The 144,179-nt window shown below is 32.0% G+C and overlaps 2 protein-coding genes across 4 annotated transcripts in view; both read right to left on the bottom strand.

The window, feature by feature from the left end:
- The window catches only part of LOC108910263 (myosin-11), a 144,432-nt gene extending 67,257 nt beyond the window's left edge, over window positions 1–77,175 (bottom strand). For 2 of the 3 annotated variants that reach the window (XM_018714815.2, XM_018714816.2), the window contains exons 1-3: window positions 77,064–77,175; window positions 50,494–50,958; window positions 16,533–16,683 (exon numbers count right to left, since the gene is read on the bottom strand). In XM_018714815.2, coding sequence (XP_018570331.1) covers window positions 16,533–16,683; window positions 50,494–50,931 — 589 coding nt within the window. In that variant the 5' untranslated portion in view covers window positions 50,932–50,958; window positions 77,064–77,175. Of the gene's footprint in view, window positions 1–16,532; window positions 16,684–50,493; window positions 50,959–64,582; window positions 64,866–77,063 lie in introns of those variants that run through there. The other variant, XM_023456262.1, reaches the window with a different exon arrangement.
- Window positions 77,176–83,194: 6,019 nt separating this feature from the next.
- LOC108910265 (clavesin-1) lies at window positions 83,195–136,192 on the bottom strand. The gene is made up of 2 exons (XM_018714818.1): window positions 135,987–136,192; window positions 83,195–84,249 (listed from the first exon to the last, which is right to left on the bottom strand). Exon 2 carries the CDS (start codon window positions 84,240–84,242, stop codon window positions 83,412–83,414), a length of 831 nt encoding a protein of 276 aa, XP_018570334.1. The 5' UTR covers window positions 84,243–84,249; window positions 135,987–136,192; the 3' UTR covers window positions 83,195–83,411.
- Between the last annotated feature and the right edge of the window lie 7,987 nt (window positions 136,193–144,179).

The raw sequence follows: 144,179 nt of genomic DNA, 5'->3' as shown, positions 1-144,179 counted from the left end.
TCTTACATAAGATTAGAAAACAAATCGTTAACCTAGGTACTTAGCAAATGTCGTAAGTCCATTTTTTATCCAGAGATTTTGGTGGACTTACGACTATTTCTGCCCTTGAATCAAATGCAGTGGACATTCGACATATGCGTTTTGATGTTTTCGCGTGATGTTTACTACTAAAGTAAAATATGACTTCTCAGCATGACAGGTTCATGCACTGTCAGCTAAATGCCACCAAAATCTCTGTCTGGATAAAAAGTGGACTTACGACATTTGCTAAGTATGTTAACGAAATAACATGTCAATAATAAACTGTTGTGCATCCAGAAAGATAGATATGGTGAAAAGCAAGGCTTCTATGAGAAATAAGATAAAATTTTCGAAGACGTATCTACAAATCATATGTTAGTAATTTCAGGAGATTTTGACGCAAAGGAAAGGAGGATTATAATATTGATGTAGGCAGCAGTTAAATAAACCATTCCCAATATAATTAATAATAATGGAATAAGATAAACTTAGCTTCATTAAGAAATACATATACATACCTATTATCAATACAAAATTTAAACACAAAAGGAACAGAAGACATCATTGATAATATGCAAGGCACACAATTTTTATGAGTTTAACAGCAAAAATTTAAGAAAATGGGACAAAAATAGGACAAGTTCTCGAGAGTCATGCAAAACAAACTAAGACCGCATGGGAAAATTGAAAGAGAAGCAGAAAACTACCATAAATGAAAAAATAAAGAAAACGTGAAAAACCAAAAGAATGTTAAGATATGAGGGAAAGAAAAACACAAACAAGAAAGACAGGTACAGGAAGAGAACAATATCTAAACGTCTACAGAAGATCGAAACAAGAAACTAATAAACTTTATATAAAGAGGAAGTCAAGCTGGATATCAGAGCAAATACAAGATTTAGAAAAAAAATCATAAAATCAGGAGGAAATACAAAAAACGTAACAGTTGCACCAATAGAGCAACAGCAAAAATAAATAATAAACATTACAGTGATGAATAATAAACTTTTAGGAAGGGAAAAGATAAAACTAACGAAATTCGCACACTGACACAAATCATCGAAAAATGTTTTGAACACGACATATACTTTTTCAGAATTTTAGCAAGCTGTCGATAACATAAGTAGACATCAAGTTGAAAAGAAAACGGATAATATGGAAATACCAAGGGAGGTGATCAGACTGACAAAGACGAAAAGGCAACATCTAAAGCGAAAACTAGTACAATAATTGGGCAATATCAATATAAAACTAAGAGTGAGACAATACTCCTCATTGCCTTGGAAGGAGCTACCAACAATTTAGGGCTTAAAAGGATTCTTGCGTAAGCTCGAAACATATTATAGGATATGCAGATGACCTGGCACTTATAGCAAGGGATAAACGAAGATTTTAAAAAGCAAGAGAAGCCGAAATCGGAAGGTTAAAAGTGAGGAAGATCTAAAAATAGGAGAAAATAACAGCAAATCACAGCAAAAAATACAGTGTGTGGGGAATATCATAGACTCTTAAAAGATAGAAATCTCAGTAAAACAACAAAAACGAAAATATATAAGGTGGCAATCAGACCAGTAATAACATATGCAGTTAAAACAATGCGCCTAGTAAATTCAGATTTTCCTCATCTTTGAGGGAGGAGAGGTAAGGTTACGAAGAAATGGAAAGAAATACCAGACAGAACGAAAACACATCCCAATTTGTAGGAAGACCACAAGGCTTATAAAGACTAACCCACCCCATCAATCTCGGATCAGAAGTGCTCATAGAAAAGAGCGGTAAATGCTTTATCAAAACACCTGTGAAGTTAGCACGGATAAGTCTTTGACAAAAATTTTTGAAATATAAAGTGGGGTATATCCCCCTGGGCCGCTTATTCTACATTTACCCTATTATGAACCTCTAATTAGTAAAATATTTGAGCAAAATAATTGTCCTTTATGTATGATATGCCAATGACGATCGTTTAATTTTGTGTGTATTATAAGAATGAATTAAAGAGACACAATAATTTTATTTTAAAATGATTTATTCAAATCTCCAAAAATTCTCTGCCATGTCAAATAACTTTTTGTCAGTTGAAATTCCTAAGACTCTTTATAAATTCTACACCATTGGTAAAACTTGATGTGTCCAATTTTTTATGGATTGTAGAGCATCTAGGAATAGTCTTAAAAAAACTCATTATCCTCATGTTTTGTTTGTTTAGACAAAAGGAAAGTTACACCCTCTGTGAATTTTTAAATATGCAATATTAAAGTGTAAAAATTTTAATAAATTACTTCTGCTACTTCTAATAATACAGATTTCATATTTTTCCCAGATGCACTGTAATTTGTAAACTAGGTCATGTAGGACATATTATAATAAACATTTTTTTTACAACCAACTACAAAATGACTGTCTTTCATTATTGTAATATAATAATTTTCCGCAATATTACATTTAAACTATGGAACAAAAATTGCATGTCACGAAGTACCACACTTATCTGTTCTCAAAGGAAATGGGAACACTCTTGGGAATATAGTCTTCTAATGCTCATGCAATAGGCAATTTGGCATGTTTTTCTAAATAATGTACCTATTCAAATAATAAAAAAAACTATATTATAATGGCTAAAAAGTTTCATATTACATTCAAGTCAACGGTCTTTATTAATACACGATGTAATTACAAAAGTTTCAATTTACTTTCCATATTTTACTGTCTTTTTCCTACTGCAAGAATTTTATGAGTAATATTCTTTTGCACAGGTCAAAAAGTGCCAGATAAATGACTTTCTAATTTCAAGTTCTGAAAGTTTTATGTCTAGTTGTAGTGAAACTTTGTGTAAGCTAATTTATATTACAAATTGTACAACATTTATAGTGGATGCATTGGAATACTCGTACGTCCAAATTTATAACCAGTGGCAGAAGTTTTTGTCAACTAAAAATCGATGAGGTCTGTTACCACAGCAAAACTCTCCGTAGCAACGGAAATGTTCAGTAATATAATAATAAAGGGATCGTTATAGTATAAATGGGTCTACGTCTTACCTAATGGATGGCTCTAAATCTAAAATATCTAAGGATGGATGAGAGTTCTCAGACTATTTTGAGGAAAAAGCTTTTTTTAAACACAATGTCATAAAATGATTGATATTTGTGTTAAAAAGGGTGTTGAAATTCTTCTTTTTCTAAATGCTGATATTACTATATCATTAGAATTCGAAAGTGGTATCCGTAGTATTTTCTAGAAAATATGGATAACGATGATTGTTAAAAATGTATTTTTTTATGCATCGTACAGGGTAGAGTAGGTTTTTATATGGAAAGTTCACCAGGATGCTGAAATTAGAACACACTGTAATATTTTCTGAAATATTTCTAATGATGTTTGTTGTAGATTGGGGAACTTGAACTACTGCTTTATCTAAACAGAAATTAAATTTTGCTAAGTTAACTTACTAGTACATTAATTACACCAGTACATTACAGTACAGTACAGTACATTACAGTACTACAGTACTACAGTACAGTACATTACCGTATTTCTATGAAAAATGGTTTATTCCATTTTGTATGCAGAACAAGTCCTTTAAAAAATCAGATATTATTATTTTTAAATGAGTTTACCGCACAGAAATACTATTTTAAATATAATGAAATGCATTAAAAGTTCAAAAAAATCATCAGTGCAGACATTTCTAATTTTCTAAAGATATAGCTCTAAACAATATATTAACATTTCTACGTTAACTACTTATGTATTATTAGAGCTCAGAAATGGTTGATCAGGCGATTGCAATGTGGTACAGAGTTAGCTGTAGGCCGGAATCTCTTTTATGTAATTTTATTCAAACAAAAAGTGACACAACCGTTGCCTTCTTATAATGGCACTCTTTATATTATAAGAATATACAGTATGCCCGCGGTTAATGGTGAATAAGAGGAAACACTTTTTTATTTTACATTTTACGGAAAAAAGGCACACTTGATAGAAAGTATTGCGTGAATTTAAAATGAGGTTAAAATGTCGAAAACACCTAGGCAAAAGAAAAACTATGATGATGAAGATGCCGCTACTGTGCTAGTTATACAGTCAGTGGATGAATATCCAACCATGTCACTGAAGAGACGTTCAGAATACTTAGGAATTGTGAAAAAGACCCACATACAAAAAATTTTGAAACAAACCAATTCACAACCATACTTAGGGGCGATAAAGTGAAACGTCTCGATTTTTATCAGTGGATTGGAAGTATAGAACGAAATTTCCGTCAACAGATTATGTTTTCGGACGAATCCACTTTTTCTACAAATGGCATTATTGCTTCACAACATTTGCAATAGTGGAGTACCGAGAATCCTCATTTTAGAATACCATCTAGGCGGTAATATTTCAAAACAATAAATGATTGGTGTGCGGGATCCTTTTATGGAATAATAGGACCATACTTCTTTGAATATACATGCAATGGAAACAGCTACCCGAATATGCTCCAAACGTGTTTACTAATGAATTGAACAATTTACCACTGGCCTACCGAAATTGTTTTTATTTTCAGCGTGACAGTTTTCCGGCGCATTCTGCTGTAACTGTTAGGACCTGGTTACAGAACACGTGTCCCAATCGCTGGATTGGCCGGCATGCTCCATATCAATGGCCCCCGCGATGTCCAGACTTAACAATCATGGACTTTTCCTTGTGGGGCCGACTCAAATAGATTGTGCCTTTGGACAACAACATCGAGCAGCTAAAACAACGAATTAAAGATGTTGTACAGTCCATATCTTTAGAAGAGATTAGACGCAGCTACAATGATTTGAGGAGTGTTCGAATAATGTTTTATTATACATACATTTTTTCCAAATTATTATGTTCTGTAAAAAATTAAACCAATTTTGTGTGCGAATTGTTTTATTTAAAAACTCAAGTGACTTTGTAGTTAAAATTGGATTGGATATTTGTAAGTCAGCTTAGCTAAATTTGATCTAGATCAAACATTTTTAGAGATATTACAGAAGATGAGTTATTTTTACCTAATTTTAACCCATATTCTTCTGATTTTTTTAAAAATTAGTTGTCACATGGTAAAATGTCTCGATTAAAAACTGGATCATCACAATGTTCTTTGATACCAAATAACTAGGTATACAAAAGTATTAACTTCAGAGGAATTTTCTTTGAACGTTTTCTTTAAATATGTAGAAGTAGATTACCACTTCACGAGTTTTTTTTTTCAGACAAAACCCAAAACGAAGATATTACCAAATTAAAACGTAATATAGAAACATAAATCAGGAAAAGTAAGCAATTATACAGGGTGTCCGGTAAATCATGGATAACCTTTTAACCGTGGATGGGGGACTCCAAGGTCGTTCAGAAAGTCGACTTTTGTCTTGGTACAAAGTCCCTCCGTTTTTCGTTTTTTTTTTTCGAAATTTCCGCCATAGGTTACTTTATTGGTCACTACGACCACAAGAGAACGTATTATCTTTCAGTTATTTTGCGCAATATTCATTAATTGCGTTATTGTCAAGATGTTACGCTCTAATTTTTCGCCAAACATACTAGTCCACAGTACAGGGACCCTCTGGAAAGTTGATTACCACATACTTTATAACTCCTGAGGCGTTTCGTTTTGACGAGTCTACCACATTTTTCCTCTGCGACTTTTCTCGATTCCTCCGCTTTTTCACTCGGAAAAGTCCAAAAACATGGCAATTTTCCGGGGTCGTGAAAAGTCAAGATCACATCTTTTATTTTTAGTTTAAGTAACTGGAAATTTTGTTGCAAATGCGGATTTAAATTTGTCCGACAGAAATTCTTCCGACATTGACGTGTCTACCGGTCGAAACATGCCAAAATAACAGGATATTGAAAATCTATTACCATATAGGTAATTTTTAGTAAAATTAATTGTAAATAATTAATTCAGTCAAAAAGTATTGTTGTCCGACAAATTTCAAGCCGCGTTTTTTCAGTCCGACATGACAGCTGGAAATCGGAATTTTCACGGGGTATGAAAAATCGATTACCACATATCTAATTTTCATTTTTTCCACTTTTAAATTTACTGTACAAAATAGTGATATAAGTGTCCGACGATTTAATGTCCGCAAATTATTAAAAAATCAATAAATCAATAATCGTGATGAAATTTAATTTTTTCACTCCAAAAATTTCATATTTATAAATGGTTATTAATTTATTATTATGTAAATTATTATTTGTTTTAAATAAATAATTATAATATGTTTTATGCTTAAAAAGTTAAAAGTTATAAACAAATTAAGTTATTTTTGAGACGATTAATACTATCTTAGTGCATAATGCATTATTTCTAAATAAATTAATATTATTATACTTGATATAAAAATCCTTTTTTCTCTTTCAAGTTTTCATTCGCGTTTGTTGTTTTCCTTTACAAAAATTTTCCTATTTTTCTAAAAGAAAATCCCAAAACTTTTGTGCATAATTTTTTTTACACCGTACATACTTTTTTGAAATCGTTTAATTCTTTTCTCGATATTTATTTGGCTAAATTGAGCATAAGAGATTTACAATTACAAGAATGAAACCAACAATATATACAGGGCGTTTCAGAAAGACCTCCCGTAAATAAACGGGGTGATAGTACGACAAAAAATGAGAATTTTTTGTCTTATGAACTATTTGTCTATCTCCTCTTGTTTTTGAGATACAGGGACAAAATAAAAATTTTTAAATAGAATTTTTACAAAAATTTCCAAACGGTTCGAAATATTTTTATAAAATTTGGTAGTCCGGGGTTTTTAAGGGTGCCAAATACGCTAGTCTAATTATTTTTTGTATATTTCATAGAGGGCGCTAGTTATGCTACATTCTTATTACATTTTAAGTTCTATTTTTTTTAAGGTTAGGTTTATTACCATTCGGGCTCTAATTTCTATTGTACAATTTTATTTTCTAAAAACAATGTACTCTTGTTAGAACTTCCTAATGTGTTTTTGAGAAAAAAGGTTTTAAGGTATTAAACTCTTACACTATAAAATAAGTGACTTTTCTCAAAGTAAGCTTGAGCTTTGAGAAAAGTCACTTATTTTATACACAGTCTTTCTTTCTGAACCATTCTGCATTGTATATTTATATGGAATTTTGCTTAATACATGAAAATACCTTATTAGAAATTATAAATACATGTGCACAGTTTTTACGAAATTTTTTTCGTCATTTTTTGTCGGACTAACGATTTGCGGATATATGTTTGTCGGACATTACAATTTTTGCTTATAAAAAACAGTTTTCTATCGTGTGTTATTTTTGTCCGACATGTGGTAATCAATTTATCATACCCCGTGAAAATTCCGATTTCCAGCTGTAGGACTGAAAAAACGCGACTTGAAATTTGTCAGACAACAATACTTTTTGACTGAATTAATTATTTACAATTAATTTTACTAAAAATTACCCATGTGGTATTTGATTTTCAATACCCTGTTACTTCGGCATGTTTCGGCCGGTTCGGCCGGTAGACACGTCAATGTCGGAAGAATTTCTGTCGGACAAATTTAATTCGGCATTTGCAACAAAATTTCCAGTAACTGAAGCTAAAAATAAAAGATGTGGTCTTGACTTTTCAAGACCCCGGGAAATTGCCATATTTTTGGACTGTTCCGAGTGGAAAAGCGGAGGAATCGAGAAAAGTCGCAGAGGAAAAGTGTGGTAGACTCGTCAAAACGAAGCGCCTCAGGAGTTATAAAGTATGTGGTAATCAACTTTCCAGGGGGGGCTGTACTGTGGACTATACCATTTGAGAAAAATAAACCATTTCCAGGATAACTCTGCCCGTGAGTATGCCAACATGCATTTTATTTATGGTGAATGTAGGGGTAATGCAAATGCAGCCGCTGCACTTTATCGAGAAAGCTATCCAAACGCACGCCATCCTGATTATCGCGTTCATAATTCTTATTGTGATGGAAAAATATCTGGTCGTAATGTAAGCGAAGGACGACCACAACACTATGATGATGAAGTCGTGCTCGAAGAAATTGAGGTAGAATCATCGACCTCTGTGCTATCTATTGCAAGACGCACCGGAATTGGGAAGTCAATTGTACCCAAAATCTTGAAAAAACATCAGTTACATCCATTCCACGTAACACGTGAGCAAACTTTGCAGCCTGGAGACTACCCTGCAAGAGTCGCTTTTTGCCGTCGGATGCTGAGAGAAATAAATGAAGATCCATATTTTTTCAACAAGATCCTGTGGAGTGATGAATCAACTTGCCGAAAATATGGCTTTCCGAATTTTCACAACCTACACGGCTGGTCGATAGAAAATCCTCATTTAATGCGGGAAGACCGATCACAATATCAATTTAAAATCAATTATTGGACGGGAATTTTAAATGGAAAAATTATTATTGGTCCAGTTAAATGCCAAGGAACTTAAATGACGAAAATTATTTAGAATTCCCAATTTATTAGATGACGTAGATTTGAGGTTAAGAAGAACTATGTGGTTGCAACATGATGGCTGTCCTGCACAGTTCGAAGGCGTTTGAATCAGTTATATCCAGGTCGCTGGATTGGTCACATGGGATCAATTGCGTGACCTCCGCGGTCGCCGGATTTAAATCCGCTAGACTTTTTCTACTGAGGTGCCTGAAAGAAAAAGTCTATAACAGGCCACAATACAAGAATTGCGGAACCGCGTCCAAGAAGTCGCTCGTGAAATTAGTCAGCGAAGATACGAATGAAAGCTCCGAAGGGCATTCATAAGAAGGTGCAGAGCCGGCATCAGGGAAGGCGGCAGACAATTTGAACATTTACTGTAATTTTTAAATAAAATTAAATAATAACTGAAAGATAATACGTTCTATTGTGGCCGTAGTAACCAATAAAGTAACCTATGGTAAAATTTCGAAAACAAAAAAACAGAAATAACTGAAAAACGTAGGGACTTTGTAGTAAGACAAAAGTCGATTTTCTGAACGACCTTAGGATCCCCATCCACGGTTAAAAGGTTATCCATTATTTACCGGACACATATGTACAATACTTCTTCAGGAATCTAGCGAACATAATGATCTTTCCCTCTCTAGAAAGAATTAAATATTAATGACTTTAAAGGCACGCAAAGAGTGCATTAAATTTTTATGAGAAATTTTGGTGCATTATTGCTTTTTTCTAAAGGTTTTTTGGTGAGAAATGAAACAAACAATTGCTGTAAATAAATGGACACATGGATCGAATTTCCCCTCGAAATATCTCTGTTAAGCAAAACTTTCTTAAATTCGCTTTCCAAACTAATCTAACTCTGTTGTTTTTCTTCGGTGTCAGTTATTTTCTTGTGTTAAGCAGATGAGCTATTATTTTCATCCTTCCCCAGCATCTTAAATTGTCTTTCGAATTTCAATTTAAATGTTAAAGTAGTTATTAATTACAATTTCAATTCACATTATTCAAAGTGTTTTGTATAAATTTATAGCTCGAATTCGAATTTCAAACAATTTTTCAGGATCATCAAATAAATGACCAAAATTATTTATTAATATAGTACAACTTTAATTGCTTTACAATCTGCCGGAAATTATTTGAAAGGAATTTATAAGACGACACAATAAGACCGAGACAAATACTGCCAAGACCATACTTAACAATAGAACAATGCGCTATAATATAACAGTATTTTGCGGAACAATCCTATTATTCTAAGGAAATGGGTGTTTTACTTCATACGGAATTTAGCATTTACCATAAGTTCTTCCTTAAATACGTTCTGTAAGTAATTTAAAACACTGAAGATTCCTCATTACAAGAAAAAAAACTACACTAAAATATATTAAGTATGTCATTAAACGTTCTTTCTCATATATTGTTATGTATTTTGTATTATTTGCATACAGGGTGTTTTTAAATGAAGTAGCAAAAATGGTACCAGTGAATGTAGAGCCAAAAATAAGAGGATTGAAGTAAAAATACCTTATACGAAAGTTGCACCCCTGAGACGATATACCTTCTTAAAGGAGGGGATTGAAATTCACATCTTAATTTTTTTCTTTAACATGGGGAATGCTAGAGACACGAAACTTGGTATGAGCACCCTACTAATAAAGAGACAACTTTTCAATATTTTTTCGATCATTGGCGTATTTTATAAAGGTCTGAAACAGTCAACCCCATTGCAATATTTTATTAGAAATTTTTTATATGAAGTAAATTATTTATTTAAAAATATTTATTGGGAAGACTGATTTATTGTGCAACTTTTTTACCGCTTGTAATTTTTCGATAAAATTGATAGTTTTCTACTAAAAAATTAGATGTGTCAGCGTTCACTAAAGGGGTAATTGCGAAAATTGACAATTTCTGGCAACCAATAATTAGTACCAATTGATTAATTTATTATCAGAATAATTATGGCAAATAATATTTATACCAATGACGAATATGTCCACATGCTCCAAGTGTTTTTCGAATCCAGAAAAAATAGTAACGCTGCAGTAATATTATACAACCAAAGATATCCAAACCGACCGATTCCTCATAGACAAACATTAGTCTCGGTCGAAAGAAGGCTTTGCAAAACTGGTAAAATTCAGCCCAATCGTGAGGGTGCCGGAATGTCCGAACTGTTGAAACTGAGGAAGCTATACTGGAACATCTAGAACAAGACTGTGGTACAAGCACAAGACAGGTGTCCAGGCAACTGAAAGTTTCTCACAGTTTTGTATGGAATGTTAGCTCATGAAAATCTTTTATAAGTACTCTTTTCACCATGAACCCGTGCAAGATTTGAATGATCCTCATTTACCTAACCGTGTGGATTTTTGTCAATGGTACATTATTTCCAGACATGACTTTTTCCTAATGAACATACTTTTCACCGATGAAGCAAATTTTTCTAGAGTAGGTGCAGTAAACCTTCATAATGTTCATTCATGGTCGGAAGAAAATACTCATGAGATATCTGTTTCAAGATGTCAACATAATTTCAATTTAAACATTTGGATGGGAATTGTAAGAAATACTCTAGTAGGTTCTTTTATTTTTCCACACAGGCTTAGAGCGGACGAGTATCTTAGATTTTTGAACGAAAATCTTCCAACATTACTTGAGGATGTACCCCTCGCTACACGCAAGGTGATGTGGTATATGCACGATGGGGCACCTGTACATAGTACACTTGCCGTTACAGAATGGTTAAATTTAAATTACCTGAATCGCTGCATTGGTCGTGGTCGTGATGCCCCTGTTTGTTGGCCTGCACGTTCACCTGACCTAACGCCTATGGATTTCATTTTGTGGGGACACATAAAAAGTATTGTTTATGCCACTCGTATTAGGTTATGCTTGCAGCAAAATGTAAATTATTTCGAGAATATACTTTAAATTTAATTTTGCGTTTCTTGTTTTTCGTTTGTATTAAATTTTATATCAGATAAATAACTTTACCTAATACATGCCCTATAGTCATAAGTTATGAAAAATTTTTCATTAATTAATAGCAAATTATTCTTAATGTTATTATTAAATTACCAGCTTATTGACAGAAAGTGTCAATTTATTAATATCATAAATAACAATTTATTTGTTATGACATCCGCCTACTTTATTTTTACAAATTTTCGCAATTACCCCTTGAAATTGAAATTTGTCTCTTTATTAGTAGGATGCTCATACCAAGTTTCGTGTCTCTAGCATTCTCCATGTTAAAGAAAAAAATTAAAATGTGAATTTCAATCCCCTCCTTTAAGAGGGTATATCACAACAGGGGTGCAACTTTCATATAAGGTATTTTTACTTCAATCCCAAAGAAAAAAGTCCAAAGGCGTTAAATCTCATGATCTGAGCGGCGAACTTTGATTATCAAAATGGGAAATTACACAACCAGGAAATGACTCATACAGTAATTGAATTGTTTCTCGGGCTGTATGACATGTGGCACCGTCTTGTCGAAACCATATGTCGTCAATATCCATATTTTGCAATTTAGGCACAGAAAATTGGATTATCATGTCGCGATAGCGAGCACCATTAACTGTTATTATTGCCTGACTAGCCGCATTTTCGAAGAAGAATGATTCGACGATTCCTTCAGGCCAACATCCGCACCGTTGTGGATGCATTTGTTTCTCAACAATCACTCGTGGATTTTTTAAACCCCAAATTCGACAATTGATTAACAAAGCCGCCAAGATGAAAATGAGCCTCATCGCTTTGAAGATGATTTTGTTCGAGAAATCAGCATCCACTTTTTCTATAATCCATTCAACGAACTCTCTTCGCTCTGCGTGGTCAGTAGGCTTCAATTCTTGAGTCAATTGAACTTTGTAAGCATGACGTCTTTCGTATCGTATACGCTATAGAGATTTGAGAGCTTTTCGAAATGTCCAATTTTTGATCAAGGTGCCGAATTGATGTTCCTGGACTCTCAGCAACACTCTCACGAACTGCTTCGATGTTTTTTTTTGTTGAACGACTTATTAAAATACGACCAGAGTGTTTAAGATCACGAATTGATCCAGTATCCCTGAATTTTTCACATTGTTGTTGAAGTTAAATCACCATTCCTACCATATTTTGCACGAAAATCGCTAACTGTAGCTGACAAACCTTCATTATTTTTAAAATATTGCTCAACAACAAAAACGCGTTGTACTTTTGTGACGTTCCATTTTTAATAACCCTGAACTGTCAGTTGTCACGCTGTCTTTTTTTTTTTTCGTTGGCAACACTTTACCGCACAAATGGCGCAAAATTCAAATCTTGCGTGAATTTTGGGACACCCGATATATCTTTGTGCCCAATGTATAATTGTTTTCGTAACTTAGATACTAAAAAATTTATGGAATTCTCTGCAACGTATTTTTTGTTTAGAGAAAATACTATTAATTAATAAACAGTATTGGCGCCTACTTCTTTTACAATTATTTTTTCCTTCTAAACAAATTTTCATTACTATGAAAACCAAAAGAAATATGTATACCTAGCTACTCTCTTATCTCGGTAACATTTTTGGGTCTAAATATTTTGAGTTGCTACACACGGTTCTTATTAAAATTTATGAGGTACACTTAAATCGATATCATGTTTTATTCATGAGGCAGTATTATGGCGGTATAACAGGGAAAAACTGTATTTATACTCTTCTAATTTTGTGACGTTTCTAGTAGACCAATGCAACAGGAATAACAGAAATTTTAGGAAATAAAGCAAATTTACTTTCAGTGCTGTATTATTTTAGGAATTTCTATGTTGATATATTATATTATGCAATATGTTATTTTGACAATAACAAGAAAAATTTTGAAAGTATCACAGAAAAGGTAATGCTTGTACGCGGAGCGCAAATGCTTGCCTGATTTGTTTCAAGAAATGAAAGAATATTGGACATAAAGTGCAAAAACCAATACTCTTTACCAGAGATCACATGTACAAGTTTTTAAATAATTTTTCTTTTGAAGTCTATTTAAATATAAAAGTAGGAACGCTATTTGGAATAGCACGGGCATGCAGATGGGAAGAACTATGTAATATGAAAATAAACGAAATTGAAGATAAAGGTGCATTTATAATAGTAAATATTCCCGATAATAAAACGCATATATCACGAACGTTTGCAATAACAATTCAAGGAAACGAGAGAGTTAATTATTTGGAATTTTATAAAAAATATCTAGTACTACGATCAATACAGGTATTTTTGTATAATCCCACGAAAAACGTATTACTCTTATTACAGTAAAATGTTAAAATGTTCTATTCAATTCTACAATTTAATACTATATATGTGTTTATAATAGAAATTAGTATATATTGTGAAAATAGTTATTAAAACTGTTTTACCATAATGTTTTATAGAAAATTTTCAAAAAGTATTGAGATAGATCTGACCTTGTCATGCCCAGTAATTGTTCTTTTATGCTTTTGTTATATTAAATTAGCTAGCTTTAGTTCTGTTACATATACAGACGTTTGTGTTGTTCTTGGTATCTATCTTGGTTGTGAATAACTGTACAAATCTAACAACGATAAATGAATTTGCTTGAAAAACTGAAGATATTAATAAAATGTTAAAATTTATTGACATTTGTTTTCTTTAAAAATATTATTCAATGTAAAGATATAAAAAAATGTAGTTTATAATCAACTTTAACAGTGTTTTCCAAATTTATTTGTTGACTGTACTTAAATACTGTGTGCGTTGGATTTCAAGAATGTAGGTACTATTTCTTTTTTATACTTATCTGTGTTGGTTTTGTAACCTGAATTAACGTAATCATTCTTTAAATAAAGTTTAAGTGAATAATAACGTGTGTGATCTTTTTTCACTAACCTAAGACAATATCTAGAAAATTTGTAAACATTTATAAAAGAATTTTAAAAAGTTTCAACAACAATATAGCAGCAAAAGCTACAATGGAAAGACATTGCTATGAAAATTCACACAATTGTTTCTAAAACCGCGACGGAAAGAAATTGTCTGAAAATTCTATGTTAACATTGTGATTATTTTTACATTTGTGAAATTATTATCAACAAATTCTAGATTATCTCAAATTTTCAAACAATATTGTGTGATAGTTTGATGCTATCATGATTTTAGGAATAACTGTTTTCTGCCTGTATAATATACAGAAATTTTCGTATAAAAATAGAAATATTATTTATTATTATATTTATTTAATTATTTGTATTCTTTGATAAAATAGGAGGTTAACTAAATTGTAATAAAGTTCAATACACCACTTTAAATACAAGTTATTAGTAATGTGTGACACAAATTGTAGTTTCTTATAAATTATAACTAGAATTGTATAAATTTGTAACATTTTTTCACGTGAATTCAGAGAAACGTCAATTTACTTTATGTACTGTAATAGCTGCAAGTTCGCAGCTGAAACCAATATTATATAAAAAATAATTTAAATTGTTTTAAATTTTGAGTTTGATTATTAGTCACACATTGTCTATATATGAAGCAATAAGCTCGGAAGAGAAAAAAAATAGTTGTCATAATCACCAGTTCAGCAGCTCTACTATTATCTTTACTGATTACTGATTACTGATATTGATCAAATAAAAACTAACTTATCAAACATCTATGTGGGAAGGTGAATAAATAATAATAAAACAAACATTGTGTTATACAGGGTGTAAGAAGTATGTCTGACATAACTTCAGCATAAGATAGAGTATAATAAACATTTAGTAAATTTCACGACAATTGTTTTCCAGTTTTTAAATAAATAAAATAAAATGTATCGATTTTGTAGTACGAAGATAGTGTTGTGCTTAAATTTTAGCTCGAGTATTAGTAATTATGAATTTCTTAAAACGGGAACTTAACTTTTAATCAAATTATGAATTTGAAAAATATGTAAGTACCCAAAGATTCACGTCGTCCAAATAATAATAGGTATTAAAAATAATTTAGGTACTTACCAAAAAGCAAAATTCAGTAATTTTTAAAGTACAAAACATATGCTCAAAATGTCCACCACCATGTTCGATGCAAGTATGACACCTTCGAATCCAATTTTCGCGCATTTGCTGGAAAATTATCACGTATGGTAAATATTGAAAAAAAGCAAGGAGAAGCACTTCAAGAAAAGGAAATAATGGTACGTAAAAAACACTCCGTCACGGTCGAATTCCAGATACCAATCGACATCGAATTTTAAATTTATTACCACGCTAATTATTTTTTAGAATTAAGCATAAGGAAGTTGAAAAAAGTGAAAAACATTATATTTTATGCTATGCACGCAGTTATGTCAATATTCCTTAATTAATCGAACTTTTGTACAATCAAGATGGAGATTTTGATAATTTTTTTCTCGGAAATGGTTGAGTTTAGGACCCGTCATTTAAGGTTTTTTTTTTAATTTTAATTCTATCGTCTATTAAAATTAAGCTAGTCAAACTTCTAACACCTTGTATAAAAATGTAGAAACAAGTGAATTATAACAAAAGAAATATTATATTTCACTTCTACTCAAATCTTAAAGTCTTCAACTTACCAGTCCAGTTTTACAAACCGTCTACATATGTAAATGTATTATTTCCTCATTATTTTCTTTACTTTGCTGCAAATGTTTTGTAATGTAAAATCGAGTGTAAAATCATGAAAACTAAAACTGATAAATTTTCTTCGAACTGATATGACTTGAAAATAAAGTGAACTTAAATGTGCTCCGAATCATTCTCAGGACAGATCATCTATGCTGATCTATAATTTAAATAAATAGTAAGACAATTTCTATTAAATACTTTCATTTCAATGTTGTTACTATTAAATGGTCATATTGTACGGCAAATTGCTTTCCAGAGACAAACATCTCTTTGAATTTACGTACCAACCAACAATTATCTGGAGTATTGTAAATTATGGCTATTACTTCCGGAAATGCGGTCCATAATTAAAACGAACACCATTCATTAGGTACAAATAGAAAAGCACCTATCAGGTAATGACTTTTCATTACACAGCTAATTGGATGTGGCTACGTTCACGGAAAGAGAATATCACTCACCTATGCTTGTGACACTTCCGGAATCCCAGTAATCCAGATGGCTGGTGGAAAAATTTCTAGCTTCTTGTGATATTGGATTATTTGGTGATGTATTGACAACTGATGGTGACTTCGCGTTAGACTGAAGCCTGGTGTTGGACAGAGACAGAGACTGAAACAAATGACAATTAAATATTTGCTCTCTACCCCTTAGGAAATATTCACGAATTTTGTAAATATTCTATTCTATTCCTAATTAAATGCAAAGGTATATACAGGTTGTTACAAATTCGCTTCTCACTACAGGGATCCGGAAACGGTAAGAGATACGAACTAGCTTAAATGGGGGCAAAGTTGCGTAATCAGGGGACCAACATTATGTTTCTAAAAAATCATGATTAGTTTTCGAAATATTTGAAAAAAAATTTCCAAAATTGAAATTTTGGAAATTGGTTTTTGTTTCATTTCAGCCTTGTTTGAGGTGATATTGAAAAAAGAACATTTTCTCGTGGCTACTTTTTGTCCTCTATCGAATGGCATAATCAATTTTTATATATAACGTTTCGTTTTTTCAGGACCATTATCAACTTCATTTTTTTAAATACGGCCCTATAAATTTTGTTATATTTTTTGCAAGACTTCTTGACCTCCAATACTACTGCCTCAGCCCGAACCAGACTCACAATCAGACATTTTGTTTCGAAAAATTCATCTTCAATGTATTCCTTCCAAATTTATCTACATTTTTTATTTAGATTTCTATGTTTATTGAATAATCGTACACTCTAAGTGTAGTTAGACCACAGAGTACCCAATACAGAGGCGAAAGCTTTGGCGGCACCTTTGAAGTTGGAGGGGTCATTATCTGTGACCTTGTATACCAGTTATGTCTACACTGAGAGAACTAGGTATTTTGATTTTTAAGTTTTAGTGTACACCGTAAAAACAGTACATTTAAAACTGGAATATTAAATCATTGTCTGTAACTGTTTCTTTGAGGCGTCGATGTAGATTGTATATTTTTTAGGTATTTCGGCACTAAAAATAAATAAAGATAAACAAAAATTAAAATCTCTTGCTATAAAGATCAGTGAGAGGTTGTTTGTTTGAAAATTAAACTTGACTAACCAATAAACTATGTAAACCTACAAAAAAAACATAAAATCATTTGATGTTTAGATTTAGAAGCCTTTATCTTGAACTGGATTGGAACCTTTAGTGAAATGAAAAACTAAGAAGGACTTCTTCCACTGCACTTCTCTTAACGTACATTTCACTAACCAAGTTAGAAACATCAGAAGGTGATTAAGTCTAATCATATTCTGATGGTGCTAACTTGGTTAGAGAACCGTACGTCAAGAGAAGTGCAGCGCTTTGATGATAGTGGAAGAACTTCTCCGTGGTTTCTTAGAACCCTTTAGAAAGTACTTAATTTGAATACTATGTTTGTTATTTCATTGGTAACTTAAACCTAGGGAAAATCATTTTAGGAACGAAGCCGAGGACAAGGAAAAATAAAAATTCTAAAGTAAAAATAATTTTTATTACTTATTTACTGATGAAATATGTTAAATACTTAGGTATAAATAATAAATCTTACAGCAATGACGGCAAAAAACAGACCCAACCAATGTAAATATATACATATGCTATATACATATATATTACGTAATAATTACAAATTTTATGTGCTTTTAAGTAAATTCAATAAACATAAAACATTATCTAACGAGCAAAAAATAAAGAACATTTTTCACGAGTATGAAAGATTGTAACATTTTAATATACCTAGGCATAAAAAAATGTTTTATTATATGATTCTACACATGAGACAGTATAGTTATTTTCCTATTTTTTTTTGGTTTTCTTTTCTCATTTCTTAAATCCCTACTGGAAAATTTTAATAAATAAAATATTCTTAATCTAATAAACAATTTTATGACATATGTTATAAGAAAATGAGAACAAGGATGGATAAATTCTACTTTACTCATCTCTTTGAAATATGAATGAGATATTCCATTGCCAAGGCATAAATTGTTAAATTCTGAGATAAATATTTGTTCTAATGTATATACATAATTAACAAAACTTTCACTGGGAGTCTTAAGGCTGCCATAAATACTTTTTTTACTGTCAAAAGCTTTGAATCGTGTTAATAATTTGTTAATATCTAACTCGTTTGCTTCCACAGAAAACTTGTGACATATCTCGCAAGTGTGAATATTCAGAGCTTTTTTAATTAAATATCCGCAAACATAATTGAATGCATTTTGCATTATCAAATTTTCATTTCTGTAATCGTAATCAGGAAGGGCTATTGCTTTATTCTCTTCTATTTCATCCTCATTTTTGTGTGTGATAATAGTGTTGGTTGAATTCAATTTTGTCAACAACTGATCGAAATCTTCATTGCAGTTCATGGTGCTTGTATGTAGAAAACTTTGGCAAGAAAGTTTTTTGAAGGCTCTTTCAAACTGAATTGGTGTTGGATTTATCGAATTACCCCCTGCTGTCTGATACCACCAAAAAAGTTTTCAATAGCATCTTGGTTCAGTCTCCTCGTTTTTAAATATTTAAAATCAGCAGCTTTCAATTTTTCCCAAATTTTTATAATACCAATAATAGTGATTATCCAAGAAGTTCTGAATTTCGATTTTGTAGTAACATCAGCCCCATTGAGATCTAAGATCTGTAATTTATTAAGAAAATCAATCATTTCCTTAAGGTGCTCGATTTGATAATCGGATCCGTCAAATACATTTTTATATCTATTTGGGTGATTCGTCTCCGATGAATTTAGTAAGTCGAAGAGCTTGTCAAATTTTTCTATAACCTCAATTGTTGCCATAGCATCAGCAGGAAGTGCACCTAAAGTGACGTATGTATTCATCGCACTTGCTACAGTGTTACTTAACGCTGGAGCAGCATATTTAACTCTCATTTTTTCAAATTTACTGGGATTTATGTGGGAATCAGTAAGTTTGGGTGCACATCTATAATTTTGATTTTTATCTCGTTGATAAAACATATCGACATATTTCCATGAGGTTTTTTTCTCTTCAAAATAGAAACTATTTTTTATTAGATTATTTCGGGTTGCTTTCATTAAATGACATGTATCAAAGAGATAAATAATATTTTTATCACCTACTACAAATTCTGGATTCATTGGGGTAACACGCAGACTATTAGCCAGTTGGATAAAATTGGAACCCATATCACTCACAAGAGCATCAACATTTAACCTGATTGAGTATAATTTCTCTATACACTGTTTAATAACGGTACGCAGTTCTTCTGCTTTAAATTGTGTGTTTACAAAAAAATAAGCAATTGGTTGTTTCCAATTCGAGTAAACCCCCCTTATCATAAGAACACAAGCATTTTGGGCAATTAAAAATTCTTTTTTGCCACTGCCGACATCATGAAGTCCCACAATTTCATCTCTACCAGTGTGATAGTACAGGTTACCTTTCAGTGACATCTCATCGATGCATAAGATGCAATGTTTTTCCTGCTCTAACATAGATTGTGAACGAATCTCAAGATTTTTTAGTATTGCATCATTGTTGAAACCAGGTTTGCATATAAGTTTTTCAGTCATATGTTCGAGGCATCTTTTTGTTGGAAGGCATAGAAAATTACTCATAAATGAATATGTTTTGGGTCCCAAGAAGTAGAGAGTCAATGCAAACTGTTTCTGTTCTGTAGAATATCTTCTTGCCAGAGGGTTTTTGTTTTTTAATTTTGCCTGTGCTTTTACAATCGCAGCCAAGCGAGGATTCAAAAATGTATCACACATTTTGTAGAAATCTTCAAGAGTCCAATTGGTTTCCTGTTTTTGTATTGATGTCTCCAATTTTCGTTTCCTCAAGGCTTTAATTTTTTCTCGCAGTTTCTTCTTTCGTGGCGTATCAGAACTTAGAACTGCAGATGTTTGTGTGGATATTGAAGGAGAGATATTATTAGGTGTTGAGGATCTATCAGAAATCAAATTCTCCGGATGTTCAGGTACAATTGGTTCTGTAAATGATATTTATAATTAATATTTCCAAAATTGCAAAGTATTATTAAGAATAAAGAAAGAAACATACAAGATATAAACAAAAATAAATATTATTAAAAACCTCCCGATGTGGAAGTCAAACATACCTGTTTTATGACCCAATGATTGTGGGGTAGTAACAGCTTTAGTTTCTAGTTCTTTAGGAGAGACAATGGTAATATCTGAAAATAACAAGTACCTGCATTAATAATTATAATTTTTTTTCAAAGGTATTGCAGTGGAACCTCAATTATGTCACTCGATTATTCGAAATTATTAGAGATATGCATATCAAATTAATTAGTAGTATATAGAAAGAACATAAAATTTAATTTTATTCTTATTATCCATCTTTTTCCTATATCCGTGACATTTTGGTCACACCTGAACAATATTAGAGGATTCACTGTATGAGGTACCCGATTAACAAATTATCTTATAAAATAATTACATCTATTAACCACAATATTGAACCAAGTTTTTACAATATCGGGGGAAAACTTTTAATTTCCTATTGCAGTAAGATTCGTTTTACAAATTTTAATTAAATACTTACCAGAAAGAATTACAACTTTTCTAGGTGGTTTATCAGAATCGGTATTAGTATCAATAATACGAGTAGGCAAATTTCTTACACTATCGGGAAAAATAATAGGAACTGCATGGTCAAATAAATGTTTGCGGGTTCCACCACCTTGTGAGATATATTTTTGTTCAAAATGGTTCTCACATAATTTGTAATTTTTATATAAAACATCCACACTTTTGCCTAGCAAATCCTCTCGGTTACAAGCTTTCAGCCATGATTCAGCTCTGAAAATAAAAAATAAGTTCATTCCAATGTACCACATACGATAAGCTTCATTTGGAAGACTGAAAATCTGCAGTTCCCATAAACAGTTATTACTCAAATCATGCTTAAATCTACTAAATTTCACACTAAACTAAGCTACTTTATTTACGTACCTCACAGAATCTTTTGGAAAAGAGAATAAGGATGCATTTCCGCCCGTTTTGGATGAACATCCTCGAAAAGCACAAACAGTTCCTCCTTTACGAGACATCTTTATCAATCCTGATAAGCAACACTTTGTTTATAACCACTAATTATGCACAAAACCACAATATTTATACATAAACAATCACAAACGTACTCGTTTGACACCGTTCCTAGAAATGAGCAAATAATGACGTTGACAGATATACCAGTTAGAAAATGGCGATTTTTGCACATGCGCATTGAAAATTGGTTTTGGCGGGAAGGCTATCTTTCGCCTCTGTATTGGGTACTCTGTGGTTAGACCCCGTAAAATTGAATTTTGAGCATTCGCGCCATTATTCCATGGCTAGAAATTGGCCTCAATGATTTGGGATCGAGGGGGATTATCCCTCTTTATCCTGCCTCATCTCGTGTAGGCCTGGACAGCCTTCGTAGGTGGGCCCCATCCGTAGTCTACCCCGACCGCAAATGCGGCCGGTGTAGGCGCTTTGTGGGACCTCCTTTTGTCCTGGCTGGGCCCCGCCGGCTAGGGCCCTTTCTTCTGGCGCTCTTCTTGCTTCGCCGGCTCGTCTGTGTAAACCCCGGGGGTAGTGTCATGTTTATGTGTGGTATGGTTGGGTAGGGTAGTGCGGCTATGCAGCCTGGGATGCGCTTTGCTAAGGTGGCCCTTAGGCTAGCGCGGGAGGGGAGGGTTAAGGAGGGTATGGGGGGTGTGTGTGTGTGTGTGTGTGTGTGTCGTTGTCTTCGTTTCTTGATCCTGGCTGTCTCTGAAACAGAAAAGGTTAGCGGGCAGGGGGGGGGTCATTGGGGTGGTCACCCAGGGTCAAAAAGTTGGTGTCTAGGTCTTTTGTGTTTGTCGGTCACGTCGGGTACGTAGTCAACGGCTTGCCTGAGGAGGGGATTGTCATGTCTAGCGGCTACGTCAAATCGTTTCTCCGCGTTTTGTCTTATTGTCTGTGTAGCGTTTGTGTATTGTAAGTCTCGTAATATGTCAGTGTTTCTTACGTACCAGGGCGCGTCGGTGGCCGTGCGGAGGGCTATGTTTTCCACAGCCTGTAATGACTTTAAGTGGCTTTTTGCCGCGTGACCCCACGCCGTGGAGGCGTAGGTTAGCTGCGGTTGAAGTACCACCTTGATAAGCGTTCGCTTATTCCTTAAACTGAGGGTGTTTCCACCTTTGAGTAAGGGATAGAGCCTAGCCCTGGTGGTCTTCGCTCGCGCCACCGTCTCCACGATGTGCGGTTTCCACGTGAGACGCTGGTCCATCGTCACGCCCAGGTATCGTGTTTGTCGATTCCAGGAGATGGGTTCCTGGGATAGTGTCAGTCTGTCAAGGTTTTGTGGGATTTTTCGTTTGGTAAAAAGGATAGCCGAACTTTTGTTGGGATTAATTTTGACTTTCCACCTGTTGCACCAGGTTTCAAGTTGGTCTAAGGAGCTTTGGAGGAGGTAGACGGAATATCTAGGATCTACGGATTGGGATGTGATTGTCAGGTCGTCGGCGTATAAGTATATGTTGGTGTTGGGGGGATGTGGGATGTCGGAGTTGTAAATGGTGTATAGGTGTGGGGACAGGACGGTGCCCTGGGGGACACCGGCCTCCATGGGACGGGTGGTGGAAAGGGAATCTTGGATTTGGATGCGGAATTTTCGGTGGTGTAGGTAGGATTTTATGAGTTTGGTAAAGGATATGGGATATTGGTTGGTGAGCATTTTCATCAGTAGGCCTTCATGCCAAACCGTATCGAAGGCCTTTGCGACGTCCAGGAAGACAGCACCAGTGTACTGTCCCCTGTTGAAGGCCGCCGTGATGTGCTCGGTAAGGCGAAGGATTTGGAGTTCAGTGGAGTGATTGGGTCGGAAGGCGAACTGCTCGTCTGGAATGACTTGCAGTTCTTGGGAGTGGGTTCTTAGACGGGTTAGGATAATTTTTTCTACCACTTTGCTCATAGCCGGGAGCAGGCTAATGGGCCGGTAGTTGGATGGGATGGTGTGATCTTTGTTGGGTTTTGGGATAAGGATTATGTTTGCTGTTTTCCAGCGGGTAGGGAAGTGTCTTAGTCTGAGTGTCGCGTTTGTTATGTTTAGTAGGGCCATGAGGCCCTTGTGTGGTAGTCGTTTAAGTGTCGTGTTATGTATATTGTCGGGTCCGGGGGCTTTTCTGTTTTTAAGTCTGCGTATTGTCAGTCTTAGTTCGTCAGGTGTTGCGGGGGGGATTATGTCATTGTCTGGCTCTCTGTCGACGCGTCGGGCCGCGCGCTCAGCCACTATCTCGAATTCCTCGTCTTCGTCGGGCAGCTGAGGCAGTCTACACTGCAGTTCCAGGCTATCGGCGAAAGCCTCGGCCTTTTCCTGGTTCGTGTAAACCACCCCCACACTACCGTGGATTGGAGGAATTTTACGGCGAGCGGTCTGTCGCAGGGCCCTCTGCGTTTTCCAGAGGCTGTTGTCTTGTGGATCCAGCGACTCCAGGTGCCTAGCCCAGTTGTCCTGGGCCAGTTCACTCAGAGCCGCCTTCACCCGTCTGATAAGTACGTTTAAGTCATGTCTGTGTCGGGGGTTTGAGCATTCGATAATCCTAGAAATAACCATGGGCACGGGATTAAAACTCTAATAATGTTTTATTGTAATGCGTGATTTATCCCCATTTATGCTAGTTCGAATTTGTAATAGCCTGTAGGTAAATTTGCGAGCAAAGGTCGATTATTCGGCACTTTTGATTTTCACTCCACATTTGCGTAGAGGAATACTAATGAAGTCTAGGAATGAATATTTATCTGTAAATGTTTATATTTGCTTAAATATGTTTGTCCACATATTCCGTCTAAAAGCTGATTATTTACAGAGCTAAAAAATATATCGAGATCCTTTGATCGGTGTTGATTTACTGTTTCAAATAGAAAACATTCGTGTTCATACAAATATAGTATTTTTGTCAAGGAGTACGAAGTTTTTTATTATGCATAAAATTATTATCCAAATATTGAACATTAAAACATGAACAGCTGCTATTGTTAGAACATAGTGTTGCGGCATCATTAAAACAAAAAAAAATTCTCTCTGAATATTTCCCTTCCATTATTTTCAATGTTTGAAAAAATTTACAACAATTTCACAAAGCTAATGTGATTTTTTATCTTGTCGTAATACAAAATTTCGAAAGTATTATTTTAAATAATCAATCGAATGGCATAGAAAAAAATTGTTTGTGTTAAATCATAAAAATTAACGATTAAAAAATTTTAATTGTTATAACTTTTATTAAAAATTGAAAAATATATCTATTTCTCTGAAAATAAAGTTTACATTTCTTAGAGTATATTGAAAAAAAATATAAAATTCCCACCCTAACTCTGGTAATTTTAATAGTACAAGAAAAAGTCAATACATCCATTTTTATGTAGAATTTTATGCTCTACAATATTTATAAGAAACTTTTTTTGTAATTCAAGTGCATTGTGTTGTAACATATCAAATAAAACGTATATAAAACAATTACACTTTTGTTTTCATACACTTTATAAACTCTAAATGTCCATCAAAAAGGCATATTTTAGATTCAATATCTGCCAATTTTCTGTACAGTGTTTTTTTCGCAATAAATAATGTAGAGTTTATGGTTATTCACATTTTCGTTACGATTTTATGTGTAAGTATTTAAATTCATAGATTTCATACATTACTAAAAAAACTTTTTAACGAGATTATAACTGATTAGATTATAGTGCACATAGGATAAAATTTGTAATGGTGTTGGAAGAACTCAATTTCCATAATTTTAGTCTCTATGCAATTTATTGATAATAGTTTGAGTTAATTTTCGTAATAAAATTGTAAAAAATGAAAATAGCAGCATAATGCAAATATCAGTATCCAAAAACTTTTTTCGAGGATGTTGGTATCTGCAATTTTTTTATTAGATGTTGATATATACAAATGTGTATTCCCACTTAAGTTTAGCTTTTACACTGAATTAATTGAAATCAGATAAAGTGTCAAGTTGTTTTGTAGAGAAGAAAGATACATTTAAAAACATCTATGCCAAGATATTGTTCCCTAAACCTTCAAAAAGTTATCTATTATGTGTTTAAAATCTTTTACCTTCGTCGAAGACACACTTAAATGTAAAATGTTGTAAGGTGCTCTTCGTATTTTCCAAAAATTTGTGTTTCAATTATATCTTTCAACTATCTAGTTTTATGGAACGCATTTTATTTTAACCAAAGAACATTAAATAAGAAAAAAATCAGCTTTCAGAATTTTCACTATTTTCGTTAACTTCAACATAGAGATTAAAATATGCACTTTAGTTTTCTGGTATGTAACATCGGTATGATTAATTTCACAAATGTTCAAAAGGTTGTAAATATAATTATTTAAATTTAAGCTATATTTAACAATCGTGTTAGTTGGCATATTAGGGCAAAGAAAATTGAATTAGTCGACTAATTAATTTCACAAATGTTCAAAAGGTTGTAAATATAATTATTTAAATTTAAGCTATATTTAACAATCGTGTTAGTTGGCATATTAGGGCAAAGAAAATTGAATTAGTCGTCTTAACGTCACAATTCAAAAATACGAGTACAACAAATAACTGCAACAAAAGTTTTTGCAGTAGGTACTGCTACTCTTATTCCTTTGATCTTGCCCCATTTCATTTTAATTTTTCTATATTAAAAAGTTTTCTGCACTAATGGAGCTGCTTTTTATTGTTGCTAAAACTACAATTGATATTCTTCTGGAGCGGAAATTATTTACTTATTTATTTATTACTTCCAAACAGGCAGCAATATAATTACAAGGAACTTAAAAACATAGAAACATAAGATAATTAAATAATACAGCATGAAGATACATAAATAACCTAAGCGTATCAACAAAATATCAAAGTAAATAACAATTAGATCAGTCATCAGACAGTACATATTTATACATAACAAATTATCATAAATTATCAACTGAATATATAAACTTAACAAATTTTATAAATGAACTAAAGTAATTAGAGAGGCTCACGCAATCTTTGCTAGTAACCTGGTTGATTAAACGGAACAGCGACAGGAGAGGTGCAAATTGGGTAGTCTTACGAGTGGGGATGTGGAGAAGTTCGTGCATTCTAGTATTTTTCGGGAGGATATTGAAAGAGATTAAGGACAACAACTATGGGTCATCAATAAGGGAGTTTAGTACTTTGTACCCAAACAGGAGTACTGCAATAACACGCCGATTGTACAGTGAATTGATATTAAACTCTTTACATAAGTGAACACTCCGGGTAAAATTGTAATCCGGAGGTCTATTATATTTCTTAAAATAAAAGAATTTTAGAAATTTTTTCTTTACTTTTTCTAAACTTTCTGCATATATTCCAGGTAGAGAGTGCCAGAGCAATGAAGCATATTCAAGTTTAGGCCTAACTAAACTATTATATAATTGGATGATTTAATTAATGTTGCGAAAGTTTTTCGATTCTCTTAACACAAAACCTAACGCTTTATAAGCTGACGCAGCTTTTCAATATGCAATTTGTATGATAGTTTGCAATCAATAGTTACACATAAATCCTTAACATTTTCTTGCCTGCTTAATTCAGAGCCATTCATTAGATATCGACAAAATATTGTTTGTTTATAGCGTGTAAAAGATATAGTAAGACATTCCTAGACATTAAAGCTGTTGTAAAGAGTAACAAACCAGATTTGTGTTTTTAAGGTTGTCGGCACTGTTAGGTTAAAGTTCTGTTTAGTTCTGTATTCAGTACAGTTCAATGGTTAAGATTTTCTACAAGTTAAAGAAAAAAACAAGAGAATTTGTTGTTGTTTATGGCGTGAGTAGTCCGACTTCAACTAAAAGTTAAGAAAGAATTATTGCAACATTTTTATTTATTCCTGTATATAAAAAGAGGGAAATAAACATTTATTTCTCACACGAACGCTTATTTCTGCTGCGACAACAAAAGCCAAGTTTATTGGTGCAAGTGATTAATAAAAAATAGAAATAAAAGTGGCCCCAAGTTAGATCCTTGAGGGACACCAGAGTATGCTCTATACTCATTAGAAAAAAGACCACAATATTTCACAATAAACTTTCTCTCTTGAAGATATGACCCTATCAACGTAACCAACGAGTCGGCTACTCTACACGCGCAAAGCTTATTTAATATCACGTTATGGTTTGTCAAAGGCCTTGTGAAAATCAGTGTATATCGCGTCCACTTGCACTCCCTGCTCAGAGGCTAAAGTAGTAAATTGGTAGACGTAGATCGTTTTGGAATAAAGCCATGTTGCATTGGACTAACAATACTATTGAAATGGTTCCACAACAGAGAATACAGTATTTGTTCGAATACATTAGCAGGAGCGTTAAGGACTGCTATCGGCCTATAGTTTTGAATGTTTGATTTATAACCTGACTTGTGTATTGGACTGATTATTGAAGTTTTCCATAGATTAGGACATTTATTGCGTTTTGTAATTAAATTATAAATACATGTTGAAGGTTTTTAAAGATATTCTGAACAACCCCTTAACACATATTAGGTTTTAATTTATTCATGGATAAGTCATAATCTGCTTCAGTAATTTGCCTTACACGTGACATATGATGAAGTGAAAAAATACTACTAGCGAACTCGTAGGTCGCAGGTTGGTCAGAATATACGGACGAAAAATATTTAGGTTATTTTGTGGAAAGCAATACTGGAAAAATGGTTAAATCAGGCATCAAACTAATGTAGTTCTAATATACTTTGAAGAAGTAGTTTTGTTACAACTTTCAAGACCCTATTCCTTAAAACTGTGTATCCATTTCCAGGTACTTTAAATTTTATAGGTGTATGAGACATTTTTATTGTCATTTCTTATATCACTTACGATTTCTCTGAAAGAAATACGACGTTTCACCACCTAGCCGATTTATCTATGAAGTAGTTAAGTAGAATACAGGAAATCTCAAGAATTTCTGGGAGCTAAACAAATGTCTGTTACGTATTATTCGAGGCATATACTTCTCTCGTCCTTTGTACTTCACTGTTTCTTGACAGATACGACAAGGGAATAGCACCTTGTGAAGAGGGTTGCCAGTGGAGTAAAATCTAAGTGGCTATAAATTTACCGTTTAGCCCAAGCGATACCCAAGGGATGTATTGATTTATTCCTTATAACTCTATATTGCCATATAATGAAGACAAGTTGTAGTCTTTTAATTGATGACGTGACTTACTTCATTCTACGCAAAGGTTGGACGTGGATACAAGGTTTGTGATCAATGGGTTTACAGTGAATTAAAAAATAACTGAGTACTCATAAAAACATTTAGGACATGTTTTATTTAAATTGCTGCTATCTAATTAACATCTATGAATAAATTTACTATTAAAAAACAGTGCTTTGGATTTATTTGAAAAAAGCATGTTTGTAACTAAATATTTAACTTCAAGTTAGATAGGAAATGAATGAAGTTATTTTCTTGAACTTCATCTACCAGGCGACTGGAGAAAATTAAAGTGGTCGAATTTTGGTAATGAGGTTTCAGACCATTGTTAGTGAAAGATCTCTGTGCTCATATATGCTTCTTTGTTGCGAAACGAAAAATTATAATAGGGGTTGCTGATATCTCTCCAAATATAAATCTGTAGCATACAATTTTTCAGAAGAGGGACATATATAATAATATAATAATGTTTATTCATTTCATTTCAATAAAGTTACAAAAAAGTAATAACAAGATCAGTAATACCCTTGAGTGTATATAGTCAAAGGTAATACCAATAACAATAAGAATATTACAGATAATAAGAATAAACGTAGTACACCCACTATAGGCATAGCCTGTGCTGGGGAAGGTAAAAAAAGAGACATAAATATATACATTCTACACATTAATTAATAAGATACAATTTACAATTTACACCATAACATGTAATATACATAAGAACACGAACATATTAAGCAAATACTGAATAATTAATTGATTTTAGTTCTACAGCATCATGGATATCCTTTCTAGCAACAGAGAAAATAAAGTTTTTTCGCGCTTTTTTGAAAGTAACTGTAAATCTCATGGACTGTATTTTATCTGGCAATAAGGCATATAACCTCGGACCAAGGTAAGTATGACTTTTTTGTCCTATGCTTTTATTTTTTCTTTGAGTTACAAACATTTTACCTTTGTTTCTTGTTTAATATTTATGTTCGCTGACTATTAATTGACTTTTATTTTTGTGTTGATGTATAGTTAGGAAATAGAAGAATAGTTGCCGCAGGTCCATCAAACACGCTTCAATAAGAAGATCATCCGAAGGGTAAGAGATATTTTTTTACACATGATTTTAGTAATTGTCTTTTGTACTATTTCTAGATTACGCAATATACTCTTACTTACATTTCCCCAAGCTACAATTCCACAAATTAGGTGCGATTGAACCAATGAATTATAAATAATTATCAGAGAATCATGGTCAAGTATATCCCTTAACACTTTAAACTTATGAAACAAGAATCTTACCTTATTAGAAAGATATTTTATGTGCTTATCCCATTTTAGGTGATTGTCTAATATGACACCGAGATACTTAAATTCTCTGACCGAATTGATTACGATCTGAAATAGTCAGAAACTGAACAGTGGGTGAGGAACGAACATTAACATAATTATGTAAAACTCGCGTTTTATCATAATTTACGGTAAGCAACATTGATTTAAACCATTTAAATATTATAGCTAGATCTTTTTTAGCTTTTCTTGTGACAGTTTCCCAGTCATCGTCACTGTAGAAAATACATGTATCGTCTGCGTATGCTATAATATCTCCCATAGTGGGCAGACAGAATAAATCATTTATATATAAGTTAAACAGTATAGGACCTAATACAGAGCCCTGAGGAACTCCATACGTGATCCGTTTTAATTCGCTTCGATAATTATTTATTGTCACAAACTGATAACGATGAGTGAGGTAACTCCTGAAAAAGTTTAATGACACCCCTCTAGCACCTACTCTTTCCAGACAGTTTAACAACAGATCATGACTTACAGTGTCAAACGCTTTTGACAAGTCTATAAATACACTGAGGGATTTTTTGTTGTCGTCCATAGCCGAATATATATTGGAAGTAAGATGAAGAATAGCATCTTGCGTAGATACCCCAGCTCTAAAACCATACTGTCTTGGTGATAATACCTGATGTCTCTCAAGGTAGGTACATAATCTTTCTTTTATTATCTTTTCAAAGACCTTAGATAGAATTGTAATAAACGATATTGGTCGGTAGTTAACAACATCAGCACGATCGCCAGATTTAAATACTCAGATTTAAATACTGGTATTACCATAGATGTTTTCAATGCATTAGGAAAGTATCCTTCTTCAAAGCATTTATTAATTAAGAACATTAAAGGTTCAGCCAGAAATGGACCCATGCATTTTAATAATTCCCCTGTAACTCCATCTTCACCAGGCGACTTGTTACTTTTGAGTGATTGTATTATATTATTTATTTCAGTTAATGTTGTTGGTTTAAGAAATATGGATTCAAAATGATTAAAATAATTTGATGTTGGATTGACTTCTGGCTGATTAATAATTTTACCTGCCAATTTTTGACCCACAGTAACATAATGGTTATTAAATAATTATTATATAATATGATAAACTTTGTAAAAAAGTGAAAAAATGTTCTTAATCCTGTTTTACACCTCATTACCTTTTCATTAGGCATACCATCATCGAGGATATATTGGTTCTTTAAGCAGTAAGTGTGTAAACAATTTTGTTCGCATATTGACATGCTATTTTACTAAATTCAAAATCATTCACTAAAGTGGCACTTTATCACTTTACTATATGTACAGGGTGTCCGCAAATTTCACCGACAACGTTTGACTGCCTATTCACGACGATAAAAAATAAATACGATCTACGAAAAAAAGTTAAATAAAAACCTTTTGGTTTTTGAGTTACAGGCTTTCAATGTTGTCAAAAATAAAATTAATTTAATTAATAACTTCATAACCCTTTTACCGATCGCGTTAAAATTTGGTACATTTAGTTGGACTATTATTGCGTATTATTTCTTAAAGTTTTAGTCAAATCGATATACTGGGTGATAGTTTTCTCCGGTTATCTCTCCCTCTTAACGGTCAAAACTTTTACAGTGGTCGTATTTTTTTAAAACGACCAGTAACATTGAAATGATTGTTTTATTTAAAAAAAAAATAGTGTCCCTTGAGAAAATTGCCTACACAAAGCTAATCTTGAGAAAAATGGCATTATTTTTGGTAAAAAAAACTTTTAGAGTGTGATAAAACAACACACCAAATTTCATTAAAATCGGTTCGAACCATTATTTGAGACTGTGCAACATTTAAAAAGATTTTTTTTCAAAATATTTTTCAAAAAATTATTGCCAAAACTATCGAACCGATTTTAATTAAATTTGGTGTGTTGTTTTATTATACTCTAAAGTTTTTTTACCAAAATTGGAATGCCCTCGGAGAAATTAAAATATTTTAAAAAAATTATCCATTTTTCATCAATTATTGCTATTTTGCAACATGGGTAATAAATTTAAACTTACAGTATATTGTACAAAATTCAATTCTAAAACTTTTTTTTCTCTTCAATATTCTTCCAAAATGCATAGGTTCCAAGATGTAAGTAAAAAACTCAGATAAAATAGGTATTTTTTAATACTTTTTAAACATTTTTGCAATTTTGAAAATGTTGCTGCGCTCACTCGTATTCAAAATCTATATCCGTTTAATAAAACTTTGCTCTTCGAAACTTGTTGTTTAATATACTATTTTCGCACTAGTGTCAACATCTTTGCGTACTTTGCATAAAGCTAGTATTTGTGCAATATTAGAGAAAATATTTCTTAACACTGCACTTGGTACAAAATCAAATAAGTTAATGTCTAAAATAAATCTGCCTGGTATTCTAATCAGCTAGATAATTTGTCGGGGAATTATATTGTTTTGCGCACATTTTTTTTGCAATAGGAAACATTGTTCTATTCTAGAATCATTCAGAATTTGCTTCAATTAAAATAAAACGCTCTAGCTACCGTGACTTAATTCACTGTGTTTTTTTGCAAATAAATAATAATAAAGCATCAAGGCCAATCTACCCATTTATAAGAGGATATTATTGCTATATTTAGAACGACAGATGACAAGTAAAATAACGCCACCGTACAAAATTACTTGGAATAATAATATAAAAAAAATTGGAATTGAATTAGATAAGGTACAATGTTAAAAACTTTCTACCACAATATTCTTCGAACTAAGAAAATAAGATTTGATTCAAGTAATGTTGATCTGTATATAGAGTGTTACAGAAATGTTGGGACCTCTTTTGACCACAGAAATTTGTGATCAAAGTACGACGATTTAAGATTGGGTTCCCGAACAACATTACTGAGCCCCGTCACGCCTGACTTTTTGACTATAGCGGTGCAGTCTTGGCTAACAATTTTGGCAAGTCTGGATGCAAGGTACAACGTTTGGACTTTTGCCTGAACTTTTAACAAATGTTTTTGAAGTATATGCGAGAATGTAATATCGTATTCCAAATCACAAGCGGATTTCAAATTTTCGCTCAACTTTCCAATCGCAGCAACGAAGCTACCTCTAACCACTCTACGCAGGGCCAATCCCGACCAAAGTAGAGACCCATGTGCGAGGTACCCAAAGTACCCTTCACAGAAAGCAGAAGTGGAAAATACAATTTTCATCTATGTTTACAAAATTTCCGCCAAAGTTCGCAAAGAAGCTCCCAACCACTCCAAACACCAAAGCTATAGCAGACGATTTAGACGAGTTAAAAAATCACCCCAATTTCGAATTTCGGAAAATAAAAGCTTCTCCGAAAAATGAGAAATTCGAATTGAGGTCTCGCAACAGAAAACTACAGTACCACGTCACAAGTCTATCATCCATTCCGGGCGACTACAATCCATTTAATTATCTGCATACTCAGTAGTTTGACTTTTGCTGTATTTCATTTTTTATAACATTTCTCTCATCAACCTTTCCAGAATAAAATTAAATGGAACTCCGCTTAGTGTCACAAATTTCTTAAAATAAAATTTTTTTATTCACTACTATCTGACATTTTATATCAGACATCACTATACAGGGTGTCTCATAATTAGCTGCCAACCCTGAACAGGCCGATTCTATGATCAAAACTAAGTAAAAAAGTTCATATGAACACGGGTCCGGAAATGCTTCCTAAGGGCACAGGGGCCCATTGAAGAGGGAGGAATGGAAATCATTTTTTTGCAATATCTCTCAATCGCGTTGTGATAAATGAATGAAATTTGGTATACACAGCTAAATTTTGATGAGCAATTTGATGGACTAATCCATTTATTTCCACAAGGTCCATTGGGGTGGGTACGGGGGGGCCCTTGGTACTTTGCGTGTGTAACTTTTTCATCTTTGACTTTTTAACAAATTGGACAGCAAATTCCGTTTTCCCGAACTGTTTTACGTTAAAAAGGTACTCTTGTTTCAAATCGTTATCTTTAACGGTTTCTGAGAAAATCGCTCTTGAATTAATCCCACTTTGGTCAATTTCATAGTAATTTAAACAAAAAATAATAATAATAATTTTCCTTTCCTCTCTTTTCCATTTAAAGGATTAATTTTTATTTAATTTAATTTTTTATTATTATTTTTTTATTAAAATTAGATTAAATTTAAACAAAAAAATTTTTTTTGTTTAAATTACTATGAAATTGACCAAAGTGGGATTAATTCAAGAGCGATTTTCTCAGAAACCGTTAAAGATAACGATTTGAAACAAGAGTACCTTTTTAACGTAAAACAGTTCGGGAAAACGGAATTTGCTGTCCAATTTGTTAAAAAGTCAAAGATGAAAAAGTTACACACGCAAAGTACCAAGGGCCCCCCCGTACCCACCCCAATGGACCTTGTGGAAATAAATGGATTAGTCCATCAAATTGCTCATCAAAATTTAGCTGTGTATACCAAATTTCATTCATTTATCACAACGCGATTGAGAGATATTGCAAAAAAATGATTTCCATTCCTCCCTCTTCAATAGGTCCCTGTGCCCTTAGGACGCATTTTTGGACCCATGTTCATATGAACTTTTTTACTTAGTTTTGATCATAGAATAGGCCTGTTCAGGGTTGGCAGCTAATTATGAGACACCCTGTATAGTTTAAGTTGAAAGAAATATTTAATTACATCAAATTTAGTGAATGTTATTTTAACCACATAATAACATTTTTAAAACGAATACCCTGCGGATACGGATACGGCATACCCTAATAACAGTATCATAAGCATAGTTAGCATATGTGAAAACTAGTACAATTTAGATTTTACTTTGCACTAGTTTACTCACATTTAAAAGAAAGCTATCTGCATAATAACTTGGCTGAAACGATGGAAAAATTAGAGCAAAATAATTGACTTACATTGTTTTAGTTTTATGATGCTAAAGTTTTTGATAGAAATAGTCTATTCTAAAGGAAGATTCATTTTAATTTCAGGAAGCTTTTTCGAACTAAAATTTCCTAAATCCCTCCTAACTCCGATAGCCACAATTTACATTTTATTCAAATCTTACTCTTAGGTAACTGTTATGAAATCTAAACACTGTATCTTAAACTTTCTTAAGTAATTGAAGTAGTAGCTTCGTAAAGGTAGTTTTAAAACAAATAAAGGTTAAGAGAGAGGATCTGTCATATTACTTACAAATTATTCCCATGTGAATAAAAAAATAGTAACATAATAAGTAAGTGATTATATAATCTTTATTATGTGGGTATTTAATAAGTTAAAGCGAAAGATCAAAAGGATCTCGGTTTTATGAAGCGAAAGTGGCAAAGAATATTTTTTTCTTTTCCAATGGGAGCCTGTGCAAATATTTGAAAGCTGAAAAGTCAATATGTAGCTTGAATATAGCCTATTCCATATATAGAAATGTAAATAAGTATATAGCCGTGATTGAGGCAACGAAAGAAGGAAATAACGTATGCAAGAACTGAACTATTTTCACAAAAGAGTGTAACTTTTACAATATTGTATGTAACGGAATACATACACAATGCCCATTACGTTTTTCTCTCCTCGAAGATACCAACGTTTATTTAATTACTTGAAGATGTCGAGATATGTCGATAGCCCATACAAAGCAAAACCTTGTACCGATTCTTAGATAATATGTTTAAATAGGGAAAGAGAAATGTTATAAACTTTTAACCTAATATTGTTTCAAAATCTCAATAATTAAAATATTTTTTATCATTTAACTTAATAGTATCTCGCGTATTGTTAGAGATGGACCCAACACATCTTATATGAATATGTTCGACAGGGAACGTTCTATCCAAATATGTAAAAATATACAAGGTATTCCATTTAAATTAACAATTAGCGGCCATTTTGTTTGGCCTTCAATTTTCGAAAAATTTATAAAAAATCGTGCAACTTTTGTCTTTTACATTTTTTTATAACTCTTAAAATAAAAAAGATAAAGATAAAGGAGGGGGCCAAATATAGTGAATCACCCTGTACTTATAGGTATGAAAAGTTGTATCCGTCCGTATCTATACACTTCCAAACTATCAGTTTGTGAAATCTTAATACGGAATGTCTGTATATTGTAATTAATTATCTCTGTGCAACTAAATATTTATGAAGATGTAAATTAGACATTGTAAACAGTTATCGAGCACCTTTAGTATTTTTACCTTTGTTGCTTCCGGAACAAGAGTATAATAATAATTATAGAAATATATTATGTTGTAACTGTACACGTAATACAACTTTATTTTTAATATTAACTGGTTCAGTTACAAAGGAAACCAAATTTATTATCACTTTCAATTATAAATTAAAATTGGGAATCATTGCACAGCAAAAATTTGGTTTATTATTTATTTATATGTCTAATTCTGAGTGTTTATGGTATGGCAAACAGTTTCCTAGAAAGTGTTAAAACCATAAGCGTTAATTCTTAAAGCCAATCATGAAAGAAGTAGTTAATTGTAACTGTGCTAAAAATTCAATGGTATTATTTATGTTTATATAAATAAATACATAATTTAATCATAAATAGGCAATTATAAGCATGTAAATCTATTTAAATACCACATTGCAGTGAATATATTTTCTTGACCTTATTTCGTTCCACGATGTTATAGGTAATTATCTTCATTTACAACTGACATTAATTGATTTTTGCATACAGTGTAGGAAAGTACCGATAGTCTATCAGAAGTTACGTGAGAGCGATAAAGTAAGCCATAGAAATCCATGTTATAGACAAGGATGGCTATAATGAAGGCGTTTAATAGTCAACGCCCATTTCGCCCTTCCACAAATAAGAAGTGGATCTTATTTGTCCTATCCTGTATAAATCTCACAATCATATTGAAATTAAAGTTTTATTGATGACAGTCTTGTTTGTTTAATACCTCTAGAGTCGATGAATGAAGTAGCTAGGTACCTTATTTTAGAAATAATCTTATTAGGTTAACGGTTAGAAAAGAAGATTTCTTAAGACTATACATTTTTTGTACCTAATTATGTGGTGGTTTTACTTTGTTCTGGATCTGTAGAATTCTTGCTAGAAAATAGTAGAATCTCGCACAGTGTAACAAAAGCAGGGACGCCTGGTAATTTATTTGTTAGTTTCCGGAACGGATGGGCCAACTCAGACAGTTAAATATTTCAGTCAACACTAATTATCGAAATGTTAAGGGCTCTCAAGTAGGTTCAGCGTCGCCACAAGGCCGTCCTTCGGAGAAGGCTTCATGAAATTTAACAGTATTTTTGAACAAGTTCACTTAGACTGTCGGGGCCATGTGTTGAGCATCTAGTATAAAGAGAAAAATCGATATTTCAAATAACGCGCGAAATGCATTCCAAAGAACGTAGGAATTCCGAGAATAAGTTATTAGAAGTTGTTAGAAAAATAATAATAGATCAAATAGCTGGTTTTTAGGCGGATTTTCCAAGCTGTAAGAATAGATTAAATGAGATTGACTAATCCGTCCCGTATTGCTACACGAAGTTACTAGAGGAAGGCTAGGGTTACTTGCGAGTTCAGTTAGTCTCAGAATTATTTATATAAATGTAAGTCCAGTCAATTAGGTAACTATTAACATGGCATAGTTATGCCAAAGCGCCTCGATTTTCAGGGTTCCCGCCAGTAAAATAAGAACAGAAACGTCTGAACCCAAGAAATGGGCGTGTCGAAGCGAGGTGTCGAATTCAAGAGAGATCTCCGAAAGAAAGGCAGTTTTTCCTTGGGTTCCACATTGAGCAGTCTACTTAGTTTTAGAGTCTCGGGTTAATTTAATAATGGATAGTCATTCCAAATTTTGCTATGAACCGTGCATTCCCTTAATCTCGGTACGCTGTTGAGTGTTAATAAATTAATTAATAATGTTGTTCGAGCCCGTTGTATCGTTATTTTGTTTGTTTGTTTCATTGTTTTTGTTGTTCCCACGTATTAATTAAAGTGTAATGTTAATTATTATAAACTCCCTTTCGAGAAGTTAATAGTAAACTCTTTTGTCAGTTAACACCGTTATGATACTGAACAAATAATGTTTATACACGCAGTTGCAACGTTTTCCACCGGCGTCTCTTCAGCTGAACGTGATTTTTTATCATTTATTGTTATGAACAAAGTATACAAACATTGTATTTGACATTTTTCAGCGCGGGGGTAGTCCCATTTTTCTCACTTCCACCCGAAGAGCGATAGCTGAAGGTCGTTTCGTTTATGTACCATAAATGACCTTACATATGGACGAAAATCAGCTTTCCTATTATTGGTAGTATGCCGCAAAGCCAATTTGACTGTTACACGTTGTGTATAGACATATCCGATATTGTAGAGTTCATCATTTAAGATAAATTTGGAAATTTAACAGTAGCGAATGGGTCAAAATTACATATTCAAAGTTACGGTATCTTGTAAATCAAGCCGTAAATAAAAAAATTATTAGGGTGAAAAATTAAAATTTGATATAGAAAATTACGAATTTGAAGTAGGGGTGCTAGTGCGTACCAGTATCCCCGTCTTTTTCAGGCTTTTTTTAATTATTCCCTTTATCATCGTCTTACCTTCTCCTACAAAACGTTTGCTCCTAGCAAACTGCTAACAAACGTTACATTTTCAAAATTTTAGTTACGAAAAGTCGATATTTGATTAAAAACAGTTGGTAACAGTTCTTCGATTACTAACATGAAACGAATCAAAGACATGGTCAAAGTAGATTAGATCGATTGATTTCTTAGAAAAATAAATCAGTCTGCCTCAATTTACGTTATAAAATTAATTATTAAGATTACTTACATTATTATTTCATAAATGTTTTGTTTACAAAAATAGAACATTAAAATTATTTTATAAACATATAAATACCTCTTGCTTAAGTTAATTCATTCGTATTTTTGGCTATTTCAAGCGACTATGACTACGTTTATCTCGGAGGTTTCAATCCGCTCGAAAGTGGATTGAATTGAGTGGAGCGGATCAGGAATAACGAGATAAACACGATTGATTCAAATTTCGGCACTCAATTCAATCCGCTAATCACGCTGGCTTGAATTGAATGAATCGGATCCAATATGGAATCAAAACTGAAATAAACAGGATCGATTCGAATTGTGCGGCTAATTTCATGGTGTTTACTCAACATAACCTAGTTATTCGTTTTTGTTACGTTTTTGTCACAGTTGTATCTCTGTGCATTGTGCATTCTATTTTCAAATTATGGAAAACAGTAAAAAAATAAACATATGGAAAAAAGAGGAAGTTTTGTTTTTTCTAAAAATCTAATGAAGGAAAAACAAATTGTTGGCTTGATGGATGGAAAAAGACTAAGAATAGTCGGTGTTTTTAAAAGTTTAGTTGGGCCTATGGTTGAAGCGGGTTTTCAAAGGGATGCGTCCCAACTGATCATAAAATGGAAGAATTTAAAAAGTGAGTACCTAACACAAGTTATTTTCAGGCGACTATTACAAAAGTAAAAGACACAATGCAATAAGTGGCAACAGTCCACATTATTGTGATTTTTTTGATGCACTACACGAGATTCTTGGCACGAGACCATGTGCCCAAACTGAAGGGTTTGATTCGAGCGTACCAGAAATACAAAATGACTCTACGAATAATTCCGAAGACCTACATGTTAATACAGAAATAACGGTTGAGGAAGAACTGGGTAGGTATTTTTAAAGGGTTTGTTTGACTAGTTTGTCTGTATACAAACAAACGAAATTTATTTTTAGTTTGTACGACATAAGAGTATAATCTAATTTATATTCTTTTATAGTGGTACTAGAAAATTCCACAGACTGTGACAGTGATATATCCGCCACAACACCAACTACTAGTAACAAAGCCAGACAAACCAAGGTCACAAACACACATCGAAATAAGAAATCACTGTCGGAAATACAATTACAAATACAACAAATGAAAAAGGAAGAAGGGGAAGCAGAGAAGGAAATGTTCGATCAATTTTTAAAAAAACAAGAAGAAATAATGTTGAAATGCACAAAAGTAACGTTAAAAGGCTTGAAAGAAATTTTTACTGGTTCACGGGATGATGATGAAAGTGATGACAGTGAATATTAATATAAAATGTTAAATAGCAAATAGCTCTTAGTACTACTTAATAATAATAATAAAATATAATACAGAAAGTTGGTAATCTTTTTATTGGTTATTTATTTGAGTGTTAACAGAAGATCTAAGTGGGTAATTTTCACAAAGAGAGTTTGTTAGAAAAGTACGTACGTTATGCCCTTCAATACTATTTTTTGTCGATTTATACACTTTTTTGGTGGCTCCAAAATCATTTCAGCGTCTTGCACAGCTTTCATCCAATTTTGTTTAAAGTTATCTTTATGAAGTTCAACAATGTTGTGAAGTGTACAACAAGTTGCTACCTGTGGAACAAACGAGTGATGAAGATCTAATCGTTTCATAAGGCACCTCCATCTTGATTTTGGTCGTCCAAAGGCAATTTCAACAGCCACTCTTACTGAATTTAGATATACATTAAACGAATCCTCAATTGCTGTCACTTTTCCTGTATAACCCTTCAATAACCAAGGAAGTAAAGGATAGGCTGGATCGCCAATTATTATGTAGGGTAATTGCCTTCAATGTAAATATACTGTGCCCTGCAAATATCATTAATAAGTTATACTTTAAAATACAAAATAAATATGTTCTACTTACTTTGGGCAAGATGGTTTCCATATTTTGATATATTTTCGACGTAGTCAAAATTGCAGCATCATGTGTTGCACCTGGATTTTTTATGCAAATATCCATAAATTAATAATTATGGTTTACCACTGCTTGTAATACTAATGATGTCCAACCTCTGCGATTTATATAATCTCTATATCCTTCAAAAGGAGGAAGAATAGGAATATGAGTTCCATCAATTGCGCCGATAATATTTGGAATGTGGCTAGTTTTTTTAAAAAAAACGCATTTTCAATAGCTTCAGCTTCATTAGGCATTTTTATATGTTTTGGTGTTAGTTTTTTGATGCACGCCAAAATGAATTCATATACAATTTTACATACAGTTGATTTATGAACACCAAACTGATTTCCAATAACTCGATATTCACAGCAACTAGCCAAGTAGTACAACGTTATGGCTACTTTTTTTTCAACTGAACATACGATATTTGGTTCTTTAAAAACTGGATTTGGGCGGGGTGAAAGTTGTTGCCTCAGTTCATTACATATATACATAAATGACTTTTTAGACAGAACCACCAATAACACAAATTGATTATTTACTAAATATTCTCAGTAATGCCAACACTGATCTTTAAAATTGGATTGGCTCGATCAGCTTTAAAAAATAAGCCTCACAAGCGACATAAACGCTAGTGGCTTGGGAGCGGATTGATTTGATTCTATCCGATCGAGTCAAGCCGCTCGACTTTTTACGAGATAAACGTAGTGTATTATCCTACAGCCAGGGAAAAACTAAATAAAATCCAGATATTGTTTTGTTCGGGTACAACGGGGACGTTATCATTGACACCAACAGCTGCGCTGGAAGTCATGCTAAATCTACCACCGCTTCATATAGTGGTGGAAAGAGAAGTCTGGTTAGCAGCATACCAGCTCAGCAACAATAACGATTAGAGAGGTAGTGTCTATTCCAGGATTATGGAAACGTCTATGTCGGAACCAACTCTGGGGATGGTATCCGATAAGATGGATCCAAGGTTTCACTTCAACAAGCCATTTGAAAATCGAACAGAGGATCAGAGCAAATGGGAGAAAAAGTTTGATACCCTGGAAAGATGGAGTCTACAAAACGGTGAGGGCGACGGGTGCAGGAAAATATGGACTCAGACTCAGATGGAGTGCAAGCTACAGTCTGGGGAGGTTTCCCACTGTATTTCACGTAAAGGTTATAAACATAAACTCATATACATACTCTCTCAAGCAACGATTAAGGCTTTAGACGCACACAAGGCAAGTTAAGAACTTGTGTGGGATGTTTACAAATGCTGACTGAACTGGCTACCTTAGTGGTAGACAGTTAGTTTATATTGGGTGCCAGGACAAAAAAGTATTGACAGAAATGGGAAAGCGGATGAACTTGCTACTTGCTACTTCTTGTATAGGTTTAAACAGAGGGACGCACAATAGGTACAAGAAGAAGAGGAAGACGCCTTCTGTTCCATATTGACAGTCAGATTTATTAACCAATTTTTCGATATTGTTGTAGCAATGGTATCTAAACGAAGGAACTAATATCAGATTGAATCAATTTAAGTTTCCGATATTATTCCGAACTTTATGAAGGCAATTTAATATACTATACATACTTAAATCTTAATAAATCACCTATATTGTCATTAGAACCACTATAAAGGTAACATTTGTAATAAATGACCCGTAACGTAACAGCGAACATGTAAAGTTACAGCTAGAGCAGATGGAAAATTATTTCATGTTACGCATTCCAATATGAGGCGCATATCTTGTTCAGGTTGAACTATCGTTTGGCGGGTTTCTACTCTTACATCAAAGGACTGCAGTGGTATGCGTCACGACAAGTTAGGACGAATCAGCTTATCGACTGCCTGGAAATTTTAAACAGATATTGGAGGCTAACATAAGAATGGGCGATAACTAGAAAATAAATCATAATGTTAGTGTCAATGTGTCTTTTACAGAAATTGTTTGTCGAAATTTGATGTCTTAGTAGAAATTAATGAATTTTAGTAAACTTTTGCATTTTCACTTATTTCTTGGGCAGTAAAAATTTTGATCCACTCTCTCATATTTTACATACACCAGCTAGCACAACTAGTTTATTTTTTATCGCAATAGTATAAAAAATAAAAATATATGAGGCGTCTGTTAACTGCAGCTGCAGAAATGAATTCCATATTGGAGCCAAAATGAAAACTGTTTTTAAAAGTCTCTGTGTCGTATCGTAATCAATTTTGTTACGTTACGGAGTGAGCGAAACTGCCAATTTCACATACTTCGTAGCTGCCTTTGTAATATAACGGATTGTCACTTATTCAGTGTTAACTTACAGAGTATTGGCACTTACCCGGCTTAAAATATAATAAATAATAATGTTAGAGATAATATGTTCTGGTCTTTTTTGTATCAATTAAAAACTTAAAAAATGATCATCTCGACTTTGTAATTTTAAACAAAGTAGTAAGTTTTTCATTCACAGTTGTTCGCAGAATCTTGGAAATTTGTTTTATTAAAAGCAATTTACAAGAAAGAATATACTTAATGAAATTATCAACCCGTCAGACTGATGTCCAGTGCTATCAAGATAACACAATAAATTGTACTGTTAAATAAAGTGTTTTTCACCTTGACCAACATACTTCTCCAAGAGTTTCTAATCAATTAATTGTAATGTTATTGCATGTTATATTACTATAAATATTTAAGTCTAAACATGTTATAAACATAAATACGATTGCTGTGTTGCAAAGAATGTTGAATGGACGTGACAAAAGCTTGTTACAATAGTCTGTGTTAAGTTTCTTTATTTACTTGTATTTTAAATATTAATAATCAATTTGATATTAACGTTTTAGTAGTTTTGAAATTGTTAGAAAAAAAAATATACCTTGTTTTTAAACGAAAATTTAAATTTCACTTTGACTCTCTACGAGTGAGTGAGTTTTTAAAACGTTTTAACTCCATCACAATGATACCACCGTTTCAATATTTTCACATCTATACCTCTTTTTCAAAACCTGTGTATTAGTCTCCGCATTAAAGTGAATTAAAAGTATTTATTTAGTTGTATACATAACTGAAAAATAGTAAGTTTTAAGTTGTCTTATGTATTAATCAAGGTATTTTCCATGTCTACGTCATAACCTGACTTGACGTGGTAAGTTTAAAATGGCCCAAAATTAAACTAAAATGCCTTAATGAACTGAAGGTTTGAAGCCATTGGTTTGTTGAAGATATAGGGTGTTGACATTTAAAAAGGTACCTATTACATTAATCGTTTAAATGTCCCTGATGATATTTAACTTATATTATGCTGGTTAAAAACCTTAAAATTGCAATACAATTGAACAAATACTTTCGAGAATATATTTGTAGAAGTAATAGGCCAATCAATAGAAGTTTTGTTTGTGACAAAAATACTAGTAGCAAACCGACTATCCCATCATGTAAGAAACAGTCTGTAGATATATGCTTATATATTTCCTACTCCAATTTACAATTAATTAATTTTTTATGAATATTTTTATGAAAAAAACGCGTTTCTTTTTTAGTTTTTTTGCTTATAAAATCTAAACTAACGAAGGAATCTGAATGTTATAAAGAAACAATTTGTAGAGAATCGAAATACGAATAAAACGAGAGGTCGATCGATCCGATTGGATAATTAGAAACGACAAAAACCCGGATAAATACTCCGCCATTTTTTAAGTTCTAGAGCTGATCCTGTGCACAAAAGTAGTGAATTATAAGCACTTTAAGTGTGCACAAAACAGGCGCTGTCGGACCATTAGTTTTGGCACAATTGCAATTAGAAATTTTTGGTGTACTATATTTTTCAAAATTTCTGGATGCGTTGGAGGTGATCCGATTTTAATTTTTCAACCGGATTTTAAAAGTAGAAGTACTTCTACAAAACCTATATTATAATTTTCCGATAAAATGATGCGAAATAGGTGAAAAATTCCTCTAAACATTCTCAAAAACGGCCGAGCGTGCGTACGTGGTCGACTAATGGAGGATGAGGGGCAGTGGATTATACATAGGTATACAATTTATGTGAAACTTGCGAATATTCCTTGTTTTGTTCCTACATTTTTTAACATTTACGCGAAATCTTGACATCAAACGTGAATTTGAAAGTTTTCTTGTCCCAAATAATACATATTTAAGTGTCCTTGCATACCGTTAAGGATATTTTATTACATTTTTTAAGTTTTTTTTGTGAACGAATTTACAATAAAAATATAAAATATACTATAGCTAACAATATTCAAAATTCATCAATATTCATCACTTTGGTAACTCAATTCCAAAAATTTTAAATGCGATGTTGGTTTATGCTAAATAGAAAAAGTCTTACAAATAGAAGTTCTTTCTAGCTGTATTAAAATCAGGGTTAACTTTTCTGAGAAAAAAAAATGGACGAGTCATTCGAAATATAACTTCGTTTTGAGAATTGATTTATCCTCAGCTGTTTTCATCAAAAACGTATTTTACGAAGTATGTCGATCACCACGTACAAACAAAGATGGAAATCAAGCAATGCATATACAGTTTGAATTGGCCAGGTCAGTAAGGTAGTGACATGTCAGCAGGTTGCAGTTCGTCAATAGCTTAGCCTTTGGTCAACCGCCCATCAATATAGTCATGTTAGCACCGTTCAATCCAAATTGATATACCTACGAGTTCTATTTAGAAAACAACCGAACTATATTTTTTTAAACTTTATTATTCATTTTACACATTATTGGTCCTTATCTCCTTCAAGATACTCCCTCCCATTTTTCACATACGGTGTCTTCATTTCGCGAAGCAGTCCTCGATAGCCTCATTGGAAATGACCTTTAAAGTCTGTGATGAATTTGCTTTGATGTCATCAATACTCTGGCGCCCTTTCAGTACTGATTATAATTTCGCAAATAAGAAAAAATCGCAAGTAGTCAAGTCTGACCAGTAAGGAGGATGAGGGAGGATAGTAATCTGATTTTTGTCCAAAAACTGACGAATTGACAAAGGACAAAGCTGAGTGTACGGGCGCAGTATCGTGGTGCAACCATGAGTTATTTCGCCACAGCTCCAGTCTCTTTTTGTGGATTTTTTCATCTTGAGACAAAAATTCAATATTCACAATTTTATTAAAGTCGAAAAAAACAGCCAGTATCATTTTGATATTGGATCGAGACTGACGTGCTGTCTTGGAGCATAGAGATCCTTTACCAATCCATTATGATAATTGAACTTTTGTCTCAATGTCGTATCCGTAAACCTATCATTCGTCTCCCATTATGATTCTTTGATTGTTCAAGGAGATGCCGACCAACGTCTATACGATTTTCTTTTTGTTGTTCGATCATCAAACGAGAAACAAATGTTGCTAGATGTTTAATTTTTAGTCAAAATTTCATGGCATGACCCAATTAACATGCTAACCCCTTCTACAATTTTTCTGACAGTCAATCGGCGATTTGCACACACCAGATCTTTGGCTTTCTGAACGTAGGAGTCATCAGTTGTAGTCGAAAGCCTTCCTGGTCGAGGATCATCCTCAATTGACTGACGACCACTTTTAAATTGTGAAAACCATTCATAACATTGCATACGACCCAGAGCATCATCTCCGTAAGTTTGTTTCACAAGTTGCAAAGTTTCCGCAGTTTCACGCAAAATTTTAGGTTGCATCGTTGTTCCAAAAAATCGCACATTTCAGAAATCATCACTAAAACTTAAACACTTAACACATAAACACGTTGCACTCAAATAATATCACAAAGTCTAGAGCACAATTCAACAAGTTATTTTCTGAACACATCTCGTAATGTCCCAATGTCCCAATTTACGGTGTAAGGACGGTTTGATTGATGTAAATTGATTGTTCGATTTCCTTTATAAGTGGAAAACCTATTCCTGGAAAATTTCAACTTCTCCGGTACTACCAAAAATATATATTTTTTAATCACTGTATAGGATATTTATTGCTTTCAGGGTAAGTACATACATAATATAATCAATTTTGCCTCATAATACCAGGAAGTCGTGCGTAACAATTTTCGTTTCATAGAGAGTTCATGTTATCGCACGGGAAACTAATAGGTTCGTGACAACTACTCGTTAACTTAATAGTAAAAAAAGTAAGTTATGATAAGTATTTAAATTATTGATTCCTAGTGAAATGAATGAAAATTTTGTATGAAATTAAATAAAGCTAATAAATCCAACAAAAACACAAAATATGATTATAATAAAGTAGCAAGTTAAGTTATCTTTTTTTAATTCCTTTACACAGTGGGTCCGCCTCCACCAGGCCGAGCCCGAGGACAATACACAGCTCCACAAAAAAATCGAGAAAATTACCCCTGGAGTCTGACTATGTCTATGATATGTTTTCAAGGTCGCTGAATCGAAATTCGTCCATTTAACCAACAGGATTTTTCATAACCTCAAAAAATAGGTCCCAAAACGCAATAAATTCTCTATCCATTGACAACTCAATCCCAATAATCCCATAACCCTATAACCCCTTAACCCCTTTAAACCCCATAACCTCAAAATGCCATAACCCCAGAATCCCAGAACTCGGTAAGAAAGAGACTATTGCGCGTTGAAGCCCTGAAACACAGTATGTTTGAGCTCAGGGTTGGAAATCGGGGACGAAACCTTGAGGGACGTGTATAGTATGTTATAGGTTTCTTCTATGTAATCTTGGGGGACAGCTATAGTCTAGTATAGGCTCTACGCGCATTTCAATTTCGTCCTTGACTATGGGCGTTCTTCTATAAGAGGTCTATATTCGTTGCCTATATTCTGTAATAACTCCATAACCTGATAACCTCACAACCCAGTAAAGAATAGCCTTATGTACTAACTCTTATGAGTCAAATCTTCGGATATCATTGCTATTCATCTGAGGCAAAACGTAGGTTCTCCCAACGAAAGTCTCGTTCTCACCGGGTTATGGGGTTTCGGAGTTATAGGGTCATTGAAGAATGTGGGTTTAAGCTCAATAAGCATGTATGGCACATACTGTGTTTCAGGGCTTCAACGTGCATAAGTATTTTTCTTACCGGATACTGGAGTTTTGGGATTATGGTGTTTTGAGGTTATGGGGTTAAGGGGTTTAAGGGTTTAAGGGATTGAGGGGTTATGGAGTTATTGGTATTGAGTGGTCAATGGATAGAGATTGATTGCGTATTTGGGCCTATTTTTTGAAATTATGAAAAATCTTGACGTGAAGAGGTTAAATAGACCCCTAATTTGGATTCAGCGACTCCGAAAACATATGACAGATATAGTCAGACTGCAGGGGTAATTTTCTCAATTTTTTTTGTGGAGCGGTTTTATGGGAAGGTCAAATTCCTGGCTACATCTAATTATTTTCGAAATAGAAATAATTCTAATTCAAGTAACCATCCCGACTGTAGCAATCATATGCTCTTATTAATTTTGAACATCCTTTATTTTGACTACCAAGTATTTTCGTACACACACGTTTGGCAAAGCATTTTATTTTCACAAATTATAGCTACCCTTTCGAAATACTACACATTTATAATAATTAAATAACATGTAACTTTTTTAATAACTGAATTTTCATTTACAAGTAAGCCTAAGTCGAACGTAATTTACGGACAAACCTTCTCAATTTGTGGGAAAATATTTTACACAATTTTACAGAAAAAAGTGCTCTTGTCTTGTATTAGATGCAAAAAATGTCTGTTCCATATAGTAGGTAAATCATTTAAATTGATGGTGCATTTATGAAAAATAGCAGTACACATTATTTAAAATGTTATGTGAAAATTTATTAGATATGAAGACAACAGCATAGTATAAAATAAGTTATGGTCTTAGTATTATAGTATAAAAAAAATATAATATAAAAAAACAATATTACAAAGATTTGGAAAAACAGCTTAAAAGATTAAAAGAACACAACATTACAATTAAATTTTGTTGTTCATTTTCCAATTACAAAAAAAAAAACTGTTTTCTACCATTTTTCTAAGAACTCACTATATATGAATCGTACATTTTTACAGCGAAAATTATTATTTTTAACAATCAGTTTTGAATATTTTTATAACCTTCTTTTCAAAATGTCAATAATTGTTTTTATGTCATATTGGGAATGGACTGTATACTTAAAAAAACTGCAACCTATCCATATAATACAAAAGAACCTTTCACTTAAAAATTGTGGCTCTCACTAAAATTTAGAAATTACTTTTTTGTTATTACATCCGCAATGTAATAGAGTAATAGATCCAAATTTTGTTTGATCTCGAATTGTTTGAAGATATCAGGTGAAATATCTTTTAGAGACTCATATTTAAGGATCTATAGCATCCTATAGGGTAATTTTTTCGCCTATGTTCATATAAACATATTATAAACTGTTTGATTTGCTGTTAGTCGTAGAATACGTTGATAAAATATTGCAGGTTAATTTTAGGATACCGTGTATAACAGCTATTTAATTGGTGCTATGGCCTAAGTGAGACCAGGATAATTAGAAAAAAACGTAAATTTGAAAAGATGTATATGCATCTATTAGTTTAGAAAGGGTGTCCTGAAGCGAATGGACCATACTTAACTTAACTTTAGATGAAAATAAACTGTTTAAAATGCAGTTACTTAAGTATAAATTTGCTTCAATAGAAAGTTATCGGCTTTAAAAAAATGTATTTCATTATCTTAAGATAATTTAACTCAGTTACTTTTAAAGATATTTTAATAATATTTAATATAGGAGGGATTTTTGGGGCAGCTAAATATGAATATTAACCAAATTTTTGTTTGTAGAGATTTGGAGAAAGAATTTTTTTTTGGAACGCCACTTTTCACTGAAATTAATGCTTATTACATGTCGCTAAAATGTACGCTTGGTTGGATATATCCATTAGTCCACAACTTTTGAATGGGAAAGTTTGTCTAATTTAAATTAATAAATAAAATTATTTAATTTGCAAGTTTTTCCACGATTGTCCTTAATTGGTGATTACAATAGAAAATTGTATTCAATGTCTAAAGTGTATAAAGTGGCATTTCAAAAATCACCCATACATTTTAGGTGAAATAATAAACTCAAATTCATGTCAACTTAATTAAAATATCTTCAGAAGTTATCTTAAAAAAATAATTTTTTTTAAATGCAATAACATTTTAAGAAAGCAGACTACCCAAGGAAGCTACAGACAAAATATGGCCTATTCGCTTTCGAACACCTACAATAAACTGTATAGGATGTAAATACCTGTATAGAATGAATAAATGAAAGTGGGCACAATAATAGAGTACAAGCGATAATATCCATTAATTATTAAATAAGATAAGACTTCCCCGAATTATTAACCTGGAATAATAAATCAATAGGGCGCCTTTACAGAAGTAAGCAAAGGGAATAAAGGAATTGAATGTTTAATAAATAAACCATCACACTGGCATTGTAACATGTAATCAGCAAAACGATTTAAGTCCTTTAAGCTAATTATAATTCAATTAAAGTAAAAACTTGATCTTAAAACCAATACTTTTTGAAAGAATTGAAGAGTTAGCTGTTTAAAAAATTAGGTACAATAATTCCGAAGAAAAAATATATAAAACATATGTGCGGTATTTTATAAACAATTAAACAGGTAGGTTAAACGAAATAGATACAAAAAAAAAACACTCACCAAACTTCTAATCCTAGATGGAGACTGCGGGGTGGTAGCCCCCTTTAGGGCTCCAGGATTCCTCGGCTCAATTTTGACGTTTTCCGCCCGCCTTGCCACTGCGAAACCGCCGCCGCCATTACTGCCCCTGCAGTGCTCCCCCCTCTCCATCAGCGAGTGACCCCTTTTCAGGACAGCGTTGGTGGTGGATCGACCGGAATGGTTGGTGTCTCTGCTAGTCGGGGCAGTGAATCGACCCGAGTGGTTCGCGTCTCTACTGGAGCCGTAGCTGAATCGACGTGTGGTGTCGCTCTCGCTTTTCAGTTGGAGACTGCCTTGCCTGCGGACGGGGGTGGGACTGGCGGGCACGGGGATCTTGGTCTTGCTGTCTGTTGTATTGGTCTTAGGCGTGGAAGTTGCTGGGGGTGTCTGAGTGAACATGTTGGCGCTCATCTTCATGTACTAGAGTTGGGAGATGGAATTTTTCTAGAAAGAAGATAAACTATGAACGAGGATTTACGGGGTGTAACTTTAATTGGGGACAGATTTTTGGGACTAATAGAATGTGTATCCCACAATAGTAATCTCAGTTTCGGTTATGGTAATAAATACAGGCTGATTCAGAACTTATTAAAAAAAAATCAGCATCAAAATTGGGGCTGACTTTGTTAAAGAATTTTTTGGTCCATTCCTTACAGGACTTGAGAAAAAAATTGATAAAATTAAAAATGGTCTGTTCCACGGATATGCCATCCAATGTCATCTTATGTGTTGTGACTCCCCAAAAAATCCTATGAGAAGTATTCCATTACTCTCCATTCTTTAATTGGTAAAAACCATAGCTAAATACTAAAAGCAGCCAAAACCCTGTATTCAATATATTTCTGCTTGGATTCAGTCCTGAAAATGAGCCGACGCATCATATTAATGGGGCTTGAAGGATACTGTTTTTATCTAAAGACCTCAGTACTTTTAAAATACTAGGACATCATCCTTAACACTAAAAAATTTGCTTGCACAATTGGTAGGCGTTTGCTTGGGTCAAATCTTGGAAATTAGTTATCACATCATATTCGTGTGACTCATTGTATAATTTGGTTGTTCAAAGACTCAATAAATCGTTGCAAAGCTTCAGCTCCGAGTAAACACCAAAAAACCATTCCTAAATCTAAGATTCAGTTAAAATTCTAGATACGGCGGAATAAAATTATAGACTGGAACCGCAAATTTACAGCCCAAAGATAGTGAGATCTACGCTTCATTCACAATAGATAAGTGAGTGGCTCGTGTTTATTTATTTTTGTTTGTAGGCTTCCGTGGCTGTCCTTAATGGTTGAATGATTTCCGGGCTGGTTGCCACGTCGTCGATTTACAACTCTTGACGTTTCGAGAGACATATCGCTCTCTTCTTCAGAAGTTACTCTGAAACTAGAAATCCACTAATCTTGTCACCATTTATATTCGATATGGTCATTGATCCATGACGTTCCGGTGGGTGACTTCGTACGCGTTGTTGATGTTCCAGTGGGTTGCTTTCACGGATGACTATCTTCCATATACCTAGCAGATCCACGCCACCGTCCCTGCTGAGATTGCTTGGATTTTTGTAAACTAATGCTTCTCTGTATAGTCGGGGCTAAAATCTTCTCTCTCACACCACCATGTTGGCTTCACTCAGATCCACTGTGTGTGCCCGTGTCCGCCCTATGCTCTACTACTGCCGATTTTTCCCAGTTGTTATTTTTGAGATGACTTTTGTGTTCTTTTAATCTCGTGTTGATGTGTCTCCTGTTTGTCCTTTGTAGACATTTCCGCAAGAGCAAGGAATACTGTACATACCGGGGCCCTCGAACTGATCGTTGTTGTAGGTCTTTGGAAATGCTACCGCGACCTTCTTTACAGTGCTGAATACTATGTTGATATTCCTTTTCTTCAAAAGACGCTCTATTTTATCGGTACAACCTTTCACGTGAGGTAGATATGTCGTCGCTAAGTACTCCCCTTTCTCAGTCTTTGGCTCGCTGATGATCCACGCCCGATGAATCAAGGTATTTATGATCCCCTGTTTCTGGGCTGGGTGGTGGTGGGACTCCGCATTCTGATATCTGTCTGTGTGTGTTGGCTTCCTATATACGCGATGTCCTAAAGTGCCATCTGGTTTCCTCTCAACCAAAACATTGTGTTTATTTATAATTCCTAAACTATAAATTCCTAACCCAGAGACACAATATAGAGTACGATCTACTCACCACTCACCCAATATTGCAGGCCTATTCTGTTACAATTTTACATCTACTGGGTTTCTTTTTAAATGCGGTATTGTATTCATGGTATATCTGATATCTTTGAAAATTACTATATGATGAAAATATGACGGTTACTATTACAAAAAAGAAAAAAAATCTTCCATACAGATCGTTACAAAATTAAAGAGAATGATACCAAAGAAAAAAAATACTGCAGCCTTTAGATATAGTTGCGGTATCCATGTAGAATTGCAGGTTTACACTACTGATTTTGTCTCCATATGTCTAGGACAAACCTTTGGTATTGTTTCTGAGGGCTGTAAATTCATGGTTTGAGTTGGTAACTTGATCGGCTGATTGCAGAGTTTTTCTGGGTTTCTAGAGGTTGAGGAGTTACAAGGGTTGACTGAGTCTTTTAATACCCCACTATTATGATAGGTACGTCGATTCGTTCCAAGGACTTTATTCAAGGAAACTCCCACGTAGAATTTCAACTCATTTTTAGGTATTAGGGGCGGTTTTCTGATATTTTTACAGTTCTAAGGGGTCGTAAGAGTTGATAGAGTTTGATTACCCCAAATTGGTAATGAGTTTCAGAATATACAGCCTTCGGTATAGTTTTTCACAAAGAAAACTGAATGGGTGATCGAGAATTTCCTATAGCAGTTCGATTTATCGGGAGTCTTGGGTATCATCGTGAGACATACACCTTTATTCGTGGGACTATGTAATTATTGAACGCTACTTAGCTGGGAGATCCAATTTTTCTAAATGTAACGTCTAGATATAAATATGAAAGGGAAATACAGCTTCATTGGGGAAAATTATAGGTTTAAATGTTTTTTTACCATATTATGTGTCACATTTTAAAAATAATTCCGCAAAATTTCATGTTTATATAAAAAAGTCTTTTTAGTGTTTTAAATCGTCAAATAATGCTGCACATCGACTTCAGATCCATTCTTTATATTCGTTTCTAGTTTTCTATAGGACAGTCTGAAAAGAGTTTTAGTAAAAAAAATGTTTCATGATGATCATGTTTACCTTGCATGTTCAGACGTTTAATTTAAACTGGCAATCCGATAAACCGATTACGATACAGTTTATTTTTTATTTTGTTCTCAACTGTGTTATATTTAAATAATTGATGATTCTCCCATGTAAATCATTTATTCCAGCAATACAACAATAAGTGAAAAAGTCTCAAGGTTTGCGGCAACAGTACGCTTATTAAAGTCAGCTTAAAAAACTGTATTGTGATTTTTTTGTGTTATTGTTGTTTTGTGTAGACCAGAAAATATTGGATTTAATTAGTTTTGAGTTCTCTGCTTACGATTTTTGCTGGTATCTGCAAAAAGTATGATGGACAGCGTGCAATAGTTTAAAATTATTAGATTAAATTTAAAATCTTTCTAATCGCATTTTTGCTAGCGCCATTTCCTAGAAATTTGGAGTAACCTCCTAGAGTATTTCTGCCTATTCTCCGGTGTTCGTGGAGGCCACTCAATGCTGCCTCTTCTTCCAATCCAATTCCGTACAAAACGTTAGTCCAAATACTCACGGACAATTAACGCATAATGCGGAGGAGCACCGTCCTGTTAAAAAATCAAATGATCTTCATCATACTCTGGAATATTTTTAATAATATCAGTCAAGGCAGGGTCAATAGCGTCTTCCAGAAATTGCAAATATATTTGGGCAGTCAAATTACCAGGTAGGAAAAAAGGACCCACCAGCCGGTCACCGAAAATTCCAGCCCATACCTACATTTAATTTTTCCGGTTGCTGTGTAATGCACCTCGTGAAAAACTCTTGGGTTTGAATCGGACCCATAGCGGCAATTGTGACGATTTACCGTCCCGTTCAAGAAAAAACTGCATTCATCGGAAAAACAGGTGTTAAAAAGGAACTGTGGATCGTTCCCTGCTCGCTCACTCATTATTTCGCAAAATTGCAAACGGCGGCGGCGGTCAGAATCATCCATATGAAATTCCTGGACTAAATGTATTTTGTATGGATGGAATTTATTCTTCTTCAAAATGGTTTGTATGCTAGTTCGATTGATCCCAGACACAAATGCCAGCTGCCTCGTACTTAATGTAGAATCAAGATGAACTTGTCTCAAAACTGCCACTTCATTAGCTTCATTAACTATAGGTTTTTTAATCTCTGGTTTTTTATTGGCTACGTTCCCTGTCTCTTGAAATTTTTTTACTAACGCTAGAACACACTTCCTCCTGACATGTCGATCTTGATGTTGTTCATTAAATAGCTGAGCTGTTCTATTCGCACATTTATTGTTCATAAAGTAAAGCGAAATGATATCTACCCTTTCCGCAATGGAATAAACCATAGTGTTTAATTTTCAAAAACACAATTAAATAAACTACCAACCAACGCTTCCAAATAATACTAGAAAATAATTTGGAATCCACTAATTTTACGTTCATTGTGTGTGTATAGCATTCATTTCTGTTTTTTACAATTGTGTTTTTTTTACGAAAGTGATAACAAATCGCCAAAAACCAATGTAACGCAAGAAATACTAAATTTATACCATTGGCGTACTTAACTCGAATGACTGACATTTTTACCGTTACTAATTATTTGTACATAAGTTTCAACTTTAAAATCAAAATTCTTAATAAGTATTGGGCGGAATTATAAAATTTAAAGTCTGTTGTAAAGAGCTTTCAAAAGAAATATTATTCAACCCCAATGCCATTTAAATATTTTGGGGAGTGAAAGTGGCGGAGTCAAAAATACCAGCAAAGAATGTCCTCCTTTAATCTAAAATCGACTGGTCTGAGCATTTTTCTACAATCTTGACGCAGTTCCTGAAAATGGCTCTGTTTCGTTTTCATTTGGCCACCTTGTATAATTTCCAGTAAGTAATCTTTTAGATAATGGTTACTGTAACTTTTGCTGCTGACCACAGACTACCTCTTATAGATACTCTGGGAATAGGATGTACAAGGTCCGATAAGTAAGTAATGAGACTGATGTGAAATAAATATCACTAATGTTTTTAGTATGATCTTCTTCAAAATAGTTCCCTTTTGCTTGCACACACTCCAGCGCTTTTGCCACTGTTGTAACTGTTCCTTTCTGGAATTCTTCCTTTGGAACGTCATCTAAGGGATTTGGATATCTTCTGTTGTTTGAAAATGGTATCTCTTGACCGACATTTTGACACTTGGGAATAGACAAAAATCACACGGGGCGATATCCGGCTCAATGAACAAGGTCAAAGATGGAGTACCAACGCAAGCTGCAGGGTTGCTGCGACTTGCAAAAAAAAATCGTTCTTATTAATTAATTGTCCAGCCTCATATGTTAAGAACTTATCAGTAGAGCTGTGAACAATGTCTAGAAAATTTATGTCATTGTATCTGGATGGGATCTGTATAGATCGCATCATCAAATATATATGTGTCAAGCCTTGTTTTAGAGAAACTTATTCGCAGCGGTGATAAATATATCTTAATCTGAAGAGTTGGACATCTATTGATGTAATATTTGCATAATTAAATAATCTACTTCCAAGCTGGTCCCAAATGGTAATTTCCACTCGAGGTTGTGTTTATTTCAGGAGGAATGAAATGTTTTATTATTTACTATATCAAATGTTAGGGTACATGCAATCATTTTTTCCCTTTACTTTCATAAAATTCTTTTCTATTTCAAAAAATATATCTCTGTTCTGTTTTCCACCTGAATGGTTTTTATATGTTAATAATTTTATAGCTACTTACCGGTAAGTTTGTTTTTTTTAGTAAGTATAGTATGAATTGTTGTTTGCTGTTTGCTGTCTTTTAGCACTATCTACGCTCGACATAATTACAGACAATTATGCATCAAAAGCCAAAAGACAACTAAAATCGTAAAAGAAATCGTTCGATTGCAGGAAAATCGGCGACTAAACCGACAGCTAGGCAGTTAGCGTGGCTGACTGACGCATGACGGCACCAATGTCTGGCGGACCGATTGTGACAGCTCTACTTATCAGTTTAAGAAATATTAGCATTTTATAATAATGTCAGATTTGGACACATAATAATGTAAAAAATAAGTATATTTAATATTTTACTGTATACAACAAATCAAGATTTTTTAATTCAGATAATTAATTAAAACAAGGATAAAATAAACGGATTAATTTATTAGGATTAGGAAATTCAATAAAACGTAAAAACAAGCCCAAATATCTTCTAAACCGCCGGTACTATTAAAAACAACAAGAAACATTTTTCATTCATTTAACGTATAACAGTACCTGAATGTAACATTATTTCTTCAAAAAACCGCCAGTGGCGTATTTTTTCTTGGGAAAATGAGGCGGCACCTCCAGTAGCACGCCACTGGTTAAAGCCACAAGGTTAATGTTACATTCAATAAAAGGTCTAATTAAATGAATAAGCTGTAGTAAATTTCATTCAAATCGTTCAGCGCACTATGAAGATATGACAGAAAATATATAGTTTTTTGTAAACTTTAACACCCTGTACTTCGAATACCAAGTTCCGCAGAAAAAAAGTTTGTAGAGCAAACTCTACTTATGTTTTGGTAATGAATCTAGTCCTGCGGCGCCTGTATTTAAAGTGAAATCACCCTGTATATTGAAATTATTGACATTAGACGAATGTCAATAAAGTTAGAAACAGTTCTGACAAAACTTAGAACATTTAATATCACACACGACTTTATTTTACATTAATTTTGTATTTCTAGGCTTCAAGATTCGTGCCTCAATTTATTAAGACTTGCTTTTAGCTCGATTGAAACCTATTGTTTTAGGTCAAATAATGTTACGAGTAATGTTGGATGTGTGTATTGTTATTAGATGTGTAAGGCATTAATTTTTATTTTGCACCTTCAATTCTATGAATTTTTCTCTGTTTCTGTTATAATGTTGCCGACGATTTTTAATGGGACACTCCATGTGTAGTATCTGATAGAAAATGGGTCGTACTTCAAGAGTATTATGTTATTATAGAGTTGGATAAAAATAAACCCATTTAGTCAAGTTACTTTAGTATAATTTTGTTTATCTTTTTATTTTCTAATATATTTAGATAAAATTTGGTACTGGGGAGTTTTTGGAGCAATAAAATATGAATTTACTTTTCATAATTTTTTACCTAACATATGAAGATCGCTAAGAACACCTTAAAGAGTGTCTTTTTTTTTTTGTTATATATTTTCCTGTTGGAAAATAATTGAAAAAACTGTACTGTCTGAAATGCGACATTATTTGATGCGAAAAAGGTTTTTCTTTATTTAATTGGGTATTTCTGCCATACTAAAAATAAAAAATTAAATAAATAAACCCTTGCCTCAAAAAAGTCGATCAAGGGGTTGATTTTATAAATTTAGTTTTGCCTGACCAGAAATATTTCACACCCACAAAGTAGGCAACTGTTTACGACTACACAATAATCACTGCAACACATTACACAATTATCGTTTCAAAAAAACTCTTGTTTTCGTTATCAAACTCGTTATCAAATTGACTTAGGCAAATGTGACAGTATCTACTGTCCATATATAAGATATCACATAATTGTTATTTTCCTCAGCATTGAGACTATTTAGTCAATAAATATCAAAATTTAAGGAATTAATTGGAACTCACCCATCACCTAGCAAAATAAATGTGAACTTTTATTTTTATTGTACCGTATTACTTTCTTTTTTTTTTAAATTATTGTGATATTCCATTGAATAACATTAACGTTTTTCTCAAATTTTCGATTTAAAATATTCTGTCTTTTTAATATGGTCCCGATGTTCTTCGACTACCATCAGTTTTTTTTTTTCAGTTTTTCCCTTAAAATTTTGTATCTCATTCTACAGTTGAGTTTCCGATAAAATTGTCCTTAACGTATCACTGGTATGGAAAACAGTTATAATATTAAATCAGTTACCAGTTCTTTTTAATTTTTCGGGCAAACTTTGAAAATATGGTATTTTTACTGTACATTTTGTTGTTACTGTTGAAGATTCTATATAGTTCAATCAACAAATCTATTCTAACAAATCTGTCTGGCTTTTGATTACCTAATAATATATTTTTTGCAAATCCTATTTCATTTTTGAATATTTGGTTTAAAAAAATTAATTTTGCCCTATCACATAGATATTTGACTACATTATTTTTTTGATTATGTAATAATTTGAACTGAAATTTAAACACTTATTATAGTAGTATCTACACTTGTTTCATATTCGTCACGATTCTTTCTAATAAATTAAAGCGTAAAGAAAGGTCTTATTCCCCCTCAATTTCTAAATCAATTCAATCCATTTTTGTTTGTGATTTTATATAGCCCAAATAATTATCTAAATCATCACAATTATTTGGCAAAATTGCGAAAACGTCATAAAAGTATCATCGTAAAATCATAAGCTTTCTATTTAAATTATTAATATAGTCGTTGTTTTTAAAATAGCCCATATAGGTATATATTGTATTGTTATTTTTTATTAGTCGTGTTATTTAATTTGTTTATATAATTTATGTTTATGTATCTTTGGTCTCAACTTGTCAAATGGGAATATCTACTTGCCTTCAATTGCTTAAAAAAGTAGACACTAGTCTCAGTGAAATTTATATTTCTCTTTATTTTTGGTTAATATGAATATCTAGTTATTTTTGAAATTAAAATTCTTCAAAACAAAATAAATTTTAAAGTAATATTTTTCTATAGAATGTAAACAAAAATTATTCTATTATCTCTAGGGGCGGTTCTTTAGAAGAAACTATCACTGAATGAAATCCTGCTTTTCAAAATTTTATATTAATTTTAAACAGATTTTTTTTTTATTTGACACAATTTAAATAAAATTATAATTTTCCTACGCAACCTACGCCAATACTATTTACTAATTGTCTTATTTCTAATTATAATTATCGATCAAATGTCTTACAATAATTTTCCAATTTTGGACAGTTTCTCTCCTTCCGTTCACTTTTTGTGCTCCTGTTTCAATTTTTCTATACCTATTTCTACTTCAATCCTCGTACTGACTGCTATACTCCACACTTGCTACCATCTATTGGCTCCTCTATATTACATCTGGTACTCTGTTTGATCTTGGGTATCTGGTCTTCCACAGAATACTATCCTCTGGGAAATATTGAAATATTAATGTTTGTTAATGCTTTACCTTTTTCAATTCCTGTTAATGTATCAATTTCTGTCTTCTTTATTTATTTCGGAACCTTTTTATTATTTAAATTCTCCTTTCTTAGTATTTCTCTCATCTTTATGATTCTAATTCTCCTTCCTTGAAATTTTCGAAAATCAACTAACTCCCTTTTTTTCTTTTTTTGTCTCCTAGTAACCGCACTTCTGTTTTCACATTTTAATTTTTCATTGTTCACTATTTTCTCTACTTAATACTATTTTACAATACTTTCACATTAAAAAAAAATCAATTCAATTTTATCATTACATTTTAATTTTATGACAAGCGACTTCTGTCAGATATTTCCTTCTTTCAATTATACCCCTTTCTCATATGCAATTTTTAATACATTAATATTCTGTTTTAAAAAAATTTCACATCACATTTCCATACATCTCAATATATTGTACATATATTACTGCTACTGGAGACAGAAATGATTTCACAACCATTCTGGAATTTTATTTGATGGAAATCTTCTTTTAATTGAAAATATATTGTTTTTATACATATGGAGGGCTCAGAAGCCAATCAGTGTAAGTCACTTTTCAAATTGGTTTCTTCTTAAAGTTAATGATGCATAAAATGTATGAATGTATGAAATGTTTATCTCAATAAAAATAATTATTAGTATCTTTACGGGAATCTTTATTTTATTACCAGTTTTACAAATAGCCAATTTTCTCATTTTCTATATTCAGTGACTTACACTGATTGACTTCTGAGCCCTCCATATACAGGGTATTTCAGAAAGACCTCCCGTAAATACAGTGACTTTAATTAGTCATTTCTAACTACAGACACTAAAAATCATTAAAATTTTAATATAAAGTTAATTAGAGTTTAAAATATTACTAAGAATGTATGTGTTTATGAGACATTCACAATAAGTTTTGACATGAGCCTACTTTGAGAAAAGTCACTTATCTTATACACCGTAATATTGTGAGTTCAATTAAAAGCCTTTTTTTCTCGAAAACCGTCCACATTAGAAAGTTCTAACAAGAGTCCATTATTTTTAGAAAATAGAATTATACATTAGAAATTGCAGCCTGAATGGTAAAAAACCTAGAACCTAAAATGTAATAGAATAGGAATGTAGCGTAACTAGCGCCCTCTATGAAATATACAAAAAATAACTAGACCAGCGTATTTGGCGTCCTTAAAAATCCAGGAATTCCAAATTTCGCACCGTTTGGAAATTTTCGTAAAAATTCTATTTAAAAATTTTTATTTTGTCGCTCTGTATCTCGAAAACAAAAGGAGATAGACATATAGTTCATAAGTCAAAAAATTCTTATTTTTTGTCGTACTGTCGACCCCTGTATTTACGGGAGATCTTCTGAAACACCCTGTATAGGTACATATAGTAATTTCGTTGTATTTAAATTTTTAACTTTGATCTGTTTTTTAAATTCATAGCGTTCTGTAATTCGTTTTGGCAATGTTTTATCTACCGGAACATTGGTAAATATATTAACTACATCAGTATTAAATGATTTATATTGAAATTGCTAGATGAAAGTTTTTCCAAGAAATGTTGTGTTTTTGTTTTATGTTGTGTTGTGTTTTATGTGTTGCGGTATGAGAGCAAGAGATTTAATAGTTTCTAATAAATATTTAGTCAGTTTATTGCAGGGTGAACTCGTCTAAATATGAGTACCGAGTAACGAGTGCTAATAATTATAATAGCATAGCACAATAAATAGCACGATAAAATGCTAAATAAATACATAATTAAAAGAATATAAATAAAAATTGAATACTATATTATATATCTAATATTTTTACACACTTTCTATTAAAATTGGTCACAATTTTCGTGTATCTTCATTCTGTTATGTAAAACAGCACTTAGAAATAAACTGTATTTTTTCCTATATAAAATAAACATTATTTTTTAAAAATAAGTTAACACGAGTCGAAAACACACGTATCGTATTATAACAAAAAAAAAAATAAATAAAAATCTTTGTAGGTCCGTTTTTAAGGAAACAGAATTGTATTAAGGAAAGTTGTCTTAAGTTTGTTTATTATTATCGCCCATTCTTGACTATATATCCTGTATTATTAAACTGATTACATTATAGAATGTTTCTTGACAAATAAAATAATGTACATTTTGGCTATTTTGTCACACAATGAAAGAGGAATTACCAAAACATAATATCAATATCACATAACTTACATACCATTAACTTTTCACTAATTGAAATGTGCTCAAGTACAGGATGATTCACTATATTTTGACCTCCCTTTAACTTTTTTGTTTTAAGACTTATAAAAAATGTAAAATACAAAAATTGCACGATTTTTTTTATAATTTTTCGAAAATGATATTTGAAAAACAAATGAGGTTCAAACAAAATGGCCGCGGATGTTAACTTTGTTAAGTTAAATGGAACACCCTGTATATTTTTACATATTTGGATAGAACGTTTCCTCCGAGCATAATCATATAGCAAATGGGCAGGGGGGTCAAAATATAGTGAATTGTACATTGAAAAGTTTATGTTAAATACATGAACTTCTTTAACAAAAAATTCAATTATCTTTAAAATAAATAATATTACCATTAGCTAAGTTTTAATACTAATCTGTTCCAAATAAGTTGCAGAGTCATAGTAAAATAATAATGACAAGGTTTTTTTATGTTTAATCTAAAAATAAACAATTTTAAGCGGAGGTTAAATCTAATTAGAGATTAAAACGACGTTACAATGGAAAACGATGATATGTCCGTGTCTCCAAATTTGTACATAAAATTTTCAAAATTAATTAAGTATAGTTTATAGATTAAGCTAAACTGCATTTTTCTATCCAGAGGACAAAAAATCTGGATGCCATGATTTTGTCAATACTAACTTGGAAAAAGTTTCATTTGCATTATTAAATAATTTTATGTTTTTGTTAAAAGGATTAAAGTAGATTTAATCCATGAGGACTAAAAGGACACTTTACTTCTTTATATTACGCAAAAAAATTAGTTGCTCATAAAGCTAGAGATAGGTACATAACATATTATGATGTTCGTAATAAAAAAAGTAAAAGTTGTTATAAATATTTACACATAGATACTAACCCTAGTTAATTAAGATTTAATTACTTCTGGATCTTTGACATAGGCAAATATTAGCAGTAAGGAAATACTGTACTTTATTTGATTCCAAAGATGCCTAGTACACACGTTTAAATTAATTTTTTTTGTAATAAAAAATAAATATTGTATATAAAATGATAAAAGTCGCACTGTACAGGGTGTCCCATTAATATTGCGAAAATTCAGGGGGAGTTTACTGTATAAATAAGAAAGAAAGTTCCTATAAACCTATGTCCGAAAATGATTCGTTTCGGAGATACAGGGTGTTGAAATTTAGAGAAAATACAAGGTCTTTACTAATATCTGGAGAACCCTAATTTCGATTTTTTTTTTAAATTGGGTATGTGTATTTATAAAAACGGTAGACGTCTTCTGACGTAATTTGATTTATTTTATCTATTCCAACGGCGTCAGGGGACTCACTCCTGTTGATATTAATAAGTAAACATATGAGACGTCACTGCTTTTTCTTAGGTGTAATATTTTTTTCTAATTATGCGATCAAAAATACAACTTTTTTGTCTCTTTACTTTTTTTGATATCTTGCTTCGTTTTTGAGCAAAAAATTATTATCCTTTCATATGCACATTCTTAAGGGAAGTAGAAAACAAAAATAGAAATTCAATGTTTTAGTTATTTACTAATCAACTTGTATGTTATTGTAAAACAATGTAACAATCTGAGAAACAATAACTCACTAAATAATATTTTTTTAAATACCTAATTAATATTAACAGAAACACAAGAAAAAATATTTAACAAACAGCAATGATATGAAAACTACTTTACATACACAGGCGTTACAACAGTTGTTGAAAATGTGCACCTTCAACCCTAATAGAGGCATCTATCCTACGACACATTGATTATTGGGGAACCCGTTCAAACATTTCGGCTGTGTCCAATTGTTTCACAGGATGCGACAATGCGGTTTCTTAATTCGTCTATGGTTTGCACTGGAGTCGTATAAACCAAATGTTTGAGGTGACCCCAAAAGAATCCAACGAATTTAAGTCGGGATACCTTGGAGGCCAGGGTTGAGTACCTTCTCGACCTATCCAGTGATTTGGATAGATATTGTTCAAATATTCACATGCAGCTAAACTGAAATGGGGTGGAGCACCATCGTGCATAAAATACATTTGCAATCTTACTGGCAATGGGATGTCTTCCAAAACTACAGGCAATTCATCCTCAAGAAAACGGCGATAAACATCTCCAGTAAGCCTCGGTGGTAAAAAAATGGGCCTATTACGTGGTTTCGCATAATTCCGTCCCATACATTAAGTGAAAACTGGTGTTGATGACGGTCTTCTAATATAGAATTTGGGTTCTCGTCCGCCCATACATGATTATTAAGGAAGTTCATTATGGCTTTTCTAGAAAAATTCGCCTCATCCGTGAATAGTAGTTCGGCTAAAAATTGAGGATTTTCCCCAATTTTTTGTCGTATCCATCGACATAAATCTAATCTTAACGGAAAATCAGTCGGTAAAAGTGCCTGAACCCGTTAGATGTGATAAGGGTATAGAAAATTATTTTTTAAAATCCTGAAAATTGTAAAACGACTTACATTTAAGTTTCTAGCAATCTGTCTGGTACTTGTTGTTGGAGTGTCCTCAATTTCATGAAGTACATCTTCCTCCAATTGTAGGGTTATTGCTGTGCGGGGTCGCCCGTTTTCTGCGGTAAGTTTTCGAAAACTTCCAGTTTCACTAAGACGTTGTTGAAGACTGGTGATGATAGTATGATGAGGAATTATACGATTAGGGTATTTCTGCTCATAGAGGCGCCTTGCGGCTAATGCATTACCGTTGGCAAGGCCATAAAGAAAATGCATATCGCACATTTCACTATTTCTGTCACGCGCGCTCGCTATGGGACCTATAGTGTTGTAGGAGGTTAGCTGAGCGTTGCGCTATGAAAATAACATCACGCTGTTGTACTATCTAGCACTTTCCGTGCACCTAACCTCCTACACTATAGGTCCCATAACGACTCGCACTTGTGATAGAAAATAGTATGTGCAACTCGTTCGGAAAAGTTGCCATAGCGCTACTTGGGCGCTTTCCCCCCCTTCTTCGCTCGTGCGTCAACTGCGTCCGCGTGGCGCTATTGGCAACTTTTCCCCACTCGTTACACAATGTACTATTGTGTAATTCATTTTGGCAAGCAGGAATTGACAACTACACAATTCAAGTACTTATTAAAATCACACACAAGCTATTAATTTTTTGCTCGAAAACGAAGCAAAATATCAAAAAAAGTAAAGAGACAAAAAAGTTGAATTTTTTATCGCATAATTAGAAAAACATATGACACCTAAGAAAAAGCAGTGACGTCTCAAATGTTTACTTATTAATATCAACAGGAGTGAGTCCCCGGACGCCGCTGGAATAAATAATAAATCAAATTACGTCAGAAGACGTCTACCGTTTATATAAGCAAACATATCAAATTTCAAAAAAATCGGAATTAGGGTTCTCCAGATATTAGTAAAACCTTGTATTTTCTCTAAATTTCAATAAATTGTATCTCCGAAACGAAGCATTTTCGGACATAGGTTTATAGGAACTTTCTTTTTTATTTTTGGTCAAGGAAACTACCCCTGAATTTTTTCGCAATATTAATGGGACACCCTGCAACAGCGCAATAATCTACACTTATAAAAATATAATGTAAAACAATTAGTGAAATAAGCAAAGGCAAAGTTCAGTGGGGTTATTATTGATGTTTTTCATACTCTACAATTACTTGAAAACAAGATATGCCTAGAGATTTATATGAATAATATACACAGTCATATTATTTACTTACTTCGGTATTTATTTATAACATTATATTTAGGTAGTTAAAACACCGTGCTGTATTATTACGCCACAAATGAATCTAAACATGCCTACTGAAACTAATTTTAAGATAAAAAGTTCATATGAACATTTTTTTGGACGCTCTGTATCTCAAGAACCTAGCCGTTGCAGACCCATGTTCATAAGAACTTTTTAGTCAAGATTCACGGTTTAAAGTTTGTACAAGTACTTAACAAACACCATGTATATTTTTATTTAAAATTTATGAAAAAATAATTTTTCCTGTGGATTAATAAAGTTTTATAAATGCTTCAGAAAAGTCAGTGGAAGACTTATTTATATTTCCCTAACGACGAATTTCTCCATAAGAAAGTACGTACATACGTAATAAGGAAAAAGGAATAACCCGTTTAGAAATAACCGGAAAATTTAACATTTGTAGGCAAATTCATTATCAGATATGGTAATATTTACACACCGTTAGACATTAAATGTCTGCTAATTAAGATTTATATTGTTTTCAGATGTTCATCAGTAAAAACGCGTACAGAAATATTTTATTTTATATCGTATTTTAATAAATTATCTACTTTCTCGGTATGAAATTAATTGATATCACGTTTATGGGAGAAAATCGCAGGTTTTTTAATACCATGACAAGAGTGCTGTAGAAATTAATCGATTGGAATTTATAACCGTCGTTCTAATATAATATTCTATTTAACTGAATACGTCTTCAATCTTTAAGAAGATTAGTACCTATTATCACAAAGAAAAATGAAGTGAATCAATTGAATGTTTGCAGGGAAGTCACCCCTTGAGAAAGTATAATACTAAAACCATTTTCTCATTTCAAAAGTGGCCACTCAAATACGAATGAATCTCCTAGTACAAAGGGATTGTCTAATTTTTAACGAAAATCATTTAAAAGTATTTGAATGTCACGATCATAATTCAAAATATTCTCTCATTAACAGAATAGCACTGCTACCAGCAATGGAGCACGGTGCTTCAATGTCAACCTCAAGAAAACAAAGCAATGGTCGTAACAAATGACATCTATCTGCAGTCTAGTTTATTCACTAATAGATCTATTCACCAGTAGGTCCAGTAGATAAAACATTAAATATTATCAAAGATAAATTAGAAAATGATAACAATGTGGCACATGAAACTAATTGAAGTATAGGATGCATACCTAATGGAATTACTAAGATTATGTATAAAATCTACTTGGGTTCATTGTCATCACCATTTTGTTGAAGAATATTAAATTAACAATTTAATTAAAAAGCCCACCATATTTTTGCAATTTGTACGCTTTCCTTGAATGAATTAAATATTTTCTAGATACTATTAGTAATAAAGAACCAATTTAAATTTACTTCAAAAATAATAATACATTACCTTTTCTAAATATTTTAATTTAAAAAATGTTATTTCAATAGAAAGAACTGTTTATACAGAGTGTCCCACCAGGAATTGCCACTATCGATATCTCGGAAAGTACTGATCCGATAAATCTGAAAATTTGACAACCTAGCAAATGCAGCAGGGCCGACACGGCTAAAATAACGAGCGTTCAAATAAAAACGTGGTCGAAGTTGGCTCTGACACATTGGACGTAGGGAGTAGCTTATAGCGACCAACTTAACCTCATTTCTCAACGAGCTGTATAGCAGCTGTCAGTTTCAATAACGTTAATGACTATATAACTTTATTTTAAAAAATAATCTTGATAACAATAACAAACAAAGGAGCTGCGGAAAGTGTCCCCCTCCTTGTTATAACAATAAATTAAAGCAGCTGCTGAAAGTGTCCCCCTCCTTGTTCCAAGCACTTTTCACACCTGTTCCTCAAAGAATTAAAGACATTTTCTAAGATGCTCGGGGTATTGTTAATTTCACGAATCTTCTCTATAAATCGAGCATGCAGATGGTTTAAATCAGGAATAGGCAGTTCAAAAATAGTGTTTTTAAGGTAAGGCCACAAAAAGAAATCACACGGCGTAATATCACATGACCTCGGTGGAAATTCATGTTCAGCATTGAGACTTATTAGTCGATTTTGGAAAACTTCCCTGAACATATTCATCGTCTCGCCTGCCGTATGTGCCCTTGCGCCATCTTGTTGAAAGTAAAAGTTTGTAATTTCGTTTTCTTCCAGCTGGTTAACAAAAGGAGCGATAATTTCTTCTCTATACCTTTGCGCAGTAAGAGTATCATTAAAAAAATAGATCCTCCTTCGATTGAGAGCACGCCAAACTCCAATTTTTTGAGCGTTTAGAGGGCCCTCGACAAAAAAGTTATCTGGTTTTTCAGAAGACCACATTCTCATATTCTGTGAGTTTACGTAACCACTTAAATGAAACCAGGCTTCATCAGAAAAAAAGGTGATATTATGAAGTTCACCGTAGTTGTTTAAAAACCATTCACAAAATACAGCCCGTCGCGGAAAATCAACTTCATGAAGTTCTTGCTGACAAGTTAAACGATAGGAGAACAAACGCAAATCTTTTTTTAACACTGTGTGGTAGGTACCGACTGATACTCCCACCATTTGTGATAAAACACGTACAGAAGTTCTTGGCGCATTTTCCATTATTTGTTGGGACATTTTCTTTTAATTCTTCAGTCCGCTTTTTAGGTCGGCCGCTTCCTTCCTTTCTTGTTACACTGCCCGTTTCACGAAAAACATTAACACAACGCTGAACTGCACTTTGAAAAATTTTGTACTCAACAACGCCGGGAAATTGATTTTGAAATTCTCTGAAACATTCCTCAATAGAATACTTCCATATTCCATCAAACTTGCGTCCATTTCTAAAGTAGGACTCTATGATAAACACTTTTTGTTCTTGAGAAAACACCATTTTAAACGCTTTTTAAAACGAAAATATTCAAATTGATAGCGGCGATATAGCGCTTTGACAGATGACGTTTAAGTTCATTTGCTATACGCTACGCCCTACGTCCAAATTTTCAGAACCAACTTGACCACGTTTTTATTTGAACGCTCGTTATTTAGAACCCTATGGCACTTTGACATTAAGTTTCTTATTTTAATTGGGACACCCTATATATTATTGCATTTTTGGATTCTACGTGAAATTTGAAGTTATAGATTTTAAGATATTAATTTTTAATGAAAAAATTTGACAAATAATGCAGAGGACCGCGGAGATACTAGTAACCCTTTTCAGGAGCGTGATATCAAGTGAATTTTTGGTACCTGTAAAGTGCATAGGTAAAACTAGATTATGCTACATCAATAAATTAAAATATTTAATACTAGGTGGTTCATTTTTGTTGTTACATTTTGATAACTTCAAACAGCTATAACTTTGTTAACTTTTATGGAACACCCTGTATTTTTTTATTTTGTCGGTTGCATATTGAAATTTCCTTTCTAGCCATATAAGCATTGTTAGGTTTGCCTTACTACTTAGAGATATTTGCAATTTTCTATTTTTTTGAAGTTTTTCTTGTATCAGATCTGTTATCAAATTGGCCATGAGCAGAAACACTCCAAAAACAATTAAAATAACTTGACATTTTGTCAAGATAGTTGTCAAATTATGTTGTGTCTGTAATAGTTTTTGCCGAAAATTTAAATAAAAATGCCTGCGGATCGTGACATCCTTTCCGCACAGGGGTTTATTTGATTAGGTAATTTTTTTTCACAGGTGCAAAATACTCAAATAAATAAAGTAAAAACGTAACCATATCCCATTAACTTTACACGATGCTATTGACCGTACAAGAAGCCAAGTATAACAGTACCTAATACAAGTGCATATACTGGATCAATAATTGCCACATAAATTTGATTCATTCAGCAAAATAACTTTAGATACATTCAATATTATCAGCTAAGAATATTGTCTAGGAAGTGAGATATTTTTCGCATACCTAGAATTTTGGTATCACTTCATTTGATTTTGATTTTTAGGAAACTAAAACTGAATTAACTTGAATACAGTAAAAGCACAAGAGCAAATAACAAAATATACAGGGTGTTTCAATTAAAACATACCACCTTGAAAATATCAGAATAAAAAACTGAGACATGTCGATTTTCTTTTCAAGGAGGACATGTGATGGCGTATGTTCTGGTGTCTTGGAAGCTACCCCTTAGGCAGGGATGTAAACTACCCTTAGACTTTAAATGGCACTTTATGTTGAGTGACACCTCATTTTAAAGTTTTTTCAATTCTGCTCACGACGACATACGACTGTTTAAAATTTTACTTTAGATATGACAATAAAATCAACACTTAAAGAATAAGACAAAAGATCAATGAATGAAAGAATGTTATTTTATGAAGTGTTCAAATTGGTTTCCCTACGCTTCCATACAATAATAAAACATTTGGTTCACTTCCGAACGAACATTTCGAAGCATTTCGGGCGTTATTTGACGACATTCTTCAACAATTTCTCAATAAAAAAATTTAAACGGGACAATATTGTCTCATCTTGTCTTGTCTAGACAATAAATATCCCGTAAACTCATCACAAAGTCGATTGAATTCCAATTCTTGAAAATGGTTTATACAATTGCTGACAAAGTGGAAATAATGAGTTTGTTCTACAAGAATAATGTCTGTGCACGGCAGGCAGAACAGATTCTTAATGTTTGTCATTCTGACAAAAACACTTCGCATCGGTACGTCCTGGATTTAGTGCATACATTTTCGGAACCTGGATCGGTTGCAAATAGAAAGCATCAACGTGAACACGTCGTACGTAATGAGGATAATCAGATAGCTGTCCTGGTTCACATTGCAATGCAACCAAATTTGAGTCTCAGGAAACGTGCAAGTACTGTAAAATTTCTGTACCTAGTTGCCGCCGAATCTTAAAAATTCATAAGTATCATCCATACAAAATTAAATTGGTACAAGAAATTAATGGAGACGATCTTGATCGCCGCTTGCAGTTCTGTGAAGAAATGAGTGATCAGGCTCGAAGGAATCCAAATTTTTTGTTCTCAAACATGTATCTGAATCTAATGGAAACGAATATCTAGCCGATTTGGAAGTATTGGAAAATGACAACGCTTTGCCAGAAGATGTGTGGTTTCAGCAGGATGGTGCTCCACCATATTATGCCGTAGCTGTGCGTAATTTTCTTAATCAGAACTTTCCAAATCACTGGATAGGACGCAGAGGTTCAATTGCGTGGCCTCCCAGATCGCCGGATCTAACGCCCTTAGACTTTTTTCTATGGTGACACTTAAGGCGAAAGTTTATGTAACAGGACCAAATTCACTTGAGGAGCTTCGTCGGCGAATTGTTGAAGAATGTCGCCAGATAACGCCCGAAATGTTCGTTCGGAAGTGGTGCAAAGATTTTATTATTGTATGGAAGCGAGAGAAACCAATTTGTACACTTAATAATTCTTTCATTCACTGATATTTTGTCTTATTCTTTAAGTGATGATTTTATTGTCATATCGAAACCAAAATTTAAAAAGTCGTATGTCGTCGTGAGCAGAATTGACAAAGCTTTAAAATGAGGTGTCACTCAGCAAAGGGCGTCATTTAAAGTTTAAGGGTATTTTACGCCCCTGCCTAAGGGGTAGCTTTCAAGACACCAAAACTTACGCCATCACGTATCATCTCCCTTGATAAAAAAAATCAACGCGTCATAAGTTTTTTTGTTTTTTTTTAATTCCGATATTTTCCAGGTGGGAAGTTTCAATTGATACACCCTGTATGTATGTATGTATGTATGTATGTATGTATGTATGTATGTATGTATGTATGTATGTCGGAGGGGTGGTGGAATTGTCTTCCACCACACCACTTAGGCCTTATTAGGCCCCTTGTACACCCTCCATTACTCGAGTACTTTTCTTCTGATACACCCTGTATGTTCATAAATGTTCTCTTCAGTGACATTAAGGAAATAAATTACCAAAACGCTACCGGATGGGGTGAATATACAACTCAGTTTTTTTATTTTACATTTAAGTGACAGCCATTGAAAATACAACGCCGTTTTCAAAAATGAATTACCTTCAACAGTTTTTGCGAAAAAACGTGTTTCCAAAGGTAAGTCGATCACCCCTTGCTTTGACTTTATATACAGGCTGTTACAAATTCGCTTCCCACTACAGGAATCTCGGAAATGGTAAGAGGTACGAAGTAGCTTAAGTTTAAATAACTAAATGGATTTCACAAGGTCTAACGACACTTACAGTGTACGATAATTCAATAAACAAATAAATTTAAATAAAAAATTTAGATAAATTTGGAACGAATACACCGAAGACTAATTTTTCGAGACAAAACGTCTGCATCTGGTTAGGGCTGAGGCAGTACAGTATTGGGGGTCATGAAGGCTTGCAAAAATTGTAATAAAATTTCCAGGGTCGTATTTTAAAAAATGAAGTTGATGATGGTCCTGGAGAGACGAAACGTTACATATAAAAATTGATTATGCCATTCGATAAAGGGCAAAAAGTGGCCATGAGAAAGTGTTCTTCGTTTTTCAATATCTCCTCAAACAAGGTTGAAATGAAACAAAAACGGATTTCCAAAATTTCGTTTTTTTTTTTTAAATATTTCGAAAACTAATCATGTTAGCTTTGATTTTTTAGAGGCATATTGTTGGTCCCCTGATTACGCAACTTTGCCCCCATTTAAGCTACTTCGTATCTCTTACCGTTTCCGAGATCCCTGTAGTGAGAAGCGAATTTGTAACAGCCAGCAGATATACCTGTAATTCTACTCAACAACAACTTGATTAGTTCAGTTATTTAGCATTGAATTAATTTAAATCACTGGTTGTTTGAAAAATATAAAAGTAAAATTGTGTATACAAGTTTTTACTAAATTTCTACAGAAAATTGTTTTGCGAAGAATTGTTAGAATTTCTTTGGATTGAAAACCATTTCTATTTATTAGCCGAAAAAAAAAAGAAGTTGATCAAAAAATCGACTACAGTCCGTACGTATTTGTTAAGATATAATTCCAAAAAGACCTCTGCGTCACTTTCTTGGAATTAACCGCATTCGACACCCGAGGTAGCAGTTTGCATACTGTGTATTGTAGCTACGAAGGCGCTTTTCTTCCTAAATGTATCGTCCGGTGTAATTTCTTATTAAAATAAAACAATGGAGGTGAAAAATATAAGAAAGGAATTTAATTCCCAGTTGAAGAGTAGGTATCGTATTTAGCGTGTGGATATAATTATTTTAAGACAAGAAAATTTCGCGGAAAATTTCAAGGCACGCTCCTGCCGCGGTAAATTGTTACAGTAGTTCCGATAACTGAACTTTATTGGCTTATTCTTTTCTTGGAACTCTGTCTCAACAAATATTGTACGGACTGTAAGTTTTATTGTATAGTACAAAAATTATGGTACATTTTCTAGCTTCAAAAAGTGAATACAGTAGCACTAGTTTTATTTTATTAATAAATATACCAATTCTAGTTAGATTGTAGAATGTTGATAATTATTGTATTTATTTTAAATATTTTAGATTAAGTACGTGTTAGAGAAAAATTATATTGTGAATATTTTGGGGGGGATTTAATGAGGCATTTTATACATATTTTTCGATTAACCCCTAAAAAGCTACATGACGCTCGATATCGTTCTTTCTTTTAGAAATAAATAATGTAAGAAAGACAAAATTTGCTAGATAGAAATATTAACTGGTAAATTAAGTTAGGTATTTTTCTTGTTTTCTCGCCATAAAGAGATCCAGGCACCTAATAAATTTTTCTTGTTTAAACAAATTTTTCTTTGTAAATATTGAAACAAAAAAAAAATCTAGTCAAATGACTTGGAAACTTTTTAATAATAACGAAATCCTATATCTGTTGTTTAGAATTACAAATTCAGCTGATGTAATAAATAATTCACTCGAAATCTTAAGGAGAGTTACTTTTACTTTGCACAAACCTACAAGTCTATACATACTACTGAAAATGGATGCTATTTTGAGCCTAGTAACAAGTTTTTTAAATAATTTTTTTCTGCAATCTAGTACAATAAGGAATATACCTTTAGGTATACATATCCACACAAAAGATAGGAATTCGGTGATGCCATTCTTCCATTCAATATTTATCTAGATAATTTTAAAATTTACAAAAAAATTATGACAACAAAATAAAAGGTGTTCGTTGTTCAACCTACTTATGGGGAACTAAGGACAAGAGAATTACGTTATTAGAGTTTTTCTCGTTTTATTGTTTTTTAAAGAAATAGTTTAAACTTCATTTTACCCCCGCCATTGAAGGCCTTCATACAATAAAAAATTTATATGAAAGACCCTTCTTAAAATTCGAGAAAGTTCCTCATTTTTGCACTTATTTCCGGAAAGGTGTTTGTTATTGCAGTTACATAAGTCTGGCATAAAATTATACTCGTACGTCTATCGTGATCCGCAATTTGCTGACATGGTTGATTTTTATTCTAAAATTTGCTGAATTTAAATTTAATTAAAGATTTAACGATTCGGAGAAAACCGGAAAAATTGGTGAAAAACCTCCATTCTTTTTCGAACACAATATTTTTAATAGAATTTCAACATAAAAGCAAACTAAAAAATTAAGCTCAGGAAAAATAGAATTTTGCGAATTGCACTTAAAGGAGATCTTCAAATTCCATGTCCGATGCTTCTGATTGTATCTAGAGTTCTTCTTAATCATTTTGAACACTGAACATTTTGAACATATAGGTACAGAACTTTTGTTAGCTTCATCTAAAAAAGCGGAAATAATCCGATGATTTTTGGGTTATTTGTTTTTAAATATACCGTGTGAGTACCGCATTTTTACCCTTTCTTTTGCAAGCAGAAAATTATGTAACCATTTCAACGTCAAAAAATTTCTTTCTCTTTTCTAAGAAATAAGTTGGACTTAATTAAAAATGCAAACAAACATTTGACACAAAGATTTGAATAATGGTAAAACCACTAGAAAAAACTATCGACTATGGGGTATCAAAAAACTCAAAATTGGATGCTAAATCCAAAAATGAAGGGGTTGCCTTTTATAAAATTGGATGTTTACGTCATCAGGCCGCCATTTTGACCAATATGGCTAATGTGCCTACGTCAAAAGAAAGCTAACTAAATTTACCAATTGACGTGTTTTTTGCATAGAATTTAAAAACATTATTTAAGACATGTGAATTTTGTGCGGCACTTTATAAACACACGGTATAATAATTATTTGTTTTGGCAAACATAGAAGCTAGACGCAATGAGGTCTTCATTATCACCAATTTTAAGTAATATTTATGGATTTTTTTGAAGAAAACTGTTAATAATTTATATAAAAGTCTACCATTTAGCGGAGACGATATTTTGCAATTTGGCCTTTTACCATTGAGAAATTAAATGTTTTTCTAGATAACATTAATAACAAGGAACCAACAATTAAATTTACTTACTTATTAGAAAACAACAGTACTTACATTATCCTTTTTAGATATTTTAATTTAAAAAAATTGCAATTTTTTATAAACAAACGTTTATATAGGAAACTAACTAACAGATATCTAAATTATAATTTGAATCATCATATTAATATAGAGAAAAGTGTGATTAAATGTTTGAACGATAAAGCTAAACTGGTTTCTTCAAAAGACGAAATTATAAATAATAAATTGAAATTTACAAAAAATCTACTAATAAACAATTAATCCAGAGAATGTCGAAATATTTTTTGAAAATATCGAAAGTAAAATAAATTCTATCAGAAAACAAAAGTAAATTACATATACATTAAAAATTCCATAATATTCCTGTATTTTCGGAAAAATTAAGGAGAATAGGTAATAAAATTAACATTGTTTTTCAAACAACTAATATTTAACGGACTTTGACAAAGATGTGCCCAAAAGAATTATTTTCAAAATTCAAAAAATTTACAAATCTACAATCTTTAAAAACTATAATAGCATAAAGCTTATATAAAAAACGAGAATTTGAGAAATCAAAAATTTGCGATTAGGCTTATATAGGAAAATACCTAATTCATTGTGTTCAGCCAAAAGTTTGGAGAAGGGAAATAATATCGTTAAAAAATGAAAAAGAACTGCGATTATTTTGTTTAGGGTAAAAGATGTTGGCAAATTCTAAAAGATGAAACAAGTGATAATAACATGAATATCATCCTATCATATATCTCTAATTATGGAAACATGCAAAAACAAACAAATAGAATCTATCAAAAATAAAAAAACCGACAGATTTTCGAAACTTCGACAACTTTTTAAAGACCGCGATATAAAGTGATATTTTTTTTGTATTTTGCGTTTGTCTCCTTTTTTAAGTGTGATATTTTTAGCTAGGCAGAACTATTTTCTCAAAAATAACCCTCGACTGATACTTTTTGTGCAAGGTTATTTCGTTAATTTAAAAAAAAATCACAGGTAACAAAGTACCCAAAAGAAATAAGGAAGTAACTAAAGAAATAGGAAAATGATCTCTGCATAATAATATTTGGACATTAGTTTTTCATTTTTTCATAAAATTTATAACATAAAAAGTACCATATGACTTAAGAAACGTTGCTTTCTAGAAAAATAGTACACCACAAAGATATTTAACATTTATAAACGATGTTAGTCATAAGTTCCACGTCAAAGAAATATTTTTTTATGCTGAGAGCACAAAATTATCTTTGCTATAATCTATGTCTGTACTCATTTTTATTGTGATCTCATTATTTTTATTTTTATGGACAATGACAAAGTTTCTTTACAAAAAAGTAGTAGAAATTACAAAAACTAGTTAAATATAGTAAACTAGTCAAAGATGGAAATATTTTTATTAAATTTTATTGTACTGTTTTCAACAAAAGTGTCAATATCATTAGAGCTATTGTTTACAATTTTATAAAATAATTAGCAATAAAGTGATTCTATTTTATCTATGTTGTGAGAAACAACCAATTAAAAACTTAAAAACTTTTTTGAAAATATGTTTGAATATTTACCCAAATATAACATCCATGCAGACTCTTTTTATAAATTTGATTATTATTCACAATTAAATATTTCTATAAAACACTACTTTCTGTCACGTTTGTCACAAAGTATTAGATATTTCATTTTTAATCTTATCTTACAATAAGGATATATGGAGGTGTGGGATTGCAGCTAAAATTATTTACGGTATACGTACATATAATATTAAATACAAAAATATTAAAAAAAAGAAACAGTTACTATTCACTAATTTAATGCAATTATTAATAAAAAAATATATATCTACTCACCAGTTATTTATTGCTAATTCTGTGTGAAACTGCACTGTAAACAATATACTATTTATAAATAAAAATATAAACCATATTGTTAAAGTTTACTTAAATCAACAACTCTAACATATTTCAACATTGTCCGGTTAGTTATATTTCTTTAAAATAATGTTCCGGTTAAGACTCTTTCCCCTCTAATTATTCTCATGGTTCAAGAAGGGGACTACTTTTGTAATTCTGTAATAGTAGTCGCAGTCAACTGTGACATAACTACCTTTCGCAATTTTGCCCGCGTGGCTGCCTTGTGGGTTGCCTGGACTCGCGGTGCATTTGTTTCAATTTTTGCGGTAGTAAAACGTGTGAAAATGTTTACTTAAAAAAAATAGTCTACAATCTTAAAGTTAACGACCGACGATAGATGTCAGTGGTAGGTAAATGTTAAAAGACATTGAGTTGGAACGAGGGATTACACAAGGTGTTCAATCTATATATATAAGATTTTAGGAAAATAGTAGAATTTAAAAAGTTACTTATAGCTCAAGTATAAAAAATTTTATTCATTTTAGTTATCATGGGTATGTTGATCAAATATCGCCAGCAAAGTATGCAAACTTTTGTTTTACCGGTTTTTCTTTACAGTGTTTTCGTAAGTAATACTATTTTTCTAGGTTTTCCGAATTTATTATTTTTCAATGATCAATACATTCAATCAATATTTAAATAGTAAATAATCCTGTTTTTCATCAGATCGGATGATTTACAATTAAAAAATGTTTTATCTGCTCCCACTATAGTAAATAGACTGATAATACATTGTTTTTAAGGAGGTAAGTGGATTTTACCGTAGAAGTGGAGGTTGTTGTGGACATCGGGAGGTAAGTGAGGTAACTTACCTCCCTAGGGAAAAAAGCGATTTCGAGTTATAAATGCATATTTTATGAACAAATAAATTTAATATTTGATGAACATTACATTTTATTAATTATTATGAATGAATATTTATAGTAATTGTACAGTTAAAACATTTAGTAATATTTATAAAATCTGGATAATTATTCCACTCGCGTTTACTAATTGTCACATTTTTCTCAAAATGATTTGACCGCTCCATTTCAGTCATCGGAGGCTCAATATTATCTTATTGATTCATTAAAACAGCATGATGCGTCGTACTACTAGAATCTGGCGTTGAAGTGTCATTGTAAAGAATTCTGTTGGCTATTTCATTTTTATTATTTAAACTGTTAGCAACATAACTTTCTGCAATTGTGGCTTGTTTCCACCTACCATGTCTCCTTGATTGCTAATACATCAACTCCTGTATTAACCAGTAACGTTGCCGATGTTTTTCGGAATGAATGACTTGTATATGTTTCAGGATGTTCTAGTTTCAAAAACTGTGCAATCTTATTACGAATCATAGAAAAGGAATTCTTGCCGACTGGTTGGTTGTAACATCTACCTGCTTGATAGCACATAAAAAAGCGTGAAATTTCAGTTTTAATTTCCAATCTAATCTTGATATGTTTCTTGCGAATTTCTAGGTGAGAAACGGAACCCAGATGAGAAGGAATTGTAAACGTACGTGTCATACAATTTTTAGAATCTGGAATTGTAACTACAATAATATCGAAATTTTTGAAATTGACGTCCAAAGTAAGTTTGCATAACTCATCAGAATGGCATGCTCCTGCATGAACGGGTGCCTGAACGAGAAACTCGTTAACTTGTTCTTTTGTAAAAACATTTAACTTTTTAGGTGTATAGCCGTCATTTTTACGTTTCAAAAATGCTCTCAGCCTGGGGTACTTTAATATATCCACGTTCTCCTCTATGAAAATAGTTGACTTAATCATTGAGTATTCACTCCACAAACTCGCCGGAGACTTTAAAGTTCTTGACTTTTCCATGAAATATGTTATTAGAGACATTTCAGAAACACTAGTATTTTTGTTCTGGCACCATTCTTTAAAATTTTTATATGTTCGTCCGTAGCGCACTTTCGACTTCTCGGGCAATAAAAATTCGCAGGCAGCATTTGCTGCACTTTCTATTTGAAAATCGCTGATTTAGAAATAATAATTCAAAACCAGCAAAACCTGCAACTTTTATGTAGCTTTGTTTATAAACACCTTACAATTAGAAGCGACAAAATCCAAACAACCAAGGCGACTTTGCAAGATTTCGAATAATGTCAAAATGAATTAACTAAGAAATGTCAAGAAATAAAACCTAATATTTATTTCATGAACCATAAAGAACCGTGGGAGCAGATAAAATGTTATACACCACGCAGCAGTTAAGTATAATTTGCCAGTCCTTTATTGTTTAAATAACTGTTATTGTGATCTGTAACATAATTTTCAATTAAATGATTGCCTGAAATTTCAAATTTCAATAAAACAGTGGAAATCTTCACATGCAAAAAGTTATACTGAAATTTAATCATAACTTTTCTAGTGATGAAATTTCAGAATATACCATTAAATTCAAAACCTACCAGTAAGATCCAGTTTCAAATTTAACTGTTTTAACGGTTTTTAATACATGAAAAAATAATTTTCCGGATTCATATTCAGCCCGTATGCTGTATTCCATAACGTTAATGAGCTAGTAAAAATTATAGACTACTTTCGGGATGGCCTATACATATACCAAAAATTATTAAATCTACATCTTCTTTTAATCCAGTCCATCGAATCATGAGTATCTGCTAAATATTTGGTAAAGAAAGATTTTGTACTTTTACTTTATTTTTAAGGAATTAAACGAATTCAAACAAATTCAATTTTGTTTTTGCTAAATCCTATCAAATGAAGTTAAACAATGTTTTTCGATACCAGTAATCTAGGTACCTATGCAAAAGAATAGCTAATCTCACAGACAAGATTCTTAACTAATTTTGATATTGTGGGGAAACAAATACTCTACGGGCTACATACTCCAACTAGCATTGATTTATAATAGCAATAGCTAGTAGATAGTATTTAGGAAACTGGATAAATGCGTTCCATTAAGGCATAGAGATATTGAGATATTTAAGATTTTATTTTAAATTTGACATTCTATAGGTAGGTACCTCGAAAAGGAAGCTTTTTGTGACGTATGTTCATATAAATTTTTATTTCTTAAAATTAAGTTTTCTATCAATTAGAGTCTAACAGCAAAAACTTGACTCGCCCGTTATAGGTACCTACATGTCAAGAGTATCTGTTCCTGTGAATAATAGTGTACATAACACTATTATTTTATATTTTTCATCTTCCGTTTGTTCAGTTTTTGTTTTTATATTGGTTTTGTTAAGATGTTAAATGTTTATCATTTATTGAACAATATGCCCTATAATTAACATATTCAATGTCACCTCTAGGGTTTGCGTTGGAAATTTATTGAAGATATTGCATAACATAAATTAGGATGTTAGTACCATTATAACGCAGTGAGAAAAACACAGAAATCGATAAGATTCCAGAAACCTAGAAAAACAGTATAACTTTGGACATTGGCATTTGGAGCATTATTTATCTACAAGCTCCGATTAAAATTTAGAAATCATTAGCTAAATTTCATTATTTTGGAATATAATTGGAAAAACTTGGTTTCTAACCCTATGGTGGTGGCAATGCTTCTCAGTTTATTCATAAAACTGATTTCTAATGGAGGAGAAGGTTTACCTCTTGTACACTTTTATTAAGCCTTCTAAGTTCTTCCATGATCCCTTGAAGAAGTTCCTCAAAAGCTTCTGTAATTGGCACATTTGTAAACAATGACAGTCACATCAAAACGCAGTAAAATGTCGTTTCGAGTCTATTAGATGTTCTTCAGATGGAACTCAATGATACAAGGTAATTATTTTGATCTAATTTCTCAACATAATTAATCAAATGTTAAACTTATTCATACAAGATTATACAAGATGCTGTTAAAAATACGCCTAGGTTTATCGTAGTTTTTAGATTTTTAACTGTGAATTCAAAGAAAAAAAGTTTGCTTCCACTTCTCGAATATCAAATGATTCATTTTGACAGTTGAAACCCCTCAGACTCCTAATTTTGATTGTACATTGTGAAAAAAACTAATCTGTACCAAGGTTGAAACCTATATCTTTAGATGTTCTTGATCAAAAACTGAGTTTGATGTCCAATTTTTAAAGGATCATACAATTCTTATGAAACATTTTAGGAAAAATCTTTACCCCTTCTTTCTTTGGCGAGAGAAATCAGTCCTGAAAATTTGTAGCACGCTATTGCACAATACCTATATGTCTAAAGGAGTTTAGATAAGCCAAAATTCACTCAAAAAATTGGTGGCCTGCCCAAAAGGAGAAATTGCATTTTTTATTCAAATAAACCGAATAAATTCAATGGTAAGAGGTAGCTCTTGTGAATTTGCGCAGGAAAGTAAATAAAAAAACAAAACAATTCTTATATTATCACTATATTTTATTGGAAGGATACATAAATAGCTCATATAAATATAATTATACATATTACAGTATGAGACATGTCACTATATTAAAAAATCACAGTTTCGAATATTGTCATTTTAAGATCTTTGTTTGATTCTAATATTTACATATAAGAATGAACATTTTTCTTAAACTTTTCAATTTATTACAATTGTGCTGTAAAATAGTGTTCATTAGAAAGGTATTATATCAAACGAAATATATTCACTCAGCAAATAAGGAATGTACTGCAAGTATATTCCAAAAATCTTCTCACAAAATATATTGCATTTATTAGCTATATCATTTAGAAAAAATATATTTGTGGTTATGTGCATATTTTTCGTTTACCGAAAGGTACTTCTTATTTAGCCATTTTCGAACATCTTTTATTTCGCTTAAAGGATTGAGCATTGAATGTTTCTTCAGTTTAAAACGAGTGAATCACACAAAACAATATCAAAATCCTGTAAGAAGTTTTAGTATGACAACCACAATTATTGACAGTTGATTAACTTCCTTAAATGTCTAAAAACTCTTCATTGATTCATGCAACTAACAATACAGGTTAGTTGTGGAACAAAGCACTTCTTATCCAGTTATCCATTTTTTATATTTTATGATTTGCTCATTTTGGAAGACGTTAAACTAAACAATTTGACCACACTAGTAATACAGTTTGTCCAGTCTTAAATGTTCTAAATATATTTGTCGAACTTTTACACTAATTGTAAGTTAAACTTTTTAATGTGTATTCTATACTTACAATGAAATAAATATTATTTTTCAGGATGTACAAAGCTTAAAACTACTGAAATAATCTAAATCATCCTCGACTAACAATTATCGCACGAAGGTAAAAGGCTGATTTAAAATCTAGTTTCTGCAAAAACAGTAGGTGGTGGAATGAAACATAATAATGAAGATGCAAAAACAACTGACTCCAGCTTCACAAAAAACTTACATACTCGTATGTGTGAAATCCATAAATATTCCATATTAAATAATCCATTGGAAATTATATTACAATTTTACAGTGGATAATACTTAAAGTAAATAGAGCAATTATAAACACATGTAAAATTCAGTATTATAGTTAAGTTTAGTTGCCATAGTTAGACGTATCAGCATTTTTTTATTCACTGCATAGGCTTCGACAAATAAATGATTGACTGTTACGATAACCTGTTGATAAAAATATTTTTTTCTCAACTAATTGCTAAACGCTCTATTCCTTCACAGGACGTATTTCATACCATAAAATATTATCCTTTTTGTAATTTTCATGGAATAAACTGAATTGTGGTAAATTCGTTAAGTACATGCAAATTTTGATACACTTTTAAATTCAATCTATACTACAGAAGATAGTAATACAATTTCCAATCCATTCAATATATCTCTGGTGTGTTAAGGAATGTAAAAATTGACGATAATTCGGAAGCCACTAAGGTGTAATTTAAACACTAGTAATGACCTTAATATTGCAACAAAATCATATAATTCCCTGCCCAAACTGATCTCATATGTTATATTATTTCAGAAAACCAATTTCAATACTTTAAGATTTTTTAAATTTCTAGAGATTACAAACCTTACTATCAGGATATTTGCAAAACTAAAATACTGAATAAATTTGTAATACATTAAAGGAAAAAAAATTAAAACGGATAAAACCAACTACAGGCATAATTTTTAATAAATATGTATATTTCGTAAACAGATTTTTTTTTAATTTCAACTCTGTTCCTGATAAGTTAGTATTTTAAATTTGAATCTTAAAATATCAGTTTACTAGCAGTCTTCATATATAAACAAACGAACATATTAAATTAATTCCAGAAACATCAGAAAAATAAATCATTTTAAGACATTCTAACAAAAAGCGTAGAGAAGTACAAAAATAACAAACAATATTTTTATTGCTTGGCTTCCAAAGTATTCAAGAACGATCTAGGATTATAGGAAGGTTGTTCACCTCCCATTTCAGCAGGTAAAATATCCTTATGAACAAGCTCGTGCAAAGTGCTCAAGTTATTCCCATGAACGTATATCCTCTCTTTGATTTTGTCATTTAAAGTTGGCTTTATTATAGCAAGGGCTGCTTCTACATACCAAGGCTGCTCTATGAAGTGAATCCCCTTAAACCTAGCCGGGAAACAGTCTTGCAATCCCTCTATCATTAACCTCAACACGGAGGGCTTTAAATTTGTGGTTCGCCTAAAAGGAAACTCAGTCCAGTCTACTATAACAACGAAACCGTTATTTTGGTTGTGTATGTCGTTAGTGAGGTATTCTAGACTATATAATAATGCGCGGTATATACTAGACAAGGGGTAACTGAAGTCCCAGTTAGTGGCTGTTAGCATTAGCACACATCTGCCTTTTCTGTCTTTCTGACTGAGGACACCTGGCAAGCCGTTCTCCAGCGCCTTGTAGATGTCTTCTGCTTCCAAGGTGAGGTTCTTGAATATGTCCGGGTTCCTTTTTCGGTAAAAGTAGTAGTTCTTTAAAAGTTCGAAGCTTTCTGTGACGTTTAGTTTCCTCGCGTACAGGAACTTCTGTAACGTTTTGTCGTCTTGGGGGAGGTTGGTCCTCAGCTCGTAGTCGTTGCAGCTGTGGATGAGGTTCTTCAAGGCTGCTATGGCGGCTGTTCTGCCTTTCGGCTCGTTGCACAAGGGGTGAACGCCTTTGACTATATTGTTCGATATAACGTTGGTCCTCCACTCGAACTCCAAGTACTCCGCCATTTTGGGTCTGGAAATTGAAATTTGTATTAATAACTGGGTTATTTGGGGTTTTAAACATATCAGAACGGTCAATAAGTGTCAGTTTTTTTTTCAATAACACAGGCACACTTAAAACAAGTGGTTTATTCCACAGATGAGACCATACCATTCTATGTATTTTGACCCAAGAAACCTCCAGTTTATTTATTTCTAAAAACTACCATTGAAACTTAAAAAGCAGCCAGAATTTACATTCAGTTTCCCTGGAAACAAGTCGATGCATCATATTCGTAGGCTCATCTACAGCTAAGTTAGCCAAGTTCTACAATCGACGGATTCAAGTCAAATGTTCGAACCTTAAACATGAGTGAAGTGAGTGATGTGAGCTTATCCACCAGACCATCACCAAAGTCAGTCCTGTAACCTGCAGATCTTAATGGATACCAGAAACACCCTATACTTACAGAAAGACCATAACCTACTACAACTTTACATTTAATGGGTTTCTCTTCAACTCTGCAAAGAAATCCGTCTGCAATAATTCTGGTATATCTAAAATCACCGATGGTAATTGTGAATGAGTTGAGAAAATTTAACATCCAACAGTATTTTGCCCACATAATTTCATCCCATTTATCTTCTATTAGGGTAGTAAAAAGGGATATATGCATAAAAGGTAAAACAAGAAATCTTCTATATAGATCGCTGGAAGATTAAAGAGAGACACACCAAAGGATAAAGAGTTACGAAAAACCATTACATTAATTGACTACAACCCCTACGTGTAGTCGATTTTCTCAACTCACTCACAACTGCTTTCAGAGATTTCAGGTATAACATAATTGCAGATGGACTCATTTCCAGGGCCTTATCCAAAAGAAAACATGACAACTGTAAAACTGTAAATGTTTTTGGGAGTAAGAGGTTACTAGTGTCAAGAACTGCAAATTGCAGGGGTTATTTTGTCTTCGTATATCCAGGATGTTCTTATGGAATTCAGTGAGTCGATAGCCCATAGTATTTGTGGGTTAGAAATTTCGTTTGATGACCTATTGAACAAGCTCGTGTCAGTCTTGCTGTCTCTTCGGCTATAAATTCGTAGTGTGGGTATGTGACTTGAATCGGCCGAATGTAGAATTATAGCTAATTATATAAAGTTCGCACGAGGCTGAAAGCTTCAGGTAGGTTTCAGGGGTGTTTTTTGGCAGTAGGTCTTTTCCGTGGAACATACCATCTTTTTAGTGCTATCAACCGCAAGTTTTTAAGAATGATATTGAGTTTTGTACATGCGTTTTTAAAAAGAGTGACAAACTAAACTTATTATTTTATATAAATAGAATAGGATAAAATATAATGCTTTTAAAATTGAAAATATATAAGGTTTAATAACATATGTTTATTAGAATTATAAGTGTAATATTTTAGAGCAAAGAGAGTAGACAGATAGACCTGGTGCTTGTCTAGTTTGCTCTTAGGAATATTCTATTGGCGATTGTACTAAAATAATAAAAGATTCTGAATTTACAAGAAATTAAATTTTAAAATCAGCCACTAACTGGTTCTTTTGGCATAAGGAGCTATTTATTTAAAATTTATATTTCTCTCATAGAAATATTTACTTAAATAAAAAAGTTATAAAAATACCACAAATAAATATTTACAAGAAGTAGTGTTTCTAAATCATCTTCATTAAATAGTGTCTTAGTAATTTGTTCTAGAACAAAGTATTTTGTACTCTACATTAACTAAAGAGGATATTAAATCATTAATAAAAATATTAGAGTTGCTCTTGTTTGAATTCCAAATGTTACTTTTAAACGAAGAACAGCACGTTTAGATGTATTATAATATATTTTAACATTTTTATGAAAAATATATTTCTATACTGTTGTATTTAGCATGCTTTGCATACTTTAGCTACAGATATGTTCATAAAAATAAAGTAAAGACAGAACAATTTAATATTAAATCCTATAAATTGTCATTTGAATTTTTGGTCTTCTACCGTTTTCCAAAAACCTTTTCATTGAATGAATATCTTTCGTTGAGCAACTTTTTTTTATAAAAAAATCTCTATCTTTCTCCCATTTTTTTGTCAATAAAAATATTAGATAAATGTGAGTTATGTAAGAGTCATTCATTAGGATCCATAGTACAGTTCTTTATGTTATTATATTAATTCACAGTTAAACTGTTCGAATCGAATCATTAGTAAAACAATTATAATTAGTCACGCTGTGAATACATTCTAAAAACTAAGAAAAAACTAATAATATTCATAAAATCAGTATTTTAATACTCAAATATCTTGAAGCTTCCTTTCAACTATTTTTGAGAAAAGAATCCAGTTACATAAGTTTTAGTTTTTATTTTTACTTTATTTTCTTAATTCTTAAAAAAATGGGCTACAGGTTATTAAACAAATAAAGATACTTCTGTTTAATTTTGATAACTCAAATCGTTTTCAAGTTTACAAGTGCGAGCCCGTAATAAATTTTCCAATATCTGCTGCACTGAGAATCTTTTTTCATAGCCATAGCCAGTTTATAACTGTTATAACAGCCAAACAATTTGGCAAAATAGGCGCCAGCCAAGTTGTTTACTATTATACTCACTTTACTACTCTAACCTTACTTGCAGTAGCAGAATTACTTTATAAAAACCTCTTTACTATCATATGTCTGCAACTTTGCTCCCACAGGAAAGAACTTTCTTGTGGCTGTAAAGAGCTTATATCAGCAAAATATGTCTATTTCATTTCTAGAACTTAATTTACTCTTGTAGGAAGATACTTTTGCTGTAACAAGAAAGTCCTTGCTAGTAGAAAGTAAAATATTTTACTAGTATAGCAACAGTTTTTTTTTAGTAGGTGGAAGTAGCACTTTCCTGTTACTGTCAATTCTTTTTCGCAATTTTGATTTTCAAAAAAATTCATCCTTAGCAAAAAATACCTAATTATTACTTTTAGTAATACAAGTTTTATGTTTATACACTGCAAGTGACCATAAAATATGAAAAATTAAATAAAACAACATATTACAAATTGGAATTTATCAGAGAATTTTTTTTGGTAATAAGTTATATAAAATTTTTACACAATAAATTTTAATTTTTCAGTTCAATACAGTTACAAAATTACACAGCAAGTCTCGTTAGAAAGAAATTCAGATAAATTCTAATTTGAAATGTTTTACTTAATTTTTCATATTTCACTGTCACTTATAGTGTCTATACACAAAACTGCATTACAAAAAGTAATTTTCGTCATGCGTTGGGTATCTTTTATTATGAATGAAATTTTCTGAAAAATCAAAAATTCCAAAAAAGAATTTACAGTAACACAGTGAGTGAAATTTGTGTGCTGAAATTTTAATGTGTTTTTAATTTTTCACATTTTATGATTACTTTGTATAACAGGCATGAAATTTAGAATTAGCAATAGTAATTTCCGTCATTGGTTATCTTTTATGAAGAATTTGAAATAATTTCCATGCATATACTTAGACATAAATTTCAAACCATTTTCTATAAATCAACTATACGATATATTTCAATTTTCATTGAAATATTTACTGGGTCTTTTTCCTTCAAGAAAAACAACCTTAATTTTTTGTGATATGTTAAAAGTTTGTCTAGATATCTTATTCATACTTTAAACTTAAACTTAGGGAAATTTAGATGGTACGATTCAAATTCTACATATAAGAGCAAATTTAGTCTTTTATTTTTACTTTATTTTTTTTTAGTCCTTAAACAATTTTGGTCTACACAGTATTAAAGAAAAAATATACTCTTGTTTATTTTTAATAACTAGAACCATTTTCGAGAAATTCAAATTCTATAAGGCAAGTATTGCAAAATACGATGTGATTCAATTTTATTGAAATTTCTGCTGACTCTATATCCTTCAAGAAAAACAAATTAAATTGTTTTCAAACAATAACATTAAAGCCTACGTGATCGATATTATGAAGTTTTGTAAGTGCACCCTTATATACAGTGTGTCCCGTTGTAATGTCCGGAAGAGGGAAAAGTTTTTTATTTGTGGGTTTACGACAAAAAGTCACTCTTTGTAAAAACTCTTGCTTATTCCAAAACGGTCAAAACTGTTAAAATATTTGTCATTTTTTATACACGGTATTCAGTATTTAGAAAAATATTGTTAGTCGCCAAGAGTAAAGTATCGTTATTTTTGACAATATCGAAAAATATTATCAGGGATGTCATTTAGGATACACAGGGGATTAAAAATTTGAGGTTTCACTAATTTCTGTTGATTTTATTTTTAAGGGCACCTGATTGTGCGTGCTATAATAGAGGAGTTTAAAATGACGGATGCTGTGGCTATAACAACCAAATAAATAATGTTCACTATCTTCTGTCAAAGTCACTTCGTGATTATATTAATTAGGTAATGTTTTATTTGAGATTACAAGGCTCACTCTTGAACAAAAAGTATTTATTGTTCAGTGCTATGGTTTGGGTGAAGAAATATCATTCGCGGCAGTTTAAAGACGATTTAATGAGAAATGGCCTGACATAATAGTCACAGATAAGACTGCGGATTGTAGAAAAATTTTAAAACACTGGTTCTGTATTAAAAAAGAAAAGGATAACAGCGGTTAACGAAGAAGAAAATGTTGTAGAATTAGTGATGCAATCAATAAGAAATGCCCCAGACATCTTTAAGAAAAAGAGCTTCAGAAATTGGAAACGTTAGTAAGTCTCGTTTACAAATATTGTTAAAAAGAAAATAAAATACATCCTTATAAACCAAAGTTTCTCCATACACTAGAAGATGTGGATGATTCCAAAAGGTTGGAATTTTGTTTATGGGTGGGTGAGCACCATCTCGAAAACAGAAATTTTTCCCACTCTATTATTTTTTCGGATGAGGCGACTTTTTCCACGAATGGAATAATTAGCTCTCAAAATACTGGACTTCGGAAAATCCTCATTTTCGGATTAATTGTAGTCGATTGTATTCAAAAAAAGTTAACGTTTGGTGTGCCGTTTCTTATTTTGGAATAGTTGGACCCTATTTTATAGAGAGAAACTTGAACTAGCATTCTTATTTGCACTTACTAAGTACGTTTTTCTTAAACTACCTAGACGATATGTCATTAGCACACCGAGGGGGGGGGGGGGGTTATTTTCAACAAGATGGTCATCCATCTCATTCTACAATTATGGTTAGAAAATGGTTGGACCAACATTTTAAAGATCGATTAGGTCCTGTTTCATGGACTCCTAGAACTCCTGATCTGACAATAATGGACTTTTATTTGTGGGGTAATCTAAAACAAAAAGTTTATGCTGAACCGCTTGGTAATAATGTGGACACTTTAAAAAACAGAATACGAAATACGAAATGTATACAGCGTGGTAAAAAAGTTCTGCATAAAATTCATATTTTCATTAAACAATTTTATTTCGAAAAACGGTGAGACCCGTCGATTTTTATTTGATCCAGGGCACCTTGTTATGTGGAAAAATTTTTTTTTCGATAATCCACTTACGGCAGCGATGACATAATTTTTTTTTAAATGACAACGCATATTTTTTTCGTTCGAAATTGATGACAGTGATAATTATCTAAACAACGGTGTGAAAATTTCGATGTCTTACATAACAATTTTTTTTAGAAAAATGCACCTTAAGTTCTTGAATGCAATAATTTGCTGTTTACGGATCAAATGCCTTAGAAAAAAATTTATTCGGCAGAAAGCATTTCAGATAACTTAAGTTGCAACTGGTGTTATGTAATATTTGCGGAATTATTCATCAGATATTGTCAGGATCCTGATTAAACTGCAAAATTTAGAACCAAGTTCAACCGCACAAAATCCAAATAGTATGTAGCAAATTAAGGTCGACTTTTTGTCTTCGAGTTTGCCGATAAATTCCTCAAAAAAAAAAGATCCAAAGAAATGTTTACTTGAAAGGAGTAGATTACCTGAAATATTGAAGACTAAAAATCAGTACCGATTTAACATTCTTTGGTGAAATCGTTTAATTCGAAATGGCAAAACTTAGTGAACGCGAAAGAATTGATATTTTGAGGATGATTGGTTTCGGCGATAAGTTACGAACCCATCAAGAAGCTTGCCAATTATTTAATGCAACGTACCCTGACAGACCACCAATTACGCAATCTACGGTTAGTAGGGTACTGGCAAGGTTTGAGGAAACTGGTAGTGTGAAAGATGCTCCTCGTGCGGGTCGTCCTAGAGTAGATGATGAAACTAGATTGAATATCCTGGTGGAGCTCCAGGACAACCCTCATTCTAGTACAAGGTCGATTGCATTGAACAATGATATTTCACATGTAACTGTGGTGAACTTTCTCAAAAAAGAGAAATTTCACCCCTATAAGGGTCACTTGATACATGCATTGACTGAGGACGACCCAGACCGCCGTCTCCACTTTTGTGAAGATTTAATGCATCGATGTAACGGAGACCCCGACTTCCTCAAGAACATAATTTTTTCTGACGAGGCTACTTTTTATCTTAATGGATCGGTGCATCGACATAACTGCCGGTATTGGTCTCAGGAAAACCCGCACTGGGTGCAAGAAGTAGATCATCAGCACCCCCGAAAGGTGAACGTTTGGGCGGGAATAATAGGGCGTCGTATTTTAGGCCCGTATTTTTTCGAGGAAAATTTAACTGCTGCTCGCTATTTGGATTTCCTGCGGTTCGATTTGGTCCCAAGCTTAGCAGAGTTATTCCCGAACAACGAGGATCCTGATATTCCTGAGGAAAGAATTTGGTTTCAGCAGGATGGTGCACCGCCCCATTATGGAGTGCAAGTACGGGAGTACTTGAATAACACGTTTACTGGCCGGTGGATCGGGCGACGCGGAACAATCGAGTGGCCTCCGCGTTCGCCTGATTTAACACCTCTAGACTTTTTTTTGTGGGGCTATTTGAAATCGCGTGTGTACACAAACAGACCAGGTGATTTGGAAGAACTTAAAAACCGTATTCGTTTTGAAATAAATCAAATCGACCCGGGAATGCTTGAACGAAGTGTAGACGGCGTTTACACACGCTTAGGACAATGCCAAATGGTACAGGGTGGGCAATTCGAACAATTTCGCTAGACTTACACAAACATTAGTGTAATTTTACTCGTTTGAAATGTAATTTTGTCAACTTTGTCCTTTTCGGAGCCATTAATAGTGTAAGTAGACAATTATCACTTATAAGAACTTAAGGTGCATTTTTCTAAAAAAAATTGTTATGTAAGACATCGAAATTTTCACACCGTTGTTTAGATAATTATCACTGTCATCAATTTCGAACGAAAAAAATATGCGTTGTCATTAAAAAAAAATTATGTCATCGCTGCCGTAAGTGGATTATCGAAAAAAAATTTTCCACATAACAAGGTGCCCTGGATCAAATAAAAATCGACGGGTCTCGCCGTTTTTCGAAAAAAAATTGTTTAACGAAAATATGAATTTTATGCAGAACTTTTTTACCAAATTTTTTAATTTTAATCCCCTGTGGATCCTAAATGACATCCCTCATAATATTTGGCGACTAAAAATATTTTTCTAAATACTGAACACCCTGTATAAAATTTGACAAATATTTTAACAGTTTTGACCGTTTTGGAATAAGCAGGAGTTTTTACAAAGAGTGACTTTTTGTTGTAAACCCACAAATAAAAAATGTTTCTCTCTTCCGGGCATTACAGCGGTACACGCACCATATTTTCTGGAAAACCATGTGATTAGTCCAATAGTATAGATATTAAAATAGTAAATAAAATGGAGTCAACATTAAAAATTTATGATCCGTATACAAGTAGGTACAATATATTCACTATTTATTACATTTTTGAAGTGCTATTTATCCTGAAAATATCACGAGACAATTTAAAACTATCCTGTATACGCTCTTTGATACCAAATATTTAAGTATGTTAAAGAATAACTTCATAAACAAGCTTTCCAAATAGTTTTAACGAAAAAAAACCAAACATTTTTTTTTTACTTAACAAGTATTATTTGTATTGATTTACTGATATAACTTTATTGGATAAGTACATATTTAGAAAGACTTAAAATTAATTTGATTTGTGACTTTACAGTAAAAATCTATTAATTACGAGTATTATTTTTTTAAAGTGATTAGGAGAACATTTCCTGCAGTGACCTATTATTTTTATATCTTATTGTTATCTATTCTAGATTCAATTTCGTAATATTACAAGATTCTCAACTTAAGTTACGCTCAACGATATGCAAAACTGCAATGTACAAACGACTGATAAAATTCATTTTGAATCTACAATCTCATGCGATGTTTATAAGTAATCTGCTGAAGTGGATCTACATTGTAAGGTCAACTTTAATTGCGTCAATTACAGATAACTCAAGCCTTTACGGTAATTGTTTAGCTAAACCTTCGAACAACGTCGTCATCTATATCCTGTTAAAAATTTAAAATAAAATGTATCGAAAGAAAAAAAAAGTAGATATACAAATAATTAATACATCCTAAATGTCAGTAATTACAGAAATTAAATATTGCAGTTTAAATGTTAAATAGGAAATAATTAGTTAATTTTCATCAGATTAGTTACACATACCTAACAATTTAAATTAAACTAATTACGTCTAGAAATTATATTTAATTTTATCAAAATATGTATTTCATTTCAAAAGTATTAAGCTAATTCAAATAAATCCAAAAAAATAATCTATCCTAAAAATTCTATTATTCTAAGTCAAATAATGTTCTTTGATAACACAAATTTAGATATGTAAAAGATAATCAACCTCGACAAGATTCTTAAGAAGCTGGAAACTTATAATCAACAACTGAAATTTATGGCCCAGTCGCCCAGTGTGGCTGTGTTTGTACGGCGTTTGCCCGCGGGCGCATTCTTCAACTGGGCGTATACATTTCTACCACCTCCACGTTTAGTTCGACCAGACCTGTATATGGGTATGGCTAAATAAATATGGGAACGAGCTTTTCAAATATTTCAATGACAAGTTGCTACGTTGCGACCCAACCTGGTACTTACTACCTTGCTCTTTGGTCTTCAATTGAGATCGGAAAGTTTATATCAATCTCTCACATTGACCCAAGACAACGTTCTTCCACTCTACCATACCTACATAGGGGGTACGAATATAGCTGATATACGGTCTTTTCTTTGATTTGGGTCATATCGATTGAGTTTTGAGAGGTTAGGTTACCAAATTTCAATTTTTTTGTATTTTCAGATAATAAAACGTTGAATATAAAGGGTGAGAGAACCTGTTAGAAATCAGTCGATATGACCCAAATCAAATTTATGGCATCTCAGAACTTTATTAAGTACACTCTCTTTCTCATTACATTATTACATTACACAAATCGGCAACTTAACCTCTTAAAACTCTATCTTCCCCTCAAAAAATTACCACTACTGCTCTTTCACCCTTAATATTTAACGTTTTATTCTCTGAAAATACAAAAAAAATGAAAGACAATCCAACCTCTCAAAACTCAATCGATATGACCCAAATCAAATTTATAGCACCTAGGCATGAAAGTACAAGTCTTTGCGTGTATTTTAGAAAAAAATGTATGAATATCGGCTGAAATCTGGCCATCTTCTGGAATTTTGAAAAAAAAAAACTTGAAAAATCCCAGTGTGCGACAGTGGCATTCATCGATCCAAGTATTGACGCCTCGAACCGCTCGACCACAGGCCGACCCAAAAACAAACAGACCAACGCAACGGCAAAAACAAAAAAATCAGTACTTTTAATATACTATGTCACGTTTATACTTAATCGCATTTTATTTATTTATGGGTTTTAAACATCTTTCAAATGATCGAGTTTAACAATGATATAAAGGTGAGTAAATTTTCAATTACTAAGGCATATCGTCAAATTAGGGTAAAACTAAGTAATTTAACTACAAATAATAGACCGAAGAGGTAGGGTTAGAATCAGACCAAAATTACAAAAGACAAAGCATTCGCGCCAGGAAATATGCAACTAATTTCCGTATCCCGGCAATAGGATACAATTAAGAAACTTTTCCTGCAAACTATATGCACTGTAGATAATTCTAATTAGTGAGTAATACAGTGCTAATGCAAAATTTAATTATTTCGCTTGTTATTCTGCTATTTTTAACGTGTCGATAATCTGATTAGTATAACATTAAAATGCAAATTTTTTTAGTCATTAAATCTGTTTGAGATTTATAAATTATTTTGCTTTACTTGAATATAGTGGTTTTAAAACTTTCATGGCTCATGCTGATTTTTAAAATATCCTGTTTTTTTGGACTGCTATGCAAGGTATCCGTACCAACGCGCGCTTGGGTTTCTAACAGCGGGTACGTTCCCACCGAACCTAGACCGAGAACAAATCAAAGATTCCTAGCAGAGACCCAGGAAGTGTAATGTTAGTTTGTAACTAGCGCCGTCCAAATACTTAGGCCATTGCATATAAACCAGAAAAAACATACACAATAAATATTAATTTTGTATAAAAAAAAACTATAAAGGGTGTTCCGAAAACGTTTTGTCATCGTTCGACCACGGGCAGTGGGATCAAAATAAGATGAATCCAACCCACTTTCCTATGTACAGGATGTCTAGAAGCGAATAGGTTATACTACAACGGTAGCTTCCTTGGGTGAAAATTACGAGTCTTAAGAACTTTTTAATTTTTTTTTAAGACAACTTCGACAATTTTAAAGATATTTCAATAAAATTTGACATGCGTTCAGTAAAAAATTGAAATCAAGTGTTTCTTGGAACGTTACATTTTAGCGACATGCGAGGCGTAAACCATTTTTAATGTAAATATCTACCAATAAAAAAAATTGGCATGAACCATAATCCTGTTTAAGGTGATCTTAGCGATTTCTATGTTTAAGGTAAAAAATAAAATCATATTCAAATTCGGCTACTACTAACATTTTCCCATATATTTTGTTAAGTGTTTCTTAAAATTTTGCTATACGCTTATAATGTTTTAAAGAAGCAAAATTGTACTACAGGGTACCTTAACCTAAATCGGTTCACATTTACCAAAGGAATATATCCTTAAAATATGGCCATGTTCCTTCGGCTACTCTGTATAAAAGTCAACGCATACTGAGATATAGCCTATCCCATGAAACATATTTTTTAATATCACAATCATAACACAAAAAAAGAAAAGTAGACTGTACTTTTCATGTGACATATGTTAACTGTAGTATTTTTGCCTCCTGATCACGAATCCGTCTGTCAGAATTGAGCTATCACATCACAGGAATTTCCTAACCTCAAAAAACAGGTAAAAAATAGCAAAAATTCATGAAACAGTGTTAGGAAACATACAAACATTTTTTCTATATTCAAATGTTTATTTACATAGTTAAGACCACACCCAACGTGAATTCGCGGTCAGCATTAATGGTGCTTTTTCTAACCTCAAATAAACGGGTCAATTAGTCAGATAGCACAAATTTTCAAACAATAACAGATTCGCGCCAAATTTGGTATAAGGGGGTTTTCTGGGTCGCTGATCACGGATCCAATTTTTCAAAATTCAAGATGGCGGATCCAAGATGACCGACCAAATTTTCAAAAAATAACAGAATCGCAGCAAATTTGGTATACGGCGGTTTTCGGGGTCGCTGACTACTCGCTGAGTACGGATCCGAGGTCAATTTTGCAAAATTCAAGATGGCGGATCCAAAATGGCCGACCAAATTTTCAAATAATAACAGAATCGCAGCAAATTTGGTATACGGGGGTTTTCGGGGTTGCTGATTACGTATTCGAGGGCAGAATTGAATTTTATAAATCTGATCTCTGATTTGTTGTGTTATTTTTTGAAAGTTTGGTCGGCTGCCATCTTGAATTTTGCAAAATTGACCTCAGATCCGTGATCAGCGACCCCGAAAATCGCCGTATACCAAATTTGGCGCGAATTTGTTATTTTTTGAAAATCCGTGATATATGACCTTAATTGACCCGATTTTTTAAGGTTAGAAAAAGAACCATCAATTCTGACCGCTAATTCAAGTTCGGCGGAACCTTAATTATATAAATGAACATTTAAATATAGAAAAAAAATTGTCTAGTTTTCCTAGCACTTTTTCGTGAATTTTTGCTATTTTTGACCTGGTTTTTTGAGGTTTGAAAATTCCTGTGAAGTGATAGCTCAATTCTGACACTGGAATCGTGATCAGAAGACAAAAATATTACTGACAATAGGTAAATGTCGCATGAAAAGTACAGACTACTCTTAACTAGAGAATTTTTATTTAGTACACGACTTTATTATTTAAATGAACATATTTCTGTGTAAAAAATGTATATTAACTGTGTTATTTTTTTGAGGGCTTTGCTTAGGTGATTTACATTTTTTAATATAAATTAATTTAAAGAATTTTTGGAGTGTTCCGCAATTTCGTTTTAATATTTGAAAAAGCGATTCTACTCTTCTTCTTAAAAATAAGAAAAAAGTTTATATGAATATGTATAATTGCTTATTCGCTGTTTAAAAATAAGGATTATGTGTCTACAATGGCTGTAGTATCCTTAGAAAGTAAGTTAAGAACACAAACTTTTTTCTTATTTTATTGTAAAATATTCATTTAAGTATAAAAGCGTAATTCTTTAACACGTGTGGGAGGTTCAAGATTTCCCTTTTTTATTCGAAATCAATAGCTCAAAATTCTACAAAAGGCAAAAATTCTTTAGAAATCAACGTTGTGTTGATAAATCTAAATTAAATAGACATAGGCGTACGCTTAAATGTTATGGGGTTATATAAAATATTTTTTTAAATATTTAGGAAATATATTATAACTAAATAAACAGAGACTTACTTATACGGAATAAGAGGTGTCTATCTAAAACAGTTTTAGAGCGATATTAAAAAAAATGCTTCGTGTTATCACTTTCAACGGTCTACGAGTATATCTCACTTTTATATATACAGCAAATTTGGTCTTAAGTTATTTTGATCACGGAAGTCTGTGGCTTACAATTAGCAGTAACCCAACCTTTCCGGGACCTTTTGTATGCGTGAGTCAATATTTCGTATACATCAACTACTAACCGCTACAGATTTTTGAGTCAAGATATGCCAATTTAGTTAAACTTACCTCTATTCCAAATTGTTTAATTTATGGAGTCAAAATTGTCAAAAAAAGTAGTGTGTAGTTTTCCCCAAGCAACTCTAATCTATTTTCGATTTAAGTGAAATTTGATATTTTAGTATTTATATAGGTATAGATATATTATTATTTCACTGTTATGACAAAGCAACTGAACGAATTGCCTTTGAAGAGATGAATGCTCGTAAATTTTTATGGGTGATCTTCACTCTTTAAATTTTCAATTTATCATAAAAATAAGGGCTTTTTTAGAGTATTTCTCTTTCACGCAACTTTTTTATTTCCCACAGATTTCGCGTAGGTAATCAATTATATTTTAATCAACACCAACGCATTTTCGGTACATATTTGATTTGTCAACAAGAATTTTTATTTGAAGAGCATTATGTTAAATGAATTCATTGATAAACTTCTGTTAATAATTTACATGATCTGAAATGAATCCCACTCTTATGTGTTACTGAGAACAACTTTCATGAAGTAACAATCGATAACAACAGACTTGTTTTGAACTTCCTTAGTTGATGATGTTGCTGATGACTAGGAAAATGATTAAACAGGCGAAAACTTTGGAAACCCAAATTCATCACAGAAAAGAAAAACATTAGAGAAAGTTCATATCTTCAATATATTTTATTTTATAATTATTTTGGGTTGCCATATAATATAAATATAATTAAATAAATAAAAATCTTTATAATAAAATAAGTACTGAAGTTATAAGGTTACAAAAAAAGTATAGAAGCATATTTGTTTTACGGTACGGATATTTTTTCCATTTTTGAAAAAAGCAATTCACTCGGTCTACAGAGTGTTTCAGTTCGAGTGAATCAATCAAACTTTAACCACAAATAGAACTCAATAAATAATTCAGAATTGCCTTATAAAGCAAGGGTCTAAGTCTCACCGTTTTCACTGTACAGGGCCATATTGGTTGGTTTTTAAAATCATATTATTTATAAAATCTTTGCAATGCTTATAACAAATTGATTCAAATTTGGTGTGGTGTTATTTACACATGTGCATAATTTACTGTAAAATTTACAAATTTTTGAAGGTTAGTGGCATAGGAATGGCTTTCTGTAGGCGATTTTCTCAAGCGATAATATATATATTTTTTAATAAGACAACCTATTCAATGTTGCTGCCCGTTTTAAAAACATAAGACCATTGTTAATGTTTTGACCGCAAAAAGAGAGAGGTAACCGGAGAAAACTATCATGCAGTATATCGATTTGACTGAACCTTTAAGAAATAATAAGCCATAATAGTCCAAATAAATGTGCCAAATTTTAACGCGATCGATAAAAGGGTTATGAAGTTATTAATTAAATTAGTTTTATTTTTGACAACTTTGAAGGCTTGTAACTCAAAAACCAAATTTTTTTTTTAATTGTTTTTCGTACGTCGTATTTATTTATCGTTGCGAATATGCAGTCAAACGTTGTCGGTGAAAATTTGCGAACACCCTGTGTAAGTACTATCTTACATAATTTTATTTTTAATCGGACAATGCATTTGAGGGGTATTTAAGAAAAAAACTTTTGCTAACTTTCGCGTCCTTTGCTAAATGAAGCAGCATATACGGTAAGCTTAGATAAATTCATTTAGTTTGAACTCAAAAATATGTGACAGTTCCAGGATATTTTTAAATTTTATTTGTAGCATTTTTAAATAACTTTTTTTTGTGGACCTTGATATATGTAAATTCGAAATATCTGCTTCTCATTGCGAGACTTTAAAGTGATGCAGGGTGTTGTTAACTAAAAAAAGATTAACAATGTGGCAAGATAAAAAGAAAAACTAATACCTAGTATCAAAGAGTGTGATAATAACGTCATTGTAGTTAACTAACTTCTACTACTATTATTTTATTATCTTAGAAAGAAGAGCAGAAAGACTAATCTTATCCTAGAATATACACTGAGCTCGTAAAGTTTGGAATAAATTCGAAAAGTCGTTATTGAAGGGTTTTTATAGGAAATGCTCGGACACGTCAACTTTAGTTTATAAAATGTCACTTTTTTTAGCAATCGACTTTTTTTTTGTTTTGTTTGTTTTTGATCTATGACGTCATCGGCAATTTTTTTAAATGGCAACCCATATTTTTTTCCACGGATTTCGATAGAGCACATTTTTCTGAGTACGAATATGTCAAAAACGCATGACCTTCAAGATGGAAGTTTTCGAGATATTCGGTTCCAAAGTTTCAAGAATGCATTATACAAGCGATGACAAAATACTAATCATTTATCAAGGAAGCGCTGGAAAAATTACAGTTTTGATAGTTGAAGTTTGTTCTCGCAAGTTTGTGTTTTAAACTGTCTATTATCTCGAAAACTTCCATCTTGAAGGTCGTACGTTTTTGACATAATATTCATGCTCCGTAACTGATCATAAAAATTTCGATTCTTTCCCTTTCACTCAAACGACGGACCATTTTCAAATAAAATGAATTCTGATAGAATAATGATTAATCAACTTAAAATAAAACACAAACTTGCGAGGACAAACTTCAACTATCAAAACTGTAATTTTTCCAGCGCTTCCTTGATAAATGATTAGTATTTTGTCATCGCTTGTATAATGCATTCTTGAAACTTTGGAACCGAATATCTCGAAAACTTCCATCTTGAAGGTCATACGTTTTTGACATATTCGTACTCAGAAAAATGTGCTCTATCGAAATCCGTGGAAAAAAATATGGGCTGCCATTTAAAAAAATTGCCGATGACGTCATACATCAAAAACAAATGAAACAAAATAAAAGTCGATGGCTGAAAAAAGTGACATTTTATAAACTAAAGTTGGCGTGTCCGATGATTTGCTGTGAAAACCCTTCAATAACGATTTTTCGAATTTATTCCAAACTTTACGAGCTCTGTGTATGTAGCAAGTTGGCCGCTTCATAGAAAATGAGATATGGTGAAATACATTTGCATACATTTCTATATAAATCAATATAATATGTATGTACATATAACTAAAATATTTCCAATGTATTTGACATTCATTTATTCGCATTATGGTAATATTATTTTTACAGACGTAGGTATGCAAAAACCAGCACTTCAGTTATTTATCTATTCATCAAAATTATTACAAGGCAATAAACTCGATTTCCTGTGCGCCTGCAAAATTGCAAGGTTGCCTTTAATAACATTCTATACCTAATGAACGAGCTCATCCAACTTGGAATATTGAAGGTAATGTGCATTAGAAGATTTAATTGGTCACTGGAGATATAATAACAAACAGGCAGTTCTTTGCCTCTTGGAGTGCTAGCTTGACTAATAAGGCAAATCTTCCGCGAGTCATGATCTGGTAAATCATGAAAGTAAAGGATTTATTAATTTAATAAGTTACAGCCTTCTCTAGTTTGAAAGGTAATGTACAAGTAGTACTTTTGCGGTCTATCAGTTTAATATCTGCATTTCCTACTCTCTGATAGTTTGCAAGAAAGGCTGAGGGAACACAAACATTAGGCATACAGGGTGTTTTTAAGTCTATGTTATAATTTTACAGGCATGTTCCTTGGTTCACTTTAGAAGTCTTAATAAACCAAGAGTCTAAAGTCACTGATTTACGATATACCGAGTGTTAAATTAAATTTTCCTTTAAAACCTCAGAAAATATATTACCTAGATTGACGAAATTTAGGTTAGCGATTTGAAAAAGAAAATGAATGCAAACATTCACAGAATTAGTGTACAGATATGTAAATCAGTAGCGGGGATACTGCGAAGCATCGCCATTAATAGTACCCTAAAATATCTACTGAGTTTTTGCAAATTCGTTAGGAGCGTTTGACTTTTAGATGCATTTCAAAGAAAAAAGATAACTGGTATTTTATTCGAAAATGAGTCATTTTCGAGCTATTATTTTTTAAATTTAAAAAACTACTAGAAAGGCAGGCAAACTCCGATGACGCGGAGTTTGACCTTTCTCTCGGGCCTTCGGCCCTCGGGCCGCGGTGCGCGCGGCCCCAGCACCTCTCCGTGGTACTTTCCTCGCTGGTTAGTTGATATAATATTTTTTGAAACACCCTGTACTTTGATTTTTAAACGGCCTGTATATAAAAGTATGAGGAGAATGTTTTTCAAAAAAGAGTAGGCCCCATAGAATAGGAATACTACGTAGATAAGGCAGAAACGGTAAAAAAATAAATTAAGACATCTGCTTGATAAATATACAAATTTTCATTAAAAGACTGTAGTAAATAGACATAGCTAAAAGTGAAAAGAAATAAAACTGCCCATAATTCTATAGAACATCTATTATATGGATTTTTAAAAAAGCGACTTTTCTTCAAAAGATTTAAAGAAAAAATTAACAAAATGAATAAGGGAAAATCTGGTACACCTGTGTCAGTTTTATGGAACATCCTGTACATAAATTGCACGAAACACCTGGTTAGAAGGGTTTTTCATAAAAATATTGCAGACTTCAGCACAAAATATAGAAAAGGAAAAAACATTAAGGAAAGTTTCGTTTTATTGGTCATAAATACTCAGTATAAAAATTCAAAAAGACAACAATAAGTATACAATTTTTCAAAATTGCCCGTTTCAGATATGGATCAATTTTATGGAACACCCAGTACATATATGGATTTTCTAAAAAGCGGCTGGTCAGTAAGTATACAACTTCAAAAGATTTCATCAAAAAATTAACAAAATGAATCAGAGAAAATCTGGTCCATCTGTGTCAGTTTTATGAAACATCCTGTACATAAATTGCAAGAAACATTTGACACCGTGTGTAGAAATATTTATTTGAAAATTTAGGTAGGTAGTGAAATGAGAAAAAAATCCTAGTCCGCCTGTGTCATTTTTATGAAACACTCAGTATATAAATTTGCAAAATGACTCTGAGTTCTATAATATAAGATTTTTCATAAAAATATACGACAATAAATTTCTGAAATATACAGAAGCCTCTAGATCGATAATTTTGACTTGGGTCAGTTATGTAGAACATGCAGTATATGGATTTTCAAAAAAACCCTTTGGTTAGTAACTATATAACTTTTCATGAAAAGATTAAAATAAATTATTACATTCCCCCTTTAATACCTCCAATTAATTTTTTGTTTAAAACTGAGCACAGTGCAACCATCAAAAATCTAAAACTTATTTAAAATGGTATTTGGAAAAATAATTCTTGCAAGTTGAATAGTTTTGTAGTTATATTTTCGATTTATTCAACTGTATGGTAAGATAATTTTAAATTAAAAAAATCAGTAGCTCTAAAATTATTCGTACAATCCAAATGCCCCCAATAAATTTTCAAAAACCCCTATTTACGTTTCGCTGATAGTGGTTCCTAGTTTCATTGTCAGTTTAACGTGAATTCTGTGAATTTTTGCCTATAATTAATTAAATTATTGGCCCAAGTTTCATCTATTTACGTAAAAGTTCATTTGAAAAAAAATATATTACATATTTTTTTATTTTAACACTGGCTTTAAACGTTTTTGGTCTAGAATAATTCTAGAACCAAGACAGTCGTGACATGAACTTTGAAAAACATTGACATTGAGAATTGAGCAGGTATATGTTTCGCTTTTAAACAAAAAGTATTAGTCCAATATGAAAATTTTTATATCATAGATTTCAAATTGTCACAGTTATACGCATACGCATACAGTACAGTACAGAGTACAATATTATTTTTAATTTATTTTCACAATATTTTTAAATAGACAGGAATAGTAAATTAATTTCTTATGCAAATTATACTATAATTATATTTTCATAGGGTAAAAGTTACTTACTTACTTACTTAATTGTCCTTTTTTATTGAATAAATAAAAAAACAGATCAATATTCGAATTATTCATGACACACACACATGCATGACAACTATTATTCAAGTCTACATGAGAGTAGATTATGGGAGTATATCGATTATTCCGATTTTGTTTGTTTTCATATAAATGAGTTAGAATAATTGTGTTGATTGTAAATTGTACAATACATTGATATTGATGGTCATGTGTGATAGTTAATTGTTGGATTAATAATAATATTAGGTATTTTTTTTCATTATTCAGATTGTTGTCAACCAAAATAGTTAGAACATAGTGAAGGTGAGCGAACAGAAAAATATTACCTGCCACTATTTATTTGTAAGATATTTTGAACATTTGTTTTTCTTTTACTCGCTCAAAATTACTAGTATTTTGAAAATCATATTTATTGCTTATAGTCCAGGAGAATTACACATTGGCATGGCTGTTGCTTGACGTAGTTTAGATATTAGTAAAAATCGGTCGAAAATAATATAAACAATGAAAATATAAGGTTGCGCCAAGAAAAAAGTTGTGCTATTTGCAGAAAAAATTAAAAACTGCAAAAATACTCAAAAATCACGTGTTTTTTCTAACATTTTCCAATATAACTTCTTAAATATGCAGTTTACAGGAAAAATTATTACCGATGAAATTGTTTGTTATGAAATTTGCTATAAGACAGAATTATTCTGATACCTGCGCATTTCATATTTTTGTTGCTAGATAGCCAAAACAGCGTGAGAAAGTGATGAAAATCGAGGTAATTTTGAAGCGTTCAACTGATAGGTAAGAAATTGTTTAATTTTACTATAAATGTAGATTTGCGCCGAAGAAGGCGCGTTCTTTTTGAATCCACAGGATGTTCGACAAGGAACAGAAAAAACAACTATTTAATTTGCTTTAATTGCGATTTAGATCACATTGGTTTATATTTAGAATTATTTTACAGTCACGTTTTCCAGTTTATTTTATATATTCAAAATATCCAAGTTTTGAATTTGGAACCTTATATCAGTAATTATTATTATTCCTTTTGTTGTACCTATTTATTGTATATTTACTCCTAAAGCATATTCTTTATTTAAAGTTAGTTCTGTTTTTATTTAAGAAAATTATTATTACAAAATAAGACTGTTACAAAGTACCTTGACGCGATATAACTTTCGTGTCAAGCGGTTTGACTTTTTAAAAATTTAATTTAATTATAAAGTGTTCACGAATATGTCAGATAAAGCAAATAATCTGAAAGCACTAGTTCATATTACCTCTTAATAATAACTGAAAAGGTTTTCCTTGACTTAATATTAACTAATTCAAATTCAAACTTAGATCTGATAAACATATACTCATGTTCTATAAAATTACCAGAAAACTGCAAACTGTTGTAAAATTTGTTACAATCGGCGCCGGTCTCCCCTAATGCAGAAAATAAGTCCAGAAAAGTGGTCCAAACTCTACCCCATAACAAATATTATTCAGAATCGATTAATTTCTATCATTGTCGAGTACTCTTACATGACAGCTAATATTTTCAAACATAAATCATCAGCCAGGGCAGGACAGAGAACCCCATTAGATTTTTCAAGATCATTGAACCGTTAAAAAACAATGAAATTAATTTTATTGTTGACCAACCAATAAGAAAGCGGTAAAGGTGTGCCTCAGTATTGTAAAAGGTCTAGAACATTTCCGTGGCAACTAATTGTCAATCGTCCCTTTACGGCAACAATTACGTGACTTATAGATTATTTAAGTATGCCAAAGTGTATGACAACATTAAATATCAAATTAATGATAATTATGGTCACCCTTCATACATGAAAGCATGGAAAGGATAAACTATTTGTTATTTTGGTTAAAGAGTGACATTTAAATTATATTAAATGGTTTGGTAAACAGAATTGACATATGAAAGGGTGAAATGGATTGAAGAGGTCACGTTTTCATAAATAAGTTAGTATGTTAATTATATTATTCAGATAAGAAGTGATATACAGCGTGTTTTTATGAAAACGCGTAATAATAATAATACTTACACTTACACGATATGTATTTTAGACAAGTTACTTTTGTTTACTTTGAGATTTGTGACTGTTTTTTAATTGTAAATTTGTTTTAAATAAAATTAATATTATTAATAACTTGTTTCTTGAAATTCAAGCAATGTGTTTCAGAAAATATTTACGTTTATTTATTCATTTCTCTGTCGACAATAGATTTTAAAACCACAAAATGCCTACAGCTAATTAAAAATATTAAGCCACAATATTAGTTCTCTTTAATGTGCTTAACTAGTGGTAAGCAAAAGATATCTAGATGACTAAAATACATATTGAAATTTCTACATAACCTGTTTAAATTAATAAAATTTAAATGAAATAAAACAGTAAAAAGAGTCTACCATTGACAAGTTTGTAAAGAAATATTGTTCTAGCGAAAATTCTATAATTTAACGAAGTTATAATAGTCTGTTATCTTAACAGCGCACTACATTCTAAAAAGTAAATACCACTCTTCCGATAATCTGAATATCCCAAAAATCTATTAACGTACGAATTCAAATCGAGATTTATGTAGATACTTCTTTGTAGTTCCTAGAGAATACCTGTCATCGATATAAGGTGAAGATTTATAAATACTTATTAATTAATGTAATTTAATGAGTTTTTTTCATGATGTGCATGCCTATTTATTTTGACCGCTGTGATAGCTGATGATCAACAACATGAAATCCGTCTTTCTAATTTCCCATATCCCCATCTAAAAGTTTACGATGGTGCTAAAGGATGAATCTGAATTTGAGATGTAGGTAGTTTTATAAAAAATATAACATTAATACATTTTTAGTTTTTTTGAGGCATTTTTTAATATTTAAACCAATAAAGTGATTTTTGAAAAAGATTGGCGTGTTTTTTCTTTGAAAAATTCTCAAAGAAATCGCCTTTCAATATGCAAATTTATGAGACAGGTTCTAGAGTGGGTTTTTTTTCTCAATTTGTTTCAATTTAATTGCCTTTTGTTTTAATTTTTTATTTTATTAAACTAAATTTCAAAAAACTAAAAATGTTTTATTTTTACATTTTTATTATAAAACTACATGCCAAAATGAACAAAATGCAAAAAATTATATCTGAAAATCTGATTATCTGATACCTATGATTAAGAATATATTTTTTTGCTGTTCTTGTCCAAAACCTTTACAACCTTTTCACAACATTTTCCCTTAAAAATTATTGTTTAAAATCTATGTAACCCAATGTGAGAATCTGTCTTACGTAGTCAGATTTTGAAAATCACTCAAATTTGACAACGAAAAAAAATAAATTTTTATTTCAACCCTTGAAGACACGAGCAAAAATTTTTTAAATACTTTAATTTAATTATTTAATACTTTTAAATACTACTAGATGTAGTTTTACAAAAAAATATAACAATAATACATTTTTAATTTCTTAAGGTGTTTTTTAATTTTTAAACAGTGATTTTTGAAAAAGATTTTTTTTCTTCGAGAAATTCTCAAGGTAATCGTCTTTTAATATGCAAATTTGTGAGACAGGTTTTAGAGTGGGTTGTTTATTATATTATTTTCGAATTAATTTACTTTTGTTTTAATTTTTTATCTTATTAAACCAAATTTCGAAAAACTAAAAATATATTATTTTTACATTTTTTTTATAAAACTACATCTCAAAACAAACAAAATGAAAAAATCATATCTTCAGTTTTTGCCGAGTTACAGTTGTATATGAAAATTTTTTACCGAAAATAAATAACTTTTTGAAGAGATGAAATAAAATATTAAAAAATTCATAAAAGCTACTCTAAATAGGTACTAAATAATACCAAAAAATCAGGAAAATTAAAAATGATCTGATGATCTGAGCTGGAATGCCTCAACTCAGCAAAAAAATTATGGAAGCAGAAAAATTTCCAATTTTTTTTAGTGATTTTTGAAGGGCTGTAACTTCGTGAGTAATGGTCGTATCGAAAAAAAGAAGCATCTTGAAGCTTGAAGATTCTAGTTTTGAAATCTTTTTTACATTTACATTGAATATTTCAAATATCGAGAATTTTTTTTCGAAAAATTTTATTTTTTTCAAAATTTTGTTTTTTTTTGATATTTGATGAGAATTTAACGTGAAATTGTGAGAAAAATAACGCAAAAAAATTTGCTTCATCTTAATCATTAACAATAATTGATGGTTTGGTATTTCTAGATTTCAAAACTAGAATCTTGAATATTCAATACACTTTTTTTTCTCTCGATACGACCATTATTCACGCAGTTACAGCATTTCACTAAAAAAATTTGTATTTTTTTCTGCTCCTTTAATTTTTTTGCTGAGTGTATATGATTAAGTAGGCTCTAGATGACTCAGAGTAACATGAACTGATATGAATAAGACAGGAGAATATTTATGGATTTGTATCAGGCATAAATCATTTTTATGTGTTTCTGTATTCTGCCACAACAAATTTAACATTAAATGACGTACGTGGAAAAAGTGTTAGAATAGTTCAAGACAAAACTAAACTTTTTCAACAGCTGAAAAATCGTAACAGATAGATTAAAAACAAAGCATTAAATACTAGTGTTATTTGCCGCATACTAATCATTACCACTGTGTTTATAAAAATCTTGATTTATAGTAAAAATATTGACCAGCGGTTCCCAAATAAATTTTTCATCAGAAACAATATTTTGGTGGTCACCCGATATATGTGATTGCCCCATATCAATCACGACCATTTTAATAACGGTGTTAAGAGTGTCATGGCTTATATGAAACGTATAGGTGATACGTCAATTACTTCTCTGAAATTTTAATTATCACAACGTAGTATAGAAGTGGCTAACTCATTGTTATTAGTTATTACATGCCACAGCGATAATACTCCTTGCTGCGTGATCTAAATGAGATATGTATACTGCGAACTAATGGATATAGGATCTACCAACTGAAAACGATTTTGTATGGGGTAGCAGGGGGTACAGTTTCTACGTTATAAATTTCTATTTGTGGTTTGTGTTTCATAGCGAACTGTAACAGTGACCCGGAACTGATGGTTGGTCGCCATTACAAAAAACGGAAGGAGCAAATAGCAAACCGCAAGTGTCAGTCTTTATGGTATGATGTTACAAATATTTAATTTGAAATTCTATCTTGATAAATTTAACGCTCTAAGGATTATGACCAATGTTACTAATTTTTTCGATGACTGCGCGGTACAAAAGTATATGGGAGCAAAAATGTTAAAAAAATTTTTGACCCTCTAAATTTTACTTTTTTAGTGAAATTTGAATTTTTGCCATTTCTAGATGCAATTCTTTTATAAAATGACACTTTAAAAAATGATGAACAAGCCCATCCTGCGCAGAATACAAAAACGGCTGCGCAACTTTCGAAAAATTACTGTACAGGCGCGCACCCCTGTACCTTACAGGGAACTTTGGTTATTACGTTATCGAAATTACTTTTCTCATCATATATCATTTTTACATTTTTATATTTTTATATTTTTTTACATTTTTATATTTTAAAGTTTATATTAGTTTATTATTAGTTAAGTATACAAAATTTTTGTAAACTATATCTTTCATTCGAGACCAAAAAGAAAAACTAAAAGGATTGAAGTCCTGGGTGGGCAATCAAAAATGCTGACGTGGCCAATCCTGCGATTTGGAAAAACTGCATCTAAATATGCACGCACTGGCCGAGAAAAATACGGTGAAGCTCCGTCGTGCATGAATCACACGTGTCTTCTTAAATAAAGTAGAACTTCTTCAAGCTGTGGAAGCATTTTTGCTTGGCTACCCAGAAGTCCGGACTTCAATCCTCTTGGTTTTTCTTTTTGGTCTCGAACGAAAGATATAGTTTATAAAGAATTTATTGATTCGCGTGAAGAGTTGTGGCAAAGAATACAAATCGCTGCCAACGAAGTCAGACGCAATCCCAGTATGTTGTTTCAAATTGGAAGATCTCTCAGAAAACATTGTGTAAAGTGTATCAGTATCAACGGTGGATTCTTCGAACAATTACTTTATATCATTATTACGTATTTCATTTGTTTTATCGTTAATTGTTGTAATAATATGAAGAAACAGTTTGTTTCGTTTTTAATTTCTCGTATTATCAAAACATAGCGTTCGTTAAATCTATTTTTCTCGAAAACGGATCGAGATACCGAAATGAAACAAGAGTACATGATTAATGGAAAAATGATTGTTCTTTCAGGTTTTGAATTAAGTTTCATGTTAGAAATACAGAGTAAAAAGTTGTTAACTAAACTTTCGGTAAAATTGGTCGTAAGTGTCGCCCTCTATGAGCAACACTGAAGTTGTAACACGCATCTTATTTGTCGCTTAAAAAATATAGTTTCACAAATTTTCAAGTTCTTAACCAACGTATTTTCAGAATAATGGCAAAAAACACGATTTAAATTTTTAATTTTCAACACCCTGTATTTCCGAAACTATCAACTTTCGGATAAGGCATGTTTGCGCTAATTGCCACCATTTCACGTTGTAGTATCTTCAGCTTTCGATTTTCCTATTTTTAATTAATCACCCTGTATATGTTTTAAATATTTATATGAATTTACTATATTTATTAAAAAGTGAATACTCATACTGAATTAGTAGATACGACTCTTATTTCTACTTAATTTTATAGAGGCTAGATTGGATATCAAGAGAATGGCTTTATAGAGATAAACGAAATAATAAATAATAATAATTCGAAATTGTTTTTCACGGTAAAGCTCATAAAGCCATTCTATGTAGACTTGTTATCATCCTGCTGCTGTTATTGACATTGTTGCATGCATTGTTGCAATAAAACAACTCAAACAAGCAAAATTTCTCAGTTTGTTCCACGTTATTTTAAATACTGATTGATTTTGTTAATGAATACAACAATCCAATTTCTGTATTAGACGCTTTTTATAATAACATTTTCCAAGATTGTATTCCAAGAAAAAATATATATGTTTAAAGGTTTATTCACCGTGGTTCAATGTAAACATTATTAAAAGAACAGAACAAAAAGGTAATGCACTTAAAATGTATAGGCATGTATAGGTATGTTTTCTTAAAAACAATTTTAAATGTTTGCAGTCCGAAATAAAATGCGAATTAAATATTTCTTATAAGTGTACGTATAGCGCATAAAAAGCAATATAAAAAATAATCCAGCGTTTTTTTTAGTAAAATGTAAAAATATCCCCTAAAATAAGGTCAAATAGTGAGGATAAAGTAAGGCTTTATTTTATAATGAAAAATAACAATTTGTAAATATTTTGAGAAAACATTTTAAAATGTCTCAATTTTTTAAACTTTGGGCGGTAAATTCCAATTTCTATGGTACTTTTCAATCCGCCATAATGGGTACGCCATTTTGGACTTCAGAATTTCAGTTTAAAAACTTATATTCCTGATGGGCGACTCTAAAAACCGCCGAGTAACAAGTTTCAGCAATAATCTGCAAATTGGATCTGCCGTCTTTTATTTAGGAACTTTCGGATCCAGACTTCAGATTCGAAATCAACGACTCCAAAAATCCCCAGTAACAAAATTCAGGCAAATATTAAATAGAAAAATGTGTAACTCAAAGGAGTAACTGGGACCCTGACCTGTTGTAGGTGGTTTCCAACCCTTAAGGGATAAGTTATATTATATTTTTTGGTAAGTTTTCTATCTACCTAGATTTATATATTTGGTAGTACAAAATACAAAGTTATGGTTTTTCACATTGTTTTGCACTAATATTCGTTATTTGATCTTGCATATATTTCCTTCCAATGCTCAAAATATTATTTTAAAATGTTTTCTCAAAATATATGCAAATTGATGCTTTTCATTATAAAGTTTTACCTTATCCTCACTATTTCACCCTATTTTAAGGGATATTTTAGCGTTTTACCAAAAAATTAAGTAGTAAATTGATTTTTGGGCTGCCGATTCGGATTCAGCATAAAAAAATACATAAGATCATGCCTCTGCTAAGGAACTTTTTTTTGTGGTGCTGTGTTACGTTACCGATAAGCTATAATTAATAGTTTTGCGAACTTCTCTATCTTATATAGACCAATTAATTGTCATTTACAACAAATGATAATGTTCTAACCATATCAAATGTTTCACTACATGAAGTTTATGATGCGATAAGTACTTTATTTCATAACGATATTTTTTATTAGCCGCCTTTTGTTGCCCCATTAACAAACAACTATCTATAATTTATTAGTAAAAATTTCCCGTTTTCCGGAATCTTGGAAATTATCCAAGGTATGTCCAATAGGTATACAAAAAAGGCAGCAAAAATGAATTTGGTAATTATATGCCAATTACTATTATATGCAACTTCTCTAAAATATTTTAAATTATATTATTCAGTTTTTCATATCGTTGTCTGTTTTTTTTTTTCGTGTGTAACACACAATCGTTAAATGTAGATCTAGTGTTGCTAACTTTTTCAGTATTCAGTTCAGTTTATTAGTGAAAAACTTGACAAGATGAATAACAGCGGTGTTATGTGTACTGACTTCACTAAGGCCTTTGACGGACTTGACCACGACATCTTGTTGAACAAACTAGATCAGTTTTGACTGCTTGATTCACTATTGAACCTTTTTCAGTAATATTTACTTTATCACTTTTTTCAATGTCGTGGTTTTCAGTCTCATATGTTTCTTTAAATATCTGGCGTGGCTCAAGGTTCTATACTTGAACGTTTTATTTTTGTTCTGTTTAGAAACTACATCTCGGTAGACTTACAAGTATACCATTTTAATGTATGAAGACGACTTTAAAGTATTCCGCTTCATTTTATTAGAAACTAGATAACATAACACTGCGTTGTTCTAATTACATAAAAGATCTTGGAGTTACATTTGAACCGATTTTATTTTTTGCAGAACATATTGACATAATAGCGTCATCTGCATTCAAGAATTTAGGTTACATCTGTTTCTTAAGTCATATTTTTGTATAAGTTTTGACAATATCTTCGTGTACCTATAAAATTAACACTCAAATCAAAATATTGCGATTCTCAGCTAGAATTTATAAACTTTTCAATCTACCCATAGCACACAGCATTATCCTTGCTAGTATCATTGTTATATCAAGTTATCGCCAAGTACAGTGAGACAATTTTTGTTGTTTAATTCGCATTATAAAAACATGTAATACTTACTTAAGTAGCCATTACCCCTTATATTCTATATTAATTTCTTCCTTTTGTACTTGTATTTGTGTCATTTGTATGTTATGGTTATTGGGCATTGAATATGTATTTTAAATAAATAAATAAATGAATGAATAAAAATGATCAAACCAGTGTTTTTCTCTATAAATGGGTTTATATGTTCTGAATGGGAAGCTTTTAGTCATATAAATAAATAAAGACAGATAAAACAGGATTTCCATAAGGTGCAAAAAATATGTATGAAAAATTATTTCGATGACGTCACTACCATTTAAGTTTTAACCTAAGATAGTATTTTGGGTTAAACACTTTTCCTGTAATGGCAGGTAACCATCAATTTTGGATCATTCTGTACATACTGTAAAGGTAGAATAGGTCAGTACGAAATGAATAATTTTGAAAGTGTGATCAAAATTAAATTATATTTGGTATACACTATATGCAACCAAAGGTCAATAGGCTGTTGTAATCAAAGTTCCAAACTTCCAGATCCGTATTGGGAAAATTCACAATTCTCTTATTCACACAGAAAATCTCATAACATATTTTGCAACCTCAGATACAAAACCTTCTATAAAATCATTTTATAGGAAAATGTAGACAGTAGTTAAAAAAAATGATTATCTCAATTTTTATTCAAATTCAGAATTTTGTAAATAAATATACAAATATAAATAGACGTAATATTTATTTCTGTGCAATTTTTATCTAATCAACATACAAAATATGTATAAACAATAATTTACAACATGTAAATAATTATATTACTATAGTCACAAACAAATTTAGTGCAAAATGTCAAAAATAATTTTTTTTCGAGGTTTTGTACTTCAGCCGACGATATCTTCTTTACTCTTTCATGCGGCATATGGAAAGTACATAAATCAATGAAAAAAAGTATTTTATTACTTCAATTGTCTTTGTCATTCGTTGCTGTGGGAATAATACCTTTTAAAGCGCATGTAAAAAAAATGTAAAATTCCGACAAGAGGTACAAGCATTATTAACACTGGACTGGAAAATATTTGCTCCAACTGCATTTCTTGTCAAAATAATATTGAAAGTTGAATAGTTAGTAATATTGTGAGAAACAACTACCGTGCGGACTACATCCACATTGATTTACATCCGAAATACCTTGTAAATAGCAAAATTACCAAGCACAGGCTGTCATAAAAAATACAAAAGTTTATTTCACCTAATGCGAGATCAAGTTATACTTTCATAGTATCTACTGATTAGTAGGTCATTTTCTGTCAGTAAGTACAAAGCAATGCTCTGTGCCAGTAGACATTGAATGACAATGATGATATATGACATTGTATGTACGTGTATGTGAGATATACCCACTGAACTAAATTGAAAAACTAATTTAAAAAGTGTGTTTTGTTTTCATTGTTAAATGTTGAGGAAAGCGAAACAAAAACTCAAATACATAGTTTTTTTAAATAGTTCCAGTACTTCTAGTTTGTTGTATGAAATAACAATAAATGTATACAGGTTGAACTTTCTCAAGGGTCCACAAGAAAAATTCATTAATCACCTTGTATTATCCACAAAATTTTTAAGTGGTCCTTTCATACTTATCTAAGTTGTTCCACTCTGCAACTACAATATGTACAATTCGTTATGAAGTATTCTATAAATTTAAAGTGGATTTATAAAATAATATTCAATGGCGCAGAAATCCTAGAAAGTCAGAGGTCTCGGATTTCATGAATATGCGTCAAACATCTTCTGAGATTTTTAATACTCTAACATTTTTTAAATTTCAGTACTCTGTATTTCGAAAACCAGCGATTGTTGGTTATCCGAGTAGAATTTCTGTTCTAGAAACTAAACATTAAAAAAATCATACCATTGTTTCTAAGTATTACAAGAAAATAATATTCTATAGGTGTTTACCATTTCAGTGTTAAATTTTTTACCTATGATAACCAGAGAAATAAGTATACGAAATAATAATTTCCTATGCAACACGCAAATGAGAAGCCTGAAGATATTAGGTTAGAAATATTAGTATGTGAAACAGACCATTTCGTATATTTCACTCACACTTGAGTGAGAAGAGTAATATCACTTAAACTACAACAATGACGTGACGAACACTGTGGCGTATATAAAATAAAATCATAACACCGTAATGATATGCAAGCTGACGCACTTCACTTGCAAAGCACATAAAGGAAATAACTGCATTTATTGTTAAAGTGAGCCACACTTACGTATAAATAGTCGGTTCTAATCGTATTCGTTGGTAAGTGCAATCTTGTTTTAATGTGGGAAAATTCGCATTCATTAAAATATAGTCACATCAAAAGAAGGATTTTCTAATACTTGCATTTCTTTTTTGTGTTGTCATCTACGAATAATATTAATATCCTTGTTATGCTAACTTGGATAAATTGATGTATAGATGAAAACAGTTTCACAAAATATGTTTAATTTTCCTAATACAAAACCAATTCAGATTCAAGAAATATTAAATATTTTTTTAAATTTTATTTAATTCTATTTCCTTTTTATTATTAAGTATAAGGCAAGCGAAGTTGAGTTTGCGATCTACATTTTTCTCCCCATTAACTACATACTATACTGTGCCACTTATTTGATTCCTTTCCCCGTTTTTTCTCATGTTTTTCTGAGCCTCCTTTTCTTTTATTTTTCCCCGGCAATCGAGGCTCATATGTTCTTTTTGTTATTCTATCACTTGTTCCAACTGCTTTAATTCACAGCCTCAGAAAAAAAAAAGTTGGGTATACTTTTTATGCGACATATATTTTTCGTAGTAATTTGGCCTCCTGAACATGAATCTGGGGTCAGAATTGGCCCATCACGTCACAATTTTTTCCTAACCTCAAATAACTTGTGAAAAATAGTGAAAATTGATGAAAATTTACTGGGAAAATTTGGAAAAAAATTTATTTCCACATCAAATAATACATTTTTATGTAAAACACTCTGCTGAATTCAAATCCACTGTCAGAATTGAGCTAGAACGTGTGGTTTCTTTTCTAACCTCAAAAAACCGAGCAGGAATCGCTATTTTCAAATTCTGAGCGGATTTGGACCAGATTTTGTATACAGGGGTTTTTTGGGTCGCTGATTACGAATATGAATTCACATTGTAAAAATTCAAGATGGCTGATCCAATATGGCGTGTGTACTTTTTTGAAATCCACCGATTTCAGTAAAATTTGGCCTCATAAGCATTATTGGTTGATCTCACCTTCATTAATCACACATCTGGAGCCAGATTTTCATAAGTCAAGGTAAAAGATTCCACTCCGTCTAAAAATGTGACTTCGCTTAAAAAAATGACTTAAGGACTCTACACATGTAATGATGTGTAGTGTGATGTGCTTGTTTCCATGGGACATGACAAAAAAGTTTCTACTTTATTCTTTCATTTATTTAGTCGTGCATGGGCTTATGGTTTTCCAATCAGATTTTTTTAACTACTATGCATTTTTCCTATGGCATTTAGATGCTTTTATTTTTTAATAATTTTAAAGTTCAAGGAAAAGGACACATTACTGCCACACATCTGCATCTGCTTATGCCTTCAATCTAAAAATGTGACTTTGCTGAAAAAATGCCGCCTACTCGGCCTAAAATTATGACTCTGCCTACAAATTTTACTTTGATTTATGAAAATCTGGCTCCAGATGTGTGATTAATGAAGGTGAGATCAACCAGCAATCCTTAAAATGCCAAATTTTACTGAAATCGGTGGATTTCAAAAAAGTACCCCCGCCATATTGGATCAGCCATCTTGAATTTTTACAATGTGAATTAATATTCGTAATCAGCGACCCAAAATAACCCTTTATACAAAATCTGGTCAAAATCCGCTCAGAATTTGAAAATAGCGATTCCTGCTCGGTTTTTTGAGATTAGAAAAAAAAACACACGTTCTAGCTCAATTCTGACAGTGGATTTGAATTCAGCAGAGTCTTTTACATAAAAATGTACTATTTGATGTAAAAATAAATTTTTTCCCAAAATTTCCCAGTAAATTTTCATCAATTTTCACTATTTTTCACAAGTTTTTTGAGGTTAGGAAAAAATTGTGACGTGATGGGCCAATTCTGACCCTAGATTCGTGTTCAGGAGGCCAAATTACTACGAAAAATATATGTCGCATAAAAAGTATACCCAACTTTTTTTTCTGTGTGGCTGTGTTATTATCCTTCCACTATTTTATCGGATAATGCTTTAATCTTTAAGTTTTATCTGCGTTTACAATTACTTATTTTACCTTATTTTCTTTGTGTCTTAAAGATCTCATTTCTGTGACATTCTTATGTCTATTTGTCAGGATCATGTCTCACACTGTCGATTATTGTGCGCCTTACTATTTTTGTGACTTTTATTTTTAATTTTCTAGGAATTTCTTCTCCCTAGTGTGTCCGTTATGTACAATTTTTTTTGTTTTTTCTCATCCTGTCTTGATTTCTTTATCTATTTTTCTGTTATTCCCAATTGTAGATCCAAAACATTTAAAACTGTGTACTTGTTCAATTTGTTACCCTTTTAGTCTTATGCTGTGTTTTATTTTCTTTTGATACTTTTTATATTTTACCTATATATGTACTACTCTTCACGTCACTTTAATTAGTTCTTCTAAATTACCTCATCTAAAATGACTGAGAATTATAACTCAGTTTATTTTGTCAAAATCCTTCGCCAGATCTATAAAACATAATCTATGTATTTCTCTGTCTTTATTAATAAAGTCATTCGCTAGTCTAATCATAAATACTATGTCGTAGGTGCTTCTCTCATTTCTAAAACAACATTGGGTCTCTTCTGCTATAAATTCTATTTGATTTTTTTTATTAATTTTTCAATTATTCTGGATATACTGCTACCAAATAATAGAATCATAAACATTTTTTTGCATTTCGTTTCCATAATAGGATACATTATTACCCTATCCTTTCTATTCTACACTTTTAATTTTTAAAATGCACGGCCTTCATCCTCTGGTCATTATGCCAAAATTTTTATCTCCATTTACTGTAACCTCTAGTATCTTTAAAACTGCGATGTATTATTTATTACAAATTACGCTCAGATTTTTGCAGGAAGCAAGCCATTTGTGTTTCGACATTATTTCTGGATAAATTTTTCTTCATACAGAACAAAAATAACTTCTTTTCGTTTTAAAACGTTTGTAAATAATTATCTAACAATACCAACTTGTACAGGAAACAAAGACCCCTTTATTGTTGTTACAAGCAGTTTCTATTTAGCATAAATATTTTTAAACAAATCTAAAGAACGAGTTGTAAACAAAGTGTATTGCACCGTAATCCAAGGTTGCATACAATTATTAATTTATACCCCTCCTATATTCCTAGCTAATATAGCCTAAAAAATCAATAGGTATTCTAGCTACATAATTGCAACCAAATGACGAACATACAGAGTGTTCCTAAAGTTCAGACATTTTTTTAACAGACCCTTAAAAAACAAATCACATGGATTTAGTTCTGGGGAGCGTGCATGCCAAGAAATTGACCCATATTCCCGAACATCTCTGCTAAAGTGCGACGGAGCTTCATCACGTACAAATTGTTTGTCTCACTCGTAAAGGTACATTTCCAAGTCCAAGCAATTCAGGCAGTGTTTTATAGTACACTGAAATAATTTTCACCTGCTATTTAAGGTGTAAGAAAGGATGGTCTATTAAGCATGCCAAGCTAAAATATTTGGTGAAAATCTTTGCTGAAACTGTTTTCATTCACTCCATTTAGTATGGAAGTTTATCTGTAGTGAAAATAAATGTTGCAAATGTTGCAAAATTTGGATATTCCCGTATAAGCCAGTAAGAAAATTCAAATTTTACGGGGTAGTTTTTAGGATCTTACACGTACCCTTTAATAATGGCATGAATACATTTCCTTCTTTTTGTCGTATTCTATGATTCCACTGTAAATCACTCTAATTTGATTTCCTGTGGATTTACTCATGGTTGGTTCTTTTCGACATTTTTTAGAGTTTCTTCCTCTATTTCAGTCATTTTGAATGATACAGACCTTTCTACATGTCCTTCTTTTTGCTCTTTAAACATCTAGTATTTGAATTAAATTAATACATATTCACTGGGGGTCATTTCTTAGTAGAAATCCTTCGTGTATAAATGAGATGTTGCGGCTACGTTTTGTCGATATTTCTCGTAAATTAAAAGGATGTCTACAGGTTAATTATTTTCTTAAACCTGTGTTAATGTTTAAAACATGCACAGAAAGAAACAACCAAAAAGAATAAAGAGAAAAGGGGATAGATAGTACTTATTTTGTAACTTTTATATATGTGGTTTAATTTACCTATTTTTACGACTTCTACATCGTGTTAGAAATGTCTCAATTTTAAAAATACCCTGCATAAGCAAGAAGTACATGATAGGTTGTATCTAAATTAATTAAATTATTTAAGATTCAAGTATTTCTAGCAGAATAATTCATTTCTTGAAGTTCGGTATTAGGTTTAGTTTGAGATCCGAAAACTTAAGATTTCACAATTAATCTTAAGAAAACCGTTATAGGTATTTCGTTATGTTTAAAAGACCGATTTCTATTTTGTATTGAGAGAATATAAAATATTTCGGTTTTAGAAATGTGCAGCTCATTCCAATATTTCTTAAACATGAAACAAAAAACAGCAAATATCAATAACCTTTACATTAGACGACTACTTCTGCACCTAATTGTAAGAGATATAAGATGTAACACCGATGTTGCAGCAAACTTTCAGGGTTAGTTTCCCTCATCAAAACAAATAAAAAAATCATTTTTTTTTCTAAATCCTTCAGAGATAAGACTGGAGGTGAAACATACTTTCTGATAAATCATTCAAGATAAGTTCAAAATATAGACTTTAAATTTGGTACAATGCAATTTGGTACAACAAAAAAAATATTTGACATCACAGAAAATCTTATTTTTCCTTTAATAGACTCTTTTCAAATTAAACTTTCACCATTAACACTTAAAAGTAACATGTTGACAAAGCTGAGACAAAAGTCAATTATTTTGCTCTAATCCTCAGCAATTACATAATTATGGAAATCTGGAAATTGTTTGAGGTGTTCTTTGTAAAAATGCCATATGTCGATTTTTATTAAATTTTGTTTAATACTAAAACCGCTGTATCTTTTCCATTGCGTCACAAGCAATATTCGTATGAACTAAGACGACTAGTCAAATTAACCACTGTTTGCATATAAATGAAATGTCATCTTGACATTTCCCAAATCTGGATATCTCGCAAATTTTAATACTGGTGTTACTGGATACGAAAATATGCAAAAAAATGGATATTTCAACGCTCAGAAAATATATCCAACTGTTAGATACCGAAATGCGATCAAAACAACTGTTAAAATTTGAATCTGACTGTCAACTCTGTTTTAAATGCGCTAGTCAAACTATAGTTTAAAACTAATACCCAACAAACGTCCTCCATTTTCTTTCACTCTAATACACATAAAATATTGGAACGATTGTCTGTGATAGACTGAGACTATGAAGACATTTATGCCATCATTGCATCTCTTTTTGGCGTATAATAAGTCATTAATTCACGCCCGCAACGACTGTCTTTGATATTAGAACATACTCGTGACGTAATGGCAATCTTAAAACGGTTCTACTATACATGACATATGTATTTAAATATTTGACAGTTCCGCAAAAATAACATTCAACATTAATTTAAAGATTTGAAAAATTCTTGTTCAAAGTGGAAATTCAAAATAGCTTTCGATACGAAATACATTTCAACAACAAAATCCCCGCCAGTATTTTTTTTTTGCTAAGCAAAGTTTATTAAATTTTTATATGTTTTTGAAAAATTTACATTTAGTAACAAATGGAGTTTTGCCAAGAACGCATCGTTTGTAAAAATTTCAAATAGGTGTGAATTCTGCAAAATTATTATGATTTTACTTACACTCCTTTAATCAAAATACGCCTCATACTATGGTTTTAATTCTAATGCCGACTTCACTGGTTAGTTTTTGATGAAATTTTGCTTGTAAGAAACTATTATAAAGGAACCAAAATTTAAATCCTATGGCTCCAATGGGTCTTCAACATTTATCAAAAACTGAGTTTCACGTCCAATATATGGAGGTAGAACTTTTATGAATTTTTTTTTTAAGACAAATCTACCTTGGAAGGCATCTACCAACGATTAACTACTTTCAAAAGTGATTTATATTATTTTTCAGTGTTAATAATACAGCAATGTATCTTTAAATAATAATTGTGTTCGACGATTTTCTCATGCAAAGATAATAGCTAATTTGTTTAGGTTAACTATAAATAATTTTCAGCTTGTGCCTTCTGTTTACTTCCACTAATTTGTTTCTCATATTATTGTGTTTAAGCCTCTAAATAAGATCTAGGGAATAAATGTCGCAATACGTTATATTAGAGCATGATATTTAGAGCGATATCGGTAGATATCGACATTGCTTCAAAAGCCATATACATTGTGATATTTAATCTCTAGATCTTACTACTCGTATACACACTAAAAGTATCGAAGTGTATCTTCAGGCTAAGAAGCCACATAACACAACTTATCCAGCAAAAATTGGTAATAGGTGCGTCATGAAAAATGGAGTCAATATTGTAAAAAAAAATTATAAAATCCTTACAGTTTCCGAGAAAAAAAAATTATTGAAATTGTAGTATTTTCTATCTTTATTTTATCATTTGCTCTCCTCCACGTGGCCCCAGGCGATTCCGAATACTGAAATCCGATGAATTTACTTTTTTACGACAGTGTTTACATTAGTTGTTTCAAGTGTCAAAAATAATTTAGTGTATCAAGACAACATTTTAGGCAAGACGGGCTCAAATGTGTGTGTATGACAAAATTTTGAACAGTTGTAACATTTGATATGTCAAATAATTTTATTAAATAAAATCACAATTTCTTTCCTTGGGAAAGAAATTCTTTCAATTTTTTGTTCGTTCATTTTTTATACACTTGCCGCTGTACCGGTCGCCGACTGCATGCTTCGTCTTCCATAAGGTCAGGTTTTACAGTGGACCAGTTTCCAGTGCCGTGCAGAAATGTATTTTTAAATCATTTTCGAACTGCTTTTTTTTACAAAATTGTATTTGTAAGAGTCCCCTGTACATTCAATTTTTTTTTGGATAAGTTCTAAATCATCCTGTATATATCTTGTTAGACGCTGTATCGTAATAGCATACCGTGACAAGTGAACCTATAAATATTATGATATGGAGCATATCAATCAGGTAGAGAGTTAACGATAGTTTCTTATAGGGATTCCTCTGTGCTAAAAATGAAGTAAAACATTGGACGATACGACATAAATGCTTGTCAGAAAAGACAAAGTATACCTACATAATCAGTATTATCACCGTTACGTATTTTTAAAGATAATGGCAGTATCTATTTGGTATGATGGCGTATTGGTACGTCAGCCTATTGTATTTCTTAGACAACGAGTCAAGTGACGTACCTGCATTCACCGGACCCTATCCCTATATACAAAATAACAATACACATGCCATGAATGTGGTATAAATATGAATATTTAGTGCCATTTTAAGGAAATAGTCTTTCTATTTAATTTTTAAGACCGAGTTGATCGTTGTATATAGGCTGAAAATAAGTGAAGACAATGAAATTTTCGATTTATATGCTAATGAACATAAATCATGAACTATGTTCCACTGGAAGAGAATGTAAGGCATACTGCAAAGAAATAGATTGTAAATTGTTTCGTAAATATAGCTGTCTTTCCGCATTAGAAATTCTTAGTTTAACTGGACTCTAGCTTGCGTAAATGTTGCAAAATTATAATTTAAAATTTTTATTTATTAATTCTCGTCCAAGCTGTGGTTAATCTCTGTTAAATGAAACTTACTCGTTACTTACAAATAAATTATTAAGCGAACACCTAAACAGTTCCATTTAAAGATAATCCGCTAGTGATATAACAGCATTTTTATAGAGCACTCTAAAACTGATGTGGTAAATTTAAAAAAGAACCCCCTTTCAAGAATCAAGGTCTAAATAATAAAAAGATAATTTAAACTTTTTTATAGAAATTGATTTTTGAAGTTTTTTGTTACAGAGTAAGTTGTTGTTGTATACACAATGAGTATGCTTTAAAAAAAACTGACTAAATATATATCAGAGTCGAAAAAGAAATCACGACAATTATAAGATACGGAAAATTAAAAAGGATCTTCAAAGTAATGATCTAAGAAAAGAATATAAACCCCAGATAACTCAACAACTATCGTAGGACTGTAGATACTTCGTGATCCACAAATAATAAAATCTATTTCAAAAAGTTTTTTCAAACCCTCTTGTTAACAGAAGTCTATCAAATGCTAAACATGCAAGGACTACCAATACTGAACAAGATCAGACAAACAAATCCAAGCACGAAGGATTAACAAGGACAACACTCCTGTATTGTGTGTGATACACAAGCACACATATTCTTAATAAATGTCTTCAACCCATTACTGATGTTACAGTGAGCCTATATCAAACCGGTTTTAGGAAAGGATGCACCAAGGCTGATCATCTCTTTGTAGTCAATCAGCACTTTACAACAAATTTTAGGAATATGACAGATATAAATAAATATAAAAAAATGTTCGTCGATTTCAAATAAACATTCAACTAACAGACCGACTACCAGATACTGAACGACTTCAACATTCTCTCTAAATATATCTGATTGTTATACAGAATGAAATAACGGCTGTTCTATTTGGCCTTTGAACAGATTTCAAGACAAATAGACATTGGTAGATCAAATCTGCTAATGAGTAAATATGTACAACTCACAACAAATTGGAAGCTGTTGAAAGGAATATTACGAAAGATCTTTGAGTCAGTAAATGAAAATGGAATGTTGAGAAGACGATAATTACGAACTATCCAATTGTTCAAAGATACACATTTCAGAATTTGTCATACTGAGGTGTGTTGGCCATGTGCTTAGAAGACAATCGACTGCCAAAGAGGACTGCCAGTAACAGGATGTTAGAAGACCAAAAGGAAGACCACGCAAACAATGGAAAGATGAAGAGGCGAGGGTGAGTTAAATTAAATGAGCGCTGATCTGGAACTTTGGTTTAGTATATTAAAAACTTGTCAAAAGATTTCTTGACAATATTTTTGGGCTTTACCTTCTACTCATTGCACAAGAGTCTTTTAATAATACAACTGGCACTACCACAGGACCGTTAGGGTCCATATAAAGCCCCAATGAGCTACTAAGCTACAAAGGACATCGGACATAAGGGAGCTGTGCTGTAACTAGATACTCATCTAAGCTAGGATCTCATTATTATGATTTTCTTATTTTATCAAACCAGCTTTATATTAGACTGGATGTGATCTGGTTTGAGCTGCCCGACTATCGGAGTAAATAACATTTCGCTCTATTAACTCCGTTGCACAGTATTTAATGGCCTCCGCCTGCAAGACTGTAACATGCGTTCTTAAATCTAACCCTTTCTTTCGCTCCTAAATTCCAGATTCTGTGTATGTCTTTGAGGCTTCCATATGTCAGACTAGAATGAGTTTAATAGGGGGTATTTCCTGGTATTACTGTCTCGATATTCTCTTGAAAACTGTAGCTCCAGTGCTAAATGGTCAGTTGGTATTCTTGAAATCAGATGTGCTTTTAATTTATCATACGGATAACTAGTGGACATTCCTGTTTTAGGCTATAACGTACAGATTCAGCTTCTCCTCACATGAATATACATATTTAGCGGTGTTAGGATCTTTTGTCGTCGAAGTATTTTGAAGACCTACTAGTTTTTAGTCTTGCACGTTTCTATCATGCATAGGAATAGAACTCACTTGGCACTGACTTCAAATGTCAAGATGGATGGCAGTTGGTTCATTCATATTTTGATACTGTCGAAGAAAAATTGATGAAAACGTCCTTAGTAAGTTTGCCCCACCTTGTTTTACTCAGCTGCAAATTATGTAGACTGTCTCTTTATTGAAGGAATGTTTTTCATCCATCTCATTTTGTTTCTAAGTAAAGAACCTTGTTAGTAATATAAAGGAAAGTGATTAAATAGCAGGATCTGTTTAATAACATTAAGTTACAGTTTACAGGCATAGGTTCTATTGTTCAACATAGCCCCCTGCTTTGTAACAGACTGTGAAGAAAACTTTCGAGTATGAATTTTGATTAACGAAAAAATTCTGAAAAAAAAAAACAGTAAGTATTCACATCTTTACTACTTTATTACTACTTACCAGTACTGTTATTTATACACATCGTATTGTGTGCATCTTAGAAGTTTTCAGATAATAAAGCAAAATTAGTTATAAACTGTAGAAATGGTTTTTATTTATAAAAAATATCCATAAGTTTATGAATGGTAGGCAAAGGACTAAGTAGCAAAATAAGGCATAAACTATTTCTGTAAGTAGTCTTAAAGATCATGTTATTAAATAATTCCTTTTACTTCATAATTTTCCTTTATCGACTCAAAATTAATTTGAGAAATACTTCTAATAATAAACATTTCAAACCGATTTCAAATGAGAGAAAAACAAATTCGATCTTAAATCGATGCAGTCGGTAAGTAAATGTTCAGATAGTTCTTGTTCTTGTATATAATAGCAAAGGAACTATATATATACCCGAAAGTGAAGTGGTTTCTATGAATATGTCTAAAGATATGTTTAAGGATTTTACCATAACTAATACCATAACGAACGTGTTTTTTTTAGGATGGGATATCTATTCTTGGTAACTGTTAGTTTTATCATCTAAATTCCTGTACGTACTTAAATTAATTCTGCGAAACTAGGACAAGTAGATAGGAAATAATTTATTTCATGACATATTTAAAAGTCGCTATACTTATGGGCAAATGACTAATACTTTTATGCCAATTTAAATTTCTCTTGGTGTGTTTTTATTTCATGATATATGCTTCCAATTTTTTTATTCGCTTTCGAATTAACATATTTATTTATAACTCAACTTTTTTTTATGGAATTTGACTAGCTTTTTCCATGAATACATTTTACTGATTTTGATTACTACTTTCACTCTTTTTAGCAATTTTTTATTTATAACTTTGATGAACTGTAACGATATTTTTGTATAATAACATAAATTTGTCCAATTACTGTTATATTCTAAGACACACGTTAATTTTTTTTTGGAAAGTTAGTTGTCTTTCAGTTGATTCTTTAAAAAAATTATATAATCTCATATATTATATTTATAGTTGTTGTGGGCGTGGAATGACGTCAGCAATAGTAATTAATTACTGTTAAAAGTTCCATTTTAACAATGAAGGAGTGTCAAATTTCCATAGATTTAAACTAAAACATCGATGAGACAGATTAGTACAAAAATATTATTATTTCACTTCCTCAAAGAATATTTGAAGGTATATCAAAAAAGTTTTTATATACCTTCATTTTCCAAGGCTATTCAGAATTTAGTAAAAGTTTTGGTTTTAAACTAAAACTATTTAACTATATTTAGTCAATTAAAAATTATAGTCAAATTTAACTCAACTTGTCATTGAAGGGTCACCCCAGAAGATAAGAATGACAAATTAGTAGACTTGGCAAAACCGTGCATTAGATGGACCTTTTTCTTCCTTAGTTTTAAGAACAAACTGAAGTAACTGTTACGGGTTCACCAACGTCCTTTATTCAGAAAAACATCTACATGAAAGCTTTCGAGAAGAATTAATGCCAGAAAACCTATAATGTTAGTTTAGATATGTTAAAGATCATCTGGCCCCACGGTTATAACAATATACCATATTATTATTGGTTTATATTAATGGACACCAGCTTCACAAGAAGTTGGTATACTTACGATCCTAGATATCCTTGTCAAGAGGAAAGGAATTTAAATGGTCTCATATGGTATAGCTTTTATAGAATCTCAAATCTATGGATCCAGAAACAATAATTATATTGTCAACATTTAATACTTAAGCACGCACTATCTGTGAACCAAAACACTTGGACGAGAAACTACATCATTTAAAAAAATGGATATACTAACCAAAACATAAGCCGCTACAAAAGCAAAAGGAGGAATATCTGACACGAACCTATCTTCTCCAGATACAATGCATAGATAAGTCTTAAGAAAATACAATATTAATACCATCTATGATACGTCAAAAAATAAGCCGTTTCTAAGACGAGCTGCAAAAACAATGTACTCAGCAATGAACCAGTAGCACAGAGAGATTTTGATCAAAACTCTAAAGAACTTCTGGAAAAATCGAAACAATTTCAATCGAGACGAGGGCCTAGAACTACCAGAAAATTAGAAGCGACTTATTTGTAAAATCAAGGATTGAACGTCATAGGCCAGTAACAGTTTGCATTTTCAGAGTTTCTTCTGAAGAAATCAATAGGGCTAAGCAGATGACGTGGCAATCAACCCGGAAATTAGTCAATTAGGTATAGTCAATTTAATTATCCACTGAAATAGCTTGGTGTTGACTCTGGGCTACATGCTAAATGGTCTGTATTTTCCCACCTAAAACCTAGAAGCAACCGTTGAATCTGCACACATGTGGGTGGACATATCAGCAGTCCATAACGTTTATTTTCAGTAGCTTATCTCAATCGTCGACGGTCTGATAGTAATTATCTATATTTATTGTTTCATACTAGATAGTATTTGTTTAATTTTTTTGCTTATACGACGAATAGGTAGCTGTTATGCGATCCAATCGATTTCCGTTCACTTTATAGAATGAAAAGCACGACTTGTAACAATTTGATCAAGAATATGTCATTTAATCTGCACGGAACTTTTGGTTTAGAGTTTATGTAACCCAGATGATCGATTTCGGTCTTACGTCACAAATAATGTGCAATTTAAGGAAAATTCAATCACTTGTTCCACTCGTTGTTTCAAGCCGTTAGTAACGATAAATTAGTAAGTGCTAATTATTATTCTTCTTTGGAAAACTCAGCATTATTTCTATAAACAGCAACGAGTAAAAAATGTAATAGTATTCACTTCGTATCTGCGGGATTTTTATGGAGCTTTTCATATTAAATATCCTTTTTGGATCATTAATATCACAGCTCCACAAAAAAAGCCTTGTGCAAATGACCAGAATATGATGAAACTTCAGCCATTTGATGCCAGCAGAGATATGAGGGCATTCGTTTCCAGATGAGAAATGACGTTTGTTTTACTCCTTTCTTCTTTTGTAATGAACTCTGTTATCTTCAAACGATCTATGCAACGGATTTCTTTCCCTTTTTTATGTTTTTGGCTCGTTGGCATCCAACAGAAATCTGCCATCATATAAATATCCCACCTTCCTTGGTACCGACGCTCCATTCCTTGATATCTTGGTCAAACCGTCCACTCTGTTCTTCACTGTAGTCTTCTAGGTTCTCCGGAAAGTAGTAATAGGAAATGCAATTTCAAGCAACCCAACTGTTTGAAATTTTCCAATTTCTCAACTAAATTCTGGCAATTCACACTTTTTTGATTTCCCAAGAAACTCAGAGTGACTTTTTGGAAACTTAGCCATGTTGCTCTTTCAATGTCATTCATTTTTGTGATAAATTTTTCGCCTGTTAACACGGTACGGATTTGAGGACACTTTCTTTCAGTTACCTAAGCTTTCAACTCTTCTTTTTGGCCATACCTTCTGTGCATAGTGATTCCTTCTACGTAATTTAAAAAACTTAAAATACATACTAAGTAGCTATGGTATAAATCAAATAATTAACCTTGACAGCTTGTGCATTTTGATGTGATCGTCCTTTGTTCTCAAACGGGTACTACTTAAATTATGGACGACCCTCGTATATACGTTTTGGCAACGTGGCAATTTTCGATAATTATTCTTAAATTTTCTTTAGTACTGTTTCTTATTCTTATATATTTAGTTGCGCAAATTATTTAAAAGAAACATTTAATACCTTGTTTTAATAAGATACTTTATTTTAAATGATTATTTACTTTTATCTCGCAGAAAGCTCCAATTTTTCAAAAAGTACTTTTAATACCTACGTTTTAAGTTTTTGAACAAACAGAAAAAAAATCGGATTAACTTATTTAACAATTATTTGTGATATGGCTGAGATTTATTGTGTTTGCATTCCAGCAAAGATAAATATTTCAGTATAAGATATTAATAATTTTCTTATCTACAAGACGTCGGCCAGAAATTTCAAAGTTTATGATTTACTCACATAATTAATGTAGGCAAAGTAAATAACGAAGTAAATATTTATAATTTTTATAGCACTGTGCAAATCTTGTGCCATATAGGTACCGTCGTTGAATGTTGTCGTGTTTAAGGACGTTGTGTGGATGAACTAGTTGTAAGTATTTACCCTGGTAAATAATTGCAGCGGATAAATATGTCGTTTTATATTTAACAGCAGCTGTACTCGGTTGGACATATTCAGATTTACTGAAGCAGCTGCCTCAAAATTTCTTTCAATATTAAGGTTTACGTTACAAGTTTTAAAAGTAGTAAGCTAATTAAAAAAATAATAGTAAAGGTTCCTTAAATTCTTATTATTATTATTATTTTTGAACAGCCATAGTCAACTTTTTTTTCAAATGGCGTTATAGTTTTTTTTATTTATTATTGTGCAGATTTCTATCCTGAATTCAACGATGTACCTATATAAAGTTTATTTTTTGTGAAACATATATTATTAGGCGCGCAGCCGCTTAATCGACAACAAACGTATTTTGACTAATCATGTCTGCCTGGAAAACAAAAAATAATACAAAACAAACAAACATCATTTTAGCGTTCGCGTCATACTATTTCTGTGTTATTTATAGTAGGTTATTTATTGTAATAAGGTCAACCGTGCAAAATATGAGCAATAATCAATTGACGGATATGATTCAGGTACAATTTCAGTACAATAAAAATCGAGGTGCAGCAATCCGCCTTTACAGAGAACTATTTCCTCACAGAGAAGTTCCAGAACCACGTAAATTTGTAAACCTTGAAGAAAATTTGATGAGCTATGGTGCTTTTAAGTAACCAAAGCGAGAAGAAGGCCAATTTAATGAAAACATCGGCTAATGTTCTCCTTAACGTTGAATAAAACCCAAGAACTTCCTTTCGGGGAATTTAAAATTATATTGGGGCATCAAAAAGAACTATACAGGCAACATTGATAAAACATAAATTCAAGTTATACATTTCTCAAAAAGTACAGGCATTAGAAGAAAACGATGGCTACAATTTGTCGTTTTGATTTAAATTCATTGCGACCAGACCCAGTTTTTCACACAAAGATTATTTGGTCAGATGAAAGTACATTCAGAGTTAATGGTAGGTATGTTTAATAGCAATATCCACAGATATTGACGCCAAGAAATCCTCAGGAATCATCGTGGAAACAAATTATTATCAGTGAAGGTTTACTGTCAATGTGTAGTGTGACAATTTGGGTAATAGATTAATTGGACTATTTTTCATAAACGGCACTTTAAATCAAGAAAAATATCAGATATTGGCGGAACAACTTGAAAATATTTTAGATGAATTACCTGTTGCAGAACTGAATAGAATTCATTTCCAGTAAGATGGGGCTAGCTCTTATAATGCCACAATAAATACCATTTGGATGACCACCAGTTCGATGGCCTGCCCATTTTCCAGATCTTACTCCACTTGGTTTTTAGTTATGGGGTTATATTCAAGATCATGTTTATTTAACACGACCAGAAAATGAAGACATTCTTATGCAAAGAATTACGTATTTGTCGTGAAATTTTATGTTGATTGCGACCCATGCAGTATTTAGAAGATGACAGTTACAAATCCCCCTCTTCTATATTCTACATTAAATCCTGAAACTAATTCAAATTCACATTCAATTAAAAGGAGTACGATTGGTTTCCGATAATATAGAAACTAATCAATCATATAAAACATAAAGGTAATATTAACAATCTTGAGCAGTACTTACTAATTTTATTTGCTTTGTTAATTTGTTTCTTTAGTTGTTTTGTTTGTTGTTCTTCGCGTAATATGTTTTGTGTTTAATTATTTTTATTTTATGCTGAACTCTGTATAATGGTTAATGTATTTAATTAAGTTGATTTTATATTAATTGATAGGTATTCATTATATTGGTTCTTTTCTGCTAATTATAAAATTCTCTACTGAGTTTTAGTTGCCTTCTTGCCTTCTTGTATTATTTTTTGTTTTCCATGACACAGATGATCGACTAATATTTTGACGTCTTTTCTGTAATAAATGCTTCACAAAAGATGTCTTCACAATAATAAATAAAAAAGCGCAACAAAGCGATTCAAATAAATGGGGTAGAAGCCTATGCCAAAGTCAAAAATTTATATTGCCATTTAAAAAAAAGTTGAAGTTTATGTATAAATAACGAGCGTTCAAATAAAAACGTGGTCGAAGTTGGCTGTGACACATTGGACGTAGGGAGTAGCTTATAGCGACCAACTTAACCTCATTTCTCAACGAGCTGTACAGCAGCTGTCAGTTTCAATAACGTTAATGACTATATAACTTTATTTTAAAGAATAATCGTGATAACAATAACAAACAATTAAAGGAGCTGCGGAAAGTGTCCCCCTCCTTGTTATAACAATAAATTAAAGCAGCTGCTGAAAGTGTCCCCCTCCTTGTTCCAAGCACTTTTCACACCTGTTCCTCAAAGAATTAAAGACATTTTCTAAGATGCTCGGGGTATTGTTAATTTCACGAATCTTGTCTATAAGTCGAGCCTGCAGATGGTTTAAATCAGGAATAGGCAGTTCAAAAATAGTGTTTTTAAGGTAAGGCCACAAAAAGAAATCACACGGCGTAATATCACATGACCTCGGTGGAAATTCATGTTCAGCATTGAGACTTATTAGTCGATTTTGGAAAATTTCCCTCAACATATTCATCGTCTCGCCTGCCGTATGTGCCCTTGCGGCATCTTGTTGAAAGTAATTTCGTTTTCTTCCAGCTGGTTAACAAAAGGAGCGATAATTTCTTCTCTATACCTTTGCGCAGTAAGAGTACCATTAAAAAAAAATAGGTCCATAAATCCTCCTTCGATTGAGAGCACACCAAACTCCAATTTTTTGAGCGTGTAGAGGGCCCTCGACAAAAAAGTTATCTGGTTTTTCAGAAGACCACATTCTCATATTCTGTGAGTTTACGTAACCACTTAAATGAAACCAGGCTTCATCCAAAAAAAAGGTGATATTATGAAGTTCACCGTAGTTGTTTAAAAACCATTCACAAAATTAGCCAAGAATATAAAGTTTTAGTTCATTATGTGGAAAAAGCGATTCCTGACAATTTTGCAATTTTTCCCTCGTAGGGAGGGAATAAAGTTAGGTATTATACTCTTGGGCCGATTTGCAGTTTTGGTCTGCCCCTCTATGTAACACACGTTTTATGATGTTTGATGGGCGCTATTTTGATTTGACGACATGCAGAGACAACTGACAATCGAAGGAATTTATTAAATTTATACATAAAGTTTGTTGCCATATGGTGCAAACCTTTTGGATAGCTCCGTAAATTAATTGATACTAAATATCTAGATATACAAGTGAAGTTATAACTACAAAATAATAGTAAAATAAGTAAAAAGACAATAAGATAAGTAAATGTTGAACTGACGAATTTATTATTTTGTTTAAAATATATATTTTAAGTCTTATTTATTGCGGTATTCATACATATTTCTTTGGTACGTAATATATTTAGTGTTAATTCTGAAAAGCATCTAATTATTTATTACAAGAATAAGCAAAAAGTTATTTACTTTGAGCAAATTGGGCAATATAATTATAATAATGGAATTGCAATTATTCTAAAAATATAATTAATATGAATATTATTGCCTTCGAAAAAAATACATTACACAGATTCTTTGAGCGAAAATAAAGGAACTTTTCTTATTCTATTTTTTATTTAGGAGCCTCTATTTCATGATAAAGGGTGTCAAGTTTAAAACAAAAAAAAGCAGATTTTTGTCAAAACAATACACAAGAATAGAATACAGGGGGTTGTAGTAGCCATTTACCTCCCCCTCCCTCACCAATTTTTTCCAGAGCAGGCCTAAGGTTCAAAAGCGTTGCTTTTATACAAACCGCGTATTTGATTATTTTTTCAATTTTTGTAGTTATGAGTCAAAGCTTCGAGATATTGCAACTTCTTTGGATATGCGACGTGAATATTTCTTACGTTGCATTTACAAAAATTGATATATGTCGAAAACTTCTTATATCTAAGTGGATGATACAACTTTAGAAATATATTTACAATTAAATTGCATAGAAACATCTAGCTTATCGGTTGATTTTATGGATGCATAGCGGAATTTACTCCATTTATAAAATCTGATGTCTATTTTTATATCCTCGACTACATCCTTTATCCACTTTATCCCTGACTCTACAACTAGCTGACAAGTAATTACAAACGAACCATTACACATCAGACCATATGATTATTCACCATGAAATCATACCTTTGCAGTCTGTTCGTTATAACGAAGAAAAAAAGAAAAGTTGATTGCCAAAAACAGTTACAATCTCCTTTGTGCGTCGTATAAACAAGACCTTCGTTGCCACCTAGACATACATTCGACCTTCCTAACTTCATGCTTTCTAACAATACATAACTGTAACTGAAACATTATTCATCTGATGAGCCATTTCCAGAATAAAACCCAACCACCCACACTGAATTTTGACCCCGTTTCGTATCTGCCATATGTCTAAATTTCTCTCACCCACGTGAAAGAGGCACTATCTATATCGCAATAATATACCTAACTAAACTGATATACATTATTAATTGAAAACGTTTAGAGAAGTCCTATATCCTTGCCATGAAAGATGTTCATTAGCGTTCAAATTAAAAAAAGTCTTGGGGCACATTTTTTAAATATTTTTATTAATTTACAAACAATAAGTCTAGTCTAAACTATATGTTTTAGCTGTACGGTTCTGCGAAATTTTGAGGTGCGAGTTAGGAATATCCAGTATTTCTTTCCACAAACACAGTATGGTCTAGATATTGCTTTATCAAACAATAACTTTCAGGTTTCAATTACGGTGATTTCCCCTTATTTCATTTAGCAACTTATTCTATATAGAATTAGTAATATTAAACAAAGTACAGTAAATATAAAAGAAAACATAAATTACTAATGTTTCTTTCCCACAGTTGTATCTAATACACTAATTTGACACGTTCTACAGGTTGATTCATAATTCTCTATTTATTGCAAATTATTTTTGTTACTGGTAAATTACTTCTATGGGACAAAATGTGGATATAACTGAAAAGTCTAGAAAAACCAGAATACGAACAAAACCAAATGAGAAAAACTTCTTGCATTTGAACAATGTGACAAAGTCATTTCAGGAACATATAGAGAATCTGCTGTTTTTTCCATAAATAACAAATACATTAAAATAATACTCATAAGTATAATTTAAACGATCCCCAGGCATTTTTATTTAAATTTTCAGCGAAAACTATTACAGACATAACAATAACTAACTTGACAAATGTCAAATTATTTTAATTGTTTTGGAGTGGTTCTGGTCGTGGCCAAGTTGACAAGTCTGATAAGAGGAAAATGTGTCCAAAAAATTGAAAATTGCCAAATATCTTTAAAAGTAGTAACGGCAACCCTAACAATGCTTATATGGCTTGAAAGGAAATTTCAATCTGCATACGACAGAGTAAAAGAATACAGGGTGTTCCATTTAAGTTAACAAAGTTATAGCTGTTTGAAGTTATCAAAGCAAAAATGAAACATTAAATGTTTTAATTTGTTGGTATACTATAATTTAGCGTTACCTATGCCCTTTATAGGTACCTAAAATCCGCTTGATATCACGTTCCTGAAAAGAGTTACTATCATCTCCTCGGACCCTTGCATCTGTCAAATTTCTTTAAAAATTAATATCTCAAAATCTATAACTCCTAGGCATAGGAAATATTTATTAAAGTGACCCTCAAATTTCACGTAGAATACGAAAATGTAATAATATATAGGGTGTCCCATTTAAAATAATGAAGTTGGTGTAGACTTCCGGTATAACCGGAAGTGCTGGAGAGTTCTAGATATTTTAGTTCTGTTCGCCCCAGGGACATTGCCATGTTGCCAAATTTTCAAATTTTTCGGAGCAGTAAGTACTTTTCTGGATATCGATCGACGCAGTTCCCGATGGGACACCCTGTATAAACTGTTGTAAAATTATAGGCAACAAAATTAGGATCTTCTTGGCCAAGTTATTAATATAGGTTAATTTTGGCGACTTTTAATTTGTTCTCAGTGGTACCAAGTTGAGTTAAATTCTGCAATGTTTGGTTCTTGTTTTTATTTTAAATAAAATAGTTTCATATTCGGGTCAGCTATCTATCACAGTTTATTACTTTGTGTTGTCACGATTAATTTTATTCTAAAACTTAAATGTAAATCACTTTTAAAAATTTCAGAAATTTGACAATTTTAGAAAAAATACAATGATTTTCCTATTCTTCATTGCGAATTTTTTGAAAATATAAGTTTATTGAAAATAATCGTAACTGATTTTTCTTTAATTTGCAAGGTGCCTTCCCAAAACAAAGGAAAACAACTTTTAGTCACTCACGAAAGTATTAAATAAGATTATTTTAAAATTACTTACGAATTCGACATGTTTCTTAAACACGATACAAATTTACGAAATTATTTTAAATGTATGCAAACACCTGCCCAAAATTGGAGGCATGTGCTGTAATCAAATTTGAATATTTGTCATATGCCTCCATTAGCACTGGTTAAAAATATAAAAAAAATACTGAAACATGTCGAAGAATCCGCCGCAGCTGCTTACTTTTGGTAAGATGAATTAATAATTACATCATCAGTAAAACTTTTTGGTATATACATTGAAGATATAAATTTTAATGTGCACCGCACAAGGTGTAGTACTTCAATATTGTCTCGTTAGAACGATTTTTTCTTATTTAAGTATGTTGTAAATTTGTTCTATTAATTGATCCGACCTTGATCTTACAGTTTCGTAACTTCATGTTGGTATTGCATTGTATATCACTAATAGATAAGCGTTATCAAATTTTAGCAATATTTGATTGATTTGTGATACAGATAAAAACATGGGCATGAGGGATGACATGATTGTGAATATGAAAAACACTTGATGGAAGTTATAATAAAATAAAATAAGTAAAAGGAAAACGTTATTTAAAGCTTAATATAAACATTTGGTTGCGGGTATTTCAGTAAGGACTGATTTTCAAGGTATTTTACATGTTCTGATATTAAATTAACTGTAACACTGCTGTGAAATAAGTTAACCTTGTCTTTAAAGTAAGTTTCGTCAGGTTTACTTGCACGATCTGTTCATATTCTGATTTATTCTAAATATACCACAACCGGTATATTTTTCCCTCATCTGTACTTAATCGTTAATAAACGACTTTAACTGGAAATCAATGTGGTTGGTAAAACCATTGCAACAGCTACTAATTAAGTTAGAAAATGTTAAAGTGAAACGAAGGCCGATTTTTACGGACTAACTTAATTAAACCAATATATTTCAACTCACCAATATGTTTACGGTCGGACTTCTGCTTCCGAAGGAGTATCAGTGAGGTGGCTACTTTTGTAAACAAAATAACACCACTAACAACACCTACAAACAATACTGAACACCATATTTCCAGCAAAACCGTCGCAACACAACTGCATGTAACTAACGTAAACAATAAAAATTACCAGGTATTCCGCTGACTGAGTGCCCACCAAGTTCTACCTGAGTGACTCATGTAAGTTTTAACTTTCCTTACTGTGAATGATTAACTTGGACTGGCGCAACTGCACGGTCACGTAAAAAGTTAATTCGAATTTTGTTGGGAGGGATAGGAATCCTGTACCTCTAAACAACTTATCAGTGCAAAGAGCAACGTGGTAGGTATGTGTTATTATACAAGGTGTAAAGCGAAGCTACGACAAACTTTCGGGATTATTTTCTCTCGTCAGTACAAGCAAAATACTATCTGTTCCCACTACAGTAAATAGACTACTAATACATTGTTTTTAAGGAGGTAAGTGAATTTTACCGTAGAAGTGGAAGTTGCTATGGACAACGGGGGGTAAGTGAGGTAACTTACCTCCCTAGGGAAAAAAGCGATTTCAAGTTATAAATCATATTTATGAACAAATAAATAGAAATATTTGATGAACATTACATTTTATTAATTATTATGAATGAATGTTTATAGTAATTGTACAGTTATTACATTTAGTAACATTTATAAAATCTGGATAATTATTCCCCTCGGGTTTACTAAAATTGTCACATTTTTCTCAAAATTATTTGACCGCTCCATTTCAGTCACCATAGGCACAGTATTATCTGACTCATCCATTAAAACAGCATGATGCGACGTACTACTAGAACCTGGAGTTGAAGTGTCATTGTAAATAATCCTGTTCGCTATTTCATTTTTGTTACTTAAACAATTGTGTCTGATTTCCATCCACCATGTCTCTTGATTGCTAATACATCAACTCCTGTATTAGCCAGTAACGTTGCCGATGTTCTTCGGAATGCATGGTCTGTATATGTTTCAGGATGTTCTAGTTTAAAAAACTGTGCAATCTTTTTAGGAATCACATGAAGGGTATTCTTGCCGGCTGGTTGGTTGTAACATCTACCTGCTTGATAGCACATAAAAAAGCGTGAAATTTCAATTTTAATTTCCAATCTAATCTTGATATATTTCTTGAGAATTTTTAGGTGAGAAGCAGAACCCAGACGAGAAGTAATTGTAAACGTACGTACCATTTTTAGCATCTGGAATTGAAACTATAGTAGGATCGTATTAGATGCAAAGTAAAGCAAAAAATTGTCAGTCTTTATCAAAGGAAAATCATGTCATCATTTTTAGGACGCGTAAGATAAATCATTTCAAATTTAAAATGAAATTGAATATATAATCTGAAATACCGCATCATACGCATTGTGTTCTCGTAATAGCTGTAGTCGACCAGGTGCATCGAGTGTACGAAGTGATTGGTTATACGTCAAAAATTAACCTGGCGAGCTTGGTCGTAAATCAAAGACCGCCTCCAAAAAACAAGTAAACAACAGAGGTAAAAGTAGTACATATGTGGAATTTAAAAAACACATTAGATTTATAATAAGTTACATTTAAAATAAATAGTTTATGAGAATAAAGGAATATTTGTAGGAACAGGGGTGCCAGACGTGAATTGATCCCTTCATCCCTTCATAATAACGAGCGTTCAAATAAAAACGTGGTCGAAGTTGGCTCTGACACTTTGGACGTAGGGAGTAGCTTATAGCGACCAACTTAACCTCATTTCTCAACGAGCTGTATAGCAGCTGTCAGTTTCAATAACGTTAAACCGTGATAACAATAACAAACAATTAAAGGAGCTGCGGAAAGTGTCCCCCTCCTTGTTATAACAATAAATTAAAGCAGCTGCTGAAAGCGTCCCCCTGCTTGTTCCAAGCACTTTTCACACCTGTTCGTCAGAGAATTAAAGACATTTTCTAAGATGCTCGGGGTATTGTTAATTTCACGAATCTTGTCTATAAGTCGAGCCTGCAGATGGTTTATATCAGGAATAGGCAGTTCAAAAATAGTGTTTTTAAGGCCACAAAAAGAAATCACACGGCGTAATATCACATGACCTCTGTGGAAATTCATGTTCAGCATTGAGACTTATTAGTCGATTTTGGAAAACTTCCCTCAACATATTCATCGTCTCGCCTGCCGTATGTGCCCTTGCGCCATGTTGTTGAAAGTAAAAGTTTGTAATTTCGTTTTCTTCCAGCTGGTTAACAAAAGGAGCGATAATTTCTTCTCTATACCTTTGCGCAGTAAGAGTACCATTAAAAAAAATAGGTCCATAAATCCTCCTTCGATTGAGAGCACACCAAACTCCAATTTTTTGAGCGTGTAGAGGGCCCTCGACAAAAAAGTTATCTGGTTTTTCAGAAGACCACTTTCTCATATTCTGTGAGTTTACGTAACCACTTAAATGAAACCAGGGTTCATCAGAAAAAAGGTGATATTATGAAGTTCACCGTAGTTGTTAAAAAACCATTCACAAAATACAGCCCGTCGCGGAAAATCAATTTCATGAAGTTCTTGCTGACAAGTTAAACGATAGGAGAACAAACGCAAATCTTTTTTTAACACTGTGTGGCAGATACCGACTGATACTCGCACCATTTGTGATAAAACACGTACATAAGTTCTTGGCGCATTTTCCATTATTTGTTGGACATTTTCTTTTAATCTTCAGTCCGCTTTTTAGGTCGGCCGCTTCCTTCTTTTCTTGTTACACTGCCCGTTTCACGAAAAACATTAACACAACGCTGAACTGCACTTTGAAAGATTTTGTACTCAACAACGCCGGGAAATTGATTTTGAAATTCTATGAAACATTCCTCAATAGAATACTTCAATATTCCATCAATCTTGCGTCCATTTCTAAAGTAGGACTCTATGATAAACACTTTTTGTTCTTGAGAAAACACCATTTTAAACGCTTTTTAAAACGAAAATATTCAAATTGATAGCGGCGATATAGCGCTTTGACAGATGACGTTTAAGTTCATTTGCTATACGCTACGCCCTACGTCCAAATTTTCAGAACCAACTTGAAAGCTCGTTACATAAAGGAATTATTCAATTTCTAAACCCCTTAAAACCGTACTGCACTGGATCCTTTGACAGGCAATGATTTATTACTTTGCATCGAATATGATCTTACTATACAATAATGTCATTGAATTTTTTTTAAATTGACGTTGTCCAAAGTAAGTTTGCATAACTCATCAGAACGGCATGTTCCTGCAATGCCTAAGACTGTCCTTACCCTCATTAGCAAATATCGGGTGTCTGAACGAGAAAATCGTTGACTTATTCTCTGTATAGGTGTATTGCCGTCATTCTTACGTTTGATGAAATGCTCTCAGCTTGGGGTATTTTGATATATCCACGTCCTTCTCTATGAGAACAGTTTACTTAATCATTGAGTATTCACTCCACAAACTCGCCGGTGACTTTAAAGTTCTTGACTTTTCCTTGAAATATGCTAACAGTGACATTTCAAAAACACCAGTATTTTTGTTCTGGCACTTTCGACTTCTCGGGAAATAGAAATTTGCAGGCAGCATTTGCTGCACTTCCTATTTGAAAATCATTCATTTAGAAATAATAATTAAAAAACCAGTAAAACCAGTGCAACTTGTATGTAGCTTTGTTTATAAACACCTTAGAAACGACAAAATTCAAACAAAGACGACTTTGCAAGATTTCGAATAATGTCAAAATGAATTGATTAAGAAATGTCAAAAAATAAAACCTAATCTTTATTTCATGAACCATAAAGAACTGTGGGACCAAATAAAATGTTATCTCGAGCGTAGGCGTAACGGTTTGTTACTGTTTATTGTAAACGAATCGGAATATTGCTGACACCAGTATTTAAGGGATTTTTCGTTACCAGTACCAGTCGTGCAATGTTTGAAACCGCAAGAAATTCATAAATAATTAAAAATACAATTGTCTTAATTTGAACTCTCCTATATTCACAACTCTTGTATAATCTGTAATGAATATATTATTAGAATAATGAAGAAATTACTAAATTTAAAAATGTCAATCAAATAATTGCTTATCAATTTAATTTTAATTATAATAAATTATTTGTACTTACTTACTGTTATGATATTCCCATATATATAAACTAAACGCTTAAATTTAAATTTAAAACAAAACCCAAAGCTTTTGCTTAAAATAGTTACATGATACTATACCAAAACATAAACCATGTAGTTATTAAAGGGCCCTCCTGTCTATAGATGTCTTTTGACAAATTAACGGTAGATGTCACAGTCACACAAAAATAACAATTAAAATTTATTTCTCTTTTCAAAAATTTTTCTCTACATTTTCAAAATATCAATTTAAGAATCAGCAACTTGAATTTCAGTATTTGTCCTACTTTAGTACATAGTCAAGTGTAATGTTAAGCGTGTATTGTTTATGTATTGACAATATTCATGGAAATATTCTTATCAAAATTAAAGTTGGAAAAAAGTTATTCAACATTAGCAAACTAAATAAATTTTATCAAATTTTAAAGTAACAAAGTGTGCGATAACAAATAAGAATTGCAAAAACTAAGAATCGGAATTTATTATATTAGAAATAGTAATAAATAATAAGAATTCCAAATATAAAAATTTATATTTATTGTATCTTAAGATATATCAACCAGTTTTTTTTCTATATATGAAATATTCCTTAGAATGCATGAACAGGGCTACACAATTTTCGATAACTCTCATTAATATCTCGAAAAATAAAAGAATGTGGCAGGCTTGGAAAATATTGAATTGCCAATTAAATAAATAGTGCTCAAATATAAAAATGGTGTCGTTAACTTACTGTTATTAGTATGGGAGATATTTATCTAGTTTTCGAGATATTTGTCAACCAATTATTCCACACTACATGAAAAGACAGCAGTAAGGGCGTCGCCAAGGAGAAGCAGGGGGAGGGCAGCTACAGAAATTCGAAAAAAGTATAAAAATTTTCTTAAGCTAAGAAAATATTAAATTGGAAATTTTTAATAAAATATTTTATTTACTTAAACTTTAATTTTGACAATTAATACACTACTTTATATTTTTTAAAAACAATTGTTATAAATTAGTAGGTACCTATAAATATTTGTTGACAAAGGAATTTAATTTTAAAAAATTTTAAACTAAAAAAAATAAATTTTTATCTATCGGAATCAGAATAAAAGTTTAACAGTGCAACTAAAGCTATATATGTAACTCACCAATTTTATATAGGGGGAATGAAAAGCGTTTTTAATTTTGTTCGAAACGGGAAAATTTTAATTGCTGTACCGTGCACAACATGTACTGTAGAGGGATCATTTAGCAACTTAAGAAGAATAAAAACCTGGCTGAGAAATACTATGGTACAAAATCGTCTCAATGGCCTAGCAATGATAGTAGTAGTATACACACAAAGCTTAATTTTGACAACCATGAAGATTTTATTAATAAGTGGTTGACAAATTTTCAAAAAATCCGAGAACATTATGTTTTACCAAATTTTCGTTGAATTTCTTTATTTTTTTAGTTATTTATATTTTTTTATGATTTTATTGTATTAAAACGATTTTATTAAAAATATTTCTAAAAAATTAATTGACTACCTATAATTTATATTTCTCCCATCCTCTTTCTTATCTTGCCCCCCCTAGCCATTGGCTGGAGACGTCCTTGGACAACAGCTGAACTAAATACTGATAACTATTCTCTTACAATAAATTATTTATATTTTGCTAATCAACGCAAACAATTTATTTGTATCTAAAAAGCAAATCTAACACAATTTCTACCTAATGTCGACTATAAAGTACCCCTCATGTGAAGTTGAGGCCAATCCAGCGGTTTGATTCGGACCGATATAAAAATCGACGTACGTATGGATTATCGAGAATAACGTATTTCCAATACTGAATCCGACGATTTTGCTTGTGCCTTTAAATTTGCCTATTTATTTTATTGCGTGTAGGAAATAGCCATATGGGCTTTGAATACTAATTCGACGGGTGCACATACTGTGCAATAAGTGGCCTTTTATAGACAGGAAATGTACAAAAATAAATTTTATTCAACACGATGGATTTTGGCAAAAACGCACTTTAAGTAATTTTATTATTTGAAAAATAATATCTTATAATTATTTCCGTCAGAGTCTTATCACATTTCCATAATTGGATGGCGAAACTTGTTATCTTTACAATTTAACAGCTCTAATTCTAAATTACTTTTGTTCATATTTTATGTCTATGTATACATACCTAAGAGCAGGAAACTACAAAGTTTATAAATATACCTATAGGATCTCACTGAATGACTAGGTGATAAGAATGATATACAATTTAAAGTAGATTATAGAGCTATGTGATCAAAGGAACAAAAAAGTTTTCTAAAGATGATTATAAAATGGCCATTATTGAATCGGCATGGTAAAGTTATTTTACATAATTTTTCAATTGGATTTGATTTTAGACAGTTTTAACATTTTACGTTTCAAATCAGACTAAGACGTTAATCAAAACTACATATATTTACATAAAACAACAATGATAAAGATTTTTTATTCCAAAATACATAAGTAAGCTTATGAAAGATTATGAATAAAAAATGGACTAGTCAAGATATCTGAACGGGAGTGACGAATTTTCTTGCAATTTTTTGTTCAAAAAATGTTGGAAAAGTGAATGTAATTTCAATTAAAATTCATTTACACATCATTCATCAGAGAATCATTTTCTAAATCGTTAGACCTACATTCTAATGTATAAGAGACTAACTTAAAAAATAATATGTTATATCTTCAATAAGATTCTTTTTCCGTTTACCTACGCTTCAACCCCTTTTGTGAGTTTTATTTGGTTGATAAGATCTGGATCAAATAAATATAAAATTGAAGATTGATCCAAGTCAGTCAAAGTTCTGTTGAAATTGGATAAAATAAAATTTTAACAATGTGTATTTTTATTACACAGCCCCACAAAAAAAATATCGGGTCTGGTATTCAGAGATTTTTCCATCTATTTTTTTCCGCAGAATCCGAATCTGCCTTCAAATTTGGCCCAACGGGACTGAGTTTTCGGGAAAATTCAAAAAACAGGTCAAAATTCACAAAAAACGTCATTTACGATCGACGATAAAAAATCAATTTATTCTACCAGCTCACTAGCCGTATGATTTTTCACTCGTTTAATTCCAATTTATCATCATAGAGTCAGACAAGCTGGTCCAATTTCATTCAAAAACAGAAAATAGATCAAAATGCTTAAAAACGCCATTTTCATGGCATAATTCGTGTTGAAGAGTTCTGGATCCGTCCTTTTATCCACCCACCCATTTATGAATTCATACATCATTCTATCCAGTCATTTATGCATGAATAGGTACGCATATTTATTCATCCACTTGTACCATTTATAAAACCCACCCATCCACCCATCTATCCATCTACTTTTTGTACTGAGAGATGAGATAAAAGCCTAGAAGATTGGGAATGCAATAAAACTTGTAGAATACTCTACTATCTAAACAAAAGAAAACGATATCTACAAATCATTCTTATTTTTGTCGCTATAATGTGTTCTCTTTTCTTCAAAGGATCTATGCAAAGGGTTACGCTTTCGTTTAGTGCCTCTATTTTTCGTTTCTCTTTTTAACAACCAAAAAGGGCGAAAATTTCCGAATATTTCTGAGGCGAAATGGAAAGAAGGTGTATTCGATGGACCTCAGATTCGGACATTGTTCAAGGATGCAACATTCATCACTACAATGAGTAGTGTTGAGACGAGTGCTTAGACTAGTTTCAAAGTTGTAGCGACAATTTATTTAGGAAGCATGAAGAGTCCTAAATACGAAGAAATTGTATCAAAAATGATAAAAGACTTCCAAGACCTGGAATGTTTAATGGACTATAAGTTGCACTTCCTTCTTCCACATCGTCTTTTTTTGTTTAGAAACTGGAGTATTCTACAAGTTTTATTGCATTCTCAATCTTCTAGGCTGTTATCTCATCTCTCAGTACAAAAAGTAGATGGATAGATGGGTGGATGAGTGGGTTTTATAGGTGGTGCAGGTGGATGAATAAATATGCGTATTCACGTATGAACGATTGGATAGAAAGATGTATGAATTCATAAA

Source organism: Anoplophora glabripennis, unplaced genomic scaffold, assembly GCF_000390285.2.
Source record: "Anoplophora glabripennis isolate ALB-LARVAE unplaced genomic scaffold, Agla_2.0 scaffold336, whole genome shotgun sequence".
Taxonomy (NCBI): Eukaryota; Metazoa; Arthropoda; class Insecta; order Coleoptera; family Cerambycidae; genus Anoplophora; species Anoplophora glabripennis.
This window is presented reverse-complemented; position numbering and strand designations above follow the sequence as displayed.

Bases quoted from the DNA above. Each gene is read 5' to 3' on its own strand.
- LOC108910265 (XM_018714818.1), bottom strand. From the start codon at position 84,242: ATGGCGGAGTACTTGGAGTTCGAGTGGAGGACCAACGTTATATCGAAC.